Source organism: Emys orbicularis, chromosome 10 (genome assembly GCF_028017835.1).
Source record: "Emys orbicularis isolate rEmyOrb1 chromosome 10, rEmyOrb1.hap1, whole genome shotgun sequence".
Taxonomy (NCBI): domain Eukaryota; kingdom Metazoa; phylum Chordata; order Testudines; family Emydidae; genus Emys; species Emys orbicularis.
Genome location: NC_088692.1, coordinates 90,297,108 through 90,431,428, shown reverse-complemented (window position 1 = coordinate 90,431,428; position 134,321 = coordinate 90,297,108). Strand labels below are relative to the sequence as shown.

The following is a 134,321-nucleotide window of genomic DNA, read 5'->3' as shown; positions in this document are numbered from 1 at the left end:
TGCACAGGAAAGGCCAGGAGGTCCCGTCTTGTCCATCCCAGAGCCAGGCCTCTCGGGAATGTCTGTGCCACAAAGAAAACCCCATGGCTGTGTCAGCTCTGTGCCGGGCAGCGAAGCTGCAATGTAGGCATTCTGGCTGGGGCTGGAGCCTGGGCTCTGGGACCCTGCAAGGGGGGAGGGTCCCAGAGCCCGAGTTAGCTGACCCAGGCCAGCAGCGGCTGTGCATTGTAGTGCAGACATACCTTAGCTCCTCCCCAGAGCCAACTTTATCTCCCAAGCTCATGCCAAGTCTTGTTCTATCCCGCGGGGCTGTGTTCTGACCTGGGGACCCGTCGGGCCATCAGCAACTCCCGTTCCCAGCCTGGCCCCCTCACTGAGCGCCCAGGATCAGGCCAGGTCTGACTGTTACACACGTTCATTGTCAGCTGCTGCTCAGCCCTGCCCGTCTGCCCGGCTCCTGGGCCCCAGGCTGGGTTTCGTTATCCGCACAGCCGTGCCCCAGAGTGTTGCTGGCACTACAGCTGGGGAGCTCTGTCCGGGGGGAGCAGGAGCAGATCAGTGGAGAAGGGAGGCAGCAGGGTGGCTGGCAGAAGGCTCTGGGGGGGCCTCCCTAGCCGCTGCATTCCTGGCAGCGGAGGGCACTCAGGGCCCCGTCCCGCACCGCTTGCCTGCTCTCCCTCAGGGCCTCTGGAGGGTTGTTGCTTGTGAGTTGAGAAGGCAGCAGGGTTGGTATTTCCCTGGGACCTCGGCTCGGGTGTTGTGGGATGGCCCGGTGGGGTGGGGGGGCCCTCTCCCTGCTGTGTGGGGGCTGCACCCCCCGCTGGCCGCGCGCTGACTCCACTTCCTGTGCTCTGCAGAGACATTGGGAAGCGCCTGGAGGTCCGGAGGAAGGTGGATGCCTGCTTGGGGAAGGCCAGTTCCATCAGCAGGCTGGAGCACGTCCAGGCCAGGCTGACGCTCTCCTACAACCGGCGTGGCGACCTGGCCATCCACCTCACCAGCCCCATGGGCACCCGCTCCACCCTCCTGGCTCCCAGGTATGGCCTCGACTGCCACAGCCTGGGGGCTGCCCAGGCCGCCTCCTGTGCACTGCTCGGGCTGTCTCAGGCAGCAGGCCTCACCTCTCCCTCATCCCCAGGCCCCACGACTACTCAGGCGACGGCTTCAACGACTGGGCCTTCATGACCACGCACTCGTGGGACGAGGACCCCTCCGGCGACTGGGTGCTGGAGATTGAAAACACTAGCGAAGCCAACAACTACGGTGCGTGCAAGGGGCTGCAGGCTCCCTGGCGCCCGCCACGGCCCCAACTGCCCACCCAGCCAGCTCCCTGGCGCCTGCCCGCCACTGCCCCTGGCGCCCACTGCACCCCCCCACCGGAGCCCGCCTGGCCCGCTGCACTGTCGCAGGAGGCAGGCTGGCGTCGTGTATACTAGGTGCCATGTGCTGAGCAGAGAGACGGCCACCCCGTGGCCACAATGCCTGCGCTCCAGCGGTAGCTCCTGGGTGCTGGTGGCTGCAGCACCATGGCTTGGCAGGGTGGGGGCAGGGGCACCTGAAGCCAAGCACCTGGGAGAGGGGTGGGGGGAACCTGGATCTGCCTCTGAGGGACTTGGAGGAACCTTTCGATGCAGAGGCCCTATGGCGCAGTGTCCTTTCCTTGGGTGGGGTCAGCCCAGGGCCCCCATGCCAGCTGCTGCTGGGGCCCCACTCGGGGTCTCCCTCCCGTCATGTGGGGCAGCAGCACAGCAGCCTGTGGGCACAGCCTGCCCCTGCTCCCCTGGGCTTCCGTGGGAGTGGAAGGGGGAGTGATCGGCCCCGTGGCCAGCAGAGGGCACCAAACACCAGGGTTAAAGCCAGGTGGGTTAACAAGTCCCTGGGCGCTCCTCACGCTCTGCCTTGGCCTGCAGGCACCCTGACCAAGTTCACTCTGGTTCTGTACGGGACAGCCACAGAGCCCACCAGCCTCTCCAACCGGCTCGAGAGCAGCGGCTGCAAAACCCTCACCTCCAGCCAGACCTGTGTGGGTGAGTGAGAGGGCTGGACAGCCAGGCCCAGGGATCTGGGGAGGGTGGGCAGAGCTGTGCCCAGGAGCACCCAGACCGGCAGAGCTCAGACATGCCACGGCCCGTGGGGCAGGCGTGCCGGTCTGGGGCTGGCAGAGCTCCGGGCCAAGCGCTAACCCACCCCTGTCCCCGCAGTGTGTGAGGAGGGCTTCTACCTGCACCAGAAGAGCTGCCTGAAGCGCTGCCCCCCCGGCTTCGTGCCCAGCCTGCAGAGTGCCCACTACGCTCCGGAGAACAGTGTGGAGCCCAGCCCCCCTCACCTGTGTGTGCCCTGCCACACCTCCTGCGCCACCTGCACGGGGCCCGCGGCCAATGCCTGCCTCAGCTGCCCGGCTCACTCGCACTTCAACAGCCTGGACCTGACGTGCTCGCACCAGACGCAGAGCAGCCGTGCGTCGCCCGCCCTGGCCAAGGGCCAGCCCGAGGCACCGCCCGCCTCCAAACTGGCCATCCTGGTGGCCAGCCTCAGCTGCCTCTTCATCGTCCTCGTTTTCATCACCGTCTTCCTGGTGCTGCAGCTGCGCTCGGGCTTCAGCCTGCGGGGTGTCAAGGTGTACTCCCTGGACAGCGGACTCATCTCCTACAAGGGGCTCCCCGCGGACCTGTGGCAGGAGGAGCTGCCTTCCGAGTCGGAGGGCGAGGACTGCGAGGCCCACAGCGAGAGGACTGCCTTCATCAGAGACCAAAGTGCCCTTTGAGCCCCCCGGCCCCTCCCTGTCCTGCCCTGGCACAGCCCCCGGGGCGGGGAAGGCTGAGGGGCCCTGGACACTGCCCCGTCCTGCTCGGGCGAGGGCTTCACCAGCTGCTGGCACCGTCCTGTGGGCACCTCTGCTCCTGGGCAAGGGCAGCGGCTGCCCGGCCTGCTCTAGGGAGGGCCCCCTGGCACCGTCCTGGGCTCTCGCCCCCACAGCACCAGGCCCAGCCTCCACTTCTGTTTCTTTTAACTCGCCAAAGTGTTTTTAGCATAGCCTCCCTTCCCCGCCCCCGCCAGCCCCATGGGCCTGGTGAGGGTCTTGTCTGCCAGCCCCGCCTGTGTCCGTCATACCCATGTGCTGGGGTAGGGGCAGCCAGATGCGTGTCTCTCAGGGCTGGCTCTCCAGGCTGCTGGCAGCCCTAGGCCGGGCACTGCGTCTCCATGGGGGTGGCTCTGGCGAGGTTGTTATGTGCTGTCTCCCTCTCCAGCCTTGGGCTCCCCGGGCTTGTCCCCACCTCAGGCTCAGAGCGCTGGGCAAGCCCTGCTCTCTCGGTGACCCTCTTCCCTCCTGGGGAGCAGCAGGGCTCCCCCAGCTCCGAGGCCCCGACCGAGTGGCAGCTGTTTCCTTCTCTCTACAGCAATAACGGGTGGGCCGCTGGCAGGGCTCCGCCGGAGGCCGGGACGGAGCAGGAGGCTCTGCCGTGCTGAAGGGCCAGGAGCAAAGTCTTGCCCGGGGCCGGTCCCAGGGACCCCAGCCCTGCGGCGACAGGCAGCAGCATCGCCACGGCTCCCCTCCTGCTGGAGAAGTTCCCAGGGCATTGCCCCAGGTGCCCAGCCCCCTGTCTGTGGGCCAGCTGCCCTTCCCTCAGCCCTGCAGCGCTTTCTGGGCTCGGGCCGTGCAGCCTGGACCAGTCTCCAGCCCCCTGCAGAGGCACCGAGTCATGGCGTGTCTGCCCCCCTCCCCCTCCTGATGTGCCTTGCCCCTCCCCTGGTGGTGACAATCTGTCTTGCTCCCCAGCTGGAGCCCCCCAGTCCCCTCCCTGTTCAGTCACTTGCTCATGATGGCGGGCGAGGCCTGCCCCAGGGTAAGTGGGGGCTTCAGCGTAATGTGCCCCCTGCAAGGGGCCTGAGCACCAAGCCCAGAGCTGCGTGCCCCGGCCACAGGCCTCATCTGCGTGTGCAGCCCCTGTGCTCTAGCCCCGGCTCAGGCAGTGCCAGGGGGCAGGGCCCCCCACACCTGGTTTTCTATCATCACTTTTTGGTGCACAGTAATTTTTTTCTTGTAATTTAATCAGGCAGGCGTTGCCTCCTGCACTCGGTTTTTAATTTAATGGTTGTGGATATAACGCTAGAGACTGAGAGTTATTAAATGTTCAGAACTATGCAAACCAGCCACCCTCCTGAGCATGTTCTGTGCCCCCGCCTGGCTGAGCGGACTGCTCCCTCCCCCATGCAGGCTGTGTGCCTCTCTCCCCACACTCACTGCCACCTCCCCTTGGCCTGTGGCAGACACAAGGGCCAGCCAGCTCTGTGCCCTAGCCTCCTCTTGGCGCTGCCCTTACTGCTTGGAATTACTGCCCCCTGGGTACGTGCCCCCCCCCCTTCCCGCTCTGCCCTGTTGCTCAGGCTGGACACCGGTGGGGCAGGGAGACAAGACTAGGCCCTTTGCTGCAGCTGGGAAGTGGGAGCCCCAGCCTTTGAGAGCCAGATGCTGGGCGCTGGGCCCTGCCCCTTGCTGTGAGCAGCAGCCCCCTGCGAGTGTGGGCCTGGGTCATGTGTTAACTGCTTGACAGCTGGGGTATGGGGCCCCCCAGGCCAGGTGCCTGCCCGCCCCCCCCCACCAGCTCACAGCTGGTTTCTGGGGCAGGGCAGCAACCCCTCTCCGCCCCATCCTGCACTGGGGTAGGGGAGCCACCACCGGGCCCGTGATACGAGTGCCCTCTGCCAGCGCGCCATTGCCCAGGCCCCTTCGCTTCTACCCGTGCTGTCCTGTGGGGCTCCTCCGGCTTCCCTCTGAGCACAGTGCCAGGCTGGGGGGAGAATCCCAGCACCAACCCTGGGAGCTCAGGTCACCAGGTGCAGATGGTCCAGCCCCTGGCTCCCCAGTGTGGGCCCGGGTCCCCTGGCTGCAGTGCTGCCTAGTGCCAGGGGTGGGGGCAAGCTCGGGGTGGGGGCAAGCTCACAGTGGGGCTGGGAGGAGGAACCCCCTCCGAGAGTCAAGGCCCAGCTGTGGGGCCCCCCAGCACCAGGGCTGGAGCTGACTTGTCATGGGTCTGGAAACTTCTGCTGCTTCTCGGGAAACCACCAAAATCAGGAACTAATTCAGGAAACTCCTGGTGGTGTGGGGGAAAGCTGGGGCCATATGAGGCACTTGGAGAGCCAGCCCCTGCCCCTGCCTGCCCTGTCTCAGTCGCCCGGGCTGAGGCCCCTGTGCCTTTGGGTGTGAGAGGTGCGGGCCCTTGGGGGCTGGGCTGGCCCCCCAGCCCAGACCTAACCCCGAAGTGCAGACAAATCCTCGTCTTCCCATAGCCCCCAGCCCGGAGGCAATGACTCCCTGCCCGCTGGGGCCAGCTGCACCCACAGCCTCCAGCCCTCTACCCATGCCCACCCCAGTGAGGGGTTCTGGGGCCAGGCCCTGAAACACCCAGAGCTGAGCCAAAGCGGCTGCAGCCCCTGCCAGAGCCCTCGCCTGCCTGGGCCGTGCTCAGCCACAGCCAGACCCGTTGCCCCCAGGCTGGGGGGAGGAGTGGGAGCCCAGAGCCCAGTCTGACCCCAGGGGTGACTGCAGCCAGCCAGAGGGGAGACGGAGCCACTTTCTGTGCAGCGTCCCCAGCACGAGGGAGCCATTCCCCTAACGTACCAGGGCCACGAGAGATGCCCCAGCGAGCAGGGCCAAGACCAGGCCTGAGCAGGAGTGATGCAGAGCCAGCCCCCTACGAGGGAGCCACCTGCCCCCGGCATGGACGCAGCTCGGCCCCCAAATGCTGGGGGACCCTGTCCCCCCATCCCGGCTCAGCAGAGCAGCAGGGTCACTTCTGCAGGAGGTCACAGTTCAGCTCAAAGGGCTAGAGGCGCCCTGGGTGCTGCCAACAGGCGTCACTGGGGGTGGGGGCTGGTGCCTGAGGGGGGGGTGTCCAAGTGCAGAAGCAGCGTGGGGGAGGGGAATGGGAAATTGCCATGAATAGGAGGGTGAAGGGGTTGGGACTAGGACTCAAGGGCCAGGAGCCCAGACAGGGGGTGTGAAGGGGGCCAGGCTGGGGGTGTGCAGGGTGAAGGGGGCCAGGCTGGGGGTATGCAGGGGCCCAGACGGGGTGTGAAGGGGGGCAGATGGGTGTGCAGGGGCCAGACGGGGGGTGTGCAGGGGCCCAGACGGGGTGTGCAGAGTGAAGGGGGCCAGGCTGGGGGTGTGCAGGGTGAAGGGGGCCAGGCTGGGGGTGTGTAGGGCTTACAGGAACCCCAGAGCAGAGCAGATCCCAGGCTTGTTTACCTGCTACTCCATCACCGGCAGCAGCAGCACCCGACACCTCGGAGGAAGGTGCGAGATCTGGGCAGTAGCAGATGTGGGGTAATTAGACTTCCCCCCCTCCCTCCAGCTGGTCACATCCTGACTCTAATAGGTCGCTTGGCCTAAGCCCTGGAGCAGGGGGTTTATCTGTGCTGGCTAGTCTTGTTATTTATAGAAATGGCCACTCCCACTCTCTGAATCTTGTTCTGGTCCCGGCCTCAATGACTTCCTGTGGCTGTGAGTTCCACAGGCTAATTGCCGGTTGTGTAAAAAGGTGTTTCCTTTGATTAGTTTTGAATTCGTCACCTCTCTGTGTCACTGCATGGCCCTTGTTGTGCTCTGAGGCCAGGAGAACAGCAGCTCCCAATAGCCCTTCTCTAGCCTGGGCCAGACGCGCTGCCCTGGGGTGGCTGCTGCCTGGGACAAATTAATCCCTGTCCCGGCTCGTCCAGGCTCAGCTTCCACAGCTCCGTTCTCCGGTTCTGGGGCCAGCTATGCTGACGGCCCCCCTCCCCCGCTACCTTCTCAGCCAGGCCTTAGGGGGAACTTTCGAGTTTCCCGGGATCCACCGTGGCAGTGATTGCGGTTGCCCCTAGAGAGGGGCCTCCCGGGGTTTCTACCCTTCCTGCGCCTAGTGTTGTGGACCCAGCCTGGTCCCCAGGTGACCTCCCATCCCGCAGCCTGGCCGCGTTGTCAGAGCCCCGCCACTCATTTCCCTACCAAAGCCGGAACCTCGTCCAGCTTTGGACTGTGGGGCTCTGCGGTGGCCAAGTGGCTTGAATCCCTTTGTTCCACTGCAGGAACTCCAGATAGGAGGTTTGCTGGGGCTGGCGCTCCTGCCCAAGCGGCCTCCCATTGACTGCTGTTCTGTGAACCATCACAAGGAACAGGACAGGCTGGTCACAGTCCCTTTGCTGCTCTTCTCCAAAGGCAGCCTGTGGAGCCGCCGGCGACCTGCTGAACAGCTTCCCCCCTCCTCCCCAGACTGGGAGTGTGCCGGGGAGCCCTTGGAGCTCACAAACCTGGTGAAACACTTTGGATTCGGTTTCTCCCTTGATCCGTGTGCAGCTCACGCGGGACCCCAGATCTGGGGAAGAATTCGGCTCTAGGAGCTCGCCGCTTCCCCGGCCTCTTGATTTCTAACCATTCTGGACAGCCCACACTCCCAGCAAATACGGCGTGCCAGCTGGTGTGTGCTCATGGTGACTTGACAGCTGGTTTAACGGGATCTTTCAGAACTACAGAGGAGTTTTTAAGTTGCAATAGTCATGTTTGAATTGTTAGAGAAGAAAAGGGTGGTCAGGGAATTGTTGTAGTAGTTGCTGCATGCCTGGATGGTTCTGCTGCTCTTGTGTTTCTACGTGTGAGAACGGGCCTGGCCATGCGCTCTACTGGGGCCCCCACAAGATACTGCTGCATAGGGGCTCTCCCAAGTTTAGAGGGACCCGTCTTTGCAACACACCCTCATGTTTCCTGCACCAACTTTCTACACGTGCCTGCATTTTACCTACCAGCATTACCTACCCCCACAGCCACGGTCCAGTGGATGAACCAGGAAACCGGGCACTTCCGCAAACTAGAGGGAGCGTGAGAAGCCAGGCATGTCTTCCTGAGCCCTCTTACTGCCTTGAGCAGCCAATTCCTAGCTTGCCTGCATAGGGCAGTGTTTGCAATGATCCGCCCAACAAGGCCTCAGTGTTACCACACTTGTGCCCAGGCCTGGGTATGATTGTGAAATCACAGCACTGCAGCTGTTCCAGCCACTTACTGAGTTGCCCCTCAAGATTCTTGGTGCGTAAGAGTCATTGCAGAGAAGCATGGGCTGGCCTGAGCTCCCGCACTGCCAGCTAGATCTGATAGGAAAGGGATTTGAAACATGGATAAGCCAAGACAGGACAAGAGCCTTTGTCAGCACTGAAAATGCGAAATCACACTCTGCCAGCCACGGAAATGTTTGCGCTTTTGCCCTGGCCTGCGCAATGGTTTTGCAATAAAGGCAAATCCCCAACTGAGGAGCAGAGCCCGACAAAACGCTGTGGCTGTCAGCAGCTGGGGAGCTGGCCAGCTCTGCACGGCTGCAAGGTTCTTCCCTCCTCATTGGGTCTTTTCCCTCCCAGGAACAACTCCGCGTTCTTGGAGTGTGATTTCAAATTCGCCACCTTCAGCTTATCACAGACTATAAACGTAGCAGTTCCAGCACGCACCGCGATCTCAGCTGGGTCTAACAAGGGCATGCCAGCAATACCCTCTCCACTAGCCTCTCAGACACAGCTGGGACTTTGCACAAGACAATAGCCATCTCCTTCATTGCCACAAGCCTGAGCCTGCTGCGAAAGCAGTCTCCTCCCTAGGTCACGGAGCCAGAGGAGCCGTGCTACGGTCCTGCTTGGACCAGTCTCTTGAAGGAACCACCTCCATGAGCCCGAGGGGGTCTCGTCCTTCAGGGTCGGCCGTGCAGCCTCCCCACCTCCTGAGACTGAACCTCCGGGGCTCCAGCCCTCCTGCCTCACACCCTGAGCTCTGAGCCCAGCTCAGACCAACCCCGATGGAGACGCGTCAGGGACTAAGCACCTAGCCCAGCATTTCAGTGACACACGCTGTGAAAACAGGTGGGTTTCTTAGTCGTCTGGACACAGCCTAGGGAGGCCTTAGGGCAGCACAGAGGCATGAAGGCTAAAGCAGAGACCGTTCTGTTCAGCCCAGAGCCCAGCCCCGCTGCCGTGAAGCCCAGTGTCAGGCTCTGCCTCTCTCTGACTTGCTTCCTTAGTCAGTTCCCATGAGAGAGTCCAGACGCCGTCCAGAAACCAGCTCTCTATTCACACACCTTCTATCCTGTGTTCTCAAGCTGTGGTTTCTGCTCAGCTTCCTTGCTAAACTATGGGGAAATCCATGACTCATGGGAGCGGGCTTTGCCTCTCTCTCTCTCTCTCTGGCTCCTTTGTTGAGCTGGGTTGGGTTCAACCAGTTCCTCAACTATTCTTCATTCCACCCAGACTGGGGATGTGACACACACACCTATGTCTCTGAGCCTGCCTGGAGAGCAAACCTGATCCTAATCCTGAGGCACACATAGGGCTCGTAAAAATACTACAGAAAATTCCCACTTCATCACCCCTGTCCTTCAGGGGCACGGCCACTTACCAATAACCACTTTTACCGTCCAGTGTGAAAAACCAGACGGAATCTGCTATGGCCTCCGGGGTACCATCTACTTGTGGTAATGGCCAAGAATCCTTTACAAGTGTCTGGGTTCAGTTTTCTATAGGCCCCACAGAATGGTGCCATCTTTTTTCTTAAGCAGCCCGATGGGTGAGGCCCAAGGGCTGGCTGAAGGTTCAGTTACACCTTCCTGAGCCATTCCCTTATTGGCCTATCAGGCCTCTTTCCGTAACTGGTGATGTGGTGGTTGGATCCTGCCCGTGTCTGGGCTGGGCTGGTGCATGGCTCGTGACAGCTGTGCTGCCTTGGGAGCGCAGGCAGGTGTGCGGCGCTCTGCCGGAACAAGTCCTAGAGAGCTGCGGTTCTCAACCAGGGGCCCGGGGCCGCCCGCAGGTTTCAGGGGCTCTGCCAAAAGAAACCAGAGATCAGGGCCAGTGTTAGACTCACTGGGGCCTGGGGCTGGAGCTCAAGCTACTGAGCTTTGTGGGCCCCTGTGGTGTGGGGGCCCGGGCAATTGCCCTGTTTGCTGCTCCCTAAGGCCAGGCCTGGCTTTTAACCTACTGGCTATGGAGAAAAAGTGGTTGTGGCCCAGGCCGGCCGGGGAGTTTTTATGGCATGTTGTGCGGGCGTCAGAAAGAGAAAGGTTGAGCCCCCTGCAGCAGAGCCTCGGGGAGCTCACCGCCCCCTTCTCCACGTAGTTTTCTTCTACTCCAGCAGTTTACCAGACCCACTGCTTCATTTTTGGGTCTCTGGCCCTGTGGGTGCGTGTGCACCCGAGCGCTTGCTACTGGAGGGGGCAGAGTCGTGCCTGTGGCCTGGGCCTGCGCAGAGCAGCCTCATGGGCACGTCAGTCTGCTGCTGCTCAGTCCCTCCTCGCCCCCCGGCCGCCAGGGACGCAGCATTCTGCTGGCCGCTGGCCTCCACTCCCACCTTTCACCTTGGGAACCGGTTGTGCTGTAGCACTTGTGCTCACGCCCCGCGGTGCCGGCCCCGCCAGGGACCCGCGGTGTTGGGGGCCTCTCAGGACTGTCTGGGTTCAAAGGCAGAGCCAAGGACAGGGAGATTAGACGTCCGCTCCTGTTAGTGGAACGTGCTCTAGCTCCGGAGGGGCCCGCTCCCGCCCAGACATCAGCCACCATCGCAGGCCACCTCAATCCTGCTGCTGCATCGTCTCTGGCCCCGGCCGATGAAAGGGGAAGCCGCTCTCCCAGCAGGGACATGAGGCAGCAGGTAGCTCACTCCATGAACCCACTCTCGGAGCCCGCTCGTCCCTTTAAGAGCACCGGCGAGGCTCCGGCCGAGGCCAGTTCTGAGGCGGTGGGACCGCGGAAGAGGCCCTGTTCTGACCACACACCTGGCACCACCTGACACCAGGCAGCACCATGGTACACACAGGGCTATGTCCTGGCACTGGCATCTCACCATGCCTCTGACCCTCCGACCACCTCCATGCCACAACAGCACTGGCAGCACCACCCCAAACCTCGCCCTCCTTCTCCAGCTGCCTTTCTCCAGAGGATCGCCCAGGCGCCGCTGAACCCAAGTCTCCCCCGGCACTGTCCTGGCCGCCGCAGGCTGAGACTCACTTCAGCCTCCAGTTGTTGGGACCGGTCTGGGCATTGGAGGCCCCCCGAGCTGAGGAGCTCTCGGTCCAGAGAGCCGTCCTCGTACCAGACCTCCAGGAGTCCCTAGGGAACCCACCAGACATCGTAGGCCTGGAGACTGATTATCACTGGGGCCCATGGGGTCACTATGGCGACCAGTTCCATTGGGTACTTAAGAAAAAGCTCCAGCATCCCCTGGTACCATACCAGCCCCGACACCTGCAGGCTACCGCCCGGTACTGCACACCATGGTGCCACGGGCCTCGGTACCGCACACTGCGCCAGGACCAGCTGATCTACAGGAAGAGCCCGAGGAGATCTCGCCAGGAGGCCTCCACCAGCCTCCCATGCTGAGGGCTTCAAGACCTTCCAGGAAAATCATGAAGAGGCTAGCGGACTCTCTTTGAGAGGCAGGCCAAGAGTCACGACATTCTTAGGGGACATCCTGACTCCTAATCCCCAGCGAAAGGTGCCCTACACCCTGTGCCAACACCTGGCAGAATGTGCCACCGAACAGAGTGGAGCACTTCTTCCCCCACCCCAATTCCCTGGTCGTGGAGGCAGCCAGTGAAAGGAGCCCTCAGCCTTGTTCTCGGCCTTCTCCATCTGACAAGGAAGCCAAGCGGCTACTGGCTGGGGAGGAAGAGCTACGCAGCAGCAGCTGCTCTCAGATTGCGTATTGCCATCGACCAGCCTGGATGGCAGAATGCTGCTTTACCCCATCGCCAAGGGACACACCTTAGTGAGCACTTGCTCAAGGTCTGTCTATCATCACAGAAGGCAGCTGGTTGGAAAAGCCTCCCTGAAAGCTGCTCTCGAGGCCGCTGACCCAGCTCCAGGTCCTGGCCACAGCGGTGCTCATGAGAAGAGCATCTGGCTCCCATCCTCAGCTCCTCCAGCAGACGTACAAAATACCAGGTCAGAGCTCTTGTTTGGGGCCTAAGCTCCTCAGTGACCTAGAGCCCTCTCCACACAGGCTCCAGGACGCCAGCAATGCGGCTGTCTCTGGGGAGCCGTGTGCCTACACAGCTCACAGTGAGCCCATTCCAGAGCCAACCGCGCACCTTCCCCCGCTGCTGGGACCTGTCTGGAGAAACCCAGGGTTCCCACCCCTACCTCCACTCAGGCGGCCCCTCCCTTGAAGAGGCACTTTTGATACCTCAGTTGAGGCCATCCAGCAACTCATTCCACTGGATCAGTGGTTGTGTGACTCCCCCGCTTCGGAGTCTCATAGACTTTAAGGTCAGAAGGGACCAATATGGTCATCTAGTCTGACCTCCCGCATGATGCAGGCCACAAAAGCTGACCCACCCACAACAGAATCCTCCAGCCTGCGACCCCTGCCCTATGCTGCGGAGGAAGGCGAAAAACCTCCAGGGCCTCTGCCAATCTACCCTGGAGGAAAATTCCTTCCCGACCCCAAATATGGCGATCAGTAGAACCCCGAGCATACAACGGGGTTGTAACGGTGCTGCCTGTGGGAGCCAGCTGAGGTCACTCAGTCAAGGTGAAATGCAAACAGAACAGGGCAGACAAACCCCAGAAGCTGGTGGATATTCCAATGCTTAGATTTACCAACCAGCACAAAACAGCTTCTGTATTACCTCACTGGTTACTACTCAGAAGTCCAAATAACGCAGTTCCCTTAAAGTGCCCAGCCTCAGGCCTCCGTCCAGACACACCTGTCAGATACGAGGGTGATTATTGAAAATCTTATCTCATCATATAAAAGAAAAGGTTTTTCCAACCCCAAAGGATCAGCCACACACCCAGGTCCAATTATAACTTAGATCTTACCCAAAATACACGCTTAGAGCCAATTCTTATTAACTAAGCTAAAATGTATTAAAAAAGAAAAGAGAGAGAGTTGGTTGAAAGATCAATAGACATATAGACTTGAGTTCAATTCTTGAGGTTCAGATGCATAGCAGAGATGAGTTTGTAGCTGCCAAAAGTCCTTTTAGAAACAGTCCATAGGTTACAGTCCAATGTCCATATTCAGGGTGGCTCCAGTCAGTGACTGGGGATCTCAATTCTTATGGCTTAGGGTTTCCCCCTCTTGAAACCCAAAGCAGATCTGAGATAAAACAGGATGGTGTCCCAGGGTTTTTATACATTTTCCAGCAGCCTCTTGTCCTGAGAGAATAAACTTAATCTTCTGTCTCCCAACCATCCTGGCAATTAGCATAGTGTAATTTATCCATTAAACCAGTGGTCTCCAAAGTGGGGTGCGCGCACCCCAGGGGGTGCAGAAGAGGATCTTTTGGGGTGCGCAGCAGGAGGCGCGCCGCTTGGTTTTTTTTTTCCCCTCCCTCAGCAATTCGGCCGGGAATTTTTTACTGATTGGGTGCGTGATCAAAAAAGTTTGGAGACCACTGCATTAAACAGTTCATATACAGTTTATCACAATCTTCAAAGAGACATAGAGACAATAATACTATTTCACTCAAGTGCCTTCCTAAATACTAATATTCCTTTTTTGATCTTTGAATCAAAGCTATAGCAATAGACAAGACTTGTTTGCTTACATCACAAGACCTGAGCAAACACCTCCCCTTCTATCTCTAACAATGCCGGCTGCATTTCAAAGCTCTGTTCATTTACAGATCTTCCTAACCAGTCTCTAAAGTTCGGCCCTGGGACAGGTCAGTCTGGGAGTTAATTAACTCTTTCTGGCCCTGTCACCTTTCAAGGAGATATTATATCACCCTCAGAACGTCACACTGCCGCCTGGGGATTCCTTACCTGCAGGGCACTGAAGTGGGCCATTCCATCCCTCCCCCTCCCTCGCCAGGCACTCCTAAGGCAAGAGTTTCATCCCCTCCTCCTCCTGAAAGCAAGAGAGCCGGTCCCAGCAGAGTTCCTCGGAAAAGGGTTTTACTCCAGTTACTTCCTTGTTCCCAAGAAGGACGGAGGGTGGAGACCAAGCCTCAGGCTCAGGAACCTAAGCAACTACGTCCTAGCAAACACTTCAGAGCGGTGACTCCAGCTACCCTAATCCCAGCCTGAGACGGTTGTTGCCCTCCGCCAACAGGACCATCCACCACTCCCACCAACGCTTCCTACACGTTGTACTGGGGCGGAATCACTCTCCAGGCCGAGTTCTCCCCTTCGGCCTCTCCACGGCCTCACGGTGTTCACAGAGTCTCTCAGTGGTAGCAGTTCACCTCCCCGGTGGGGCATGCTGGTGGCCCTATTTGTGGACGGCTGGCTTCTCAGAGATCCGTCACCCAAAGGGTCTAGGTGGCCGTGTCCAGAGCTTTAACGCTATTCCAATCTCTGGGAATTAGTGGTACCCACCTGTACTGCTAATCCTCGAGCAGTGAGGAGCCGGAGCTGCCCTCCCAGCACCTGCTTGGGCAAGGCAGGCATGGCACTTAACCTCCATCTGCCCCTCAGTCTTCCTCTTACGAAGGGCCCCTCCTCCCTGAGCCTGCCAGCATAGCTCCCCGCTGGCTCCCTGGCATGGAATGAACCTGTTCGGATGGGGCTCCGTCACTCCTTTGATCCAGTAGGAAGCCCAGAACCCACACGACTTGCCTCCTAAAGGGGAGTTGCTCACCCCCGTCTCCCCAGAAGTGGAAACGGTTTCAGTCCTGGTGCTCACATCCACCTTCCCAAGCCTGGAAAGTCCTGCTGTCCACGATCCTGAGTTCAGAGTAAGGGGTCTCTCCGTGAGCTCTAGCAGGGGCCAGCAGCACAGCCGCCCACACACCCATCCAGGGCTTCTCAGTCCTTGCCCACCCTACAGCAGACAGATTTCTCCAGCGTCTGTGCAACTTGTTTCCCCCCCAAGGAAACCCCACGTCAAACCAACGGCTCCTCCCCCTCAAAATGGTGTTCCAGGTCTGAGGCCTTTTTCTGGAGCCACATTAGGAGAGCAGCAGCCATGAGCCAAGAAGCAGAAAGTCACAGCCTCACATTCCTTCTAAATTATATCAAAACAATGCAGTATTGGGCTGTTAAGGAGGCGCCTCTCCTAATAGTCCCCAGCATCCCCAGATGATTAAAGAAAACTTTGTTTGATGCATTCTGTCTGGCAAGGAATCACTTATCACCGGCTGTGGGTGTGAAATCCTCACTTCTTTCTTGTTTTGCCATTATGGTCCCCACTTCTCTAGTGTTTATCTGTATGATCTCTGCCAACTCCAGGCTGCTCCCAGCAAGTGTATATTGGCTTCTTTGTGTATGTAATTGCCTACTCATTTCTTTAAGTAGTGTGTTGCTTGTTTGGGGGCTTTCTTGGGGAGGAGACCTGCTTTTGTTGCTGTTGTTTTTTAAATTTCCTACCTGAGAGCGTGATTGGCTCCTGGTTGCACAATCTGCTAAAAAAACAAAAAAAGGCTTTAAAAGGCTGCTTGCTGCATCATTTCACTGTGCAGAAGCTGGAGTCCCCAAATGACCTGATCCTGACCAGCCAGCAGGGAAAGTTCATCTGCCGTATTGGGAGTGGTGAGCATTGTCTGCTTAGCGGGTGCCTTCTGTTCTGGGGACGGTTAATAAATAGAGGGTAAGGATATTACTGTGTAAGGCTCTTCCACTGGGAAAAGGCCCCACAGAACCGTAGAGCCCTGAGTCCACAGGGAATGGGTGATGAGCCCACGGAGGGGTAAAGTTGGGTGCCTTATGCCCAGAGCCCTAGGAACTGGGAATGGGTGGGGGGGCCTAAATTAACAGGGTTATGCCTTGAGCCCGCACAAGGGTAAAGGTGGGTGCCCTAGAAAGGGTGTGGGTAACAGGTTGCCACCACTGCAGCAAGACGAATGGGGGAGCTGGCAGCGCCCAGAGCTGACCCCAAGTTACACTAGATCCCCAGCCTCGGTTCTTCCCCAAGGTCTCTGGGAACATCCCATTAAGCGGGCGCTTCGCCTGCCGCTGCTCTACCCAAACCTCACACCCCCAGCGAGGCAGCCTGTCTTCGGTCGCTGGCTGAGCCCTTCGCCTGCTGGGCTGAATCCTGGCTTGACCAGCATGGTCTCTGCTTTAACCTCCGGGCTTCTGCGCTGACCATGGACTTCCCAGGCGGTGTCCGGCTGGCTAGAAACCCGACTGCGTTGAGAACACACTTTGGAGCGGCCCTGCGGACACGGCGAGGTGCATTAGTCCCTGTAGCCAGGCTCTGTCCGGGCTGGACTCGCCAGGCAGAGCACACGCTGTGAAACAGGAGGGCTGGAGCCGAGAGGCTGTCAGGGAGGTGGGGAGTGTCACGGAGTCCCCGGGCGATGCTCTGGAACTGCTCCCCACAAAGCCAGTCAGGACTTTGGGGAGCCTCCTCTCCCTCGGAGCAGACTGTCTTCAGGGCAAGAAGCTCACACGGCTTCACCTCCTGGGTCTCTCCTGGGAGCATTCAGCATATGCCCCTCTGTGCGCTTCCCACAGCGAGTCCGCCCAGGCGCGGTCCTGGGGAAGCCAAAGGGTTCTGCACCCCCCACTTCACAGTCAGACGTGACTCTCAGCCAGCCAGTAACACAGAGATTTCTTAGATGACAGGAACATGGTCTAAAACAGAGCTTGTAGGTCCAGCGAACGGGACCCCTCCGCCAGGTCCATTCTGGGGCCCAGCGAGGCAGACCCCCATCTGCCCTCCCTTCCAGTCCCCAGCTAGCTCCAAACTCCCACCCCCGTCCAGCCCCTCCTTCTCTGGGCTTTGTCTCTTTCCCGGGCTAGGAGGTCACCTGATCCCTTTGTCTCCAACACCTTCAGTTGGCACCTTTTCAGAGGAGGGGCCCAGGCCATCAGTTGCTAGGAGACAGAGTGTCGGGCATTTATGTACCCTGGCCCTTTGCTCTGCAGCAACCATACACCCTTATCCCACCACCTAGATACTTAAGAACTGCATAGGGGAAACTGAGGAAAACATTAAGAACAGTCCCACTTCATTACAGGGAGGCTGCTGGCAGAGACTCCAGAACCATGGGGCCCAGGGGCCCTTGGCCCCCACCTACTTTTTAACATGGGGTTCGTTTAGGGGGCGGGGGGGCCGCATTGCCCCCCCAAACTGCAAGCCTCGAGCAGGCGCAGAGTGGTGTTGGCAGGGCTGTGCTTCCCGGTGGGGGGCTGAGGTGGGCCTTAGCCCCTGCTCGCCATGAGGCCCAGGCTCCTCTCCATGACCTCACTCTTGCTCCTTCTTCCCCCGCCAAGCTCCTCCCCCCCCTCCCCCCAGCCAGGCTGGAAGGTGGAGTTACCCAGGGAGCCTGGGCCACTGTGGAGACCTGGACCCTCCACCTGCCCTGGGCGGTGCGCCCCAGGGAGTGGAGATACGGACCAGGGGCTGCTCTCGGGAGATGCCTCCAGAGATTACACTGCTTTGGGCTCTGCTGTCCTCCAAACTGTGCTGGATGCACCTCCTCACAGAGGCTCCTATGGTGGAGCACAATGTACTGGAGTGGGAATTTTTCACAATACTTTGTATGAAATATTGTGTGTGCCTCAGTTTCCCCTATGTGGTGCCTGGTTAACTAGGTGGAGGGGGAAAGTTGTTACTCTTTGCAGAGACCCAGAGATCTGCGTGTGACGGACACGTGGCCCCAAGCCCATGGATGGAAGACAATAGAAGTCTGAGAAGACAATAGCCACTCCAATTGCCCAGATATTTGGCACCTAGCAACTAAGGGCCAGGGAATGGGATGACCCACCCTCCGCAGGAAGCCAGCCGCATGTGACCAGCTGGAGAACAAAGGGCTAAGGAGGAGGCCAGCTGACAATGTTTGTCTGGAATAAGGAGAAAGGACTGAGGAGGGGCCAGGTGACGTTAAGGGGGGCGGGGGCTGGGTCTAAAGAGGGGTGAGAGGGCTCTGGGCTCCTGGACCAGACTGTAACTTTCTGTTCTGTGTGTTAACTAAGGATGTCCTACGCTGGGTTCCAGCCCTCTAATAAACCCTTCTGCTTTTACACCGCTGCTGAGTCACTCCAGTTTAAGGAAGCTGGGGAACATGCTCCTTTCGGGTGTGCACGTTTCTCTCTCGGGTGGATTCACTGAGGGGAGCTCACGGCATGAAGCAGGGGGGCTGAAGGCTCCAAGGGTCGGTCCCAGGAGGTGGTGGAGCCAAGGGGCTGACCCCAGTGAAAGTGTGACCCTAAGGGGGCTGACACACTGAAGGGGTCTCCCAGGGGCTGCTCCAGCGCACCAGAGCTGGGGATCCCCCACACACCCAAGGGACAGACGCTTGAAGAAGAGAGGTTACTACCCTGGCATTAACCAGAGTTCTTCGAGATGGTTTGTCCCTAGGGTTGCCCCTCCTCCCAGCCGCTTCCTCCTCCACGGCAGAGATTCCGGCTTTGCGGGCGAGAAGGAGCTGAGTGGTGTCTCCTGCTATGCCCTTGTTAAACACGCAAGTGCCCCCCTGTGCACACTTCCTACTGTGACAAAGTTCCTCCTCTATCTTGGTGGGTCCTGCGCTTATTGGCGGATTTTCTTGCCTCAGAGATTCACCATGTGGGTTGGGGAACAGCCCAGAGACCTTCCCCTCTGGGAGAACCCACAGTCCAGGTCAATTGGGAGGTTTTGGGGGGAACCCGGGCCCACCCTCTACTCCGGGTTCCAACCCAGGGCCCTGTGGACTGCAGCTGTCTATAGTGCCTCCTGTAACAGCTGCATGACAACTACAACTCCCTGGGCTACTTCCCCATGGCCTCCTCCAAACACCTTCTTTATTCTCACCACAGGACCTTCCTCCTGGTGTCTGATAACGCTTGTGCTCCTCAGTCCTCCAGCAGCACACCCTCTCACTCTCAGCTCCTTGCGCCTCTTGCTCCCAGCTCCTCACACTCCCACCACAAACTGAAGTGAGCTCCTTTTTAAAACCCAGGTGCCCTGATTAGCCTGCCTTAATTGATTCTAGAAGCTTCTTCTTAATTGGCTCCAGGTGTCCTAATTAGCCTGCCTGCCTTAACTGGTTCTAGCAGGTTCCTGATTACTCTAATGCAGCCCCTGCTCTGGTCACTCAGGGAACAGAAAACTACTCATCCAGTGACCAGTATATTTGCCCTCTACCAGACTCCTGTACCCCACTGGTCTGGGTCTGTCACACTACGCTGGAGCTCCCCCGACAAACTGGCTTGAGGAACTCGAGTCCCCGTAAGGCCAGTAACCTCTCCTCCACACGGCACAAGCCTGGGGCCCCCTTCTGACTGTTTTCCACTTGTCAGAAACATTCAGCAAATGAACAAGGAGCCAGAACTAAGAACGGCCAGCCTGGGTCAGACCAATGGGCCATGTAGCCAGTATCCTGTCTGCCGGCGCTGGGAATGAACAGAACAGGACAACTTCAAGTGATCCATCTCTATCCAGAGCAAGGGGTTGCAGCTATGACCATCTTGGCTAATAGCCATTGATAGACCTGTCCTCCAGGAATGTATCGAATTCTTTGTTGAATGTTGTTCTACTCTTGGCCTTCACACCATTCCCTGGCAAGGAGTTCCACAGGTTGACTGTGCGTTGTGTGAAGAAATACTTCTTTTTGTTTGTTTTAAACCTGCTGCCCATTAATTTCATTGATGACCCCTAGTTCATGAGTTATGAGAAGGAGTAAATAACACGTCTTTATTCACGTTCTCCACACCAGTCATGATTTAATAGACCTCTATCATACCCCCCCCTCCCCTGTCCCTCGGTCATCTCTTAGTTGTTCCTACTTCAAATTCCTCTGAGACCTTGGTCTCAACACGGGATAGCTCAGTCGCTGTCAATCAATTGCCTACAACCGTTTGTCTCTTCTGGGCCACATCCTGACAAGGAAACTCCACAGATTGAACTGGTCAGACTCCTTCGAATCGCTGGCACTGGTTCTAGTTAGTAGCCATAGTGAAATCTAAAGCCATTGGTAGCTCATCCGCTGTCTCGGCGAGCCAGTCTCCACTCACTGGCTCCATTTAAGACCACGGAGGTGGTTCAGTGTTGGTTCCCCCATTCCCTAGTATTGTTCAGCTTCCATCCTCCTGGCTAGCAGCAGCTTCCTCTCCAGGTGCCCGGCGGCAGAGAGAGATTCAGTGCAGCAGCAGGTTCCACAGCCTCGCGCAGGGTCTTTGGCCTCCTTCCCCATCTGGCTCTGCAAGGCCACGGCCAGCTGAGAGGCTCCAACCTGGCCCGTGACAGCCTGTCTCAGAGGGCAGCGTGGTAGCCGGATGCGCCAAGCGCTCACGTCTGTGCCGGGCCTCTGCCAGGTCAGATGGTGCTTCTGCCCCTCGCTTTCCAGCCCGTAGCCAGGCCCTGACAGCTCAGAGTGAAGGCTGGCTCCAAATGGCGTGTCCTGGCCTTGAGCCAAAGATGGCTAATTCCTGTCTGGGGTAAGTTCTGCAGCAGCCTCAGTGCTTGGCCACGGGAAACCCTCCTTTCTGCCCAGCCCCCTGGCCCTTCTGTGCTCAGACACTGAACTGAGCCAAGCCCAGTGAGCTTTTCCCTCGGCGTCCTGCCCCCAGGATCCCGCCCTGGGCTCCGGGCCCTCAGCGTCCTGCCCTCAGCATCCTGCCCTCGGCATCCGCCCCCAGGATCCTGCCCTGGGCTCCGGGCCCTCAGCGTCCCGCCCCTCGGCTCCTGCCCTCAGCTCCGGGCCCTCGGCGTCCGCCCCCAGCATCCTGCTCTGGGCCCTCGGCATCCCGCCCCCAGGATCCCGCCCTGGGCTCCGGGAACCTCAGCGTCCTGCCCTCAGCATCCCATCCCCAGCATCCTGCCCTCGGCGTCCCGCCCCCAGGATCCCGCCCTTGGCGTCCTGCCCCCAGGATCCTGCCCCCAGCATCCTGCTCTGGGCCCTCGGCGTCCGCCCCCAGGATCCTGCTCTGGGTCCTTGGTGTCCTGCCCCCAGCATCCTGCTCTGGGCTCCGGGCCCTCAGCGTCCCACCCCCAGGATCCTGCCCTGGGCTCTGGGTCCTTGGTGTCCTGCCCCCAGGATCCTACCCTGGGCTCTGGGTCCTTGGTGTCCTGCCCCCAGGATCCCGCCCTCGGCGTCCTGCCCCCAGGGTCCCGCCCCCAGCTGCAGGCTCTTTGGTCCCAGAGGTGGACGCATTGGAGCCAGTGAGAGGCCTGGTGACTGAAGAGGGGCCGGTGGGGGGAGGGGTTACAGAAAGGGCTGAGTTTGGCCAGGCCCGGGCTGGGAGGGTCCCGGCGAGCCCCGTTGGGGGAGCAGGGGAGGGCTGCGTTATGTAGCCCTGGACTGGCCAAGCCCTGGGACTAGCCTGCAGGAATCTGGGCTGCCCTGGCCCACGGGGTGTGTCTGGCTCTCGGCAGGGAGTGCGGCTGTCCAGTTGTCTGGGGCTTGGGATGGGGCCGGAGCAGTGCTTGGGGGTGGCATGGAGGCTCGGGGCTGAAGAAGGGGGGCATTAGGGCACAGTGCACCCTGCCCCCCCCCCCCCGCTGCCCCTGGGCTGTGGGGCCCAGCAGGATTCCCTGGAGCACCAAGGAACTCCCGTCTCTTCCTTTGGCTCAGCGCAGCCTCCCCCAGTCAGCGGCGGCTCCAGGCACCAGCGCAGCAAGTGCATGCCTGGGGCGGCAAGCCGCGGGGGGCGCCCTGCCGGTCCCTGCGAGGGCGGCAGTCAGGCAGCCTTCGGCGGCACGCCTGTGGGAGGTCCGCCGGTCCCGTGGATTCGGCGGTAATTCGGCGGTGGGTATGCCAAATCTGCGGGACCGGGGACCTCCCGCAGGCATGCCGCCGAATCTGCAGGATCGGGGACCTCCCGCAGGCAGCCTGCCTGCCGTGCTCGGGGCGGCAAAAAAGCTAGAGGGGGCAGGTGGGACAGTGCCATTCCCCTGGAGCAGGTGGGGCATTGGCAGGTCTTGGCGAGGTCCAGGGTGCTCCCCGGCCCCCCGCCCCATTATTCTCTGCAGGGGGCTGACTGCGCAGCCAGGCGCTGGCGGGCTGGGAGGGGAGCAGGAAGTGTGGGAAGTCTTGCAATGGTTTTCTGGTCAGTGCAGCGTTTCCTGTTCCTCTTTCTCAGCTGGGGTTGTGCAGTGTCCAGGCTAGTGACAGGCTGCCTGCGTGGGGCCAGGGAGCCCAGCGCCACAAGGGATTCACCGGGACTCCCCTGCTTCCCGGGAGCTGAGGCTGCAGACACGTGAGTCAGCGCTGGGGTCGGGGGGGAGGTTGCCCTTTCTCACAGCCCTGTCCCGGGCTAAGGGCTCAGCCACGGGGCACGGAGCGCCCAGCCCCTCCTGTCACCCCTGCCCCCGGGAGAAGGGCTCAGTGCTGGGAGCTCTGGCCCCTCCTGAGCACTCAGTGCAGAGGGGGCAGCGCTGGGGACACGACTCCCGCCCAGCCGGCTCCAGTGGTAGAGGGTCAGACTGAGTCTCCCTTTCTGCCTCGCTCTGCACCCCAGCCCGGGCCCTGCCCACCAGGCTCTGCAGGAGACTCTGGTCTCCCCTCCCCAGCAGCCACGGCAGCTCCGGCCCCTCTCCTCAGGGCCCTATGCCAGCAGGTGACTGTGGCCGAGATGCCAGGGGAGAGCTGGGGGCTCACTGCCCCATGGTGCCTTATAGACAGGACCCCTCAGCGCCGTACAGAGGCGCTGCCTCCTGACCCAATGGCGAATGTCCATGCAGCACCATCTGACTGGGCTGGACTGGACTGGGCCTCAGGCTGCCCCCGGGGGCTGGGGTACCAGTGGTACTCCCCTGGCAGGTTCTGCCCACCCACATTCTCACCCCTTGGGCTGTGTCTCTGCTGATGAGCTGCTCTCCCCGCTCAGCCCCCTGGGGCCAGGTCTTGCCCCCCAGAGCTTCGGCCAGCTTGAGCCCCTTGGGCTCCCAGCCCTTCGCCACAGCCTCCAAGAATCATAGACTCATAGAATATCAGGGTTGGAAGAGACCTCAGGAGGTATCTAGTCCAACCCCCTGCTCAAAGCAGGACCAACACCAACTAAATCATCCCAGTCAGGGCTTTGTCAAGCCGGGCCTTAAAAACCTCTAAGGAAGGAGATTCCACCACCTCCCTAGGTAACCCATTCCAGTGCTTCACCACCCTCCTAGCGAAAAAGTTTTTCCTAATATCCAACCTAAACCTCCCCCACTGCAACTTGAGACCGTTGCTCCTTGTTCTGTCATCTGCCACCACTGAGAACAGCTGAGCTCCATCCTCTTTGGAACCCCCCTTTCAGGTAGTTGAAGGCTGCTATCAAATCCCCCCCCACACACACTCTTCTCTTCTGCAAACTAAATGAGCCCATTTCCCACAGCCTCTTCTTGTAAGTCATGTGCCCCAGCCAGGGCCGGCTCCAGCATTTCTGCCGCCCCAAGCAAAAAAAAAGAAGTCGCGATCGCAATCGCGACCGGCGGTGGCAATTGGGGGGGGGAAAAAAAAGCCGCGATCGCAATCGCGACCGGCGGTGGCAATTGGGGGGGGGGAAAAAAAGCCGCGATCGCAATCGCGACCGGCGGTGGCAATTGGAAAAAAAAAAAAGCCGCGATCGGCGACGGCAGTTCAGTGGCAGGTCCTTCGCTCCTAGAGGGAGTGAGGGACCTGCCGCCCCCGAATTGCCGCAGGTGCCGCCCCTCTCCCTTGGCCGCCCCAAGCACCTGCTTGTTAAGCTGGTGCCTGGAGCCGGCCCTGGCCCCAGCCCCCTAATCATTTTTGTTGCCCTCTGCTGGACTCTCTCCAATTTGTCCACATCCTTTCTGTAGTGGGGGGACCAAAACTGGACACAGTACTCTAGGTGTGGCCTCACCAGTGCCGAATAGAGGGGTATAATCACTTCCCTCGATGCTCCTACCAGTACAGCCCAATATACCGTTAGCCTTCTTGGCAACGAGGGCACACTGTCGACTCATATCCAGCTTCTCATCCACTGTCACCCCTAGGTCCTTTTCTGCAGAACTGCTGCCTAGCCACTCGGTCCCTAGTCTGTAGGAGTGACTGGGATTCTTCCATCCTAAGTGCAGGACTCTGCACTTGTCCTTGTTGAACCTCATCAGATTTCTTTTGGCCCAATCCTCTAATTTGTCTAGGTCCCTCTGTATCCTATCCCTACCCTCCAGCGTATCTACCACTCCTCCCAGTTTAGTGTCATCTGCAAACTTGCTGAGGCACAGCGTACACCCTGCCCCCCTGCTGTCCCCAGCTCATCCTGCCCTGGGGCTGTGGGGCTCAGCCCGGCCCTGCAGTATTCCCTGGAGAGCCAAGGACTGCCGCCTTTTGCCCCCCTCTGAGGCTGGGCTGGGTGCCTCCCTCTCCAGTGTGTCCATCGCTCGGGCTGGAGCCCCCTCGCCCCAGACTCTGGTGACTTGGGGGAGGGGAGCATCCCCCCGCGCACTGCGTGGGGCTCCCTTGCTCGCTCGCTCTGGGGCTCAGCAAGTAGCAGCAAAACCAGAGTCTATTTCTGACCCACCACTTCCTCCCTCTGTGACCTCGGAGCAGCCCTTCCCGGAGAGCGGCTCCCAGCCCGGGCCGCTCACACATGAGGCTAACACCCTTCACCCGATTTGAATCCATTTTGCAAATCAGATTTTGTGGGGCTGCGTCCAAGTGTCACTACCGTCCAGCCGGTCACGTCTCCCCGGAACCCACGGCCCAGGATGGTCACTGAGCCACATACTGCGTGGCCAGATCCCCCGATGGGGGCTGTACCCCAAATCCCCCCGCTGCCAGGGCTGCTCGTCCAGATCCCCCCTTGGGGTCTGTGTCCTAAACCCCCTGCCCCCAGGGCTGCACAGCCAGGTGTTGGGACAGCAGTGCATTGGGGACTTTGTGGAACTATTCAGACCCTCCCAAAAAACAATGAGGGAGAGGTGAGCCTGGAAAATGCAAAGGGGACCTGACCACAGGCAAATGAGCCAGGGAAGCTGCAGCAGGCGTGGGGACGGGGCACAGGGCAGTGGCTTGGGGGCCTGGCGTACGGGTCACACAGCACCCAGGGGAAGCTGCAGCAGGCGTGGGGACGGGGCGCAGGGCAGTGGCTCAGGGGCCTGGCGTACGGGTCACAGCGCACCGGGGAAGCTGCAGCGGGCGTGGGGACGGGGTGCAGGGCAGTGGCTCGGGGGCCTGGCGTACGGTTCACAGCGTGCCAGGGGAAGCTGCAGCGGGCGTGGGGACGGGGCGCAGGGCAGTGGCTCGGGGGCCTGGCGTACGGTTCACAGCGCGCCAGGGGAAGCTGCAGCGGGCGTGGGGACGGGGCGCAGGGCAGTGGCTCGGGGGCCTGGCGTACGGTTCACAGCGCGCCAGGGGAAGCTGCAGCGGGCGTGGGGACGGGGCGCAGGGCAGTGGCCTGGCGTATGGTTCACACAGTGCCAGGGGAAGGGGCGTTCTCTGGTGACTGTTCTACTCATGGCCTCCAACAGCATCGCCCCCGCCTGCGGTCTGGGGGGGAGGAGCCGGCTCTCGGCGGCCAGCGCCATGGGCTTCGGGACGGAGCTGTGCGGCCCCCAGGCGCACAGCGCCCTGCTGCAGCTGCAGGACTCTGAGCTGCGCCTCCTGGAGCTGATGAAGAAGTGGATGGTGCAGCGAGCCAAGAGCGACCGGGAGTACGCGGCCCTGCTGCACAACACGTTCTGCCAGCTGGAGAAGCAGGAGGGCTTCCGGCAGCCCCTGCCAGGAGACTACAAAAGCCAGATCAGCGAGGTAGGAAGCCTGCCCCAGGCTGGGTCAGGTCTGTATGCCCAGACCCTGCAGCCATCCGGCCCCTCACCCCTGGGCAGCAGAACGCCAGGTGTTGCAGCCTCAGTTAGACATGAGAGGGGCTGGGGCCAGCCCCGTCTCCAGCCGAATGGGTCCCCTGGAGAACGGCAGCCCATCTGCACCTGCTCCCAGCTCGGGTCCCTGTGCATGCGGCAGTGCGCTGTGCAGTCCGGGTCACTGGCACGCTGCGGGCACGGCCTGGCGAGCCGAGCTGGAGGAGGCAAAGGGGCCGGGGGACGCTGCGGGCATGGCCTGGCGAGCCGAGCTGGAGGAGGCAAAGGGGCTGGGGGACGCTGCGGGCACGGCCTGGCGAGCCGAGCTGGAGGAGGCCAAGGGGCCGGGGGAGCTGGCACGCTGCGGGCTGTGGTTCGTGCTGGCTCCAGAGACCCTGAGAAGAGGGCATGTGTGGGTGCAACAGAAACCCCTTTGTGCCTCCCTGTTCCTGGGGCGGGTGTCAGCAGAGAGGGGCCCCAGCTGCGGAAGGGTTCAGAAGGCCCATTCCCATCAGCCAGCACCCCCAGGGCCCTGAGTTCTGTGGGGCCATCGCAGGACCCTGGGCCCCTCCCTGTGCTCGGTTCTGGCTGCCCCGGGCCCTGGGGGGAAGGCACTGGCTGCAGCTCTGAGGGGCTCTAGCTGATGCTGTGGGCCAGACTCAGGAGGTGCAAAGGCAGGTGAAAGCCCCCCTGGGCTTTACTCTGAGCCGGGCCAGGCTGGGCCTGCAGAGGTGCTGCTGAGTGTGGGGTGGCCTGGAGCCATCCCTAAGTGTGCCCTTGGGCGCAGCGCAGCGGGTACCTGCAGCACCGCTGTGACGCTTCCCGCCGGTACCCAGGGCTGTGGGCGATTTCACAGACTCGAAGGAGAACAAGCAGAAATAGTGGGAACAAAGGGCTCTGTGTCAAAGCTGAACTCACATCTAGAGCCCAGACTTCGCTAATCAACCCACGTCATGGCATCAGCGAAGCCGCTGCCCCAAGACCCTTCCATCGCGCGACAGCCAGGCTGGGCTGTGAGCGTCTGCTCTTGGGCAAGCCGCTGTCCGCCTGCGTCCTCGGTGGAAGGATCCAGGCGTTGTCTGTCTCTACAGCCAGCATCCAAAGCTGCATTGGCTGCACTTGCCACCCAGCTAGCCCCTGCCGCTTGGGTTTCCCGGCTGGGGCGGACCAGAGACTTTACGCTCACTTGATTAGCCCTGTGCTCAGACTAAATGGACGCCCCCGTGGCCCCTGAAGGGCCCAGGACACATGTACACAGACAGACAGACAGACAGACACAGGCCCAGGGCACATCACTATCAGGAGAGCTCTGGAGCTCCTGCCGTGGTAGCCTGTCACGGAGTGTGGGGGGACACGAGGCCCTGCACCCCCGGCTTCCTGCGATTCACCAGGACTCTCAGCCAGCCAGTAAAGCAGAAGGTTTATTTAGACGACAGGAACAGAGTCCAAGACAGGTCTTGCAGGTACAGACAACAAGACCCCCCCAGTTAGGTCCAGCTTGGGCTCCCAGGGGGGTCAGAGTCCCATCTGGGCTCCCCTCTATTACAACAGCCAGCTCCTGACCAACTCCAACTCCCTCCAGCGTCTCTCACCCAGCCCCCCCCCCCCTTTGTCCAGCTTCCCAGGCAAAGGTGTCACCTGGCCCCAGCCCACTCCTGGGTTCTCACTTTACATGCTCAGGTATCCTCCCTCGGCCAGTCTCCCATCCCCCATGCAGACCGTCCCAGCCAACCTCCCCACTCAGCATTCAAAGGCCACATTAAGAACAGTCCCAGTTCGTCACATAGCCGCACTGCAATTTCGCAAGGAGAGCAGCCAGCGGGAGCCAGGCGTTCAGTAGAGACCTCATCGGACACTGGGGTGACCCAGTATGTACCTGCCACCCCAGAGATCTCAGTCACCCCCAAATCCCAGCTGGGCCCCCACAGTCTGCTCGGGCTCCCCCATTGCCCTCCCCTGGGCTCCCCCATATTCTGCCGAACGAGCTCCTCTGCCTCCACGCTACAGCCTCCCCCACACTCTCAGTCCCGCATAGCTCCCTCTTTTTCTTCCAGCCCCCCTGTGCTTCCAGGCCCCCTGAGCTTCTGCGTGTTTCCAGCCCCCCCAAGCTCCCCCTGTGCTCCCAGCCCCGCAAGCTCCCCCATGCTGCCGGCCCCCCTGAGCTCTCCCCTCTCCTGCAGTCCTGGTGGGTGCTAGCGAGCCAGACGGAGGGGCTGAGCCAGATCCTGCGGCGCCATGCGGAGGACCTGGCCGCCGGGCCCCTGAACAAGCTGACCCTGCTGATCCGCGACAAGCAGCAGCTCCGCAAGGCCTACAGCGAGCAGTGGCAGCAGCTGAACCAGGACTACGTCAGGGTAGGACGGGCCCCGTGCCCCACCAGCAGGGCCCCCAGCGACCCCCTAACCCCTGGGGCTGCTCCAGGACGCCCGGCCAGCCCCACAGAGCTGTGGGCAGTGTGCAATGGCAGGTGTGAGGCCGTCTCTGCCATGGGGTCGGGTGTTTCCTCGCCTGGGAGACGCCCTTCTTCCCTGGGGCAACTGCAGCCTGGCACCCTCATTCCCAGGCTGCCCGCTGAGCCAGGCGTGGGATATACTGCCAGGAGCCAAGCGCTGCCTCTGGCTCCGGCCACTCTCTGCCAGTTCTGCTGCCCCCCCACGGCCTCCCCCGGGCTCTGCCCACCCCCCCTCCATGGCCTCCCCGCAGCTCTGCCTGCCTCCCCCGTGGCTCTGCCTGCCCCCCCCACAGCCTCCCCTGGGCTCTGCCTGCCCCCCCCACGGCCTCCCCCAGCTCTGCCCATCCCCCCGGCTCTGCCTGCCCCCCCACAGCCTCCCCTGAGCTCTGCCCGCCCCCACGGCCTCCCCCGGGCTCTGCCCCCCCCCACGGCCTCTCCTGGGCTCTGCCTGCCCCCCCATGGCCTCCCCCAGCTCTGCCTGCCTCCCCCGTGGCTCTGCCTGCCCCCCCACAGCCTCCCCTGAGCTCTGCCCCCCCACGGCCTCCCCCGGGCTCTGCCCGCTCCCCCATGGCTCTGCCCCCCCCCCCACGGCCTCTCCTGGGCTCTGCCTGCCCCCCCACAGCCTCCCCCTGCTCTGCCCGCCCCCCCATGGCCTCCCCGCAGCTCTGCCTGCCTCCCCCGTGGCTCTGCCTGCCCCCCCACAGCCTCCCCTGAGCTCTGCCCCCCCACGGCCTCCCCCGGGCTCTGCCCCCCCCCACGGCCTCTCCTGGGCTCTGCCTGCGCCCCCCACGGCCTCCCACGGCTCTGCCCATCCCCCCGGCTCTGCCTGCCCCCCCATAGCCTCTTCCCAGCTCTGCCCACCCCCACCATGGCTCTGTTCGCCCCCCACTATCTCCCCTGGGCTCTGCCTGCGCCCCCCACGGCCTCCCCCGGCTCTGCCCATCCCCCTCATTGCCCTGGCCTCTGCCCAACAACCCAGTCACCCCTCTGGTCTCTGTCCTGCCCCACAGGCACCTCCCTTGGGGCTCTGCCCAGCCCCTGCTGTGGGGCACAGGAGGTTACGCCCCTCACACCGAGTGTTTGTGTCATTCACAGACGAGCCAGCAGGAGCTGGAGAAGCTGAAGTCGCAGTACCGGAGCCTGGCCCGGGACAGTGCTCAGGCCAAGCGCAAGTTCCAGGAGGCCAGCAAAGGTGGGTGCCCAGCCCCACCCCTGCCCCACGCTGCTCCCAGCCTGAGCAGGGTGAGTGACACTGAGGGGGGCACCGAGCATGCTCGGGACGCCAGCAATGGGGCTGCTCTGCCTGAGGCCAGGCCTGACCCCCAAGCTCCCTGCGGCTCTGCCACCCCCTGGCTCCGGCTGCCAGCAAGGCCCTTCTGTCACGGAGTCCCCGGGCGACGCTCTGGAACTGCTCCCTACGCAGCCAGGCAGGATTCTGGGGGCGCCTCCTTTCTCAGAGCAGACTGTCTCCAGGCAAGAAGCTTCCACAGCTTCGACCTTCCTGGGTCTGACCCCGGAGCATTCAGCCTCCCCTGCCCCACCATGCGCTTCCCATAGCGAGTCCTCCCGGGCGGGGTCCTGGGGAAGCCAGAGGGTCCTGCACCCCAACTCCGCTGTCAGACGAGACTCTCAGCCAGTGTAAAATGGAAGGTTTATTAGTCAACAGGAACACGGCGTAAGGCAGAACTTATTAGCACAGAAATCAGTGACTTTCAACCAAGTCCATCTTGGGGGGAGGAGAGTCCCCTGCGCCCCAAGCCAGCTGCCTGACGCTTCCAGCTGCCTGGTCCCTGCCCTGCCGGTTGCTCCTCCTCCGGCCTTTGTCTCGCTTCCCGGGCCAGAGTCACCTGGTCGCATCCCCCTCCTGGGTCTCAGGTTACGAAGGGGCGGCCACAGCATCCGTGCAGGCAGCATCCGTGACCCCCACAAAGGTCGCACGCTTATTCCCACCACCTGGACACTGGTGCGATACACAGGGAAACTGAGGCACACACGGCATTCATGCAAAACAGTAAGACTCACATTCAACATAACAAGGGAAAATCCCACTTCCTCACACCTTCCCAATCACCCTGCTGTGCGGGTCCGTGACCCCGCTGGCCAGTCCCCCGGGCTGCGCTCCCTAGAGTTCCCAACTTTCTAATCACACAAAACCGAACACCGCTGCCCTGCCCTGCCCTGCCCCTTCTCCGAGGCCCCACCCCACTTGCTCCATCCCCCCCCCGTCCCACGCTCTCCAACACCCTCACTCGTTTTCACTGGGCTGGGGCAGGGGGTTGGGGTGCGGGGGGGGTGAAGGCTCCGGCTGGGGGTGGGGTCGAGGATGAGGGGTTTGGGGTGTGGAAGAGGACTCCAGGCTGGGCCCGGGGGTTGGGATGCGGGGGGTTGGGGTGCCTCTAGGCACATGGGCGGCCAGGTGGTTCTGCACGGTGCGCGCTGCCTTTGCACCTGCAGGCACCGCCCCCCGGAGCTCCCATTGGTCGCAGTTCCCAGCCAATGGGAGCTGTGGAGCCGGCGCTCGATGCAGAGGCAGCGCGCAGAGCCTCCCAGGCCCTGACTGCCCCAGCACGTAGGGACCGCAGGGACCTGGCGGCTGCTTCCAGGAGCCGCGTGCAGCTAGAGCAGGCGGGGAACCTGGCTTAGCCCCAGGCCCCTGCTGGGCCGCTGACCGGACTTTTAACGGCCTGACCGCCAGGGTCCCTTTTCGACTGGGAGTTCCAGTCAAACACAGGACAACTGGCTACGCTAGCGCGCCCTTCCCGCCAGTAGGGGCCGTGGGGAATCGGGCTGGGGCGCCTCTCCCAGGACTTCTCCAGCTGCCGCTCTCCCCCCAGACAAGGACCGGGACAAGGCCAAGGACAAGTACGTGCGGAGCCTGTGGAAGCTCTACGCCCTGCACAACCAGTACGTGCTGGCCATCAAGGCCGCCGAGCTGCACCATACGCTGTACTTCCAGCAGGCACTGCCCACCCTGCACTGCTCCCTGCACAGCCTGCACCAGGAGATGGCGCTCGTCCTGTAAGAACCCCGTGCCCGGCACGGGCACCCCGCCGCCGGCATCCCCCCCCAGCCCCCGCCGCCGGCATCCCCCACTCCCGCCGCCGGCATCCCCAGCCCCCGCCGCCAGCATCCCCAGCCCCCGCCGCCGGCATCCCCAGCCCCCGCCACCGGCACCCCCCCCCCGCCACCGGCATCCCCCGCCCCCGCCGCCGGCATCCCCAGCCCCCGCCGCCAGCATCCCCCCCCACCTGCATCACCAGACCCCGCCGCCGGCATCCCCCCCCGCCGCCGGCATCCCCAGCCCCCGCCGCCGGCATCCCCCCCCCCTGCCGCCGTCATCCCCAGACCCCGCCGCCGGCATCCCCAGCCCCCGCCGCCGGCATCCCCAGCCCCCGCCGCCGGCATCCCCCCCCCGCCGACGTCATCCACAGACCACGCCGCCGGCATCCCCAGCCCCTGCTGCCACCGCCGGCATCCCCAGCCCCCGCCGCCGGCATCCCCCCGCCGCCACCAACATCCCCAGACCCCGCCACCGGCATCCCCAGACCCCGCCGCCGGCATCCCCAGACCCCGCCGCCGCCATCCCCAGCCCCTGCTGCTACCGCCGGCATCCCCAGACCCCGCCGCCGGCATCCCCCCCCCCACCTGCATTCATAGATTCATAGATTCATAGATTCTAGGACTGGAAGGGACCTCGAGAGGTCATCGAGTCCAGTCCCCTGCCCGCATGGCAGGACCAAATACTGTCTAGACCATCCCTGATAGACATTTATCTAACCTACTCTTAAATATCTCCAGAGATGGAGATTCCACAACCTCCCTAGGCAATTTATTCCAGTGTTTAACCACCCTGACAGTTAGGAACTTTTTCCTAATGTCCAACCTAGACCTCCCTTGCTGCAGTTTAAGCCCATTGCTTCTTGTTCTATCCTCAGAGGCTAAGGTGAACAAGTTTTCTCCCTCCTCCTTATGACACCCTTTTAGATACCTGAAAACTGCTATCATGTCCCCTCTCAGTCTTCTCTTTTGCAAACTAAACAAACCCAATTCTTTCAGCCTTCCTTCATAGGTCATGTTCTCAAGACCTTTAATCATTCTTGTTGCTCTTCTCTGGACCCTTTCCAATTTCTCCACATCTTTCTTGAAATGCGGTGCCCAGAACTGGACACAATACTCCAGCTGAGGCCTAACCAGAACAGAGTAGAGCGGAAGAATGACTTCTCGTGTCTTGCTCACAACACACCTGTTAATACATCCCAGAATCATGTTTGCTTTTTTTGCAACAGCATCACACTGTTGACTCATATTTAGCTTGTGGTCCACTATAACCCCTAGATCCCTTTCTGCCGTACTCCTTCCTAGACAGTCTCTTCCCATTCTGTATGTGTGAAACTGATTTTTTTCTTCCTAAGTGGAGCACTTTGCATTTGTCTTTGTTAAACTTCATCCTGTTTAACTCAGACCATTTCTCCAATTTGTCCAGATCATTTTCAATTATGACCCTGTCCTCCAAAGCAGTTGCAATCCCTCCCAGTTTGGTATCATCCGCAAACTTAATAAGCGTACTGCATCACCAGACCCCGCCACCTGCATCACCAGACCCCGCCGCCGGCATCCCCCACCCCCGCCACCGGCATCCCCAGCCACCGCCGCCGGCATCCCCCCCCGCCACCGGCATCCCCAGCCCCCGCCGCCGGCATCCCCAGCTCCCGCCGCCGGCATTCCCCCCCCGCCGCCGGCATCCCCAGCCCCCGCTGCGGGCATCCCCCCCCCCCGCCACCGGCATCCCCAGCCCCCGCCGCTGGCATCCCCAGCCCCCGCCGCCGGCATCCCCCCCCCCCGGCATCACCAGCCCCCGCCAGCATCCCCCACCCCCGCCGCCAGCATCCCCCCCCCCGCCGCCGGCATCCCCAGCCCCCGCCGCCGGCATCCCCAGCCCCCGCCGCCGGCATCCCCCACCCCGCCGCCGGCATCCCCAGCCCCCGCTGCCGGCATCCCCCCCCCCACCCCACCACTGGCATCCCCAGCCCCCGCCGCTGGCATCCCCAGCCCCCCCCACCGGCATCACCAGCCCCCGCCCCCACCATCCCCAGCCGCCGGCATCCCCAGCCCCCGCCGCCAGCATCCCCCACCCCCGCCGCCGGCATCCCCCCCCCCGCCGCCGGCATCCCCAGCCCCCGCCGCCGGCATCCCCCACCCCACCGGCAACCCCAGCCCCCGCCGTCGGCAACCCCAGCCCCCGCCGTCGGCAACCCCAGCCCCCGCCGCCGGCATCCCCAGCCCCCGCCGCCGGCATTGCCCCCCGCCGCCGGCATCCCCAGCCCCCGCCGCCGGCATCCCCAGACCGCATCCCTAGCCCCCGCCGCCGGCATCCCTAGCCCCCGCCGCCGGCATCCCCCACCCCACCGGCATCACCAGCCCCCGCCACCGGCATCCCCAGCCCCTGCCGCCGGCATCCCCAGACCCCGCTGCCGGCATCCCCCACCCCACCGGCAACCCCAGCCCCTGCCGCCGGCAACCCCAGCCCCCGCCGCCGGCATCCCCAGACCCCGCCGCCGGCATCCCCCCCGCCGCCGGCATCCCCAGACCCCGCCGCCGGCATCCCCAGACCCCGCCGCCGGCATCCCCCCCCGCCGCCGGCATCCCCCCCCACCGGCATCCCCAGTCCCCGCCGCCGGCATCCCTAGCCCCCGCCGCCGGCATCCCCCACCCCACCGGCATCCCCAGCCCCCGCCACCGGCATCCCCAGCCCCCGCCGCCGGCATCCCCAGCCCCCGCCGCCGGCATCCCCAGCCCCCGTCCCCACCATCCCCATCCCCCGCCGCCAGCATACCCAGCCCCTGCTGCCACCGCTGGCATGCCCAGCCCCCACCGCTCACACCCCTGCCACTCCCACACTCCCCCCAACTCAAACCCCCACTCCAACCCCCCACCCCATTCCCTAGGGGCCCCTCAGTCACTGAGATGCCTTTCAAATCTGCCTTGGCCCAGGGGCTTGGTGGGAGGGGCTGGGGCCCCGAGAGCTGAGCGCAAGGCATCTGGGCCTCGGGGGGACTTGCTGAAGGCCCTGCAGGTCGGGGCGCCCAGCCCAGCCATCATGACCCTGCCACAGTGCCTGGGGGCGAGGTCGCTCAAAGCCCCATGCAAGGGGCGAAGTGCCCCATGGGCTGGCCACTGTGGGGGGCGGGCAGCAAGGGGGGCACACTGCTGCGTTTAGTCAAACCCCCAGGTAGTGGCAGGAGGGGCACAGGTTAGGGGGGCTTGTGGGGGCCCCCGAGCGATGGGGGGAGGGGCACAGGTGAGGGGCACTTGTGGGGGTGGGGCCCCCGGGCGATGGCGGGAGGGTTGCAGGTGAAGGGAATTTCTGAGGTGATGGGGGTAGGGGGACGGGGGTCTCAGTCACCAGAGACGTGGTCCCAGCTGAAGCTGGCTCAGGCCTGGTGAGGGTGGCCAGCAGCGACAGGCCATGCTGTAGGGGACAATGGGGACATGCTCAGCTGCTCGGCCTTGCTAGCTGTCCTGCCGGGCGGGGAGAGGTGACCCATTGAGGACGCTTGCCTTGGGGGTTCTCCAGGCCTGGGGCTGCATGAGAACCTGTGAAGCTGAGGGGCCCAGAGGGGTGCCCGGTGCAGGGCGGAGGGGGCGGGCAGGGCCCAGAGGGGTGCAGGCAGAGTGGAGGGCACAGAGAGCACCGCAGCTGCCAAGTGCACATGAGCACGCTCAGTCCGCGAGCTCCCACTGCAGCTGCATTCCCAGTCGTGGGAGGATCAGGCGTGTTTCTGGGGCCGACGGGGTGAGACTCGGGGAGTCGGGTTCAGGGCTTCGTGTGCAGGTGCCCCATGGGGCTCACCCTCCCAATAGGCACAGGCCACCAGGGGAGAGGGCTCCCGGCGGTGTCTGTGGCAGGCCTGGCTGGGGTCCGAGCTCTGGTGCCTGTGCCCCACAGGAAGGAGATCCTGCAGGAGTACGCCGAGATCAGCAGCGTGGTTCAGGAGGAGATGGGCTCCATGCACCAGGAGATCACCCACGCCATCCGGGCGATTGACCCCGCCACAGAATATGACAGCTTTCTCCAGCAGCAGAGGTACAGCTCCTGCGCCCCCCCCCGCACCCACAGGCTCGGAGCTACGCCCCGCTTCTGAACAGCCGCCTGGGGGAACTGCTCCCAAGGGCCCCGCTCTGCCTTCTGGTGGGGCCCACAGCCTCCCTGCAACCTGGGCTCCAGCCGCCTGCTTCCCCCCGCGAGTCCTGTGGAGCAGAGTCTGGGGCGCTTGGCAGGGATCGAGGCAATCTCAGGCACAGCTACAGACTAGGGACCGAGTGGCTAGGCAGCAGTTCTGCAGAAAAGGACCTAGGGGTCACAGTGGACGAGAAGCTGAATATGAGTCGACAGTGTGCTCTTGTTGCCAAGAAGGCTAACGGCATTTTGGGCTGTATAAGTAGGGGCATTGCCAGCAGATCGAGGAACGTGATCATTCCCCTCTATTCGACATTGGTGAGGCCTCATCTGGAGTACTGTGTCCAGTTCTGGGCCCCACACTACAAGAAGGATGTGGAAAAATTGGAGAGAGTCCAGCGGAGGGCAACAAAAATGATTAGGGGTCTGGAGCACATGACTTATGAGGAGAGGCTGAGGGAACTGGGATTGTTTAGTCTGCAGAAGAGAAGAATGAGGGGGGATTTGATAGCTGCTTTCAACTACCTGAGGGGGGGTTCCAAAGAGGATGGATCTAGACTGTTCTCAATGGTGGCAGATGACAGAACAAGGAGCAATGGTCTCAAGTTGCAGTGGGGGAGGTTTAGGTTGGATATTAGGAAACACTATTTCACTAGGAGGGTGGTGAAGCACTGGAATGGGTTCCCTAGGGAGGTGGTGGAATCTCCTTCCTTAGAGGTTTTTAAGGTCAGGCTTGACAAAGCCCTGGCTGGGATGATTTAGTTGGGATTGGTCCTGCTTTGAGCAGGGGGTTGGACTAGATACCTCCTGGGGTCCCGTCCAACCCAATGATTCTGTGATTCTCTGATTCATCCAGCCAGGAGTGGCAGGGCTCCTGGTGTGCTGGAAGGCCTCAGGACAGCACAGGGAAGCCAAGGTTAAAGCACCATCCGTTCTGGCCACCCCAGCGCAATGCCCCAGCCAGGCTGCAGCAACCCCCCATCGGGCTCTGGTGCTCCTGGGCTCCTTAGTGCCAGGGGAGAGCAGTCACTTCCCCAGAGCCCACTCTGTGCCCTGCCTGTCCCAGCTCAGGCCCCTGTTCTCGGGGGGACCTCCTCCTGCTGGGATGGTTTGCTAGGTCCTGGTCTCTCTGGGATTCTGCACTGCCGCGGGGTCGCTTTCAGCAGGTCCCAGCCCCGGCCCAGACAGCCTCCCCCTCCCCTCATGGCCTGTGCTGCCCCCAAGAGCAAACATAGCACATTTGCCCCACTGGGCAGCACTGCCAAGTGTGGGGGAAACTGGCACACACAGGATTCATAAACAGGCCAGACAATTCCCCCTTTGTCAGAGCCCTGCCCTCCTGGGGTGGACGCTGGCAGGGCAGGGCACAGAAAGGCAGCATGGATTCCCTGTTCCTGCCCCAGGCCTGTGTGCGCAGTCAGGGCCGGAGGCTGCTTGCAGGCGTGCTCAGAGCACTGTCCCCCTAGGTGTGTGAGCGAGATCCCACCCAGGGTGACCTTCGACGAGAGCCTGCTGGAGGAGAGCGAGAACCTGGAGGCCGGCGAGCTGCAGCTGAATGAGCTAACGATAGAGAGCGTGCAGCACACGTGTGTACCGGGCACGGGCGGGCACTGGGACGTGAGGGGCCCTGGAAGGGCTGCAGCACTGGGCCCTGGGCAGCCACTGGCTGGCTCCCGAACCCCCGGGGGGGGGGGGGGTCAGGCCCGGCAGGGGACCCCTGGGCTAGCTGGTGCTGTCTCTTGCAGCCTGACGGCCGTGGAGGAAGAACTAGCCACTGCCATGGAGACCATGAGCAGCAAGGGGCAGCGCGTCCAGGACCTGCAGGCCGAGCTCCTGGGCGAGGAGCGGAGCGTGGGGCCCCGGGAGCGGTGAGACGAGGGGGGCAGGGAGCAGTGAGATGGGGGACCCCGGGAGCAGTGAGATGGGGGGGCAGGGAGCAGTGAGACGGGGGGGCAGGGACCGGTGAGATGGGGGGCCCCGGGTACGGTGAGATGGGGGGCAGGAAGCAGTGAGATGGGGGCCCCCGGAGCGGTGAGATGGGGGCCCCAGAAGTGGGGAGGTGCGGGATATGACCTGGGTGGGGGTAGTGAGACAAGGGGTGGTGGGACCCCGGGATTGAGGGGTTGTGGTGAGACCCCGGGGAGCAGGACCATGAGACATCTGGGGGGGAGCAGTGTGAGCAGGGAGGGGAAGGGGTGCAGTGTGATGGGGGGAGGGGTGCAGTGTGACTGGGGATCTGTGCCTGCTGTCGCCCAGTGGGGTTCATCAGGGTATTCCCTTCCCCCAGCCAGAGGCAGCAGTGATGGGGATTCTGCCCCCCACGACATGGAAGTGGGGTGGGGGCTGGGAATGCCAGTCCATGCCCATTTGCTCAGGGATACCCATGCCCAAGGCAGCCGGGCGGGGCAGGCAGGGATCTCTGGGCGGGGCGGGCGGGGCGCTCCAGGTGGGGCAGGACGGGCGGGGAGCTTTGGGTCGGAGCGGGCGTGAGGCGGGGCGCTCTGGGCGGGGATCTCTGGCTGGGGCAGGCGGGGCGGGCGGCGAGCTCTGGGTGGGGCGCGCTGGGCAGGGAGTTCTGGGCAGCGCAGGGATCTCTGGGTGGGCCGGGGAGCTTTGGGTCAGGGTGGGTGGGGAGCTCTGGGTAGGGCAGGGAGCTCTAGGCGGGGCGGGCGGGGAGCTCCGGGTGGGGCGGGGCGGGTAGGCAGGGAGCTCTGGGCAGGGCGGGTGGGGAGCTTTGGGTCAGGGTGGGCGGGAGCTCCGGGTGGGGCGGGGCGGGTGGGGAGCTTTGGGTGGGGCAGGCGGGGCGGGCGGGGAGCTCCGGGCAGGGCAGGGAGCTTTGGGTCAGGGTGGGCAGGGTGCTCCGGGTGGGGCGGGGAGCTCCGGGCAGGGCGGGCGGGCGGGGAGCTTTGGGGTGGGCAGAGAGCTCCGGCCAGGGCAGGGAGCTCCGGGTGGGGTGGGGCGGGGCGGGCAGGGAGCTCCGGGCAGGGCGGGGCGGGTGGGGAGCTCCGGCCAGGGCAGGGAGCTCCGGGCGGGGAGCTCCGGGTGGGGCAGGGAGCTCCGGGCGGGGAGCTCCGGGTGGGGCAGGGAGCTCCGGGCAGGGCTGCCCGCTGTGAGCCGCGGCTGTTGCTGTCTGGCACAGGGTGCACCTGCTGGGGAAGCGCCAGGCTCTGCAGGAGGCGCAGCTGCAGTTCCAGGTCTCCCTGTGCGCCCAGACCAAGCTGCAGGCCCAGCGGGACATGCTGCGCCACAAGCTGGACCAGCTGGGCTCCAGTGACCCCTCTCCAGCCCTGCCCCTGCAGGACGACAGGCACTCCCTCTCCTCCACGGTGAGTGCGTCTGTCACGGAGTGGGGGGGAGTCAGGGCCCTGCACCCCTCTTCCTGCGATTCCCCGGGACTCTCAGCCAGCCAGTAACACAGAAGGTTTATTAGACGACAGGAACACAGTCCCAAGCAGAGCGTGCAGGTACAACCAGGACCCCTCAATCAAGTCCTTCTGGGGGGGTTAGACCCCAGCTTGGGGTTCCCTGCGTTGCACCACCCAGCCCAAAACTGAAAACAAAACCTCCTCCAGCAGCTCGCTCCCCCCTGCTCCTCCTCTCCTTTGTTCAGTCTCAGGGGCAGAAGGTGTCACTTCTCCCAACCCCCTCCTGGCTCAGGTTACAGCTCAGGTACCTTCCTTCAAGTGAAGTCCCCCATCTCCAATGTAACTTCCCTGCAACATTCCCAGGTCAAATCCGCCCACTCCCTGCTCTGTCACAGCGTCCCCCGCTGCGCCGGGCCCCCAGGGCCAGCGCCAGGCACCAGCTTACCAAGCAGGTGCTTGGGGCGGCCACTTCGGAGAGGGGCGGCACGTCCAGCTGTTCGGCGGCAATTCGGCGGGCGGTCCCTCACTCCTGCTTGGAGCGAAGGCCCTTCTGCCGAATTGCTGCCGCAGATCGCGATCGCGGCTTTTTTGGGGTTTTTTGTGTTTTGTTTTGTTTTGTTTGGCTGCTTGGGGCGGCCAAAACCCTGGAGCCGGCCCTGCCAGCGCCCCGCCCTGTCCCACTCCACCCCCCAGCACCCTGCCACCCCCAGCGCCCTGCTCTGCGCCACCCCCAGCCCCGCCCTGTCCCACTCCAGTGCCCCCTCCAGCACCCTGCTCTGTGCCACCTCCAGTGCCCTGCCCTACTCCACCTTCCAGCTCCCCACCCTGCACCCCAGCACCCTCCCATGCCCTGCCCTGCCCCACCCCTCGCACTCTGACCTGTGCCTTGGGGACAGTCGAGACACTCGGGCACCAGGGCCAGCCTGGCCCTAGTGGGTGAGGAAATGTGGGTGCTGCTGTGTGGTGCGGACGCCCTGCCAGGGGCAGCCCCCCAGGCCCAGCCCCAGGGGCAGCCCCCGGGCACCTGGCCACAGTCCAGCCCACGCAGTGCTGAGCCCAGGCCATTCCTGCACCCGGTTATGAGATGCTCCTAGCCACACGGCTCAGCCCCTCTCTGCCCCCTGGCAGGAGCAGGAGCAGGAGCAGGAGCGCCCAGGAGCCAGCGCGCTGGAGACCCTCCGGAATCACATCTCGGGTATCTTCCGCCCCAAGTACTCGGTGAGTGCCCCTGCACCCCCTCTGCTCCCCTCCCCTCCCCTCCCCTCCCCTGCGCCACTGCCTCCCCTCTCCCTCCCACTCCCCTCCCCTCCCTTCCCCCACACCACTGCCTCCCGTTCCCCACCCCCTCCCCTCCCCTGCCCCACTGCCCTGCCCCCACCTTACCTCTCCCCTTCCCTCCACCACTCCACTACCTTCTCCCTCCCCTCCCCACCCCACTGCCCTACCCCCGCCTCACCCCTCTCCTGCCCCTCCCCATTTCCTCTCTGCCCTCTCCTCCCCCATGCCACCTCCCCTCCTCACCTGAGCCCCGCAGTCTGTGTGGAGAAGGGGGCCCGGATGTTCCTGTTGCACGCTCTGGGCAGCCCCCTGTGGGTGCTGACGGGGTCCCCTGCCCAGCCCGCTTACCCCGTCTCTGTCTCCCAGGTGCCGCCCCCCCTGCCGCTCCTCCCCGAAGTGCAGAAGCCCCTGTGCCAGCAGGCCTGGTACCACGGCGCCATCCCCCGGGCGGGGGTGCAGGAGCTGCTGCTCCACAGCGGGGACTTCCTGGTGCGGGAGAGCCAGGGGAAGCAGGAGCACGTGCTGAGCGTGCTGTGGGACGGGCAGCCCCGGCACTTCATCATCCAGGCCTGCGACGTGAGTGGGGACGGGCACGGGGAGGGCGCTGACCTGGGCAGCGCAGACGGCTCTGCGGGCAGCTCCGGGACCATCCTGCAGCAGCCCTGCCCGCCCAGCCAGGACATACCTCCCTGGCCTGCTGGGTAGAGCCTGGGCAGGGCTCCTGGGGGCGTGCCCATGGGCGGGGGGGGTGCTGGAGGACCTGTGAAGCAAGGCGGGGGGGGGGAGGGTTTCCTGCCACTCCCTGTGCCCCGTTGGGCCCTCTTCCCAGCCACTCACAAACGCGCCCCCCGGGCTGGGTATCCCCGGCACCAGCAGCCAGAGAGACAGTCCCACGGCTCCCAAGGCCAGGCCCCCGGCGGGCACTGGTGCTGCCCTGCAAGCTGGGGTTGTGCCTGGAATGGGGGGGATAGGGGGTGTGCGTGGGGGTGGGGGGGTGTATGGGGGGAGGCTAGGGGTGTATACAGGATGGGGTGGGGGGGTGTGAGCAGGGCTGGGAGGGCAGGGCAGGGGCAGCGTGAGATCCCAGCGCCTCCACCTCTCCCAGGACATGTTCCGGCTGGAGGGCGAGGGCTTCCGCACCATCCCACTGCTCATCGACCATTTCCTGCACACCCAGCAGCCCATCACCAAGAAGAGCGGAATCATCCTGGCCAAGCCCATCCCCAAGGTACCACACTGGCCCCACTGCACAGCTCCCCGGGGGCTGGGCGTTGCAGGGGGAAGGGCTCCCTGGGGGCTGGGTATCACGGGGGGCAGGGCTCCCCCGGGGGCTGGGCTGTGACGGGTTCGATCACAAAAACCCCCTTGGGAACTGCCAACTGATGTGCCAAGACTACGTCTGCCCCTGCTTTCCCTGCCAGCTCAGGACTCAGCACCCTGTCTTGCTGAGCCAGACACGCCCGTCTGTTCCAACACAGACCCAGGGTCTGAACCACGTGCCCCAAAGCTGCAGGCTTCACTGAAAGCAGCTCACAGAAGTGTTCCTGTCTCTAAGGCCTGGTCTACACTAACCCCCAAATTCGAACTAAGGTACGCAACTTCAGCTACGTGAATAACGTAGCTGAAGTCGACATACCTTAGTTCGAACTTACCGCGGTTCAGACGCGGTCCACACGCGGCAGGCAGGCTCCCCGTCGACTCCGCGGTACTCCTCTCGCCGAGCTGGAGTACCGCAGTCGACGGCGAGCGCTTCCGGGATCGATTTATCGCGTCCAGACCAGACGCGATAAATCGAACCCGGAAGTTCGATTGCCAGCTGTCGAACTACCGCGGTAGTGTAGACCTGGCCCAACACTCCGATGCCCAACTCCCAATGGGGTCTAAACCCAAATAAATCCGTTTTACCCTGTATAAAGCTTATGCAGGGTAAACTCATAAATTGTTCGCCCTCTATAACACTGATAGAGAGATATGCACTGCTGTTTGCCCCTCCCCCCCGGTATTAATACATATTCTGGGTTAATTACTAAGTAAAAAGTGATTTTATTAAATACAGAAAGTAGGATTTAAGTGGTTCCAAGTAGTGACAGACAGAACAAAGTGAATTACCAAGTAAAATAAAATAAAACATGTAAATCTAAGTCTAATAAAGTAATACAACTGAATACAGATAAAATCTCACCCTCAGAGATGTTTCAATAAGTTTCTTTCACAGACTGGACGCCTTCCTAGTCTGGGCACAATCCTTTCCCCTGATACAGCCCTTGTTCCAGCTCAGGTGGTAGCTAGGGGATTTTTCATGATGGCCAATCACCTTTGTTCTGTTCCACCCACTTATATAGCTTTTGCACAAGGCGGGAATCCTTTGTCCCTCTGGGTTCCCACCCCCTCCTTCTCAATGGAAAGACACCAGGTTAAAGATGGATTCCAGTTCAGGTGACATGATCACATGTCACTGTAAGACCCCAAACCCTCATTCCTCCCAGCCTGACTCACAGGGAGGCCTGCACACAGAGCCATCCACAGTCAATTGTCCTGGTTAATGGGAGCCATCAAAGTTCCAAATCACCATTAATGCCCACACTTTGCATAATTACAATAGGCCCTCAGAGTTATATTTCATATTTCTAGTTTTAGATACAAGAGTGGTACATTTATACAAATAGGATGACCACACTCAGTAGATTATAAGCTTTGTAAGGATACCTTACAAGAGACCTTTTGCATGCAGCATTATATTACATTATATTCACACTCATTAGCATATTTTCAGAAAATCATATAGAGTGCAACGTCACATGGGCATCGCAGGCAAAGGGCTCCCCCGGGGGCTGGGCGTCGGGGGGGAAGGGCTCCCCTGGGGGCTGGGTGTCGGCGGGAAAGGGCTCCCCCGGGGGCTGGGCGTCGCGGGGGGAAGGGCTCCCCCGAGGGTTGGGCGTCGGGGGGGAAGGGTTCCCCTGGGGGCTGGGCGTTGTGGGGGCAAAGGGCTCCCCCAGGGGCTAGGCGTTGTGGGGGCGAAGGGCTCCCCTGGGGGCTGGGCGTCACTGTGAGTTGCTGGGCTCACCCGGGGGCTGGGTGTCGCGGGTGAAGGGCTCCCCTAGGGGTAAGAGCGGGGCGGGGAATGCTGGGGATGGACTGTTTCCTGCTCTTTGACTCCCGCCTTCCTTCCCTAGGACAAATGGGTGCTGAACCACGAGGACGTGCTGCTGGGCGAGCGCATCGGGCGGGTGAGTGCCCCCAGGGTAGGCATGGGCCCGGCCATTGCTGGGGCACTGCTCTGAGGAAGCGCGCAGCAGGCCAGGCTCATATGGAGGGAGGGGGGTGTGCAGGCAGGGTTAGTATGCAGATTAGTTTCAATTCAATAAAAAGTAACCAATGGCAGGATTTCTAATTTCCCTCGTTGCTGCCAGAGCGCAGCAGGACCTGTCAGCACCCAGGGGAGCTGCTGTCTGTGCCAGGCTCTGTCTGAGGCTAGGGGCGTCTGGGGGTCCAGCTGGGCCTGGGCTCTCTGGCAGCTCTGCCAGGCCCCATACTGCCCTGCTCCCCCTGTGTGTTACCCTGGCGCTGCCCCAGGCCAGGAGCCCTCGTCCCGCCCGTCACTCGGGGCATCGCCTCCTTGGCGGCACGCCTGACGTAAGGACCCAGGCGATGAGGAAGCCGCTCTGGTGGTTAGAAACGGGTCCCTTGGTCCCCGGCTGGTGCCGTTACTCTGAGGCCTCTGGTGCCAGCTCTCCAGTCGTCCCCAGGGCGGCGGGGTCGATGGAACCTGAATCAGAGACGCAGGCGTCCGGCCATGCCAGAGGCAGAACGGCCCCGGCCCATGTAAACGCCCTGCCTGGCACGAGGCTGAGGGAGCTGGACGCCGGGATCAACTGGGGGCAGGAGCAGCTGGTGCATTTGCTTTGTCTCCCAGGGTAACTTTGGGGAGGTGTTCAGCGGCCGCCTGCTCGCCGACAACACCCCGGTGGCTGTGAAGTCCTGCCGCGAAACCCTCCCGCCGGAGCTCAAGGCCAAATTCCTGCAGGAAGCCAGGTCTGTACAGATCCCCAGCACCGCGCTCTGCCCCCCAGCTCCGCGCTCTGCCCCCCAGTGCCGCAAGTCTCTGGCCCCCAACACCGCGGGTCTCTGCCCCCCAGCTCCATGCTCTGTCCCCCAGTGCCGCGCTCTGCCCCCCAGCACTGCGGGTCTCTGCCCCCCAGCTCCACGCTCTGTCCCCCAGTGCCGCGCTCTTCCCCCCGCAGCACTGCGCTCTGTTCCCCAGCGCCGCAGACCTCTGTCACCTAGCACCGCGCTCTTCCCCACAGCTCCACACTCTGCCCCCCAGCGCTGCGCTCTTCCCCCCAGCGCCGTGGGTCTCTTTCCCCGAGCGCCACACTCTGCTCCCCAGCGCCACACTCTGCCCCCCAGCGCCATGCTCTGCCCCCCAGTGCTGCAGGTCTCTGCCCCCCAGCGCCACGCTCTGCCCCCCAGCACCATGGGCCTCTACCCCCCAGTGCCACACTCTGCCCTGAGGGGCCATTTGCAAGCTGGAGTGGGGAGGGGCTTTGGGGATTCTGGGCTTGCTTAAATTTCAATTAAAACAGTTTTTCTGGATCAAAATCTTCTGGAGCTTGTTGGGACTCCAAACACAGCATGGACCAGGGACCCCCCCAGACCCGATGGGGACAGGGGATCCCAAACAAACCCAGCATGGACCAGGGGACCCCCCAGACCCGACGGGGACAGAGGATCCCAAACAAACCCAGCCCTGCCAGTGGGTCCCCAAGCCCAGGGCGACGGCCGGTGGCTAGGTGCCATCCGTGCTGTTGAAATGTACTGAACGAGAAGCGCCCTTGCTGGCTGTTGCGACTGGCTGTGACGGCCGGGGGGTGATGGCCGGGGGGTGACCGCCAGGGGGTGACGGCCGGGGGTGACGGCCAGGGGGTGACGGCCGGGGGGTGACGCCTGGTGGTGACGGCCAGGGGGTGACGATGGGGGGTGACGCCTGGGGGTGACGGCCGGGGGGTGACTGGTGCGTCTCTGCCCCCAGGATCCTGAAGCAGTACAGCCACCCCAACATCGTCAAGCTCATTGGCGTCTGCACCCAGAAGCAGCCCATCTACATCATCATGGAGCTGGTGCAGGGTGAGTCCTGCCCCCCACACGCAGCCTGGCCTGCTGTTGGCCTGGCCCTGGCCCCCATCCCCTCCTCCCTCCAGTTCACTCCCGGTGAGCCCTGCTTCCCGCACCCTGGACCCTGACTCTCCCCCAATCCCGTGCCCCAGCCGCACTCCCCCCCAAGGGTTGCTGGCAGGAGCCTGGGTCCTGCAGCCTGCCCCTAACTCCCTGAGGTCAGCACTACCCTGCCCCCACAGGGGGGGACTTCCTGACCTTCCTGCGCAGTGAGGGGCAGCAGCTGAAGGCGAAGGAGCTGCTCAAGATGACGGCGAATGCTGCTGCTGGGATGGAGTACCTGGAGAGCAAGCACTGCATTCACAGGTGAGACTGGCCGCCAAGGCTCGCTCGGCAACGCCTTGGTCCCCACAGACAGCCACAGTTATGTGCATTGCTGCGGCATGCAGAGAGCCTGGCCACACTCGGGGCCCCAGGCATCCCAGGCGCTGCCCAGGCCCCAGCCGAGATCAGGGCCCCCAAGTGCCCCAGGCGCTGCCCAGACCCCCTGTGACGGTGCTGCCCGTAGGAGCCAGCTGAGGTCACTCAATTAGGGTGAACTGCAAACAAAACGGGGCAGACAAACCCCAAACGCTGGTGTTATTCCAATACTTAGATTTACCAAACCAGCACAAAACAGCTTCTATAGTACCTCACTGGTTACCAGAAGTCCAGCTTCAGGCCTCCATCCAGACACACATGTCAGATATGACGATGATTACTGAAAATCGTATCTCATCATATAAAAGAAAAGGTTCTTCCAACCCCAAAGGGTCAGCCACACACCCAGGTTCAATTATAACTTAGATCTGACCCAAAATACACGCTATAGCCAATCCTTATTAACTAAACTAAAATTTATTAAAAAAGAAAAGAGAGAGAGTGCTGGTTAAAAGATCAATAGACAGACAGACTTGAATTCAATTCTTGAGGGTCAGATACATAGCAGAGGTGAGCCTGTAGTTGCCAAAAGTCCTTTTAGTAACAGTCCATAGGTTATAATCCAATGTCCATATTCAGGGTGGCTCCAGTCAGTGACTGGGGATCTCAATCCTTGTGGCTTAAGGTTTTCCCCTCTTGAAACCCAAAGCAGATCTGAGATGAAGCAGGATCGTGTCCCAAGGTTTTTATACATTTCCAGCAGCCTTTTGGCCTGAGAAAACAATAGGCTCAACTTTCCTTCTTCTAATTAGCACAGGATTATTTATCCATTGAACAGTTCAGATACAGGTTACCACAACCTTCAAAGAGACATATAGACAATAATACTATTTCACTCAAGTGTCTTCCTAAATGTTAATATTCCTTTTTTGATCTTTGAATCAAAGCTGTAGCAATAGACAAGACTTGTTTGCTTACATCACAAGACCTGAGCAAACACCTCCCCTTCTATCTCTAACAATGCCGGCTGCATTTCAAAGCTCTATTCATTTACAGATCTTCCTAACCAGTCTCTAAAGTTCGGCCATGGGTCAGGTCAGTCTGTGAGTTAATTTAACTCTTTCTGGCCCTGTCACCATTCAATGAGATATTATATCACACTCAGAACGTCACACTCCCGCTGAGATCAGGGCCCCAAGCATCCCAGTCACTGCCTGGACATCGGCTGCGATCGGGGCCCCTGAGTGTGCTGGGCGCTGCGAGTGATACCAGCCCATGGTCTGCCAGCAAGTACCTGTCCTGAGAGCTGGGAAGGCTCCTGTGAGATGCCCGCTGGGTTAGTGCCCTGCCCTGCCCTGCCCCTGGAGACCTGGCGGCGTCCCTGCCTGGGGTCACTATGTTTCTGCAGCCCTCCTTCCCCAGGGCTCCCCATGGAAGGGAGCGTCCTTGTCCCATGTGACTGATGGGGACTGGGGCCCCGGGACGGGGTCTCCCAGAGAGCTGGAGCTGCGACTAGAGCCCAGAGTCCTGACTTCTCTGCCCGGTGGTAACCAGCAGGCCCTAGTGCCCCCGGGAGATGGGCTGGGCAGGGGTCCTCAGGTGGGTCGACTTTTTCCAAGCCGTTCGTGCCCTTGGCCTGCTGGGGCCCGCCTGCCATGGGGTGAGGAGCGGGTCACGGCTGGGGCTTGCAGAGTCTCTGTAGCCAGTAGCCTGGCGGGCTTCAGGGCCTGGCGCTCAGCTGCTCCTCTCCCGCAGGGACCTCGCAGCTCGTAACTGCCTGGTGACGGAGAAGAACGCGCTGAAGATCAGTGACTTTGGGATGTCGCGGGAGGAGGAGGACGGGATCTACGCCTCCACAGGAGGCATGAAGCAGATTCCTGTGAAATGGACAGCGCCAGAGGCACTGAATTATGGTACGGCGTTGCTTGCTGCAGCTCCCAGTCTGGTCACGCTGAGCTGGTGCCCTCTGCAGGCCGCCGGGGCCTCCTAGCACCACGCAAGGCACCAGGGGAAGGCACTTGCACACAGCAAGAAAGAACCCAGGAGTCCTGGCTACGAGTCCCCTAGACCACATGGCTCCTCATGCTTCCCTCAGGCCCCATACGGGGGAGCGGGCGCCGGGCACACCACAGCCCTGCTCAGCCCTTTGCATGCGGTTATTTACCCCGGGTGGCCGGTCGCTCGGCGGCCCCTCGGCTGGATCCCTCTGGCTGGGGCAGCAGGAGGCCATGGGAAGGGGGGGTCAGATGCTGTGTCCCAGTTGGACCCAGAGTCGTGTCTCTGCAGGGAGTCGGGGCTGCCCAGGCTGCAGCACGGTTACTGCCTGCCTAGGAGCCCCAAGGGGGCTGGAGCATCTGGGGAGGGGCTGGAGGTAGCCATGCTCCCTGCCCCTTGCCTGAAGGCCCCCTCTCCCCAGGCCGCTACTCCTCCGAGAGCGACGTCTGGAGCTTCGGGATCTTGCTGTGGGAAGCCTTCAGCCTGGGCGCCATCCCCTATTCCAACTTGAGCAACACCCAGACGCGCGAAGCCATTGAGCAAGGTGAGCAGGCTGTGCCCCGGCCAGGCCCCCATCTCCCCATGAGCAGGAGCTGCCTGGGCTGCCGCCGCCCCGGGGCACCATCATGCCAGTGGCAGAAGCGTGGCGGGAGCCATGCTGCCCAGGGGATCCCCTCCGGTGAGCAGCCGCCAGGGGCTGAGGGTATTTCCGGCTCTCTAGAGCCCTGGGGGCAGGCTGCCCTGTGCCCTGAGCCAGCTGCGTCTCTCCCCAGGGGTGCGGCTGGACCCCCCCGAGCAGTGTCCCGAGGACGTGTACAGGCTGATGCAGCGGTGCTGGGAGTATGATCCCCGGAAACGGCCCAGCTTCAGCACCATTCACCAGGAGCTCGTCAGCATCCGCAAGAGGCACCGGTAACAGACCGCGGGCTCCCAGGCCAGGAGACGCTGCCCTGGGCCCCTTGGGCAGAGCCCACGTTGGTGCCGACTCCCCCCAGCGGCACTGCGAACGCCCGGTGTGACCGCCCATGGACTTGTCTTCCACTATGGCCTGGGTCAGCGCAGGCTCCAGCCATCGCCGTCGCCAGCCCCAGGCTGTTGGTTGCCTCCTGGGTGCAGAGAGACCCTGGGCCGTGGGGTCTCCAGCCTGCGCAGCGCCATCCCCTGCGCCTGCCCCAGCTGTCAGGACAGATGGGCCAAGCCCTTCTCTTCTGCTTTGGGGGGGTATTTCCTCTGGAATAAAAACCACCCCTTCCTCACCCAGTCAGTGCTGTGGCACCCAATGGGATTGCAGGGACTGCGCTGGGTCCCTGTGGATCTGCTCAGACAAACTGGCCCCTTCTGCCCCTGCAGGGTGCTCCCCAGGGCCTCAGAGCCAAAGCTGGTCTTTCTGTGCAGTGCCAGGAGCCTGGGGGCTCGGCCTAGCCTGGCTCCTGGGCCCGGGGGCATGGTGCTGGCAGGCGGAAGAAGCCGCTTGGGGCTAAGACACACTGCGGGGCTGGGCCACTGGTATCCGTGGAGCTAGGCACGTGCCTGTGGCTGGGGCATGTACCAGGCAGGGAGCTGTGTGACCGACAGCCCGGCCCAGTCTCTGGCTGGTACCTGAGCTGTGTGCATGCTCCCAGGAATGGCGCATGCAAACTGGGTGGGCAGCCGCACCCCCGTGTGACTCTGGAAATCCGGCTGTGGCCGTGCCAGTCAGCACCACGGGCTGTGCCCCTCACTAAGACTGCTGCGTTCAGCTCTAGGCACCAGAAATGGCTCTGGCAGGGGCCAGCATGGCCCTTGCTGGGCACGGCATGGGCATCTCGTGTCTTAGGCAGGGCCTTGCCCTCTGTGCTGCCAAGGCCTCCCAGTGCCCGGAGCCGGCCAGCCCCAGCATTTACCAATGTTCTGGACTCCGGTTGTGGCCATAGCACCAGTGGCCCTGGTCAGGGCCCCACTGTGCCAGGCGCTGTACAGACACAGAGCCAAGAGACAGCCCTGCCCCACAGAGCTACAATCTGAGCATAGCAGGGATGACAGGTGCATGCTGTGATGAGTGTGAAGCTTGGTAAGATTTGTATGTTGCCAACGCATGCCTCAGTTTCCCGCTGTGCTTTGTACTGCTGTGCTGTCACGGATCCACAGGATCTCTTCTGTGCCTCTGCTATTAAACTGTCCCTTGGAATCACCCCTTCAGTGTGCCAGTCCCCCCAGGGATCCCCTCCTCCTTCAGGGTAGCCCATGCCTCTGGGCTCCAGCCTCCTGTTTCAGTCCAATGGAGACAGACCCTGGCAGAGACTCGCTGCCTTGGCCAGGCATCACAGCACCTTGGCCAGTGTCTGCAGTGACCCCAGGCAGCCTCTTCCAAACCGGGGAGGGTTTGTTAGTCACCTGGCACAGGGCATGGCAGGGCCTTAGAGTTCAGCCTGACCAGCGGCAGGGCGCTGCCCAGCCAACCCGCTCTGGATCTGGCTCTGTCAGTCCCTCAGGGGAGCCCCGGGTCTCGCCAGAGGTCTTCAGACAGCCGCCTGACACCTTTCCCTGAGCTGGAGAATCGGGGCAGAGGTGGGAGGAAATCGCCTTCCTCTTGGGCCTGGGCTACATGCCAAAGCCAGGCCGCCGTAGCCAAGTCACCGTGCTTGTGGCTGCACTTCGGTTTGCCTCCCGCCCTTTGTGCCCCCGAGCAGCGCTGAGCCAGGGCCATGCCTGGGGGCCGAAGCAGCACGCATGTAGACACTGCCTTGCCTATGTTGGCCCTAACAGTTCTCCAGCTACCCGCGGCCAGTAGACCTCCCTTCCCTCTTCAAACTGCTGCCAAGTTTTGAAATGCCTTTTCCTGGTTGTCCGGCTCGGCGAGCACGCCTTGCTGCTCTCCATTGGTGTGTGCAACTGCCCGGCCGGCTCCGGGCTCCAGACGTGCTCCGGCCTGGAGTGGCAGGAGATACTGGATCTGAGGGGCCTGTGAGGAGGAGAGGCTGTGCAGGCCCAGCTCCGAACCAGCTGTAGAAACCTGGACACCTGCAAGCGGACTGTGTGGGGGATGCAGGAGAAGGGCTACGACAGGGGCCCACAGCAGTGCTGGGTGAGCCAAGGAGCTGCAGCAGGTGTCCTAGAAGGCCAGGGAGGCCAACAGTCGATCGGGTGCAGATCCACAGACCTGCTGCTCTTACAAAGAGTTGCATGCCATCCTTGGTGGAGACCCCACCACCACCCGGGGCACCTCCAAGGATCCCGAGTCCCAGGCCCCTGGCGTGAACAGCCAGGAGGAGGAGTATGGGGAATAGGCGACCGGAAGGGGGAGGGGGTCGCTGGGCCACAAGCCAGGATCGGTTTTTGACTCCCTGGCAGTCGAGCACAGGTGAGCCTGACGCAGGGGAAGGAACCTCGGGTATGTATGGAAATAAATGTCCCATTATAGCGACGGCACCACCATATAACGACTTGTCAGTAATGCACTCGTGCTACAAGTGCTGCTACGACCAAGAGAGGCAGTGGTGCCGTCTGGTTCATTCCACCCTCGAGCGAAGCGGCAGTTGGTTTGTGCACACAGGGGTGTCCTTTGAATCCTGGTATGCTGCAATGCTCAGCCAAAGGTTTCTCGGGGAGGCAGCCTCTGCAGTAGGACACTTCTGCACGCCAGTCGGCGATAACTCCGGCAGGCACCATTGCTGTAAAGAGGCTAGCGGTGTACGGGCCTTCAGGACACCAGCAGCAGCTGTTCCCCTCGCGAGTGAGATATCAGCTAAAACCAGCCCCACCATGAATGCCAGGGCCCTATGCTGATAGCTTCATGCAGCTGGACAATTCCCTCCTTGTCACGGAGTCCCCGGGTGATGCTCTGGAACTGCTCCCTACGCAGCCGGTCAGGACTCTGGTGAAGTCTCCTCTCTGTGAGCAGACTATCTCCAGGGCAAGAAGCTTCGACCTTCCTGGGTCTGACCTCAGAGCATTCAGCATCCCCTGCCCCACCGTGCGCTTCCCACAGCAAGTCCGCGCAGGCGGGGTCCTTGGGAAGCCAGAGGGCCCCGCACCCCCACTTCGCAGTCAGACGTGACTCTCAGCCAGTGTAAAATGACAGGACCACAGTGTAGAAGAGAGCTTGCTATTACAGACATCAGTGACTTTCAGCCAAGTCCATCTTGGGAATCCTGGGCCAGACGCCCTGGATTCCCCCTCTTCCAGTCCCCCCACGCAGACTGCCAGCCTCCAGCCACCCAACCTCCGACACCCCCTTCATGCCTCTCCTCCTTATCTTTGTCTCTGACACTCCCACCTTGCACTTCTCATCTCTTATAGTTAGACCTGCGTCCCGGAGCCAGTCCGGCGCTTGTTAACCTGGGACACGTGGTCCTCCCAGGTCTGGCTAAAAACACAGATGTCATCAATATACTCCAGGGAAAAATTTTCCATCCTGTTGAGTAACTGGTCCACCAGGTTCTGGAAGGTGGCAGGTGCCCCCTTTAGGCCGGAAAGTAGGACCAGGAACTTGTATAACCCCAGAGGGGTGATAAAAGCAGATTTCAGCCGGGCATCCGGATCCAAAGGTACTTGCCAGTAGCCCTTGGTGAGATCCATAGTAGTGAGATAACGAGCCCCCCTAGCTAGTCTAGGAGCTCACCAGGCCTAGGCACGGGATAGGCATCGAACTTGGTGATGGCATTAAGCCTCTAGTAATCCACACAAAACCGGATTGACCCGTCCTTCTTGGGGATCAACACCACAGGAGAGGCCCAAGGGCTGGAGGATGTCTGGATCACCCCAAAAGCCAGCATGTCACTGACCTCTCTCTCCAGGTTCTGGGCTGTTTTCCAGTGACCCGGAACAGGGAGCATCTTACAGCGGGGTGGGCTCCTGTCTCCACCTGGGGGACAGCCAAGTTAGTGAGCCCAGGCCGGTTGGAGAACAGCTGCCGGTAAGAACCCAGCACCCCTCGGATCTCTGCCTGCTGGGCCGGGGTTAGTGGGTCTGAGAGGGGAATTGATTCCAGCGAAGGGCCGGCCTGTCTCAGGGAATAGATCCACCAGGGGGTCATCTCTCTGCTCCTCCCACTGCCACACACGCCAGTACCAAATTCTCCCTGTCCCAGTACGGCTTCATCTTGTTGACATGGTTCACCCGGTGGCTGTGAGCCGGGTTAGACAGTTCCACCACATAGTTCACCTCATTCAGCTGCTTGATGATCTTAAATGGCCCATCCCAGGCAGCCTGTAGTTTGTTCTTTCTCAGGGGAATGAGACCCATCACCTGGTCCCCAGTGGCATAGGCGCGGGCACACGCTGAGCGGTCGTACCAGACCTTCTGCTTCCCTTGGGCCCTGGCTAAATTCTCCCTGGCCAAGTCCGTGAGCTCAGCGAGCTTTTCCGGGAAATTCAGTACATACTCCACCACTGATTCTCCATCGGGAGAGGCCTTCCCCTCCCATTCGTCCCTCATCAAGTCCAGGGGTCCCCTCACTCTCCTCCCGTACAGCAACTCGAAAGGAGAGACCCTGTTTGATTCCTGGGGCACTTCCCGGTATGCAAACAGCAGGTGGGATAAATACTTGTCCCAGTCCTGCGGGTGCTGGGCCATAAAGGTCTTCAGCATCATCTCTGGGGTCCCATTGAACCTCTCCACCAGCCCGTTGGACTGAGGGTGATACGCTGAGGCCCAGGTGTGTCGGACCCCACACTTCTCCCACAAGCACTGGAGCAGGGTTGACATGAAATTGGAGCCCTGGTCTGTAAGGACCTCCTTGGGGAACCCCACTCTGCTGAAAACGGTCAGCAGCGCGTCTGCCACGGTGTCTGCCTCGAGAGAGGACAAGGCCACCGCCTTGGGGTAGCGGGTGGCGAAATCTACCACCACCAGGATGTATTTTTTCCCTGTCTGAGTTGCCTTGCTGAGGGGCCCCACTATGTCCACGGCCACCTTCTGGAAAGGCTCCTCTATGATGGGCAGGGGCCTCAAAGCTGCTTTCCCCTTGTCCAGGGCCTTCCCCACCCTCTGTCCGGAGTCGCAGGACCTGCAGTATTGCTGGACAGCATCAAAGACCCCGGGCCAGGAAAAGTTCCGTAGCAGCCTCTGCCTGGGGCGCTGGATTCCCTGGTGTCCCGAGAGAGGGACATCGTGGGCCAGATACAATAGCCTGTGACGCTACTTCTGGGGTACCACCAGCTGCCTCCTGATCCCCCACAGTTCCACTTCCCCTTGGGGAGCCCATTCCCCGTACAGGAATCCCTTCTCCCACAGGACTCTGTCCCAGCAGCCTTCCCCCAGGGGTTTCGCCGTGCTGTGGCCAGCAAGTTCCCTCAGCTTCTCTAAGGAGGGATCCTTCCGCAGCTCGGCCTGGAACCCAGCGGCTGGGGAAGGGGTGGGGATCTGCTCCCTCTCGCTGGCTGGGTCCGAGGCTGTAGCCCTGCCAAGTCCTGTCCCCAGTGGCTCCTTTCCCACTGGGGTAGGGACCTGAACCCCCGGCAGGGCACCGCCCCGGTGTCAGGGCAGAGCCCTTCACTGGCTCTGGCTACGGCAGGAGCATAGCTAGGGGGGTTCAGGGGAAGCAGCCGCTTCCCCTCAGCACATTTTTCAAAAGCGGCGCCTGCCGGGCCGGCGCTGGGCTCCTGCAGGGAAGGGGGGGGGGGCGGGCAGCACGGCCGGACTCCGGAGGAGCCATGGGGGGGGGGGGGCGGGCGTGGCCAGAGGAGCGAAGGGGCCGGCTCCTCGGCCATCGCGCCCCACGCTCAGCGCGGCCCCAACATTGCCGCGGCTGTCTCCTGCGGTGGCTCAGGGCTCGGCGGCCGAGCACTCCGCGGCTGGCGGGCAGATCCCCTCTCCCCGGCAGCCCCGCCCCTTGCTAATGCTGGGCTGCCCAGGTCGAGGGAAGCAGGAAGCTGCCAGGGAGAGGGGATCTGCCCGCCAGCTGGTCACACACTCTGGAACTGCTCCCCCCAAAGCCAGTCAGGACTTTGGGGAGCCTCCTCTCCCTCGGAGCAGACTGTCTCCAGGGCAAGAAGCTCACACGGCTTCACCTCCTGGGTCTCTCCTGGGAGCATTCAGCATCTGCCCCTCCGGACAGACAGCCGGGGGTTGACATGAAAAATGTGAAAAATGTGCTGAGGGGAAGCGGCTGCTTCCCCTGAACCCCCTAGCTACGCTCCTGCCCTAGCCAGAGCCAGTGAAGGGCTCTGCCCTGACACCGGGGGTGGTGCCCTGCCGGGGGGGTGGGGTGGACAGACAGCTGGGGACTGGGGAGGGCGGACAGCCAGGGGAGGCGGGGCAGACAGACAGACAGCCGGGGAGTGGGGGGCGGACAGACAGCCGGGGAGGGCCGGACACACAGACAGACAGCCGGGGAGGGGGGGCGGGCAGACAGACAGACAGCGGGGGGGGGGGTGGACAAAAAGACAGCTGGGGAGGGGGGGCCGGACAGACAGACAGCTGGGGAGGGGGGGCCGGACAGACAGACAGCCGGGGAGGGGGGGCCGGACAGACAGCGGGGGGGGGGGCGGACAGACAGACAGCAGAGGGCGGGGGGGGGGCGGACAGACAGACAGCCGGGTACGGGGGGGGGCTGGACAGACAGACAGCGGGGGGGGGGGGCGGACGGACAGACAGACAGCCGGGGAGGGGGGGCGGACGGACAGACAGACAGTGGGGGGGGGGGGGCGGACAGACAGACAGCAGAGGGCGGGGGGGGGGCGGACAGACAGACAGCCGGGTACGGGGGGGCTGGACAGACAGACAGACAGCGGGGGGGGGGGGGCGGACGGACAGACAGACAGCCGGGGAGGGGGGGCGGACGGACAGACAGACAGTGGGGGGGGGGGCGGACAGACAGACAGCAGAGGGCGGGGGGGGGGGCGGACAGACAGACAGCCGGGTACGGGGGGGGCTGGACAGACAGACAGACAGCGGGGGGGGGGGGCGGACGGACAGACAGACAGCCGGGGAGGGGGGGCGGACGGACAGACAGACAGCGGGGGGGGGGGGGCGGACAGACAGCCGGGGGAGGGGACCGTGGCGGGGAGGGGCCTGGGCGCATCCCGGCTCGCAGCCTCCTGCACGGCCCCAGCAGCCGGCGCAGCCCGGGGCGCGGAGGCGGCAGCTGCCGGAGAGGCCGCGGCCGGCCCAGGAGCGGGGGCGCCCGGGGATCGGAGCCCGGCCCGGCCCGGCCCGGCGGAGGATGTGAGCGGACCGGGCCCGGGCCTGCCGGAGCTGCAGCCGCAGCCGGAGGTAAGGGGGAGCCGGGCCCGGCCCGCGCCTCGCACCTGGCGCCACGGGCTGCGCTGCCGGCCGGGGGCGGAGGGGCCCCGGGGGCTCTGGGCGGCCCGGTGCCGGTGCAGGCTGGACAGCGCCCGATCGGCCCCGCCCGGCCCCGCCAGCCCGGCCGGGTCCCTGCAGCAGCAGCGCGGGGCGCCGCGCCCCGGCCAGCCTGGAGAAATGTCCATCCCTCCCTCGAGACCCGGCCCCAGCTCCGCCGGGCACAGGCTGGGAACCAGGGGACTCCCCGAGCGCCCCTGTCCTGCTCCCAGACCCTGCGCTCCGCGCTCAGCTGGCCCGGGCAGGGTCTCCTCTCTGGGTATCAGCCCCGCCGCTCCAGCCTCTCTTCACAGGGGAGTTTCTCCGGGCCCCTCTAGTGCTGCTAGCGCCGTGGGGCGCCCGGATCCAGGGGAGGCCGCTCCAGGGAGCTGTGGGCAGGAGGGCACCATGTTCTCCATCCCATTCCTCAGCACCCAGACAGCTCTGCTCTTCTGACCGAGCAGGGGTTCACCCGGCTGGGTGCTCACACCCAGGTCCCTGTCCTGGACTCATACCGTTCCTTTAAGAGCAGCACATCAGCCAGACTGGGTCAGCCAAGGGTCCATCCAGCCCAGCGTCCTGGCTGCTGACACTGGCCGGTGCCAGGGTCCTGAGCGGGAATGAACAGAGCAAGGCCTTCCGAATCGTCGGGCGTAGGCACTGCACATTACTTGGTGCGACCCTCGTTTGCCAGCACGGTGCCCGTTCCCCTGGCTTGTCTAGGTCTCCTGTCGTTCCTCAAAACCCCCTGCTCCTAACAAACCCCAGTAACTTTGTGCAATCTATAAATGCTGCCCCCACTGCTCAGCCCCGTGCAGGGCTGTAATAAACGTGTTAGCCCACGGGCCTAGCACAGAACCACGTGGCCCCCGCTGGCAGTCCGTGCCCAGGAAGGAAATGACCATTTCATAGGTTCTGCTCCAGGACAGCTTAGCTCAAAGGCCTTGCAAAGCCAAATAAGTGATGTCGGCTGGTTCCCTCTTATCCACTTCCTGACATGACCTCAGAGCCCACTGCTACCATGTCCTCTGCAGGAGCCAGGCTGGGACCCCCTCCCATCACACTCTCCCCGGCTTTGCTAGGCTGCTTTTAGTTATTGGCTTAGCCAGCCTGTCCCATCCCTGGGCCCTCAGAGAGATGCCTGAGCAGCTGCTTCCCGGCCTTCCCTCCCATGCAGCCAGGCAGCCGGTGCTACCACCAGCTTGCCTGCATGCTGACCCCAGCCACCCATCTGAGCCCCATCCCTGGCTTCCAGGGCAGACTGAGCCCTCTCGCCCTTGCCAGGGCCCTGGCCACGTCCCCCACTCTCACCCTGCGCTCGCCTGTTCCACGCTGCCTCCGGCTCACACTCCGGGCTTCCTGCCTCTGCCCGGTGCCGAGCCGAGCCGAGCCCTGGCCCTCCAGATGCCCAGAGAGCCTGCGTCTGGCTGGACTCCCCCGTCCCGGGCTGGCTGCTCAGCCCTGGCAGCAGCCCCTCGAGGCGGGAGCAGCTTGTGCGTCCCTGGGCGCTGGGCACAGCTGGTGACTAGTTGGCATCGGGAGGGCAGGGACGGTGCCAGGCTCCCCGGGCTGTGGTGTGTGGCTGGGAAGAGAGCACAATGGGGCTGGCTGCTGCCAGGGCACGAGTCGCTCTGCTCGGAGAGCTGGTGAACCCCGTCCCCGTCCCAGCAGAGCTGGGTTTCCTCTTTGGGGGGCTGTGCAAATTCCAGAGTGTGTCCGCTGGGCCCCTGTGTGCAGTGGGACTGGGGGCGGGGAGCCCTTGGAGCCTCCCGGTGGATTGGGGGTTTCAGGCGCACCAGCCAGGCTGGGCATGGCCTGGCCACCCCACCCCCAGGTGCCCTCAGCATCTCCTGCTGCTGACCCAATGCCTTGGGGGGCTGGGAGCCATTTCTTCCATCTGGCTGGATTCTGCTTTATTCCGGCTGCTGCCCTGTGGCTGAGTGGGGGCCTCCTGGGCGATTCTCGTGCTAGGCTGGACGCCAGCTCCTGGCTTAGATGGCAGGGCAGGTGCATTGGTCACTCCCTCTTTCCAGCCCCGGAGACCTGCCCGAGTGCTCGCGCTGGCCCCAGGGGCTGATTGCAAGGCCAGAAGGGAGCACCCGGACTGGCTAGTCTGCCCTCCTGTAGAGCCCTCGCCAGCGATCCCTGACCCAGCCCAGCTGGCCGGCTGAGCACCACCACTCCAGCTGAATTGCCCTAGGGGTTAACCCCCCCGTGCCCCCCCATGAAATCTGGGCCTTCATCCTAGTGGGAATGGGAATTTGGTTAGAGTGGGCCTGGTAAGAGGAGGGGGTGTGGTGGTGCAGGGTGGAGAAAGGGCATGGTGGTGGAGCCTAGGGGGAGGGGAAGGGCGTGGTGATGTAATGGGGGAGGGGGGGTGTGGTGGTGCAGTGTGGGGGAGGGGCCGAGGTGTGGGGGAGGAGCCGGGGTGTGGTGGTGCAGTGTGGGGGAAGAAGACCCAGTGGTGGTGGAGCTAGGGGGAGGGGTGATGAGAGGAGGGGGAGGGGGTGTGTGGCAGTGCAGTGTGGAGGAGGGGCTGGGGTGTGGTGGTGCAGTGTGGGGGAGGGGCCAGGGTGTGGTGGTGCAGTGTGGAGGGAGGGTGTGTGTGGTGGTGCAGTGTGGGGGAGGGGCCAGGGCATGCGGGTGCAGTGTGGGGGGGCGGTGGGCGGTGGTGCACTGTGGGGGAGGGGCCGGGGTGTGGTGGTGCAGTGTGGGGGGCAGGGTGTGGTGGTGCAGTGTGGGGGAGGGGCCGGGTTGTGGTGGTGCAGTGGGGGGGAGGGGCCAGGGTGTGGTGGAGCAGTGTGTGGGGGCAGGGTGTGGTGGTGCAGTGGGGGGGGGGGCGGGGTGTGTGGTGGTGCAGTGTGGGGGAAGGAGACCCGGTGGTGGTGGAGCTAGGGGGAGGGGGCGGTAGTGCAGTGAGAGGAGGGAGAGGGGGTGTGTGACAGTGCAGTGGGGGAGGGGATCCAGTGCCCTTCGTTGCTGGGGAGCAGGTTCCTGTGCGGGCAGTGCCATGTGCCTGGCTGGGGGTTGTGCAGGGCAGGGTGTAATTAACGCTCTGCTCCCTGCCCAGCTCCTGGCACCATCCCAGGCTTCACAGACTAAAAATACCGTCGGCCCGGCTCCAGCGCAGGGGGGATTAGGGTAACCAGGCCACAGCTGTGCTCTGCCCGGCGTGGGGCAGGGGCTCCGGCACCCCCCTGCTGCAGCCTGATTGCACGCAGCCTGGGCTCCAGGGCAGGCAGGGCGGCATCGCCCGGCGGGCCAGGCTCCTGGCTGGGCCCCATAGGGCTCCCCCAGGCCCCTCTGCTGAGTCAGTGAGCAGCGCTGGCGCCGCGCGTCGCTGTGGGCCGGGCAGCACAGGGCACCGCTCACCCAGCCCACGCTGCAGAGCCTGGGGGGCTGGGTGTGGGGCGGCCCAGCCAGGTCTGCAGAGCCTGGGGGGGCTGGGTGTGGGGTGGTCCAGCCAGGACTGAGGAGCCTGGGGGGGGCTGGGTGTGGGGCGGCCCAGCCAGGTCTGCAGAGCCTGGGGGGGCTGGGTGTGGGGCGGCCCAGCCAGGTCTGCAGAGCCTGGGGGGGCTGGGTGTGGGGCGGTCCTGCCAGGACTGAGGAGCCTGGGGGGGGCTGGGTGTGGGGTGGCCCGGCCAGGTCTGCAGAGCCTGGGGGGGCTGGGTGTGGGGCGGCCCAGCCAGGGCTGCGGAGCCTGGGGGGTGGCGAGGTGCTGGGGGTGGGGCGGCCCAGCCAGGACTGGGGGCTGGGGCTGGGTGGCCCAGCCAGGGTGCAGGAGGCAGGTTGGGCTGGGCACGCTGGCCGGCTGTGTCCGAGCGCCATGCCTGGTGCGTGAGGGCGAGGCCCTGGGAGCCCTTCGCTGGCCGAGGGCGCCTGGGTGGGGTGGACACTCACCCCACCCCCCATTGCAGGAGGGCAGCCGCACCCAGGGGTCGTGCAAGGCAAGATGAAGCCCGGCTGCTCCTTCCTTCAACTCCTTCATCTTCCTCCCTGCGCTCAGACTCTGCCGTGGGCCCCCTGCCCCTGTGGGGCCTCGGCACCCTCCAGCCCTGCTGAGGGGCTGGCCCAGGTGGGGAGTGGGGCCCCGTCGGGGGGGGACTGGCCCAAGTGGGGGGCAAGAGGCCTGTCGGGGGGCTGGCGCAAGGGGGGGTTGGGGGTCCGTCTGGGGGCTGGCCGCAGTGGGGGGCAAGGGGCTTGGCATGGGGCCCTGACCTAGCTCTCTGGCTGACTCGGTGGCAGGTGGGTCCTCGCAGCCCCGGGATGAAGCTGAAGAAGCAGGTGACGGTGTGCGGAGCTGCCATCTTCTGCGTCGCCGTCTTCTCCCTCTACCTGATGCTGGACCGAGTGCAGCACGACCCTGCCCGGCACCAGAGCGGGGGCAACTTCCCACGGGTAAGTGGCCCTGGCCCCCAGGGGCTGGGGAGTGGGGCTGGGGCTCTCTGTCATCACCTCCCATGGTGCCTGCAGGGGAGTCCCCCCTTGCTCACCCGCTGCGTGTTGGCAGCTTGGGGAGGCTGAGTGCTGAGGGACCCGGGAATCTCAGCTCCCTGGGACCTAGACCCCTTGGGGAAGAAACGTCCCAGGGTTGTGCACCACGTGTGGGTCAAGTCTATTCCAGGGTTGCTCGCCCACCACTGACATGCAGCCACCTCTGGGGTGGGACGTGGCAGCAGCTGGACAGCGGCACAGTCTGTGGCAGGGGAGTGCTGATGGCTCCCTGTCTGGGTGGCACTGCAGGTAGGGTGACCAGATGTCCCGATTTTATAGGGACAGTCCTGATATTTGGGTCTTTTTCTTATACGGGCTCCTATTTCCCCCCACCCCCGTCCCAATTTTTCACACTTGCTGTCTGGTCACCCTACCTGCAGGGGGCTTTGGGAGGCTGACGCATTCGCCAGCTGCTGGGCTCTGGCTGCCTGCCCAGATTGACTGAACATGCTTTTTGTCTGGGATTGCACCTCTGCACCCAGCGCCCTTAGCGCTAGCCTGGGGGGTCGGGACCAGCCCTGACTGCCAGGGGAGAGCGCCCCCTGCTGAGTGCCCCACCCCACTCCCTGCAGCACAGCGCCCCTTAGCGCTGCCCTGGGACCAGCCCTGACTGCCAGGGGAGAGCGCCCCCTGCTGAGTGCCCCACCCCACTCCCTGCAGCCCAGCACCCCCCAGCACTGCCCTGGGACCAGCGCTGACTGCCAGGGGAGAGCGCCCCCTGCTGAGTGCCCCACCCTGCTCCCTGCAGCCCAGCGCCCCCCAGCGCCGCCCTGGGACCAGCCCTGACTGCCAGGGGAGAGCGCCCCCTGCTGAGTGCCCCACCCTGCTCCCTGCAGCCCAGCGCCCCCCAGCGCCGCCCTGGGACCAGCCCTGACTGCCCGGGGAGAGCGCCCCCTGCTGAGTGCTCCACCCCACTCCCTGCAGCCCAGCACCCCCTAGCGCCGCCCTGGGACCAGCCCTGACTGCCAGGGGAGAGCGCCCCCTGCTGAGTGCTCCACCCCACTCCCTGCAGCACAGCACCCCCCAGCGCCGCCCTGGGACCAGCCCTGACTGCCCGGGGAGAGCGCCCCCTGCTGAGTGCCCCACCCCACTCCCTGCAGCCCAGCACCCCCTAGCACCGCCCTGAGACCAGCCCTGACTGCCAGGGGAGAGCGCCCCCTGCTGAGTGCCCCACCCCACTCCCTGCAGCACAGCACCCCCCAGCGCTGCCCTGGGACCAGCCCTGACTGCCAGGGGAGAGCGCCCCCTGCTGAGTGCCCCACCCTGCTCCCTGCAGCCCAGCACCCCCCAGCGCTGCCCTGGGACCAGCCCTGACTGCCAGGGGAGAGCGCCCCCTGCTGAGTGCTCCACCCCACTCCCTGCAGCCCAGCACCCCCCAGCACTGCCCTGGGACCAGCGCTGTCTGCCAGGGGAGAGCGCCCCCTGCTGAGTGCCCCACCCCACTCCCTGCAGCCCAGCACCCCCGAGCGCCGCCCTGGGACCAGCCCTGACTGCCCGGGGAGAGCGCCCCCTGCTGAGTGCTCCACCCCACTCCCTGCAGCACAGTGCCCCCTAGCACCGCCCTGGGGCAATGGGGTCTTCGTTGATTGTGAGAGGAGAGCGCTCCCTACTGAGCCCTGACTCTGCTCCCTGCATGGCAGGCCCCCAGTGCTGACTGGGAGGAGGAGCCCCCCCCCGAGCCCCTGGCCCGCTCCCTGCAGAGTGCACTGCCAGGCCATCAGTCCAGCAGCTGTTACGCTGGTGGCCCCCCAGGCAGCCCTGCTGGGCCCTCGTGCTCACCACTCTCTGCTGGAAAATGGGGGGTCACTGAACCCAAACATTCTGCGGGAAAAGAGCGACTTGAGCGAATGTCCAGGGACCCCGTTAGTTCTGGGTTGCAGCTGCGTGAATCTGCATCCCCTGGAGCTGCTGCGGTGCCTCGTGGGCGATGAATGGGCAGCTTCCCCCGGCATTTCGGGGGCAGGGGGGTGCTGCTCTCAGCCCGTGTCTGTGACCTGCAGGGTGGGCTGGGGAGCGGCTGGGGGAGCGCTAGGCTGGGGGCCCCCTCGCCCCCCGGGGGCTGCTCTCAGCCCGTGTCTGTGACCTGCAGGGTGGGCTGGGGAGCCGCTGGGGGAGCGCTAGGCTGGGGGCCCCCTCGCCCCCCGGGGGCTGCTCTCAGCCCGTGTCTGTGACCTGCAGGGTGGGCCGGGGAGCGCTAGGCTGGGGGAGCGCTAGGCTGGGGGCCCCCTCGCCCCCCGGGGGCTGCTCTCAGCCCGTGTCTGTGACCTGCAGGGTGGGCCGGGGAGCAGCTGAGGGAGCGCTAGGCTGGGGGCCCCCTCGCCCCCCGGGGGCTGCTCTCAGCCCGTGTCTGTGACCTGCAGGCTGGGCTGGGGAGCGGCTGGGGGAGCGCTAGGCTGGGGGCCCCCTCGCCCCCCGGGGGCTGCTCTCAGCCCGTGTCTGTGACCTGCAGGGTGGGCCGGGGAGCGGCTGGGGGAGCGCTAGGCTGGGGGCCCCCTCGCCCCCCAGCGGCTGCTCTCAGCCCGTGTCTGTGACCTGCAGGGTGGGCTGGGGAGCGGCTGGGGGAGCGCTAGGCTGGGGGCCCCCTCGCCTCCCGGGGGCTGCTCTCAGCCCGTGTCTGTGACCTGCAGGGTGGGCTGGGGAGCGGCTGGGGGAGCGCTAGGCTGGGGGCCCCCTCGCCCCCCGGGGGCTGCTCTCAGCCCGTGTCTGTGACCTGCAGAGCCAGATCTCGGCGTTGCAGAACCGCATCGAGCAGCTGGAGCAGCTGCTGGAGGAGAACCACGAGATCATCAGCCACATCAAGGAGTCGGTGCTGGAGCTGACGGCCCACGCGGACGGGCAGCCGGTGCTGTTGCCCTACCACACACCCAATGGCTCCTGGGTGCTGCCCCCCGAGAGCCGGCCCAGCTTCTTCTCCATCTCCCCACAGGACTGCCAGTTTGCGCTGGGGAGCGGGGGCCAGAAGCCAGACCTGCAGGTGAGCGAGGGCCGGGGGCCTAGGTGGGAGGGGGAGCCGCCTGTGGGGGGCCGAGGGGCTGGGAGGTCGGAGGGAGAGCCGCCTGCGGGGGGCCGAGGGGCTGGGGGGTCAGAGGGGGAGCCGCCTGCGGGGGGCCGAGGGGCTGGGGGGTCGGAGGGGGAGCCGCCTGAGGGGGGCCAAGGGGCAGAGGTGTCAGAGGGGGAGCCGCCTGAGGGGGTCCGAGGGGCTGGGGGGTCCGAGGGGGAGCCTCCTGAGGGGGGCCGAGGGGCTGGGGTGTCGGAGGGGGCGCCGCCTGAGGGGGGCCGAGGGGCTGGGGGTTCGGAGGGGGAGCCGTCTGCAGGGGGCTGGGGGTTCGGAGGGGGAGTCGCCTGTGGGGGGTGAAGGGCAGGGAAATAGAGGGGGGTGAAGGGCAGGGGGGTCAGAGGGGACTGGGGCTGAGGCTGGTGTCCAGGGAGCCCCGGTGCCGGGGTCTGGGGCTGAGGCTGGCGGCCCGGTGGGACTGGCGGCCGCAGGCTAGTTGCTCCCACTGAGCATGGTCTCTGGGCTGGCAGATGCTGGCCGTGGCCTCGGTGCTGCCCTTTGATAACCAGGACGGTGGCGTGTGGAAGCAGGGCTTTGACATCACCTACGAGCCCCACGAGTGGGACACGGAGCCCCTGCAGGTGTTCGTGGTGCCACACTCCCATAATGACCCAGGTGAGTGGGCCCATGGAGCAGGCGGGGGCCTTGGAGCCTGGCCCTGGGCTTAATGCCCTAGGCTGAGCTGTGGGGATCCCCTGGCGAAGGGTCCCAGGCATGGCCACCAGGCCCCACGGAGGGAGGATCCCAGACACGGCCCTTTGGCTTCTCAGCAGTGTCCCTCTAATTTTTCCAACCCATGTGCAGAATGAATTTTGTTTTGTTCACCTATATGGAGGTGTTGTGTGACACATCACCTCCATATTGGTGCACATAACTAAATTCAAGTGCTGGGGTTGGGGCTGAGAGGTTCAGAGTGTGGGAGGGAGCTCAGGGCTGGGGCAGGTGGTTGGGGTGCAGGGTGGAGGGCTCCGGCTGGGAATGCGGGCTCTGGGGTGGGGCCTGGGATGATGGGTTTGGGATGCAGGAGGGGACTCAGGGCTGGGGCAGAGGGTTGGGTGTGTGGGGGGGTGAGGGCTCTGGATGGGGGTGGGGATGATGGGTTTGGGGTGCAGGAGGGGACTCAGGGCTGGGGCAGAGGGTTGGGGTGCAGGCTCTGGATGGCGGTGGGGATGAGGGGTTTGGGGTGCAGGGTCCCCCGGGGCTGCAATGGGGAGAGAGGACTCCCCTCAGCTCCCGCAGCAGCACCCGGGCTTGGTCCGTGAGAGGGGCTTCTCTACGCCACTGTGACGTTCCCCTGGTGTTATCCGGACCGGTGATCTGCTCGGTCACTCCAATCCTCCTCTCTGGGAGCCAGCCTCACCCTGCTCTGCTGTGAGAACCCCACTCCTGGGCTGGTCACACACAGCCTCTGGCGTGTAAGCTGCTCCCAGCATGTGAGTGAGCACTTCTGGCCAGCCGCTGCTTGGATTGTGCAATCGAATGACACTAGCCAATATCTCCGGTCCTAGACACAACCCTAGGAACCTCCGTCTTGCAGTGTCCAGTTATGCCCACTGGACACTGCAAGCTTATATGAGTTCATCAATTTAACAAAGAAATTGATAGGTACCAGGCTTGTTATCCCAAGGGGCGTCTCTGACATGCTTCAAACCAAACGCACTTCTTCAGGTAGAATAAACCAACACATTTATTAACTACAAAGATAGATTTTAAGAGATTACAAGTCAAAGCATAACAAGTCAGATTTGGTCAAATGAAATAAAAGCAAAGCACATTCTAAGCTGATCTTAACACTTTCAGAGCCCTTACAAACTTAGATGCTTCTCACCACAGGCTGGCTGGTTGCCCTTCAGCCAGGCTCTCCCCTTTGATCAGCACCTCAGTCGCTTGGTGGGGGTGTCTGTAGGTGTAGGTGGAAGAGAGAGCGAGCATGATAAACATCTCTCCCTTTTATCATGTCCTTTCTTCCCTCTTAGCTTTGCCCCCCCCCCCGAGTCAGGTGAGCATGACCTCATCACAGTCCCAAACTGACCAAGGGAAGGGGGGTGACTCACTCGAGAGTCCAACAGACCCTTTGTTGCTGCCTAGGCCAGTGTCCTTTGTTCCTGTGAGGCTGGTCTGGGTTTGTCCCATCCATGCCCTGATGAGGTGTGAACTGCCTCTCTGCTCCTGGAGAGTTTTGCCTGGGCTTGTTTTAAGCCATGAACACACATTTTTAGCCTCATAACTATATACAGGAAATTATAACGTATAACATCACTGTAACAACAATGCTCAGTGCACCATGAGCCTTCTGAAGACACCCGATATGACAAACTTTGCACTGGATCCCACACAATCATATTATAAGGATGAACATAGGGGTGCAGGGTGTTCCCCCAAGGTACAGAGCATCACAGGACCGACCAGGGAGAGGGGTGTCCCTCCCCCAGCCGCGGCAGGTCTGTGCCAGGCTGGGTTGGGGCTGGGGCTGAGGGAGAGGAATCGCTCCCTGCTGCAGCCTTGAGTGCCTGCGTGGCACTTAATAGGCTGCTGCGTGGCCATGCAGCTTAGAGGGAACGTAGCCCCCCAGGCAGGGCTCCGCACTCAGTCCCTGCCCTGTGCTTGTTGCGCAGGCTGGATCAAGACCTTTGAGAAGTACTACGCAGACCAGACGCAGCACATCCTGAACAGCATGGTGCTGAAGCTGCAGGAGGACCCGCGCCGCCGCTTCATCTGGTCCGAGATCTCCTTCTTCTCCAAGTGGTGGGACAACATCAGCACCCAGAAACGTGCTGCGGTGCGCAGGTATGGGGGGCCACAGCCTGCGCTGTGAGACGGGGGGGGGCACTGGCCGGGGGTGGGAGCGCAGGGTGGGGGCGCTGGCTGTGGGGCGGGGTGCTGGCCATGGGGGGGTGGGGCGCTGGCCGTAGGGTGGGGGCGCTGGCGCTGGCTGAGAGGCTGGCCGTGGGGCCGTGGGTGCTGGCTGTGGGGTGGGGGTGTTGGCCGTGGGGGGCGGGGCGCTGGCCGGGGGGTGGGAGCGCAGGGTGGGGGTGCTGCCTGTGGGGTGGGGGTGCTGGCCATGGGGGGGGGGCGCTGGCTGGGGGTGGGAGCGCAGGGTGGGGGCGCTGGCTGTGGGGCGGGGTGCTGGCTGTGGGGTGGGGGTGCTGGCCGTGGGGGGGGGGGGGCGCTGGCCGGGAGCGCAGGGTGGGGGCGCTGGCTGTGGGGCGGGGTGCTGGCCATGGGGGGGTGGGGCGCTGGCCGTAGGGTGGGGGCGCTGGCTGAGAGGCTGGCCGTGGGGCCGGGGGTGCTGGCTGTGGGGTGGGGGTGTTGGCCGGGGGGTGGGAGCGCTGGCCATGGGGGGTGGGGGCGCTGGCTGTGGGGTGGGGATGTTGGCCATGGGCCGTCTCTCTGCCCCTGACTCTCTGGTGCCCCCGGCAGGCTGGTTGGCAGTGGGCAGCTGGAGATGGTGACGGGCGGCTGGGTGATGCCCGACGAGGCCAATTCCCACTACTTCGCCATGATCGACCAGCTGATCGAGGGGCACCAGTGGCTGGAGAAGAACATCGGTGAGTGACGGGGGGGCGAGGGGTGCGGCGGTGCAGACCCGCCCTGCCCTTGTCTGCTCACGGCTGGGACCGTGGCCAGGGGGCTGTGGGGGCTGTGGGGCTGGGTGTGCTGCCCACGCCTGGGGCCGCGCCCTTACAGAGGGGGTGCCAGGCCCGCGCCACTCAGCCTCACTCGGTGCCTTCGGGGCGCAACCTGCCCTAATGAGTCTGTGGGGCGACTCCCTTCAGGTGTGACCCCGCGGTCCGGCTGGGCCGTCGACCCCTTTGGGCACAGCGCCACCATGCCCTACCTGCTGAGACGCGCCAACCTGACCAGCATGCTGATCCAGAGGGTGCACTACGCCATCAAGAAGCACTTCGCTGCCACCCACAGCCTGGAGTTCATGTGGAGACAGACCTGGGGTGAGGGCCCGGACCAGAGGTGGGGTGAGGGGTGCCTGGGGCTGGGAGTGGGGGTGGGGTGACGGCTGCTGCCCTCTTTCCTGGCGGCGCACTGATCCCTGCCCACATGCGGCCGCCTGACCGAGGAGCAGCCCCCTCCCGCCTGTCCCAGTTCCTGAGGGCCTCTGGGGGCCTCTGGCGCTAAGCCGAGCCTGCCCTTCCAGGCCCCCGCTGCTCCCGTCCCGTGTGCGGCTGGGTCCCAGCGTCCTTCGGGTGCGGCTGCCCTGTCCTGCCCCAGCCCGGGCTGCTGGAGCTGGAGTGCAGGCAAGCTGGGCTCCCCTTCCCTGGGCCGTGGCCCCGCTGCCGCCGTTCCTGCCTCCGGTGGCACTTGAAGCAGGGCTCCCCCTCCTGGCTCTTGGCTGGGCTGGGGGCTCTCTTCCCCTCCCCCAAACTCCCATGGGTGGGGCCTGGGGGACACAGCACGCTGGCTGCCCGCCTGCTCTGCCCTGACTCTCGCTAGCCAGCGCCTTAGTGGTCAGCGGGCAGCCCTGTGCCCCAGCAGCTGCTGCTCTGCCACAGCCTCTCCTCCCCTCCCCCTTGGCTGCTTCCCGTCCCGCTAACCTGGGGCCAGGCCCACCCCCGCCATGGGCGCTGCCTTCCCTAGGAGTGCCCTGGTGCTGCCCGGCTGGCACGGCTGCTGCCTGCTCAGCTGTGACAGCCACGCACAGGCAGACAGCGCCCGGGGTGGGCACACCGTCTCAGCTGACTGCTTCTCTGCAGACCCAGACTCCAGCACTGATATCTTCTGCCACATGATGCCCTTCTACAGCTACGACGTGCCCCACACCTGCGGCCCTGACCCCAAGATCTGCTGCCAGTTTGACTTCAAGCGCCTGCCTGGGGGCAGGATCAACTGTCCATGGAAGGTGCCGCCCAGAGCCATCACCGAGGCCAATGTGGCCGAACGGTGAGTGAGCTGCGCCCCGCCACTCGGCCCCAGAGGCTGAGCCTTCCTGGCTGGCTCCAGGGCGCGCTGCCTGCACCCGCTAGCCCTGCCCCCTGAGGCCTCTCGCCTTGTTCTGCCGCAGGGCACACCTCTTGCTGGACCAGTACCGCAAGAAGTCCAAGCTGTTCCGCACCAAGGTGCTGCTGGTGCCTCTGGGAGACGACTTCCGCTACGACAAGCCCCAGGAGTGGGACGCCCAGTTCCTCAACTACCAGCGCCTCTTCGACTTCCTCAACGCCCACCCCAGCCTGCACGTGCAGGTACTGCACCGGACTCCCAAAGGGGCTGCAGCTGGGACGTGCTGGGGGGGCCAGGAGAGCCCCACCCACTCCCTGGGGGATGTCAGGGGCATGAGGGGAGAGCCCCGCCATCTGGGGGATTCCGGGGGTGTGCAGGTGGAGCCCCACCCCCTGGAGGATACCGGGGGGTGCAGGGAGTTATATTAGTCTTGATGGAATATATGGGCCTGTCACGGAGTCCCCGGGCGATGCTCTGGAACTGCTCCCCACAAAGCCAGTCAGGACTTTGGGGAGCCTCCTCTCCCTTGGAGCAGACTGTCTTCAGGGCAAGAAGCTCACACGGCTTCACCTTCCTGGGTCTGACCTTGGAGCATTCAGCATATGCCCCTCTGTGCAAGTCTGCCCAGGCGGGGTCCTGGGGAAGCCAGAGGGTCCTGCACCCCCACTTCGCAGTCAGACATGACTCTCAGCCAGCCAGTAAAACAGAGGTTTATTAGATAACAGGAACACGGTCTAAAACAGCCGGGTCCATTCTGGGGCCCAGCGAGCCAGACACCCCCGTCTGCCCTCAGTTCCTGTCCCCAGCCAGCTCCAAACTGAAACCCCCTCCAGCCCCTCCTTTCTGGCCTTTGTCTCTTTCCCGGGCCAGGAGGTCACCTGATCTCTTTGTTCACCTTTAGCTATTCCCTTGCAGGAGGGAAGGGCCCCAGCCATTTGTTGCCAGGATACAGAGTGTCGGCCATTTATGCACACTGGTGACTAAGAAATGCATAGGAGAAACTGAGGCACCCACACAGTAGTCAGAGGAAACAAGAACAGTCCCACTTTGTCACAGGGCCCAAAGAGTCACAGGTGCTAACACGACCCTGTCACTGTCCCATGAAACAGGGTAAAAGGAGGCCTGGGGTTTGGCCTAGGGAGCCCTCTGCCCGCTCAGTGCCAGGCACGCACCCCACTGAATGGCCTGGCCCCTTCTACCAAAGGTGCAGGAAGAAGGAAAACCCGTCAAAGCATTTGCGATGGGAAGTGTTCCCTGGAGCAGCGTCCCTAGTGCCCAGTGCTGGCGCTGCGTGGCTTCAGAATCAGAATATCTGGATTGGAAGGGACCTCAGGAGGTCATCTAGTCCAACCCCCTGCTCAAAGCAGGACCAACCCCAACTAAATCATCCCAGCCAGGGCTTTGTCAAGCCTGACCTTAAAAACCTCTAAGGAAGGAGATTCCACCACCTCCCTAGATAACCCATTCCAGTGCTTCACCACCCTCCTAGTGAAAAAGTTTTTCCTAATATCCAACCTAAACCTCCCCCACTACAAATTGAGACCATTGCTCCTTGTTCTGTCATCTGGTACCACTGAGAACAGTCTAGATCCATCCTCTTTGGAACCCCCTTTCAGGTAGTTGAAAGCAGCTATCAAATCCCCCCTCATTCTTCTCTTCTGCAGACTAAACAATCCCAGTTCCCTCAGCCTCTCCTCATAAGTCATGTGCTCCAGCCCCCTAATCATTTTTGTTGCCCTCCACTGGACTCTTTCCAATTTTTCCACATCCTTCTAGTAGTGTGGAGCCCAAAACTGGACCCCGTACTCCAGATGAGGCCTCACCAATGTAGAATAGAGGGGAATGATCATGTCCCTCGATCTGCTGGCAATGCCCCACTTATACAGCCCAAAATGCCATTAGCCTTCTTCGCAACAAGGACACACTGTTGATTCATATCCCGCTTCTCGTCCACTGCAATCTCTATGTCCTTTTCTGCAGAACTGCTGCCTTGCCACTCGGTCCCTAGTCTGTAGCAGTGCATGGGATTCTTCCGTCCTAAGTGCAGGACTCTGCACTTGTCCTTGTTGAACCTCATCAGATTTCTTTTGGCCCAATCCTCTATTTTGTCTAGGTCCCTCTGTATCCTGTCCCTACCCTCCAGCGTATCTACCACTCCTCCCAGTTTAGTGTCATCTGCAAACTTGCTGAGGGTGCAGTCCACGCCATCCTCCAGATCATTAATGAAGATATTGAACAAAACCATTCCCAGGACCGACCCTTGGGACACTCCGCTTGATACCGGCTGCCAACTAGACATGGAGCCGTTGATCACTATCCGTTGAGCCCGACGATCTAGCCAGCTTTCTATCTACCTTATAGTCCATTCATCCAGCCCATACTTCTTTCACTTGCTGGCGAGAATACTGTGGGAGACTGTATCAAAAGCTTTGCTAAAGTCAAGGAATAACACATCCACTGCTTTCCCCTCGTCCACAGACCCAGTTATCTCCTCATAAAAGGCAATTAGGTTAGTCAGGCATGACTTGCCCTTGGTGAATCCATGCTGACTGTTCCTGATCACTTTCCTCTCCTCTAAGTGCTTCAGAATTGATTCCTTGAGGACCTGCTCCATGATTTTTCCAGGGACTGAGGTGAGGCTGACTGGCCTGTAGTTCCCCAGATCCTCCTCCTTCCCTTTTTTAAAGATGGGCACTACATTAGCCTTTTTCCAGTCATCCGGGACCTCCCCCGATCGCCATGAGTTTTCAAAAATAATGGCTAATGGCTCTGCAATCTCATCCGCCAACTCCTTTAGCACCCTCGGATGCAGCGCATCCGGCCCCATGGACTTGTGCTCGTCCAGCTTTTCTAAATAGTCCCAAACCACTTCTTTCTCCACAGACGGCTGGTCACCTCCTCCCCATACTGTGCTGCCCAGTGCAGCAGTCTGGGAGCTGACCTTGTTTGTGAAGAGAGAGGCAAAAAAAGCATTGAGTACATTAGCTTTTTCCACATCCTCTGTCACTAGGTTGCCTCCCCCATTCAGTAAGGGGCCCACACTTTCCTTGACCTTCAGAAGCCAAGCCCCGTGTCTGACAGCCGCCAGTGCTCTCCAGGCTGTCCGGGGCCCCTCCGGGAGTGGGCCTTGGCTGAGCTGGGCTGGAGCGGTGGCTGTGCTATAGTTTTCCGGGCCCGTTTCCTAGAAGGCCAAACCAGCCAAACAGCCGGGGAGAGGAAAGTCCAGCCCAGCCCAGAAACGGAGCCTCTGGCTCCAGCGCCAGCTCACTCATGCAGTCTCCCTGCTGGAGAAACAGGCCCAGCACGCAGCCATGCCGAGACCTGGCAAACGCGTCCCAGCGTTGAGCTGGCAGGCCATGTCTCCGGCTGCTCCCAGGCTCACGGCAGGGCGGCAGGACACACAGCTTGGCCGGCAAAGCCAGACCCGTTTGAGGGGCAGGAAGAGAAGGAATATGGTGGGGAAGGAGAAGGGCACACGGGAGGGGTGACAAAGTCTGCCATGCCAGGCAGTGGTTGGCATGGAGCTGGAGCTGGTGGGCGTGGCCTTGTCTTGGCCTGGCCCGGTCAGGACATCTCCCAGGCTCAGGGTGATGGAAGCCAAATGACGGCACAGCACGTCTTGGGGGCCGGACGGTGAAGCTCGCCCTGCCCCTCCTTTCAATCAGCAGTTCCCTCCGGTAGCCAGCCCTCCCTCTTCTCTGGGACCAAGGGGTGGGGGTGCAAGGCCCGGCCTCCCCTCTTGTCCACTGGCGGGGCCTCATTGCCACACCCTGGCTCTGGTTCCCTGCGTCTCCTGCTGACTAGGCCTGGGCTTCTGGCGGGAGGCCGGTTGGGTTGCACTAGCGCAGGCTGGCTGCCGGCCGGCTCCCTCCTCCCCAGCACAGCGTGACTGCAGGTTACGGGGACCCCGGAGCAGCCTCTAGCCACTTCCCACAGCTAGTCTCACAAGTGAGTCCGTTTGTAGGCGCAGTTTGGGGTTGGTCCTGCTTTGAGCAGCGGGTGGGACTCGATGACCTCCTGAGGTCCCTTCCAACCCTGATCTTCTATGAGTCTATGATTTATTACAACAAGCCCCGCCCATGCCTGTGGGATTCCAGGAGGTGTATGCTGAGCCCCGCCCACCCCCTGTGGGATGGGGGGGACATGGGGGACCCCCACACACAGTGTAGCTGGCAGAACTCCGGCCTTGCCAGTGTACCTGCTTTCCAGGTGCTCTGTTGGTTTGTTACTGTCCTGGGGCCTCGGCTGGCTGCAGTCATAAGAACGGCCCCGTATCCATCCAGCCCCGTGTCCTGTCTGCGGACAGTGGCCGGTGCCAGGTGCTTCAGGGGAATGAACAGAACAGGGCAGTTATCGAGTGATCCATCCCCTGTCGCCCATTCCCAGCTCCTGGCCGTCCCGGAGTGGGGGGGTTCCACCCACCCTCTCCTTGGCGCCGGGGGCCCACCTGGCTCATGGGCGGCCCGGGGCCACGCTCTCCCTGCAGGCGCAGTTCGGGACCCTCTCCGATTACTTTGACGCTCTCTCCAAGAGGACCGGGATCGTCCCTGGGATGAAGCCGCCCGGCTTCCCCGTGCTGAGCGGGGACTTCTTCTCCTATGCGGACCGGGAGGACCACTACTGGACGGGCTACTATACCTCCCGGCCCTTCTACAAGAGCCTGGACCGCGTGCTGGAGGCCCATCTCCGGTGAGGGTGTGGGGCTGGAGCTGGGAACGGCTGGGAGTGGGGGGCTGGGCTGGAAGGAGCTGAGTGCAGTCAGTGATAGGTTTGGGGGTGGGGCAGATGGGGGCAGGGGCTTGGTGGGCCGGGACTCAGGGCACACAGCCAGGGGGATTTCAGGGGAGGGGAGATTCAGGGCACAAGGCGGATTCAGTGGGCCAGGATTCGGGGGCAGGGCGAGGGGGAATTTGGGCACAGGGCGAGGTGGGATTCGGGGACAGGGCGAGGGGAGATTCAGGGCGCGGGGATATTCGGGGGCAGGACGAGGGGTTTCGGGGGCAGGACGAGGGTGGATGGGGGGCAGGGCGAGGGGATTCAGGGATGGGGTGAGAGGGATGCGGGGGCAGGGCGAGGGGATATTTGGGGGCAGGGCGAGGGGATTCGGGGGCGGGGTGAGAGGGATGCAGGGGCAGGGCAAGGGGGGTTGTGGAGGTGGAGTGGGGGGATTTGGGCACAGGGTTCGGGCGCAGGGCGAGGGATGTGCGTGGGGAGGAGCTGTGGCTCATGGGTCTGTGTCCGGCCCAGGGGCGCAGAGATCCTGTACAGCCTGGCGCTGAGTCACGCCCGGCACGCTGGCATGGACAGCAGATACCCGCTCTCGGATTACGCCCTGCTGACCGAGGCCCGGCGTGCCCTGGGGCTCTTCCAGCACCACGACGCCATCACAGGCACCGCCAAAGAGGCCGTCGTGGTGGATTACGGTGTGAGGTACGGCCCTGAGCCTCGGGAATGGCTGGGGGAGCCGGGTGGGTGAACCCTACCGGGGGATCCCTGTGGGGGAGAGGCCGTGGGGGAGCGGTGACACTGATTCTCTCTCTGCCTTTCCCTCGCGGCTCCGGCCCGGCTGCCCAGGCTGCTCCACTCCCTGGTGAACCTGAAACGCGTCATCAGCAACGCCGCGCACTACCTGGTGCTGGGCGACAAGGAGGCCTATCGCTTCGACCCCGCAGGGCCCTTCCTTGGCACGGTGAGCCCGGCCCTGACCCTGGCCCTGACCTTGGCCTCACTGCCCTGACCCCAGCCTGGGCCCGCTACCCTGACCCCAGCCCCGCTGCCCTGACCCTGATCCCGGCCCCAGCCCCCCTGCCCTGACCCCGGCCCAGCCCCGCTGCCCTGACCCCAGCCTGGCCCCACTGCCCTGACTTCAGCCCCAGTCACATCCTTGACCCTAATCTCCCTGCTTTGATCCAGACTCCAGTCCTAACCCCAGCCCTCGGCACCTACTGCCCTGCCCCTGCCTGCGTTCGGGGGGTGACCCCCACCATCAGGGCGCTCCCCAGGAGCGGCTCTCTGCTGCCCCTTTGCACAGTGGGGGCCTGCCCCACTCCCTATCTCTGCCTTTCTGCCTAGAGCGGTCCTTGGGCTGGCGGGGGCTGGGGGTGCTCTCCTGGGAGCATTACGGTGCTGACTCAGCTCCTCTCTGCTAGGACGACATGCGCCTCAACCAGGACTCGCTGCCTGAGAAAACCGTCATCAAGTTGGACACATCGCCCAGGTAGGAGCTGCCCGGCCCCTGCCCAGGGTGTGCACACCCTGCTCCGGGCTGGGGCAGGGCCTGGCTGGAGGGTCTGCCCAGGGCCTGGACACCCCCGCTGCGGGCTGGGGCAGGGCCTGGCTGGAGGGACTGCCCAGGGCCTGGACACCCCCGCTCCGGGCTGGGGCAGGGCCTGGCTGGAGGGACGGGTCCCTCCCTGTGTTCACTCTGTCCTGGGGGCCGCCGGCGGCCAGGCCTGCCCCTGTGGCTGAGCGCTCTATTCACTCTAGCCTGCCACTGTTGGGGTCCTTTGGGGGCTGGAGGCTGTCAGAGGGTTGTCGAGTGCTAGGGGCTGGAGGGGCCATCGGGGGTGGGGGGCTGTCAGGGGCCAAAGGTTGTGGGGGCCATCAGGTCGGAGTCTGTCGGGGGCCAGCGGAGTTTGAGGACCATCAGGGGCTGGGGGCCGTTGGGGGCTGGGGGCTGTAATAATGCAGCTTCTTTGGTGGAACACTTCCGAGAGTATCAGTTCAGGACAAATTGCTCAGAGCAGGGCAGTCACAGCCCAAGGCTGGGGTTCCTTTACCATTAAGGCACCGAACCAGCCAAACAGAGAGGATTTTGGTCTCACCCCACTGGCGAACCATAAGTCATACAAGCAATTCCCTTAGACACTCCAGTTTCCCATGTCACCACCAGTGCTACTCGTTATGGGGACAAATGGTTATGAAAACCAATACCCCAGTTAAAGAAAAAAAGGTTCTCCTGATCCCAAAGGACCAAGCCCCAGACCCAGGTCAATATACAAATCAGATCTTACCCACAAATCACGCTGTTACCAATCCTTTAGAATCTAAAATCTAAAAGTTTATTCATAAAAGGAAAAAATATAGATGAGAGCTAGAATTGGTTAAACGAATCAATTCCATACAGTGATGGCAAAGTTCTTGGTTCAGGCTTGTAGCAGTGATAGAATAAACTGCAGGTTCAAATCAAGTCTCTGGAACATCCCCAGCTGGGATGAGTCATTCAGTCCTTTGTTCAGAGCTTCAGTTTGTAGCAAGGTTCCTCCAGAGGTCAGAAGCAGGATTGAAGACAAAATGGAGGGGTTTCCAGGGCCTTTTATATTCTCTGCCCTGTGGAAGGACACCCCTTTGTTCTTACTGGGGAACATCACAGCAGCAAGATGGAGTTCGGAGTCACACGGGCAAGTCACATGTTCATGCATCAAATATCAGAGGGGTAGCCGTGTTAGTCTGGATCTGTAAAAAGCAACAGAGGGTCCTGTGGCACCTTATAGACTAACAGATGTATTGGAGCATAAGCTTGACGAAGTGGGTATTCACCCACAAAAGTGTCTGTTAGTCTATAAGGTGCCACAGGACTCTTTGATGTTCATGCATGACTCAGTTTGCAGGCCAACGCCATTGTTTACATGTTAGTTTGAACTTTCCCAGGAAAGCTCAGATGTGGATTGGCGTCTCCCAAAATCCATTGTCAGTTAAGTGTTTCTTGACTGGGCACTTAATCTGCAAATTCCTTTCTCAAGAAGCTGACCAAATGCTTCACTGAGGCTACTTAGACTCAAAACACATTGAGATACAAGTACAGAGCCAATATTCATAACTTCAACTACAAAATGATACACACATACAGACAGCATAATCATAACCAGCAAACCATAACCTTGTCTTAGACACCTCATTTGACCCCCTTTATACAAGATTTGGTGCCACTACAGGACCTCGGTTGCAACAATGATCTATATGGTCACAGTTCATGTCAATAACATCACAGGGGCCATCGGGGATAGGGGGCTTGGGGTGGTTGGGGGCGATCGGGGGCTGGGCGCCATCAGGGGCTGGGGTCCGTGGGGGGCTGGGGGCTGTCGAGGATCAGGGGCTGGGGGCCGTTGGGGGCTGGGGCTGTCGGGGATGAGGGGCTGGGGGCCGTGGGGGGCTGGGGGCTGTGGGGGATCATGGGCTGGGGTCCGTGGGGGGCTGGGGGCTGTCGGGGATCAGGGACTAGGGTCCGTGGGGGGGCTGTCGGGGATCAGGGGCTGGGAGCTGTGGAGGGCTGTGGGGGATCATGACATCATGTGGCTGAGCGCTGTCCCCATGCAGGTTCGTGGTGCTGTTTAACCCGCTGGAGCAGGAGCGGCTCAGTGTCGTCTCACTGCTGGTGAGCTCCCCGCGTGTCCGTGTGCTCTCCGAGGAGGGGCAGCCCCTGGCCGTCCAGCTCAGCGCCCAGTGGAGCTCAGCCACGGATATGGTGCCCGATGTCTACCAGGTACAGGAGGGGGCTGTGGCCTCACCCCACCTCATTGGGGACGCCCTGAGCCGGGCAAAACCTACCAGGCACACAGCGCCCTTGGCAGCAGTCCCCACCCCCCAGCGTGCACACCTCACTCTGTACACCCCCAGCTCCCTCATCCACCCCCCATAGCCCCCCTCAGCAGCCCCACAGGCCTCTCCTCCACCCCCTGGCACACACAGCCCTGCCCACCCTGGCTTGGGCAGGGTCCCCTCCACGCCCGGTGCGGATGCTGAGCTCTCCCTGGCTGTGCCCTGGGCCCGCTGCTCTGGATGAAATCAGACTGGACTCCAGTGCCGTGTGTCTCCCCTCAGGGCACACAGTCACTAGGGCAAACCTCCTTGGCTTCAGCGCCTCCTGGGTCTGACCTCAGAGCATTCAGCACCTGCTTCATGCTGTGAGCTCCCCACAGTGAGTCCACCTGGGGAACCCTTACATGGCCCCAAAGGGACCCTGCACCCCAACTCCGCACTCAGCAGTGACTCTCAGCCAGCACAGAAAACAGAAGGTTTATTAGTCGTGGGGAACACAGTGTAGAACAGATCCTGTTAGCACAGAAATTAGAAACATTCAGCAAAGTCCATCATGGGGTGGGGGGATCCCAAGCCCAGAACCCTGGGCTCTCCCCTCTTCAGTCTCCCAGCTGCAGGCGGACCAGCTTCCAGCAGCCCAGCCTAGCCCCTCCTCTGGCCTTTGTCTCTTTCTGGGGCAAACAGGTCACCTGGTCTCCGCCTCTCGCTTTGTTCTCCAACACCTCTGGCTGATTCTTGCCGAGGATGGGCTCTGGCAGGGCCACAGAGTGTCAGGCATTGTCTGTGCCCAGGTAGTCTGCAAGGATCACACACCCTGTCCCACCACCTAGGCATTTCAGTGACATGTGGGGGAATTAAGCCACACACACACACAGTATCAGACAGAACATTACGAACATTCCCACTTCGTCATACCCGCTCCCCCAGCTGAGGGCTGTTTCCATGGCTCAGGGCTGAGCCTGGGCAGGGCTTGGGGGCAGGGGTCCCACTCACATCTCCCCTCTGATTGGCAGGTGTCCATCATGACCCGGCTGCCAGCACTGGGCCTCAGCGTCCTGCAGTTGTACAAGTCGTTCGACAGCCACACCACGCTGACGTCGTCTGTGCGCCTCCACCTGCACGGGCGTGACCTGCCCGTGCGCCCGCGCGAGGTCTTCCCCGTGCGCGTCGTCCCCGCCACCTCCGACGACTTCTGCCTGGACAACCAGCACATGCAGGCCTGTTTCTCGGGCCTCACCGGCCTGCTGCAGGTGAGCAGGGGGGCGGGTGGGGGGCAGCATAGCGTGTCTGGTGCCCACGCGCTCACTGCCTGCTTCCTTGCAGAGCGTCCGGCGGGCTGGGGAGGAGCACAGGCTGAGCAGCGAGTTCCTCATCTATGGCACCAGGAGCGCCAAGGACAAGAGTGGGGCCTACCTCTTCCTGCCAGACGGCGACGCCAAGGTACAGGGCACAAGGAGGGGCCCAGAGACCTAGGAGCAGCTGGGCACTGAGGCCTTGGGAGGGCTGGTGGGACCTAGGGGATGGGGCAGAGGGTTCCAGGCTGTTACTGCCCTTGTTCCCTTCACAGCCCTACGCCCCCAAGGAGCCGCCCGTGGTGCGGGTGACCGAGGGACCCTTCTTCTCGGAGGTGGCCAGCTACTACCAGCATGTGCAGCAGGTGGTGCGGCTCTACAACGTGCCAGGTGAGGGGCGCGCAGGGTGGGCTGTGCCGTGCCGCAGGAGCTGGGGGCGCTGGGCAGGGGCTCTGGTTGGCCTGCAGAGCGCTGGGGTCCCTGGCATTCCAGCTGGCAGGGGCGGGCGAGGTGATCTCAGCCGTCTGCTTTGCAGGGGTGGAGGGCCTGTCCCTGGATGTGTCCTGCCTGGTGGACATCCGCGACCACGTCAACAAGGAGATGGCCCTGCGCCTCAGCACCAGCATCGCCAGCGAGGACACCTTCTTCACCGATCTCAACGGCTTCCAGGTGCCCGGCAGCCCTGGGCAGCGCCCTCCCCCACCTCCTGGGCTCTCCCAGCCCTGCCCCCCGGGGCAGTGTCCTTCCCCACCTCCTGGGCATCTCCCCTGCCCAGTCCCTGGGTCAGCACCCTCGCTGCCTGCTGAGCCTCTCCTCTGCCCGGTTCCTGGGGCAGCGCCCTCCCTCACCTCCTGGGCATCTCCCCTGACAGGGCAGAGCCAGTACCCTGCCCCCGGGCTCTCCCAGCTCTGCCCCCCAGGGCAGCGCCCTCCCCCACCTCCTGGGTCTCTCCCCGCCCTGCACCCCAGGGCAGCGTCCTCCCCCACCTCCTGGGTCTCTCCCCGCCCTGCACCCCCAGGGAGCGCGCTCACCTGCCTCCTGGGCCTCTCCCTGCCCGGGGCCAGGCTTGCCGGGAACCCCCGGTGGGGCACAGGGCATTGGTGGAGCTCGGAGCGGTGCTGAGCCCGGTGCTGCACCCCCTGATCTCTCCTCTCCTCCAGATCCAGCCTCGCAGGTTCCTGAAGAAGCTGCCTCTGCAGGCCAACTTCTACCCCATGCCAGCCATGGCCTACATCCAGGACAAGGAGAGCCGCCTGACCCTGCACACGGCCCAGGCCCTGGGGGTGGCCAGCCTGCACAGCGGTGAGTAGGGCTGCTGGGCCCCTGGGGAGGGGCAGTGCCCTAGAACCATCTGCACCTGGCTGCAGCGTCTCCTTGAGCTCCACGCTCACCACCGCTCCCAGTCTAAGCAAGGCCAGGCTGGTCGCAGCTGAACAGGGAATGCCAGTGCTGCAGGGAGTGGGGCAGGGGTGCTCTCCCCAGCAGTCAGGGTTGGTCCCAGGCGGCGCTAGGGGGCGCTGTGCTGCAGGGAGTGGGGTGGGGCACTCAGCAGGGGGCGCTCTCCCCAGCAGTCAGGGCTGGTCCCAGGGCGGCGCTGGGGGGCGCTGTGCTGCAGGGAGTGGGGTGGGGCACTCAGCAGGGGGTGCTCTCCCCGGGCAGTCAGGGCTGGTCCCAGGGTGGCGCTGGGGGGTGCTCGGCTGCAGGGAGCGGGGTGGGGCACTCAGCAGGGGGCGCTCTCCCCAGCAGGCAGTGCTGGCCCATTGCCCCAAGGCGGCGCTAGGGGCCTGTTGTGCAGAGCTTTGCCTTTCTGATAACTCGAGGCTCTGACTCTCCCAGGCGAGGGAAGCCCCTGCGCTCTGCAGTGTCTCAGGGGAAGCATTGCCCTAGCACTCTGGGAGAGAAATGTCCCCTCTTCCCTTTGCTGCCCCAGCCTGTGTCCAGAGTCTCTCCCTGCCCCAGCCCTGCAGCGGGGCCCAGTCGGGGCCCCTCTCCATGGGAGGAAGGGTTAAGGGCCCAGGTGTGTTCAGGGCCTGCTGGACCCTTCCCCTCCCTGCACCCCACAGGCCAGCTGGAGGTGATCCTCGACCGGCGCCTCATGCAGGATGACAACCGCGGCCTCGGCCAGGGGCTGAAGGACAACAAGCGAACCTGCAACCGCTTCCGCCTCCTGCTGGAGCGCCGCACCACGGCCAACAAGGTGAGGGGGGCCCTGCCAGCGGGAGGCCACGCCATTCTGCTCCCCGCTGCCTGGGCTGCCCAGGCGCTCCAGCCCCCTTGTGGCACGGGGCGCTGGGGGTGAGCCCAGGGGCAGACGTTGAGTGGTGAGCCCGGTGCTGTGCAGCTGTGAACCAGTTGCGCCGTCCCACCCCAGCGGTGGTCGCACTGCAGTGGAGGCGGCAGGTGCTGTGCTGCTCGGGGGAGGGGGCTGAGTCTCGGCCAGGCGCCGAGCTTCCCCGAATGCTGCGCGGGGCTGGCTCTGCGCTGGCACTTTGCCACACAGCTCTTACAACCGTCGCTGTTCTCGTCCCATCTCCCCTGCTCCCACCCATGTCACCCCCCAGAGCTCCGGCTTCTTTTCCAAACTGGCTTCCGTGTTCCTAGCCTGGCCCTTTTCCGGCCCCCGGACGGGCAGCGGAGAGGTACCTGCCGGCTGCCGCGCTGTCTGGTGACTGTAGCTGGGGCCGCGGTCAGTGTGTAGCCCAGCCGGGAGCCTGAGCCGTAGATGGCGGTAGATTAGGCCTGTGTGCTGTGCATGGGATGGAGTACTGGCCCGAGGGGCGGGCTGGCTGCGGTGGAGTGGGGGCCCTGAACGGCTCAGTCCTGGCCTCCCCCCAAAGCAGGGAGGGGAAGGGTCCCACCTCATCAGATCAGATGGGACCTGCTGTCTGGGTCTCCTGCATCGGGGTGTTGGGGGGAGCCCCATGTGGATCCCTGCTGGGGAATTCCCTCGCCCTCTTGGTGGGTCTGACCAGCCCAACAGGCGGGGGTACCTACCAGCAGCAGGGCGGGGCTGCCCCAGACCCCTCAACTCGGTTGGTTGCTCTTGTTGCAGGTGCAGGACAGTCGTCCAATCAGCTTCCCCTCTCTGCTGAGTCACATGACCTCCATGCACCTGAACGCCGAGGTGCTGGCGATGCCCGTTGCTCAGGAGAAGCCAGCGCCCCCGGCCCTAAGGTCCTTCCGGCCCCTCTCAGCCACCGTCCCCTGTGACTTCCACATCCTCAACCTTCGAACGCTGCAGGCGGAGGTAAGAGCCCCAGTAAGAGCCCCGGCCCCATGGGAACGAGCCCAGCACCCCGACAGCTCCCACCACCGCCATGCGTGGGCGGGTCAGACTGTCCGTTCCCATCATCGCGGCAGGCTCAGGCCTGGGATCAGGCTCTCTGCCCAGCTGTACCCGTTGTCATGGAGTCCCCAGGCGATGCTCTGGAACTGCTCCCCACAAAGCCAGTCAGGACTTTGGGGAGCCTTCTCTCCCTCGGAGCAGACTGTTTTCAGGGCAAGAAGCTCACACGGCTTCACCTCCTGGGTCTCTCCTGGGAGCATTCAGCATATGCCCCTCCGTGCGCTTCCCACAGCGAGTCCGCCCAGGCGGGGTCCTGGGGAAGCCAGAGGGTCCTGCACCCCCACTTCGCAGTCAGACATGACTCTTAGCCAGCCAGTAAAACAGAGGTTTATTAGATGACAGGAACACGGTCTAAAACAGAGCTTGTAGGTCCAGCGAACGGGACCCCTCGGCCGGGTCCATTCTGACCCAGCGAACTAGACACCCCCGTCTGCCCTCACTCCTAGTCCCCAGCCAGCTCCAAAGTGAAACCCCCTCCAGCCCCTCCTTCTCTGGGCTTTGTCTCTTTCCCGGGCCAGGAGGTCACCTGATCTCTTTGTTCACCTTTAGCTATTTCCTTGCAGGGGGGAAGGGCCCTGGCCATTTGTTGCCAGGGAGACAGAGTGTCAGTGATTTATGCACACTGGCCTTTATCCCACCCCCTAGAGACTTAAGAAATGCATAGGGGAAACTGAGGCACCCACACAGTATTCAGAGGAAACATTAAGAACAGTCCCACTTCGTCACACCCATCCCTTTGGCTGACGAGTAATTAACACCTCATTTCATGGGAGGTAAATGAATCATGAGGCTGAAAACGGGATGTTTGTGCTAAAGAAGGGAAGGCTAAAAAGACAGAATGTCTGAGCCAGCTGCGGTAAGAGGGAGAACACCCAGGGGACCAGTTCCAAACAAGTAACAATGGACGCTAAGCGAGGGAAGTAGGGGTGAGGTAAAGAGTCCGTGGGCGAGCCTGCTGCACCGGGCTTGGTTCCTGTGGCGTACTCAGGCCAAGCCATTGCAGTGGGACGCAAAGGGACAGGTGCTGGGGCACTTTGAGCTCTCGTACCCAGCATCCATCCCCCACGTTTGAGTCTCATCATCTCAGCCGAGTTCTGCCGGGTGCCAGATAAAGGCTCCGAGTGACGCAGGCTGGAGCCGAGGGGAGAGGTCTCGGAGGGAATCCCAGTGTTAGCGGTGCTGTGACCTGAATCCGGGTGTCGGGAGCGGGTCCTGTCTCGTTGCTCAGCCGCGTAGCTGGGCCCAGCAGCTCAGCAATGGCAGAGCGGTGCAGATCCGAATGGGTCTCCAGGACACTGAGCTGCGGGTTAGATCGAAGCACAAACATCCTGGTTTCAGCCCCATGATCCATGTACCTTCCTGCGGCCGCCACACGCGTCTCTGCTTCCCCGTCCCAGGACGACTCGCTGCCCTCGGCGGAGATGGCGCTGATCTTGCACCGCAAGGGCTTCGACTGTGGCCTGGAGGCCAAACACCTGGGCTTCAACTGCACCACCAGCCAGGGCAAGGTGGGTCTGGGACACGGCCAGTGACACCCCCCTCCCCCCCCCCGCCAGGGCAAGGTGGGTCTGGGACACGGCCAGTGACACCTCCTCCCCCCCCCGCCAGGGCAAGGTGGGTCTGGGACACGGCCAGTGACACCCCCCTCCCCCCCCCGCCAGGGCAAGGTGGGTCTGGGACACGGCCAGTGACACCTCCTCCCCCCCCCGCCAGGGCAAGGTGGGTCTGGGACACGGCCAGTGACACCTCCTCCCCCCCCCGCCAGGGCAAGGTGGGTCTGGGACACGGCCAGTGACACCCCCCCCCCCCCCCCCCGCCAGGGCAAGGTGGGTCTGGGACACGGCCAGTGACACACCCCCCTCCCCCGCCAGGGCAAGGTGGGTCTGGGACACGGCCAGTGACACCTCCTCCCCCCCCCGCCAGGGCAAGGTGGGTCTGGGACACGGCCAGTGACACACCCCCCCCCCCCCCCGCCAGGGCAAGGTGGGTCTGGGACACGGCCAGTGACACCTCCTCCCCCCCCCCGCCAGGGCAAGGTGGGTCTGGGACACGGCCAGTGACACCCCCCTCCCCCCCCCGCCAGGGCAAGGTGGGTCTGGGACACGGCCAGTGACACCTCCTCCCCCCCCGCCAGGGCAAGGTGGGTCTGGGACACGGCAAGTGACACCACCACCACCCCCCGCCAGGGCAAGGTGGGTCTGGGACACGGCCAGTGACACCCCCCCCCCCCCCCCCCGCCAGGGCAAGGTGGGTCTGGGACACGGCCAGTGACACACACCCCTCCCCCGCCAGGGCAAGGTGGGTCTGGGACACGGCCAGTGACACCTCCTCCCCCCCCCGCCAGGGCAAGGTGGGTCTGGGACACGGCCAGTGACACCCCCCCCCCCCCCCCGCCAGGGCAAGGTGGGTCTGGGACACGGCCAGTGACACCTCCTCCCCCCCCCCGCCAGGGCAAGGTGGGTCTGGGACACGGCCAGTGACACCCCCCTCCCCCCCCCGCCAGGGCAAGGTGGGTCTGGGACACGGCCAGTGACACCTCCTCCCCCCCCGCCAGGGCAAGGTGGGTCTGGGACACGGCAAGTGACACCACCACCACCCCCCGCCAGGGCAAGGTGGGTCTGGGACACGGTCAGTGACACCTCCTCCCCCCCCCGCCAGGGCAAGGTGGGTCTGGGACACGGCAAGTGACCCCCCCCTCCCCCCGCGCGCCAGGGCAAGGTGGGTCTGGGACACGGCCAGTGACACCCCCCTCCCCCGCCGGGGCAAGGTGGGTCTGGGACACGGCCGGTGCCCTCTCCCCCCAGCCCCCGCTGCAGCCCTGCAGCTGACCCACCCTCACGCTGGTGCTGCGGATCAGGCCTGGGCAGGCCGGGGGGGAAGGTTGTGGTGGCGAGGGGGCGCCTGCCAGAGGGAGCAGCGTGCTTTGAGGCTAGGCTAGGCTGTGTTCCTGGGGCACCGGCTCTCCGCCACATCCTGGCCCCCGTCTCGCAGCCCCCACAAGGGGAGGCTGCCTTTCGGCGCTGGCTCCATGCCCACTGCCTGGGCACAGCCTGAGGCGCCAGCCCCTCACCCCACGCCCCCTCCTCTCTGCAGTTCTCCCTTGGGAGCCTGTTCCACGGCTTGGAGCTGGGGTCCCTGCAGCCCACCTCGCTGACACTGATGTACCCGCTGGGCGCGGCCTCCCCCAACAGCACTGTGATCCACATGGACCCCATGGAGATCGCCACCTTCCGCATCCACTTTGGGTAGCCCCCCAGCGGCCAGGAGAGGAGCAGACCAGCCGCGCCGCGTCCAGCTGGGAGACGGCCCCTGCCTGGGTGGGGTGGGGCAGGGAGCTCCCTCGGGCTGTGGCTTGGGGGCGGACGCTGCACGGGATGCAGACGGACTCGCGGGAGCAGCTGCCTCCATTATTTATTAATCTGCATTTTAAATAATATTGCAAATGGCCAAGCGTGGGGGCTGGGGCACGGCCCCGACTACGCGGCGGATCCCCGGCCTCTCCCAGTGCTCAGCCTGGCCGTGCCGACGCTGCAGCTGGAGAACGCTGCGTTCTCCGTGGCGATGCTGCTAGCTCGGCCAGGAGGCAGGTTGCAGCTTCTTGGATCTCCCAGGCTATGTCCCATCTCTCCCCGTCCCCCTTGTGGGGTAACCGGGCAGGTGCTGGAGCCTGCTGGACTGCAGGGGTCTGACTGACTGGAAACCTGCCGCGGGGTGGGTGAGGGGGTCCGGGCTGGGGAGGCTGAAGCTGCTGGCCGGGGGTGGGGGTGGGGGCTGCGGCTCTAAAGGACACTCTGTGGAACTGGAGACTGAATTTCCCTGAGTTTGTCGTGAGCTTTTAGGCAAGAAAAGGCCTGTTTGCACCTCCCGCCTTGTGTCTGCTTTGTGGCTCTTGCTGCTGGTTCCAGCGTGTGGGGAGGGCCCTGACCCGGGCCGAGGGTGGGGGGGTAAGATCCCGGGGCTGGGGGTGCTGGTTCTGGGCCTGCAGGAGGCAGCGATGGGATGCCCCCCCTTTCATTTCCTGCGCCCGCAGTTTCTACTGACTGAGCCCACAGTGTCAGGGAGGGAAGCTTCTCTAGCCCCCCCCCCCAAGCCTGCAGCCCCGCCCAGCAGGGGGTGCTAGGAGCAAGTGCCCCTCCCCCATCTGAGTCCCCTCCGGCCCCCGCCCAGCAGGGGGTGCTAGGAGCAAGTGCCCCTCCCCTATCTGAGTCCCCTCCGGCCCCCGCCCAGCAGGGGGTGCTAGGAGCAAGTGCCCCTCCCCTATCTGAGTCCCCTCCGGCCCCCGCCCAGCAGGGGGTGCTAGGAGCGAGTGCCCCTCCCCCCAGCCCAGGCCCCTGCAGTCCTGGCCCAGCAGGGGGCACTAAGGACTGAGTGATTCCCCCCACTGTCCCTGGCTGTTCCGAGCAGTGGGGGAAGGTTGGAAAGGGGAGGGTTGCGCTGATTCTTTACTAGACCCCTTGTGACGATGCTGCCCGTGGGAGCCAGCTGAGGTCATTCAATTAGGGTGAACTGCAAACAAAACGGGGCAGAGAAACCCCAAATGCTGGTGGATATTCCAATACTTAGATTTACCAACCAGCCCAAAACAGCTTCTGTAGTACCTCACTGGTTACTCAGACGTCCAAACAACGCAGTTCCCTTAAAGTGCCCAGCCTCAGGCCTCCGTCCAGACACACACGTCAGATATGATCTCATCATATAAAAGAAAAGGTTCTTCCAATCCCAAAGGATCAGCCACATACCCAGGTCCAATTATAACTTAGATCTTACCCACAATACATGCTATAGCCAATTCTTATTCACTAAACTAAAATTTATTTAAAAAGAAAAGAGAGAGAGTGTTGGTTAAAAGATCAATAGACAGACAGACTTGAATTCAATTCTTGAGGTTCAGATACATAGCAGAGATGAGTTTGTAGTTGCCAAAAGTCCTTTTAGAAACAGTCCATAGGTTATAGTCCAATGTCCATATTCAGGGTGACTCCAGTCAGTTCAGTCCAGTCAGACTCAATTCTTATGGCTTAGGGTTTCCCCTTCTTGAAACCCAAAGCAGATCTGAGATGAAGCAGGATCGTGTCCCAGGGTTTTTATACATTTCCAGCAGCCTTTTTGCCTGAGAAAACAATAGCTTAACTCTCCTTCTCCCAAACATCCTGGCAATTAGCACAGGGTAATTTATCCATTAAACAGTTCAGATACAGGTTACCACAACCTTCAAAGAGACATAGAGACAATAATACTATTTCACTCAAGTGTCTTCCTAAATGTTAATATTCCTTTTTTGATCTTTGAATCAAAGCTATAGCAATAGACAAGACTTGTTTGCTTATATCACAAGACCTGAGCAAACACCTCCCCTTCTACCTCTAACAACCCCGGCTGCATTTCAAAGCTCTATTCATTTACAGATCTTCCTAACCAGTCGCTAAAGTTTGGCCCTGGGTCAGGTCAGTCTGTGAGTTAATTAACTCTTTCTGGCCCTGTCACCTTTCAAGGAGATATTATATCACACTCCTAACGTCACACTTCTCTCCCTGCCCCTCGTTCCGGGCCCCATTCTCCCTCGGGCTGAGCTGTCTGGCCAGACTGTGCCCCCCAGGAAGCGGTGCAGTCTGCCCTCTAACCAACTGTCCATCTCGATTTGAGACCCAAACTCCAGTTCCACTAAATGCCACCGGCAGGCTGACAGCCCCTAGCTGGCAGAGCATTATAGTGCCTGCCTTGTCGACCTGTTTTCCCTGGCAGCTGCCTTGGAGGGACGGAGCAGAAACAGACAAAGCTGAGGTGTGTTAAAGAGGGGTAGTAGAGACCGGGAGGGGCGGGAGAGCAGCCGCTGCACTTTCCCTTGGTCACAGCACAGATACCACGGGGCACCCAAGGGAATTGACAGTCAGCAAAAGGGAATACTGTAGAGAATGCACATGTAGTCTGTGGAACTCACTGCCACTAGATTAAGAGCTGGGTAGGGTTAAAAAAGAATCCGATGTTTCTATGGAGAATGAGAACAGTACAAAGAAGCGACCTGGCAGGGCAGGTGCCAAGCCCAGTGGCTGTACCCAGGGCTGGGGGATGGCCTGTCAGGGCCTGTGCAGGCTCCTGTGCCTCCCCCAGAGGCAGCCAGTGCCAAGGAGCAAGCTACTCCAGGACACGGGGCTGCTCCAGGCTAGCAATCTCGCTGCCCGTCACTGCTGCTCCCCTGGCCTGGCTGCGGGGCCATGGGAATGGCTCTGCAGCCATGCCCCCGCCACAGCTCCTGGCCCCCGCTGGATGCCCTCAGGAGCATCTCTGGTTGCTATGGGGCCAGGGTCATTACACAGTGCGGCACTGGGGCTGTGGAACTGCCCTGGCCTCCCCCAGGGCTAATTACTGCAAGGAGGGGGTGGGGCAGGGGGGTGCCCGCAGCTGCCTCTGGTGGTGCTGAGCACAGGTCCCTGCCCATGGGGCATGCAGGAGGCTGTGCTCTGCCTTCTTCGTCTCTGCTCTTGGCACACAGCAGGGCTGGCTCCTATCCTCAGTGCCCTGGAACAGCCAGTGGCAAAGCCTTCCCCGCAGCAGCTGCCCCCTCCGGTTGGACCCTGTCCCTGCCAAGCCGGGCCCCACGCACTGGCAATACACCTTGCGAGCTGCTCGCCAGAGGCCCCTTGTCCCAGGGCTGTGAGCTTGGAGCACCAGGAGACCCGGCACGTACCAAACCGAAGGCTGTGGGATGGGAGCTCAGTGATGGGGCTGGGCAATGGCCTTGGGGTATGGGATGGTCCTGGGTACAATGCCAGGCCCAGGCTTGTGCTCCAGAATCGGAGCTGCCCCCTAAAGAACAGCTCTAGCCCCATGGCGTGGGAAAACCTCGCAGACGGGCCCCCGGTAACCAGGGCAGGAGGCCTGCCTGAGTCTGCAGAGAGCCTGAAGCAGGAGGGCGGAGGGGAATGGCGGCTCGCGGCTGGAGCAGACCTGGCAGGTCTCTGCTGGCAGCTGGGGGCAGGCTGCTGCCGCGGGAGGCTCATCTGGGGCGTGCATGGACAGGTGAAAGGGATCCTGGCAGCTCGTGTGCAGGGCGTTCCCGGGCTGGCTGCTCTGTGGGTGGGGAGGGCGGTGACGAGCCGGCAGGAGGAAGGGGCTGACCCCCCCCCCATCCGCAGGGCGCCTATAAGTGCAGCAATTAACGGCTCTGTCTCCTGAGCAACCACTAATGGAGCCCCTGGCGGGGGCCCAAGGCCCTGCTGCTGGGCGGGGGCAGGGCAGGAGAGTGCTTTTTTTTTTTTTTTTTTTTAAATGGAGATATCCTATCTCCTAGAACTGGAAGGGACCTTGAAGGTCATCGAGTCCAGCCCCCTGCCTTCACTAGCAGGACCAAGTACTGATTTTGCCCCAGATCCCTATGTGGCCCCCTCAAGGATTGAGCTCACAACCCTGGGTTTAGTAGGCCAATGCTCAAACCACTGAGCTATCCCTCCCTCCACGGCCTGTGCTTCTGGCAGGCCGTGGCTGGGCTGGGCTGGTTCTCCCTCTGACCCACTTGGCAGAGTTCTTCTGAGAGGCCATCTTGTCACTGCCCCCCCCCCCCCCGGTACTCCCCACCCCGCTGCGCCGCCATTCCCCAGGCCACGCCTCTGCCCCATGGGGGGTTAGACAAGGGGCCTCTCACCCTAGGCAGGAGCACGGCCGCCCCATGCCAACCTCACCACCCAGAGCTGGGTGCGGTTGGACTCGTGCTGGCACAGCGGGGCGTACTCCCTACTCCTCTGTGTGCCCTTCCCCACCTGCTCTCCAGCCAGAGCCACCTTCCCCTCCCGCACAGAGTCAGAACCCCCGTCACCCCCAGGTTTGGCTTTATGAACAAAACCTCCCAACCAAAGAACAGCTCAGCCCGTCTGCCCAGGCTGGGCTGCTCCAGGGCTCCTCTCTCCAGCCTGCTCAGCCCACACCCTAGATCCTCTCTCCCCAGGGAGCCACTGCCCCGGCCCTAACACCCAGCAGGGTAATGACCCTGCCTGGGGGAGTCACCAGCACCCACTTTCCTGGCTGACAAGTGGGGCTCAGGAATGCCAGCGCCAGCCTCAAAAGTGCCTGCAGCCTCCTGCCCCATCGGGCACTGGCTCCCAGAGAGGCTCATTAGTGATGTGCCCGCCTCCCTGGCTCAGCCGAGTCCCAGTGGAGCTGGGCAGTAAGTGCAGAAGGCTCATGTGGGGAGGTCTTAATGGCTGTGTGAGGGAGAGGCGCTTGCTGGGCCCGAGATGGAGGCGGGGGCAGGAGGGGCCGTGGTTTCTGTTTCCTCAGACTGGAGCCTGAGCTGCCTCTGCCCAAGGAGCAGACAAGAAGATGCTGTACAGACTCCTGCTGGGTGGCCTCCTTAGCACCACGCTGCCTACCAGCTTCCTCGGCACAGGTAGGGCACCCCTTGGTTCCCCAACCCCCTCGGCATGGACAGAGTGCCCTCAGCTCCCCAACCCCCTTGGCACGGGTGGGGCACTCCCATGGCTCCCCAACTCCCTTGGCATGGACAGAATGCCCTCAGCTCCCCAACCCCCTCAGCACAGGTAGGGCACCCCCTGAGCTCCCCAACCCCCTCGGCATGGACAGTGCCCCCTCAGCTCCCCAACCCCTCGGCACGGGTGGGGCACCCCCTGAGCTCCCCAACCCCCTCGGCACGGGTGGGGCACCCCCTGAGCTCCCCAACCCCCTTGGCATGGACAGAGTGCCCTCAGCTCCCCAACCCCCTCGGCACAGGTGGGGCACCCCCTGAGCTCCCAAACCCCCTCGGCATGGACAGAGTGCCCTCAGCTCCCCAACCCCCTCGGCACGGGTGGGGCACCCCCTGAGCTCCCCAACCCCCTTGGCATGGACAGAGTGCCCTCAGCTCCCCAGCCCCCTCGGCACAGGTGGGGCACCCCCTGAGCTCCCCAACCCCTCGGCATGGACAGAGTGCCCTCAGCTCCCCAACCCCCTTGGCACGGGTCGGGCACCCCCATGGCTCCCCAACTGCCTTGGCATGGGCACATTGCCCCCTCAGCTCCCCAGCCCCCTCGGCATGGGTGGGGCACCCCCTGAGCTCCCCAACTCCCTTGGCATGGACAGAGTGCCCTAAGCTCCCCAACCCCCTTGGCACGGGTGGGGCACCCCCATGGCTCCCCAACTCCCTTGGCATGGGCACATTGCCCCCTCAGCTCCCCAGCCCCCTTGGCACAGACACGGCACCCTGGTCAGCTCCCCAAACTGCTCTGACTCCCTCCCTGCTACGTCTCTGCTGCAGCACAGCACTATTCACACTGCTCATTCCCAGGGGCGAGTGTGCGTCTGGCCCCAAGGGGTTGGTGCAGGCCGGGGCACTGCCCTGGGGGTCTCTCCTGTAGGCATGTCGGAGCATGTCCAGGGGTGGTGCACTGTTCCGTGGGGTGTGGCAGGGCTGGGGAGTGTGCCCAGCTGGGTGTGAGCCTGGGCCACATTTCTCCTGCTGCACGGCTGGCCTCAACACGCTTCTCCAGCCTGCTCACAGATTAACATAGGACACCGCCCCACCCCCTCCACGTGGGCAGTCTCCTTTGCCCCCCGCCAAACCCTCATCATTGGGGAGAGCGCTGACAGTGGCACCAGCTGTCCGTGCTACTAGGCCCTTTGTGCTCAGCGTATCGGGCGGGCACCCTGCCAGCATTGCTGCAGCAGCTGCACTCTGCATGCCAGCCGTGCTGGGGGGTGCAGCGCCAGGGCAGGGCACTGTGAGATCGAGCCAGCCTGGTTTGGTGCTTCAGGCCCTTGGACACCCCTGCTATGCTGGGCAATCGGGGTCACAGCCCATGGGGTGAGCACCCTGCCCTACTACGGCCAACACTAGGGTGCCCACAAGGAGCCACCGGCCGGCCCCCTTGGCTCATGAGCCGCTGAAAGGTGCCTGAAGCAAACCCCTCTAGCCAGTGTACATGGGCGAGAAGTTGCCCTGGCTTGCGCAGCCCAGAGCCTGAGGGCCATGGGGTGGGGTCCCTGTGCATGGTGGGTCCCAGGCTAGGTCGGATCGTGGGACAGGACTCAGCGAGCTGCCCAGGCCAAGCCCGGCTCGGAGCCCAGCTGTAGCCACTTCCTGGCCATCCCCTGGAGGAGCTCTGGGCACCCAGGAGGGCTCTCCCCAGCCCATCCCCACAGAGCCCTGGGAAGCTTCAGCCAGTCAGAGCAGGGTTCTCCTATTGGTGGTGTTGAGGATGAGGTCACCCTGGGGTCCCCTGGGGCTGGGCTGGCCCTGCTCGGTGTCTCGCCTCCCACAAAGGTCTGTGAGCATGGGCCTTCCTCACCTGAGCTAAGTGGGGGTTGGGGGGGACTCCATCAGCTGGTAGCAGTTGTAGGCTGTTATCTGCTGTGACTGTGCAGTAGGACAAGCTCTTGTACTTGGCTCATGTTCTGAATAGTCTCTTTGGCTGCGACTTCCCCTTGCAGCCTCAGCCCGTAACCTGCACCTCTGCGAGGGATATCCCAGCCCTGATGGGCGCTACCACTCCGGCTTCTACTGCCCACGCCTCACTGACCCCCCTGCACACAGGTACTGCTGCCGCCACGGAGACCACGCCCTCAAATCCTGCTGCCCCCAGCTGGAGTTTGAGAGCCTGAGGAGGGTCAATCTGTCCAACGTGCCCACCCCAGCCAGACTCAGGTAAGCAGCAGTGCCGGGTCTGGGCCTGCACTTGGGGGAGGGGAGGGACTGCTTCAGGTTCTAATGCCAGCCATGTGCGCACCCCCTTCTGGAGGAGGAAGCCTGGCATGACTCGTGGCCCTGCACCACGCACAGTGCAGCATGAGCACAGAACACTGCATGCGGACGGGCGCACCTGGCACCCTGGGACTGGGGCTCTCGGGAATGGCAGAGCAACACGCCCCACGAGCTGGTTTGACATGAGTCAGAGAAGCCCCGGATAGACGTGCTGTGACAGGCACGAAGCTGCATTGACACTATATAAATCCCTGTTACGCCCACACCTGGAATACTGCGCGCAGTTCTGGCCACCCCAGCTCAGGACAGATACATTAGAATTGGAAAAGATTCAGAGAAGGGCAACAACAATGATTAGGAGAATGGAACAGCTTCTATACGAGGAGAGATTGAAAAGAATGGGACTATTCAGCTTGGAAAAGAGACGACTAAGGGGGGATCTGATAGAGGTCTGTAAAATCATGACTGGTGTGGAGAAAGTAAACAAGGAAGTGTTATTTACTCCTTCTCATAACACAAGAACTAGGGGTCACCCAATGAAATTAATAGGCAGCAGGTTTAAAACAAACAAAAGGAAGTATTTCTTCACACAACGCACAGTCAACCTGTGGAAGTCATTGCCAGGGACGTTGTGAAGGCCAAGACTATAACAGGGTCCAAAAAAGAACTAGAGAAGTTCCTGCAGGAACTTATGGCTATTCCATCAATGGCTATTAGCCAAGACAGTCAGGGATGCACCCCATACTCTGGATGTCCCTAAACCTCTGACTGCCCGAAGCTGGGGCTAGATGAATCATAGAATCATAGAATATCAGGGTTGGAAGGGACCTCAGGAGGTATCTAGTCCAACCCCCTGCTCAAAGCAGGACCAATTCCCAACTAAATCATCCCAGCCAGGGCTTTGTCAAGCCTGACCTTCAAAACCTCTAAGGAAGGAGATTCCACCACCTCCCTAGGTAACCCATTCCAGTGCTTCACCACCCTCCTAGTGAAAACGTTTTTCCTAATATCCAACCTAAACCTCCCCCACTGCAACTTGAGACCATTACTCCTTGTTCTGTCATCAGGTACCACTGAGAACAGTCTAGATCCATCCTCTTTGGAACCCCCTTTCAGGTAGTTGAAAGCAGCTATCAAATCCCCCCTCATTCTTCTCTTCTGCAGACTAAACAATCCCAGTTCCCTCAGTCTCTCCTCATAAGTCATGTGCTCCAGCCCCCTAATCATTTTTGTTGCCCTCCGCTGGACTCTTTCCAATTTTTCCACATTCTTCTTGTAGTGTGGGGCCCAAAACTGGACACAGTACTCCAGATGAGACCACACCAATGTCGAATAGAGGGGAACGATCACGTCCCTCGATTTGCTGGCAATGCCCCTACTTATACAGCCCAGAATGCCATTAGCCTTCTTGGCAACAAGGGCACACTGTTGACTCATATCCAGCTTCTCGTCCACTGTAACCCCTAGGTCCTTTTCTGCAGAACTGCTTCCTAGCCATTCGGTCCCTAGTCTGTAACAGTGCATGGGATTCTTCTGTCCTAAGTGCAGGACTCTGCACTTGTCCTTGTTGAACCTCATCAGGTTTCTTTTGGCCCAATCCTCTAATTTGTCTAGGTCCCTCTGTATCCTGTCCCTACCCTCCAGCGTATCTACCACTCCTCCCAGTTTAGTGTCATCTGCAAACTTGCTGAGAGTGCAGTCCACGCCATCCTCCAGATCATTAATGAAGATATTGAACAAAACCGGCCCCAGGACCGACCCCTGGGGCACTCCACTTGAAACCGGCTGCCAACTAGACATGGAGCCGTTGATCACTACCTGTTGAGCCCGACGATCTAGCCAGCTTTCTATCCACCTTATAGTCCATTCATCCAGCCCATACTTCTTTAACTTGCCAGCAAGAATACTGTGGGAGACTGTATCAAAAGCTTTGCTAAAGTCAAGGAATAACACATCCACTGCTTTCCCCTCATCCACAGAGCCAGTTATCTCCTCATAAAAGGCAATTAGGTTAGTCAGGCATGACTTGCCCTTGGTGAATCCATGCTGACTGTTTCTGATCACTTTCCTCTCCTCTAAGTGCTTCAGAATTGATTCCTTGAGGACCTGCTCCATGATTTTTCCAGGGACTGAGGTGAGGCTGACTGGCCTGTAGTTCCCCGGATCCTCCTCCTTCCCTTTTTTAAAGATGGGCACTACATTAGCCTTTTTCCAGTCATCCGGGACCTCCCCCGATCGCTATGAGTTTTCAAAGATAATGGCCAATGGCTCTGCAATCACATCCACCAACTCCTTTAGCACCCTCGGTTGCAGCGCATCCGGCCCCATGGACTTGTGCTCGTCCAGTTTTACTAAATAGTCCCGAACCACTTCTTTCTCCACAGAGGGCTGGTCACCTCCTCCCCATACTGTTCTGCCCAGTGCAGCAGTCTGGGAGCTGACCTTGTTCGTGAAGACAGAGGCAAAAAAATCATTGAGTACATTAGCTTTTTCCACATCCTCTGTTACTAGGTTGCCTCCCTCATTCAGTAAGGGGCCCACACTTGCCTTGACTTTCTTCTTGATGCTAACATACCTGAAGAAACCCTTCTTGTTACTCTTAACATCTCTTGCTAGCTGCAACCCCAAGTGTGATTTGGCCTTCCTGATTTCACTCCTGCATGCCTGAGCAATATTTTTATACTCCTCCCTGGTCATTTGTCCAATCTTCCACTTTTTGTAAGCTTCTTTTTTGCGTTTAAGGTCAGCAAGGATTTCACTGTTAAGCGAAGCTGGTCGCCTGCCATATTTACTGTTCTTTCTACACATCGGGATGGTTTTTTCCTGCGACCTCAATAAGGATTCTTTAAAATACAGCCAGCTCTCCTGGACCCCTTCCCCCCTCATGTTATTCTCCCAGGGGATCCTGCCCATCAGTTCCCTGAGGGAGTCAAAGTCTGCTTTTCTGAAGTCCAGGGTCCGTATTCTGCTGCTCTCCTTTCTTCCTTGTGTCAGGATCCTGAACTCGACCATCTCATGGTCACTGCCTCCCAGGTTCCCATCCACTTTTGCTTCCCCTACTAATTCTTCCCGGTTTGTGAGCAGCAGGTCTAGAAGAGCTCTGCCCCTAGTTGGTTCCTCCACCACTTGCACCAGGAAATTGTCCCCTACACTTTCCAAAAAGTTCCTGGATTGTCTGTGCACCGCTGTATTGCTCTCCCAGCAGATATCAGGGTGATTAAAGTCTCCCATGAGAACCAGGACCTGCGATCTAGTAACTTCTGCTAGTTGCCAGAAGAAAGGTCTGGTGGTCTATAGCAGACTCCCACCACGACATCACCCTTGTTGCTCACACTTCTAAACTTAATCCAGAGACTCTCGGGTTTTTCTGCAGTTTCATACCGGAGCTCTGAGCAGTCATACTCCTCTCTTACATACAATGCAACTCCCCCACCTTTTCTGCCCTGCCTGTCCTTCCTGAACAGTTATTATCCATCCATTACAGTACTCCAGTCATGTGAGTTATCCCACCAACAGGGCCGGCTCTGGCTTTTTTGCCGCCCCAGGCAAAAAAGCCGCCGGCTGCGCCCCCCCCCCCCCCGTGGGGGGGGGGGGGGCGGAGCCCGGGGGGGGGCGGCGGAGGGGAGGGCGGCCGGAGCCCTGGGAGGAGGGCAGCGAGCCCCGGCGGGGGCTCGGCTCCCCCCCCCCCCGGCGGCCAGAGCGCCGGGGGCAGGGCGGCGAGCCCCAGTGGGGGCTCGGCTCTCCCCCCGGCGGCCGGGGGGAGGGCGCCAGAGGGGAGGACGGCCGGAGCCCTGGGAGGAGGGCGGCGCTCCCCCCGGCGGCCGGGGGGAGGGCGCCGGAGGGGAGGGCGGCCAGAGCGCCGGGGGGAGGGCGGCGAGCCCGGCTGTGGCCCCGCTCTCCCCGGCGGCCCGAGCGCCGCGCCGCCCCCCTCCAGGTGCCGCCCCAAGCACCAGCTTGGTTGCCTGGTGCCTGGAGCCGGCCCTGCCCACCAAGTCTCTGTTATTCCAATGACATCATAGTTCCTTGACTGTGCCAGGACTTCCAGTTCTCCCTGCTTGTTTCCCAGGCTTCTTGCATTTGTGTGTAGGCACTTTAGATAACTCGCTGATTCTCCCGCTTTCTCAGTCTGAGACAGGACTCCTCCCCTCTTGCACTCTCCTGCTCGTGCTTCCTCCCAGGATCCCATTTCCCCACTTACCTCAGGGCTTTGGTCTCCTTCCCCCGGTGAACCTAGTTTAAAGCCCTCCTCACTAAGTTAGCCAGCCTGCTTGGGAAGATGTTCTTCCCTCTCTTCGTTAGGTTGGAACACCATCCCATGGTCGAAGAATCCAAAGCCGCCTCTCCGACACCAGGGAATGGATCACTTGATAACTGCCCTGTTCTGTTCATTCCCTCTGAAGCATCTGGCATCGGCCACTGCCGGAAGATACTGGGCTCGATGGATCATTGGCCTGACCCAGTGTGGCTGTTCTTATGTTGTAAAGGACAATCATGCCTCTCTAATCCACTCAAGTGGCCAGAGCTCGTTAACGGGCATTAGCGACTCATGCCCAGCCCAGTTTTCCAGCAGCAGCTGCAAAGCAGTGACTCTCCATTTGCAAGGTGTCCATGGGCAGCGCCTCTGCTGAGCACCATGGTCCATACATTTCCCTAGCAGCACCGGGCTCCCCAGGAGCAGGACGACGCCCCCTGGCATCGAGCTGGGGAAGCTATACAAGTAGGACAGGGCTGCCTGGGCGCACCCAATAGTGCCCAGTGGGGGACACCGCCTGGCATCTGGGTTCCCCCGGGAGAGTGGAACCACCCCATTGTAGCAGTATCGTGCCCAGTGTAACACAGCTGTTGCCTTGTACCTTCCCCTCCAGGAACCCACTGCCCCTGCTGGCTGTGGGGCTCTACGGCCTCCTCGTCCTCACGCTCATGACCCTCGACTTCCTCCACTTCTGCAGACTCAACCAACGCCGCTTCTACAGCCTCCTGAGCAGCAGCCGCCTGGGCAAGCGCCTGGCCAGCTCCTTCCCACACCGCTGCCCACGGCCCGGCCCAGCGCGAGGAGGGACCCAGCGGCAGGAGCTGCCCACGGCCCGGCCCAGCGCGAGGAGGGACCCAGCGGCAGGAGCTGCCCACGGCCCGGCCCAGCGCGAGGAGGGACCCAGCGGCAGGAGCTGCCCACGGCCCGGCCCAGCGCGAGGAGGGACCCAGCGGCAGGAGCTGCCCACGGCCCGGCCCAGCGCGAGGAGGGACCCAGCGGCAGGAGCTGCCCACGGCCCGGCCCAGCGCGAGGAGGGACCCAGCGGCAGGAGCTGCCCACGGCCCGGCCCAGCGCGAGGAGGGACCCAGCGGCAGGAGCTGCCCACGGCCCGGCCCAGCGCGAGGAGGGACCCAGCGGCAGGAGCTGGCTGTGCCCACGGCCCAGACCAGCCAGGACACAAAGTGTGAAGAGCAGGGACCGCAGTGACTGGGGGGTGACGCTTGGGGCAGAGGGCGTGTCGGCTGTAGGTATTACAGAGGCACTGTTAGCAGAGCCTGTCGCGCTGCCACTGCGATAAAGCGAGCCCACGCCTCAGCCTCGCACTGTTTGGCCTGGCCTGGCCCTTATAAAGTGCCTAAGCTGCTTGACAGGCCAAGCCCTGTCCCCGAGTGCTCTGTCTGGGATGTGACCTCTGGGGAGAGAGGAACCCTGGGGTGTGTGTAGGGGGGTGGAGCCACATGATGACACAAGCTGGGCAGGGCTGGGGTCTCCTGGCCCTTGCCCTCTTCATCCCGCCCATGGCTCATCTGTGCTCAGGGTCCCTGGGGCTGCCTGCAGCTCCTCGTTCACAGCTGGTCACACTCGTCAGTTCCCTTTTATTGCTGGTTGTGCCTCGATCCCCACCCTGGGCACCGAGGGCTGCGGGCGGGGTCCTTGTTCCTCCGTGGCCAGCCCAGCTGTTCAAGGGAGCATGGGAGGGTTCACATGGTTATGTGCGATAGGCATCAGCATGGGTGTGTGTGGAGTGCACGTGTGGGGTGTGGACACGGGTGTGTGTGTGGGGGGTGTGCACATGTGGGTGTGTGCGTGGGTGTGTGGGGTGTGCTCGTGTGGGGTGTGCACATGTGGGTGTGAGGGGTGTGGACACGTGTCGGTGTGAGGGGATGTGTGGGCTGTGGGGCATGGACGTGTGGGGGTGTGTGTGCATGAGTATATGTATGTATGTGGGTGTGGGTGTGCGTGTGGAGGGATGTGGACATGTGCGGGTGTGCGCGTGTACACTCCTGCATTGCCTGAGTGAACGCTCACTGCACAGCTGTGGGTGTGGCCCTCCCCTCTTTGGCACCATCCCACCTGGTCACCGCTGCAGCGTCTGCTCCTGATCCCAGCTGCTGGGTCTGTGGCGAATGGGCTGCAGGTCCGGCTGCAGCCAAGCTGTGCAGCTTGAGGACCTAGCCACATGGCAAATTGGAACTGGAGCCTGATATTTGCCCAGGGTCCAGCCAGCCAGTGCCACCCGCCTGAGCCCCAGAGTTGCCAGGCATCCAGATTTCAGCCAGAACGCCCGGTCAAAAACGGACCCTGGCAGCTCTGGTTGGCACCACCAACTGGGCCATTAGAAGTCCAGGCAGTGGCGCAGTGGGGACCCGGGGCTAAGGCAGGCTCCCTGCCTGCTCTAGCTCCGCACAGCTCCCGGAAGTGGCCCACACCCTGCAGACCCTAGACATATGGGCATGGGTGCCAGGGAGGCTACGTGTGCTGCCCCCGCCCCAAGGGCCAAGTCCGCAGCTCCCATTGGCCAGGAACCGTGACCAATGGGAGCTGCGGGGGCAGTGGCTGTGGGCACGAGGGCAGCGCGGTGCCTCCCTGGCCGCCCATGCCCATGCGTCTAGGGTCTGCAGGGGCCTGGCGGCCGCTTCCCAGGATCCACAGTAAGCACCACCAGGACCCTGCACCCCCAACCCCCGCCCAGCCCTGAGCCCCCTCCTACACCCCAAACCCCTCATCCTTGGCCCCATCCCAGAGCCCGCATCACCCCGCCACCATCACCCCAAGCCCCTGCCTCAGCCCAGTGAAATTGAGGGAGGGTGGGGGAGAGCGACAGAGGAAGGGTGGACGGAGCGAGTGGTGGTGGAGACTCGGAGAGGGGGCAGGGGTGTTCGGTTTTGTGCAATTAAAAAGTTGGCAACCCTAGTGAGCCCTGCAGCAACTCCTGCTGATGTCCCACGTGCATGTCCCATCATCCCCCTGGGCACCTCCCTAGGGCACAGCTGCCCGCAGGAGCCCAGCTAGCTCCCTTGGCTGGGGGCTCAGATGCCCCTCCAGCTCCGCCGGTTGCGTGGAGGGCCTGCACGCTCGGCTCCCCCCGCCGTGCAGCGGGGGCCCGGCCCCTGGACAGGCACGTGGTCATCGTTAGGTTCCAGAGTCAACGGGCGGTGCCGCGCGGGGCGGGGTTCCAGACCCCGCAGGTTAAGCCCCGCCCCAGCCCTGTGCCCATCACGTGATGCCGGCCTCCGCACCAGCGGCGTCCTAGCGAGGCCGACTGGAGGCGGGGAGGGGGCGCTGGCAGATGACGTCATTGCGCGGGGCGGGGCGGGGCCGGGGTGAGCCCGGGGCGGGGCGAATCGCTGCGTGGAGGGAGCGGCCGACTCGGCGTTTGGACTCAGCATGGAGGGGGCCGTGAGTGGCCCGGGGCGGGGGGACACGGCTCACGGCTCACGGCTCCCGGGGGGGGGCGGACGGACGCGGGTCCCGGGGCGGGCGGGCGGGGGGGTCCCGGCTCCCGGGGCGGAGGGACGGGCGGCGCGTCCCGGCTCCCGGGGTTTGGGGAGCGGGCGGACGGGGGCGGTCCCGGGACGGGGGGGTCCCGGCTCTCGGGGCGGAGGGACAGGCGGGGGCGGTCGGGTCCCGGCTCTCGCGGACGGACGGGGGCGGCTCCCGGGGTTTGGGGGGCGGGCGGTCGGGTCCCGGCTCCCGGGGGCGGGGTGAGGGTCCCGGCTCCCGGGGTTTGGGGAGCGGGCGGACGGGGGCGGTCCCGGGACGGGGGGGTCCCGGCTCCCGGGGGCGGGGTGAGGGTCCCGGGGGGGGGGTTCCGGGGCTCCGGCCCCTCTGACGGTCTCTTTCCCCAGGGGGCGGCGGGGCAGCTGCGGCAGGAGGGGAACCGGCTCTTCCAGGCCGGGGACTACGCGGCGGCGCTGGCCTCCTACACGCGCGCCCTGGCGCAGTGCGCGGGGCCCCCGGAGCGCGCCGTCCTGCACCGCAACCGGGCCGCCTGCCACCTGAAGCTGGTGAGCGGGGGGCCCCGGGGGGCGTCCGTGACCCGCCCGCTGCACTGCCAGCCTGAGGCCACTGACCGGCCTAGCTGCCTGTCCCCCAGCCTGAGCTGGGCTGGGTGTTAGCGGCACCTCCTGCCCCCCCCCCCCCCCAGGCGGTAGCCCCCGGGCAAGCCGGCGCGGGGGGAAGGGCAACTTGCCCGGGCTCTTTTGGCAAGTCAGCATCAGCGGCGAGCAAAAGGCACTTGGGTGGTGGAGTGATGGGTGCAGGGTGAGACCTGGACAGGTCGATAACGGGGGCCTCTTCCCATCCCCCGAGCCGCTGGCCTCGTCCCTGCTCTGGCTCGCAGGGCTCCCTCCTGCGCTCGAAGGGCTAGTGAGCGTTATGCCTGTGCCAGCTGGGCTGTGACAAGTGTGAACCCAGCCAGGGACTGGCGTGCAGCCCAATGTTTCCAGCCAGGGGAAGGGGGGATCTGGAGACCCCCGGAGCACGTGGCACCATGGCAGTGGGAGTTCCTGCATTGTGAGGCCAGCAGGGCCCAGGGCTCTGGTCTGGTCTGATGAAGGATGCCTGGGCCAGGGTGGGCTGAGCAGCTGGGGACCTGTCTGTTGCCATGGCAACTCCTGGGCAACATCTGCTCAGTGATATCCAAAAATCCTGGAACCTCCCGCTGTGGACAGGTCAGTCTCTCCTCCTCTGATCTGGGCTTCTGTCACCTCCCATGTCCATGACAGGCCTGGGGGCTAGTGGGACCCAGCCCGGCAGTCCTTTGCTGCTAACGCCATGGTGACCCGCCTCTCTCACCTGCCTCCCTTCTTTGCAGGAAGATTACGCCAACGCAGAAGCTGATGCGTCTAAAGGTACGGCAGGGCTGGGGTTGTCGGTCAGCTGGGTGTAGGGGGAGCTGGCCCAAAGACCCCCTCTGACTGTGCTCTGGTCTCTGCTCAGCCATCGAAGCCGATGGCCATGACGTGAAGGCGCTGTTCCGCCGCAGCCAGGCGCTGCAGAAGCTGGGCCGCCCGGACCAGGCAGTCTACGACCTGCGCAGATGTGTGAGCCTGGAGCCCAGGAACAAGGCCTTCCAGGAGGCATTGCACGACCTGGGGAGCAGCATGCAGGAGAAGGTGAGCGCCAGCGGAGCAGGAGCAAGGCCTGGGCCAGGGCTCTGGAGGGCTAATGTTCCCAGCACTGCTGGTCTCTGAGAGGCCTTGTGCTCCCAGCCTCGTGGCCCAGGCCGGGTCACTGACCCATCCGCAGGCCAAGACTCCCGCTGCAGGGTGATAGAGGTCGTCGCTAACCTGTCCCTCCGTCTGTCTCAGATGAAGCTCATGTCCTGCACGGACTCCAAAGTAGAGCAGATGTTTCAGATCTTACTGGACCCCAAAGAAACAGACACAGACAAAAAACAGAAGGTACCAGCTCTGAGCAGCCACGGGGCTGGGGTGGGAGCTGGCTGTGACCAGGGGAGGGAATGTGGTGGGGGTGGGGGGACTGTCTGGGTGGGGAGCTGGAGCGGCTGGGCGGGTGCTGGGGGGAATTATGGTGGGGGAGGAGGGGCTGTCGGGGGAGCTGGAGTAGCTGGGCAGGCGCTGATGGGGGTGGGGGGCTTCCAGTCCCCAGGCAGAAGGTGTGAGCTGTGGGGCGGGGAGACAGGCCGTTGTGGCTCTGGGCATGGGGACTCATGTTCATGCTGCAGGAGATTCTGGCTTGGCAGGTCTGAGCTGCTGGAAGACAAGGGGGCGCCTCTCGCTGGCTGCCCGGGCAGTGATCCCACCCGGGACCCCTTGGTGTCCTGCCTGCTGGTGCCAGTGAGGTTCCTTGCTCCCTGGGCTCCTTCCCTGGCTGTGCCCAGCCCCGCTTGTCAACCTGCACACGACTCCTGTCTCCCAGGCGGCGCAGAACCTCATTGTGCTGGCCCGGGAAGAGGCCGGGGCGGAGAAGATCTTCCAGAGCGACGGCGTGCGGCTGCTGCTGCGCATGCTGGACACGGGCAGAGAGGACGCGATGCTGGCAGCTCTGCGCACCCTGGCTGGCCTGTGCTCTGGGCACCGTTCGCGGGTAAGTGTGGGCTTCTCCCCCGGCTTGGGGCCTGTGCCCCAGGCAGCCGCGTACCCCGCACGCGCCCAGCGCATTGGGGTGCAGGGAGTGCTGGTGGGAGACTCACCCTGGGGGTTGCTGCTGAGCGGTGCAGTAACCGGGGCCCCTGCTGCCTGCCCTGGCCTGGCTGGGGCTCTGTCTGCCTGCGTGGGCTGTGCTGGGAGAGAGCGGCCGGCCCAACTCCTCCTCTGTAGCTGGGGTCAAGGACTGCAGCAAGGGGGGGCTGTCAGTGCTGATCCTGTTGTGCCTGCCCAGCACAGCCTGGCCGCCCCGGCCTGGAGCCTCTTCCTGCCTCGCTCTCCTCTGGCGCTGACTCCGCAGCCCGTCTCCCGCAGGGCCAGCTCCCAGGCTGCTGTGCTCGTCTGTCCCCACCCTGCTGTCTAGCTGGCGAGATCTCTCCCTTCCCTCTGCTCGCCCGAGAGCGTTTGGGGGGTGCGGGCCCCTGGCCCAGGCAGGCACTGCTGGGTATCTGGACAGGGCAGCTGGGACTTGCTGGGGCCTAGTGTGTGGTGAAGGGGCAGGGCTGGGCGGGCTTGGGGCTTCTCAGCAATCTTCTAGCAGGCTGCTCCTCTGTGCTCACAGACCATGGCCATCCTCGCGGAGCTGGAGGCGCCACGTGTCTCGGCCATGCTGGGAGTGGAGCACGAGCAGGTGTCTCTGGCGGCCTGTAACCTGCTGCAGGTCATGTTCGACGCGCTGAAGGAGGGGCTGCAGAGGGACTTCCGCGGCAAGGAGGAAGCCCTTGTGTTGGGTGAGTGACCCCTTCTCTCTGCTCAGCGGCAGGTGCCAGAGGCCATGTCCTGGCCAGACCTTAACCTGCGCCCCTGGATTTCCAGTGGCAGGTGGTGGGTCACCTGGCACAAGCCTCTCTGGAGTCCCCCTGGTGCCAGGCAACTTCGTGGGCGCCCATTGTGTGATGGGAGTAGGGTGACCAGATGAGAGATGTGAAATATCTGGACGCGGGGGGGAGGGTGCGGTGCTGGCAGACGGGGGGGGGGGAAAAAACCCCAAGAGCCGGCGGCGGAGGGGGAAAAAAAAGAAAGAAAAGCCGGCGCATAGGAAAAATTGGTGGGGGCTGAGCACCCACCGGCAATGCCACACCACACCCCCCCCCACACACACACACACCAGCTCACCTCTGCCTCCACCTCCCCTGAGCTGGCTGCCGCATCCTGCTTCTCCCCCCTCCTCCAGCGCTTGCGCCGCCTTACAGCTGATTAGCGCATGCCTGGGAGGGAGGGGTGAGGAGGAGGAATGCTGTGTGCTTGGGGAAGAGGCGGGGCCAGGGCGGGGATTTGGGGAGGGATCTGATGGGGCAGTGAGGGGGTGGGGCTGGGGGCAGGGCAAGGGCGGGAATTTGGGGAGGGATCCAATGGGGGAGGGAGGGGGTGGAGCTGGGGTGGGGGTGGAGCGCAAGCCCCCTCTGCCTATGCGCCGGAGCGCAAAATTCGTGTCCCAACCGAACATCGGTTGGGACGCGGCCAAACAAGTAAATATCAGGACAGTCCTGATAAAATTGGGACGTCTGGTCACCCTAGATGGGAGGGATGGAGAAGGGGCCTGTGTGGGACACCTGGGGCTGTGACTGGGGTACCCTGGACTCTGTGCCTCATCTCACCATTTCCTGCCATGGAGCCCAGCCGCGCCTCCACAAGGCTGGCCCCACTGCTAGGGAGCCCCCTCAGCCAGCCCCACGCTGTGCTCCCAGCTGCCTGTGAGGGGCTGGCCAGGGGGGTTCTGACGGTCTCTGCGTTTGCTGTCTGCCAGATCCCTCGAAGGAGCTGAAGCTGCTGATCGGGCACCTCTTGGAAATGCTGACCCGGGAGGGGACCTCAGCCCACGGCCACGACAACACCCTCAACCTCCTCATCAAAGTGGTGCCGCGGAAATCTCCGCGGGAGCCCAACAACAGCCTGACCCTCTGGGTCATCGACCAGGGTAAGAGCCGCTCGGTACCGTCGGTGCTGCCACGCCCCTCCCAGCTCCTGCACTGGCCTGGGTCGCCTGCTCCCTGAGGGCAGCGTCTGAGCACCCTGCCCTTGCAGGCCTGAAGAAGATCCTGGAGGTGGGGGGCACGGTGTGTGAGGCCCCCGGCAGCCTGCCTGCGACGGAGAACAGCCGGATGAGCGCCGCCGTCCTGCTCAGCAAGCTGTACAGTGACCTGAAGTGCGACGCCGAGAGGGAGAACTTCCACCGGCTGTGCGAAGACTATGTCAGGTGAGGAGCGGCCCCGGGTCCTGGGCACAGCCTGGGCGCCAGCTCTCCTCGGCCAGGCCGTTCCCTGACCGCTGGCAGGAATGTCCCTGCTCTGAGGTCCGTGTCTGGCAGGGCTCGGCAGCTCAAGGAGGAAAGGGGCTAGGGGTGGGACGGATGGAGCTGGGCCTGTGCTGGTGCCGTGCCTGCAGGGCGGGTGAAGGCTACAGCTGATGCCCCCGGGCAGGGTTAGCCTTTCTTGCTGCTCTTCCCCTCCAGGAGCTGGTTTGAGGGGCATGGGTTGGCTGGGAAGCTCCGTGCCATCCAGACGGTGTCGTGCCTGCTGCAGGGTCCCTCGGAGGCTGGGAACCAAGTGCTGGAGCTGGAGGGGATCATGGAGAGCGTGCTGGCTCTGTGTGCCTCCGTGCGGGAGGTCGACCAGCTGGTGGCCGTGGAGGCTCTGATCCATGCCGCTGACAAGGCCAAGCGGGCGTCTTTCATCACAGCCAACGGGGTGACCCTGCTCAAGAACATCTATAAGTGCAGCGGGAGGGACAGCATCCGCATCCGGGCCTTGGTGGTGAGGAGCCCAGCGAGGGGGCTGTCCCTGGAGGCTGGGTTGCTGCCTCTGGGCACAGGGGGAGATGTGCTCTCAGGGCTGGAAGCGCTCAGGGGCTGCGTGTGCAGCGGCGGGGCACATGGCAGGCCTGCTGAAGTCCCGATTCTCAGTCGTTTGTCCCGCCTCCCGACGGATGTATGGTCGGGACGCCATGTGTCCTGATATTTTGGCTCAGGGCTTTTTTTTTTTTTTCCCGGCGCTGCTCCGGACCTGCCCCCCCATGTGTCCTGATATTTTGTTTGTGTAATCTGGTCACCCTACCTTGGGCTGATGTTTGTGTCCAGCCCAGGGGGGTGGGGATTCCCGTTGGCAGGGTCCTGCCCAGGCATGCTGAGGGGCTGGGGGCTGCCAGAGATGCTTCGGGGCAGGGAGGGGCTGGCCTGATGTGCTGTTATTTGCTGCAGGGGCTCTGCAAGCTGGGCTCTGCCGGAGGCACCGATTTCAGCATGAAGCAGTTCGCCGAGGGCTCCACCCTGAAACTGGCCAAGCAGTGCCGCAAGTGAGAGCCTGGGGCAGTGTCTGGGGGGTGGGGCGGGGTCTGGTAGACGGGGACGTCCGGGCGTGGGGTGGGGGCCCAGAGGTAGGGGAGCATCTGAGGTCGGGTGCCAGGGGGGTGTCCAGGCGACTCCTGTACCACCCAGCCCCCATGCTGCAGTGGGGTGCCGGCGCAGGCTCACGGCTGCTCCCCTCCCGCAGGTGGCTGTGTAACGAGGCGATTGACGCGAGCACGCGGCGCTGGGCGGTGGAGGGCCTGGCCTACCTCACCTTCGACGCAGATGTCAAGGAGGAGTTTGTGGAGGACAAGGCAGCTGTGCAGGCCATGTTCCAGCTGGCCAAGGTGCTGCTGCTGGGGCGGGTGAGGGGGGCTGTGTCGGTGTCAGGGTAGCAGGTGGGAGGGGGACAGTGGGGCGGAACTGGGAGCTGCTTGCAGTCTATTGCTCCGTGGTGCCTGCCGGCCTAGCGGCGAGTCCCACGTGCAGCCCACGCTTTGCTGACCCCCCCCCCCCCCACCGCTGTTCCCTGCAGTCAGAGGACAGGAGTGTGCTGTTCGCAGTGGCCTCGACGCTGGTGAACTGCACCAACAGCTACGACCACGAGGAGCCAGACCCCCAGATGCTGGAGCTGGCCAAGTACGCCAAGCAGCACGTCCCAGAGCAGCACCCCAAGGTCAGGAGAGGGGCTGGGCTGCACCCAAGGGATTTCTGCATCCTGCCGGAGCAGCGCTGTGTTGTGCTGGGGCCCCTGGGAGGAAAGGGGCTGATGGATGTCAGCAGGGGAGGGGCCTGGGGGAGGCGGGGCCTTGGGTGCACTGCATAGGATTCTCATTCCCTGCACAGGATGAGCCAGGCTGCGTGAGGCGGCGGGTGCGCAAGCTGCTGGCTGCTGGCGTGGTGTCAGCTCTCACCTGCATGGTGAAGAGTGAGAACCCGGCGCCGACCAACTCCTGCCGGGAGCTGATCTCCAGGTGAGGCTGTGCCCGCGGGGGTGGCTGGCCGGCCCTCTGAGCCACATGCCCAGCAGGACGGTGGGTTCTGGGTTCCCCTGTGCATGGGAGGCAGGGTACTGTGGGGTCCCGCCCAGTGCGGGGAGCTGCAGGGTCCCACTGAAGGCGCCCCAGGGTATGAGCATGGATCTGCACCCCGGCAAGGGGGCCGGGCGCTCGCACCCTCCCCGTCCGTGCTTGTGCTGACTGTGGCTGCTGCCACTCTTTGCCCCCAGGGTGTTCCTGGCCGTGGTGGAGGAAGCAGCGGACAGAGGCAGCGTGGTGGCCCAGGGAGGGGGAAAGGTGAGATGCCAGGGCTCCCAGCTTCTCCCCTCCAGTCTCTCTACAGCGCCTCCCCCCCCCCCCCCCCCCATGGGCTGGGTGCATAGCACGAGGGGAGAGGGAAGTGAATGGCCCTGCGGGGGTTGGGGGTTTCTGCCAAAGGCCCTAAGCGTGTGGACCTGGCCGAGTCCCTGGGCTGGGGTGTCCCTGCTTGGCAGGGCTCTCACTAGGGCCCGGGGAGTGGGGGGGGGCGGGAAGCCGCTTTCCTTGCGTGCTCTGTGGGCGAGCTGGGTGTTGGGAGGGCTGCTGGGCCCTGGCTCTGGTACTGACAGTCCTGCTCCCCGCAGGCGCTCATCCCGCTGTCCCTGGAGGGTACCGAGGTGGGGCAGGCCAAGGCAGCGCAGGCACTGGCGAAGATCACCATCACCTCCAACCCCGAGATGGCGTTCCCCGGAGAGCGGGTCAGTGCAGCCTGGCGTGTGCTGTTCTGGGGGCGGAGGGGCTGCCCCACGGGGGGCCCATGAGCTGCGCCCAGCAGCCCCCACCAGGCAGTTTTCCCCTGGGACTTTCCTCATGCTGGGGGGTCTCATGTCAGCTGAGTCTGAGCTGCTCTTGGTGCTGGGTCTGCTGCCTCTGCAGGGGAGTCCCTGCAGCGTGGGGTGTCGGGGGGTTCTGCAGACAGCCTGAGCCCCTCTGACGGCTGCCTTGTGCCCTAGATCTACGAGGTGGTCAGACCCCTGGTGAGTCTCCTGCACCTGCACCGCATGGGCCTGGAGAACTTTGAGGGGCTGATGGCGTTAACCAATCTGGCCGGGATCAGCGAGAGGCTGAGGTAGGAGGAGCTGCATCGCGCCTGGCAATCAAAGGCGGGTCCCTGCTGCTAGGAGACCCTCACCCAGCGCTAAAGCCACCCTCCGCCCTGGGTGGGAGCAGGGCGCTCACTTGTGCCTTGTTGCAGGCAGAAGATCCTGAAGGAGAAAGCGGTGCCCATGATTGAGGGCTACATGTTTGAGGAGCACGAGCTGCTCCGCCTGGCGGCCACCGAGTGTATGTGCAACATGGCCATGAGCACAGAGGTGAGGGCCGGGTGGGCAGGGCATGGGGCTGGGGTAGGGGCCTGCCCTCTGGCAGGAGAGCACTCCCCTGTCTGGCTCTGGGTTGCAGGTGCAGGAGCTCTTCCTGGCCGAGGGCAGCGACCGGCTGAAGCTGCTGGTTCTGTACAGTGGGGAGGACGACGAGAAGCTGCGGCGAGCAGCCTCCGGCACCTTGGCCATGCTGACCTCACTGCTGCCCCAGATCTGTGGGAAGATCACCCAAGTGGTGAGAATGCCTCCGCCCCTCCCTTACACTGACACGTGAGGGACAGAACGAGCTCTGTCCTGCTCAGACTCCTTCCCCGGCTGTGCTACGCTGGGGGTGGCACAAGCTGGTCTGCAGCAGCATGATCCACCCCAGAGGCAGCTGGCTTTGTGGAGGTGGGGGGTACGGAAGGTGGGATCTTGTGACTTTGCAGTGAGTGCTGGGTGACCCAGCCCAGTGGCCTCCTGGCTGGGCCTGTGCTGGGGCCCTGGGGCAGGCGGGGGTGCTGCATGGGGAGCCAGCACGTGTGCAGGGCAGAGCAGGAAGGAGCGTCATGTCCCGCCTGTGGCAGGCAGCCAGCTCCATTTGTCTGGCGTAGTGGGAAGGGGGAGGGGGCAGCAGCAGCTGGTCTGTCCAGGAAGCAAGACTCAGGGCAGGGGTCTCTGGTCCGAGAGTAGCCAGGGTGTGCTGGAGGCTCCCCGCCCAGGTTCTGTGTCCTGTCTCCCCACAGACGGCTCACTGGCTGGAGATCCTGCAGGCCCTGCTGCTCAGTCCCAATGTGGAGCTGCAGCACCGTGGCGCTGTGATCGTGCTGAACATGATGGCGGCAGACCGGGAGGTTGCAGCCAAGCTCATGGAGAGTGAGATGCTGGAGATCCTGTCCGTACTCGCCAAGGAGGAGTGCGACAAGCCCCGTGTGGCCCAAGCTGCCAAGGACTGCCTGGCGCAGGCCGTGGCATGTGGGCTGATCAAACCCAATGTGAACGGAGAGTGACTGGCCACCTTGGCTGGGCTCTCCGTTCTCTGTGCACACTGCTCTGGGCTTGTAACACCCCCAGCTGCGGCTAGGGAAAGACACGCTGCCTTTGGAGGCTGGAGCCCCTGGGAGAGACGGGAGTGTGGGCTGAACTTGCCTGTTGTATCTTGTCTTAACCTATGAGTGTATGCTGGTGGGGCGGGGCCTATCTGTGGGTGCTAGACCCGGGGTGCTCTGCAATGCTCTCCTCTGCATCCCTGCCCTCTCTCATCTAGCCTGGAGCGGGCAGCCTCCCCTCACAGTCTCTGCTGGGAGCTCGCTGCCAGCAGCCACGTCCTGCTGCACCCTGTGCTTGTCTCTGCCTGCCTGAGCAACACGCTCAGCCGTGCGCTCCTAGGGCAGCTGGATGCTGTGCTGGGGGACAGACCGTGCTTACTGCCCCTCCACACCTCTTCTTGTGCCTAACACGTCTGTCTCCTCCTCCAAGTGGTCTGACCCTCACAGCTCTGCTCTGGCCTGGGGGGGAGGGCAGGCTTCAGTCACAGCGGCTCTGTGGTGATGGGCTGGCTCCTGTTTAGGGGTGATGTGGGGCCTGGGCTAGAGGGGCAGTACCCTCAGGCGTTGGGTGGCTGAATGCAGCAGCTGTCCAGGGGTGGAGAGGTGGCTGTGACTGGTCTGAGTGGCTGGAGCAACCTGTTCTCTCCTGCATCGACCTGGAGCGAGGGTGCTGCTGGATGCCTTGTAAAGGAGCCACTGCTGGCCCCCTTGCTGGGGCTGTCCCCTGTCTGTCTTCTGGGGCCTGCCCCCTCACGCTGGGATGGACCCCTCCCGCTCACTGTATTTACTGCTGCTCCTGTACTGCATGGGATGGTGATAAAGGAAAACCTGCCTCTTACCACAGCCGCTGAGCCCCGTGGATTGAATGTCCCAAAGCGATGTACTGAGGGCGATGGGACGATCCCTGGGGTGGTGACAGCCGTGGGCTGGGGGTTGGTCAGTGGCACGGAGCGAGGCTGGATGAGAGCCGGGGGCTGGACCTGGGGCCAGAGCCCATAGGGGTGACGGACGGTCCCTCGGGAACAGGGAGGGGACGGAGCGGGGTTGGGGCTGTTCCAGCCGGGCTACTCTGTAACCGCAGCTCTGGGGGGGGGGGGGTGCAGCGCCTGGGTAGCGCGTCACCTACATCGATGGGGGAGGGGGAGCCGTGCCTCAGTTTCCCCATCTGGCAAAAGGGGTGGAGGGTTGCACACGTCATGTGACCGGAAGTCCCTCCCGCTCGCTGTGATTGGCTGCGGCGCCGCATGGCGGAACCGGGTCCCCAGCGCGGCTGGTTCGTTTTCGGGTTCCGGGGCTTCGCGGAGCCTCGTGGCGGCGGGGCCCGGCGGGTGGAGCCGGAGCCGGGCGGGATCCGCGTGGTGCGGCCGGCGTGGAGCTACACGGGCCTGGTGACGGGTGAGACCCGCGGGGGGCGCTCGGTACCGCCCCCCCCCGTATCGCCCCCCCAGCTCGGTACCAGCCCAGTATCGTCCCTCTCCGGTCCCGGCCCCCCCCCCCACTCCGTACCGCCCCCCCCCGGTTCGGTCCCGGCCCCCTCCCGCCCGGTATCACCCCCCCTCGGTTCCAGCCCGGTATCGTCCCCCTCCTGCCCCGTTCCCCCGCCCCCCCGCTCGGTCCCCCCCCCCCCCGGTTCGGTACCGCCCCCCCCCCCGCCCGGTACCAGCCCGGTATCGCCCCACCCCGGTTCCAGCCCAGTATCGTCCCCCCCCCCGCTCGTTCCCGCCCCTCCTCACTCCGTACCAACCCGGTCCCGCCCCCCCCCCCCCCCGCGCTCGTTCCCGCCCCTCCCCACTCCGTACCAACCCGGTCCCGCCCCCCCCCCCCGCTCGGTCCCGTCTCCCCCGCTCCGTACCAACCCGGTCCCGTCCCCCCTCCTGACCCGGTCCCGCCCCCCCCCCCCCGCCCCCGCTCAGTACCAGCCCGGTATCGCCCCCCCCCCGGTTCCAGCCCGGTATCGTCCCCCTCCTGCCCCGGTATCGCCCCCCCTCCCCCGCTCGGTACCAACTCGGTCCCGCCCCCCCCCCACTCCGTTCCAACCCGGTCCCGCCCCCCCGGTCGGTACTGCCCCCCCCTCCTGCCCCGGTCCCGCCCCCCTCCCCCCCGCTCCGTACCAATCCAGTACCGCTCCCCTTCCTGCCTCGGTACTGCCCCAGCTCGCTACCAACTCCCTCTGCCCCAGCTCTGCCCCCACTGGGTCCCACCCCCCTGACCGCTCTCTCCACAGGGTGCGGCCGCCTGGTGCTGCGGGGGTGGCTGGCGGGGGCACTGCCCGGGCACTGCCAGGACCTGCTCCCCTCCGAGAGCCACGTGCTGCTGCTGCGCAGGGCGGCGCTGGAGGCCTGGGCGTGGGGTGCGGGGCTGTGCAGGGGGCCCGCCTGGCGGCGGCAGCTGCACCCAGGGGAGGCAGCCGGGCCCCTGCCCCTGGCCCCTGGCGGCTACGTGACCCCACGGCCGCCCTTCCTGTGCCCGCTGCCGCCGGCGCTGCGGGCCCGGAAGCTGGCGCTGGGCCACGAGCATGCGGCGCTGCTGGGCCCCGCCGGGACCGTCTACACCTGGGGCTGCGGCAGGTGGGTGTGGAAGGAGACTTGGGGGGGCTGGTCCCTATGGGGAGGGGAGAGGACCCAGGGTCGGGGTGCTGGTGGTGGTGGCTGGTCCCTATGGGGAGGGGAGAGGACCCAGGGTCGGGGTGGTGGTGGCTGGTCCCTATGGGGAGGGGAGAGGACCCAGGGTCGGGGGTGGTGGTGGCTGGTCCCTATGGGGAGGGGAGAGGACCCAGGGTCGGGGTGGTGGTGGCTGGTCCCTATGGGGAGGGGAGAGGACCCAGGGTCGGGGTGGTGGTGGCTGGTCCCTAGGGGGAGGGGAGAGGACCCAGGGTCGGGGTGGTGGTGGCTGGTCCCTAGGGGGAGGGGAGAGGACCCAGGGTCGGGGTGGTGGTGGCTGGTCCCTATGGGGAGGGGAGAGGACCCAGGGTCGGGGTGGTGGTGGCTGGTCCCTATGGGGAGGGGAGAGGACCCAGGGTCGGGGGTGGTGGTGGTTGGTCCCTAGGAGGAGGGGAGAGGACCCAGGGTCGGGGTGGTGGTGGGAGGACCCAGGGTCAGGGTGGTGGTGGCTGGTCCCTAGGGGGAGGGGAGAGGACCCAGGGTCGGGGTGGTGGTGGCTGGTCCCTAGGGGGAGGGGAGAGGACCCAGGGTCGGGGTGGTGGTGGCTGGTCCCTAGGGGGAGGGGAGAGGACCCAGGGTCGGGGTGGTGGTGGCTGGTCCCTAGGGGGAGGGGAGAGGACCCAGGGTCGGGGTGGTGGTGGTTGGTCCCTAGGGGGAGGGGAGAGGACCCAGGGTCGGGGTGGTGGTGGCTAGTCCTTAGGGGGAGGGGAGAGGACCCAGGGTCGGGGTGGTGGTGGGAGGACCCAGGGTCGGGGTGGTGGTGGTGGCTGGTCCCTAGGGGGAGGGGAGAGGACCCAGGGTCGGGGTGGTGGTGGCTGGTCCCTATGGGGAGGGGAGAGGACCCAGGGTCGGGGTGGTGGTGGGAGGACCCAGGGTCAGGGTGGTGGTGGCTGGTCCCTATGCGGAAGGGAGAGGACCCAGGGTCAGGGTGGTGGTGGCTGGTCCCTAGGGGGAGGGGAGAGGACCCAGGGTCGGGGTGGTGGTGGGAGGACCCAGGGTCAGGGTGGTGGTGGCTGGTCCCTAGGGGGAGGGGAGAGGACCCAGGGTCGGGGTGGTGGTGGGAGGACCCAGGGTCAGGGTGGTGGTGGCTGGTCCTTAGGGGGAGGGGAGAGGACCCAGGGTCGGGGTGGTGGTGGGAGGACCCAGGGTCAGGGTGGTGGTGGCTGGTCCTTAGGGGGAGGGGAGAGGACCCAGGGTCGGGGTGGTGGTGGCTGGTCCCTATGGGGAGGGGAGAGGACCCAGGGTCGGGGTGGTGGTGGGAGGACCCAGGGTCAGGGTGGTGGTGGCTGGTCCTTAGGGGGAGGGGAGAGGACCCAGGGTCGGGGTGGTGGTGGGAGGACCCAGGGTCAGGGTGGTGGTGGCTGGTCCTTAGGGGGAGGGGAGAGGACCCAGGGTCGGGGTGGTGGTGGCTGGTCCCTAGGGGGAGGGGAGAGGACCCAGGGTCGGGGTGGTGGTGGTGGCTGGTCCCTAGGGGGAGGGGAGAGGACCCAGGGTCGGGGTGGTGGTGGCTGGTCCCTAGGGGGAGGGGAGAGGACCCAGGGTCGGGGTGGTGGTGGGAGGACCCAGGGTCAGGGTGGTGGTGGCTGGTCCTTAGGGGGAGGGGAGAGGACCCAGGGTCGGGGTGGTGGTGGTGGCTGGTCCCTAGGGGGAGGGGAGAGGACCCAGGGTCGGGGTGGTGGTGGCTGGTCCCTAGGGGGAGGGGAGAGGACCCAGGGTCGGGGTGGTGGTGGGAGGACCCAGGGTCAGGGTGGTGGTGGCTGGTCCCTAGGGGGAGGGGAGAGGACCCAGGGTCGGGGTGGTGGTGGGAGGACCCAGGGTCAGGGTGGTGGTGGCTGGTCCTTAGGGGGAGGGGAGAGGACCCAGGGTCGGGGTGGTGGTGGGAGGACCCAGGGTCAGGGTGGTGGTGGCTGGTCCTTAGGGGGAGGGGAGAGGACCCAGGGTCGGGGTGGTGGTGGCTGGTCCCTATGGGGAGGGGAGAGGACCCAGGGTCGGGGTGGTGGTGGGAGGACCCAGGGTCAGGGTGGTGGTGGCTGGTCCTTAGGGGGAGGGGAGAGGACCCAGGGTCGGGGTGGTGGTGGGAGGACCCAGGGTCAGGGTGGTGGTGGCTGGTCCTTAGGGGGAGGGGAGAGGACCCAGGGTCGGGGTGGTGGTGGCTGGTCCCTAGGGGGAGGGGAGAGGACCCAGGGTCGGGGTGGTGGTGGCTGGTCCTTAGGGGGAGGGGAGAGGACCCAGGGTCGGGGTGGTGGTGGTGGCTGGTCCCTAGGGGGAGGGGAGAGGACCCAGGGTCGGGGTGGTGGTGGCTGGTCCCTAGGGGGAGGGGAGAGGACCCAGGGTCGGGGTGGTGGTGGGAGGACCCAGGGTCAGGGTGGTGGTGGCTGGTCCCTAGGGGGAGGGGAGAGGACCCAGGGTCGGGGTGGTGGTGGGAGGACCCAGGGTCAGGGTGGTGGTGGCTGGTCCTTAGGGGGAGGGGAGAGGACCCAGGGTCGGGGTGGTGGTGGGAGGACCCAGGGTCAGGGTGGTGGTGGCTGGTCCTTAGGGGGAGGGGAGAGGACCCAGGGTCGGGGTGGTGGTGGCTGGTCCCTATGGGGAGGGGAGAGGACCCAGGGTCGGGGTGGTGGTGGGAGGACCCAGGGTCAGGGTGGTGGTGGCTGGTCCTTAGGGGGAGGGGAGAGGACCCAGGGTCGGGGTGGTGGTGGGAGGACCCAGGGTCAGGGTGGTGGTGGCTGGTCCTTAGGGGGAGGGGAGAGGACCCAGGGTCGGGGTGGTGGTGGCTGGTCCCTAGGGGGAGGGGAGAGGACCCAGGGTCGGGGTGGTGGTGGTGGCTGGTCCCTAGGGGGAGGGGAGAGGACCCAGGGTCGGGGTGGTGGTGGCTGGTCCCTAGGGGGAGGGGAGAGGACCCAGGGTCGGGGTGGTGGTGGGAGGACCCAGGGTCAGGGTGGTGGTGGCTGGTCCTTAGGGGGAGGGGAGAGGACCCAGGGTCGGGGTGGTGGTGGGAGGACCCAGGGTCAGGGTGGTGGTGGCTGGTCCTTAGGGGGAGGGGAGAGGACCCAGGGTCGGGGTGGTGGTGGCTGGTCCCTAGGGGGAGGGGAGAGGACCCAGGGTCGGGGTGGTGGTGGTGGCTGGTCCCTAGGGGGAGGGGAGAGGACCCAGGGTCGGGGTGGTGGTGGCTGGTCCCTAGGGGGAGGGGAGAGGACCCAGGGTCGGGGTGGTGGTGGGAGGACCCAGGGTCGGGGTGGTGGTGGCTGGTCCCTAGGGGGAGGGGAGAGGACCCAGGGTCGGGGTGGTGGTGGTGGCTGGTCCCTAGGGGGAGGGGAGAGGACCCAGGGTCGGGGTGGTGGTGGCTAGTCCCTAGGGGGAGGGGAGAGGACCCAGGGTCGGGGGTGGTGGTGGCTAGTCCCTAGGGGGAGGGGAGAGGACCCAGGGTCGGGGTGGTGGTGGTTGGTCCCTAGGGGGAGGGGAGAGGACCCAGGGTCGGGGTGGTGGTGGTTGGTCCCTAGGGGGAGGGGAGAGGACCCAGGGTCGGGGTGGTGGTGGGAGGACCCAGGGTCAGGGTGGTGGTGGCTGGTCCCTAGGGGGAGGGGAGAGGACCCAGGGTCGGGGTGGTGGTGGTGGCTGGTCCCTAGGGGGAGGGGCGGCAAGGAGAGGACATGGGGTTATGGTGGCTCATCCCCATGGGGAGCGGGTGAGGGCTGCTGTGGAGAAGGGGCAGACCTGGAGAGCAGAGACGAGCCTTGTCTCGTGTGTGCTCCCTGCAGACATGGGCAGCTGGGGCACGGGGGGCTGGAGCCTGTGTCGGAGCCCCGGCTCGTGGAGGCCTTGCACGGCGTGCCCATGGGGGACGTGGCAGCTGGAGGCTGGCATTCTGTCAGCGTCAGTGGTAAGGGCCATGGGGTGGAATGGCAGCTCCCTGGGCCTGGGCCTGTTTGTAGTGACGGGGTGGGGGCTTGGTCTGTGTGGCTAAAAGGGGGAGCGCTGGTGCCAAGGGGGAGTTGGTGCTATTTACAGCCCTGCACCTGGGGAATGCCCGGCTGAGCCCAAGTGCAGCACTCCCTGCCCAGCCTGAACTAATTGAGTGGTGATGGTGGATTAGCTCCTAGGGGAGACTCTACAGCTATGCACCAAGTTCGGGGGGGGGGGGGGGGCGAAGGGCTCTAGGGCCGCTGATAGCCCAGGAGCTGGCTGCTGGGCTGGGCAGCTCTGACTGCTCATCCCCAGCTCTTGCTCCTCTCTCTCTCTCCCCCCCAGAGGGAGGTGATCTCTATGTCTGGGGCTGGAACGAATCCGGGCAGCTGGCATTGCCTTCCAAAGCACTGGCAGAAAAAAGGCGCCCAGCCACAGCCTCTGTCTCCCAGCCTGAGGAACCCGGCTGTGGTGCAGGTGAGGAACCCTGCAATGCGACGCGGGTTTGGAGGCAACTGACGGTAGCCCTGGCTGGTGGGCGGAGGGTTAGAGAGCTGCTGGTGGCCTGTCTCGGTTCTTATGGCAACTTGCCGTTCCCGGGGCTGTTCACAGGTGAGGCATTGGGAACGTTTCAGCAAAAGGCCTTTGTTTAACCCCTGGAGGCCCCACACTTTTCAGAGGCGTAGCTCCAGCTCCAGTCTGCCGTGTGCAGGAAATCCCCTGGCAGCAGCCTGGAGGGTCAGACCCTCCCCAGCCAAGAGGCCCATGTCGTCCTTGCTCTCCAGCCCCACCACCTGAGTTGGATTTTGAATCCGTTTTCCAGGCAAGGCAGAGCTGAAATTGGTCAGTCACGAGGCAGCACTGGGTGCTGAAGCAGTTGACTTCATTTCAATCCAGGCCTTCCCTGCTTTGCTGGATCTACCTGAGGGGTCAGAGGTCAGCAAGGTCAGCTGTGGCTCCCGCCACACTGCTGCTGTGACCCGTAAGTACAGGGACTTGGGTCTGGTCAGCGACAAGGGTAGTAGTGAAGTGTAGACTGCAGAGCTGTGATGGCTCTCAAGCCTTGTGCAGCCTTCAGCAATTCCCACCTGTTCTGGGGAAGGAGGCTGAGGTTGTCCAAGGGGCCTGGAGCCTGGCTGCACTGAACAGGCCCAGGCCCAGGGGAAGGATGGGGACTTGGCTGTAAGAGGGGGGGGCCTGGGCTCGGGTCACTAGTGATGTATGTTTATTAGCTTGCTTGGCTCAACTGAAAATGATGTTCCAGCGAGAAACCTCAGGAGGGAACATGCCCTGAATTAACACCCCTGCCTCAGGGGAGCTGTTTGAACTGACTGCCCCAGCACAGGGCTGCTGCACTCAGCCCCATGGTCTGACTAAGGGCATAAAGCAGCGTAACATCCAGCACGTACCAGGGTGAAGCATACACAGAAGAATGTTCTGCTGTCCCCCTAGTGTGGTTTGTTGGACAAGACTTTGCCCTGTGGCCCCCACAGCTGACTCTTGCTCTTTGCTTACAGGGACTGGGGAGCTCTACACCTGGGGCTGGGGTAAGTGAGGACAGTGCACTACTCTTTGGGCTTGTAAATGGAAATACTTCTACAGCAGAAAAAGGGCTAAAACCCAGTAGCGTCCTCCCAGGACCAGGGCCAAGTGCGTCTCCAGGGGCCCAAGGCTCTACAGGAGAGAAGGCAGCACCCTCCCAGGACCAGGGCCAAGTGCGTCTCCAGGGGCCCAAGGCTCTGCAGGAGAGAAGGCAGCACCCTCCCAGGACCAGGGCCAAGTGCGTCTCCCGGGGCTCAAGGCTCTGCAGGAGAGAAGGCAGCACCCTCCCTGGGGTGGGGGTGCAGAATTGCTGCTGCATGGTGTGGGCTGTACCTACCTACTGTTAGTGGCTGTGTTTTTGTCTGCAGGCAAATACGGACAGCTGGGCCACAATGAGACAGCCAGCTCTGACCTGCCAAGACAGGTTGGCTATTTCCCTGCACACGGGCTCACGGTGGAGGATGTGGTCTGTGGCCCATGGAACACTTACATCTGTGTTGTGGAGAAGTGAGAACAGCTGAAGGGGTGGAGAAAGGCTCTGAGGCCATGGCCCAGGACAGCATCCAGCCCCACCTGTGGCACTGACATGTAGAGACTCGGCCACACCTGGGCCTGGCGCTGGACACATGGCTGGGGCTGAAAGTGATTTCCTTCGCACTGTGCCCCAGCCCGAGAACTCCAATTAATCATCTTTCCTGTGCTCAAAGCGTTCTGCAGTTTTTTCCTAGCCCCACTGCTGTTGCCTCCTCTAAACGCTGCTGGGGGGGTGTAAAGGTGATAGGTCTCATGTAGGGTCGTGTAGGCACACTAGCCTGAGCTAGCTGAAGTGAACTCAACACATGCACAGCACCCTGTGGTGAAGAAGCTGCTGAATATATTTCCTCCAGAGTTGAACTGTACACTTAACAGGCACCATGAGTAACAAATTCATTCCACACTGTTCCCTCCCTACCAGCAAGGGGAGGCAAAGGTTAAAGGGGGCAGGGGAGGTTAAAATAGGCACTAGACAAAAATGCTTGAGTAGCAAGATGCTTCCCCCATGCTGCAGTCAAACCGTACCATGCAGTTCCCCTGTAGTGCTAGCACAGAGCTGCCTAGGACCCCCTCACCCCCTGTGGAGAAGCGCTTGGCCCCATCTGTGTACAGAGAGCCCCAGCAGGCAAGGGCCAGCATGAGAATAAATAACCAAGCAAGGGGAGCTGTAGTGATAAGGTGCACATTGGTTCATGATCAGGGACAAGAACACTATTTACAGAGCATCACTCAGTGATGGGAACAGAGGTTCAAACAGGCATAGCCCCAGCTCCAGCCTGCTCAGAGCAGTGGAAAGGTGCCGCTTGCTAAGGGAACAGGCCTAGACCTGCTTCCTAGCCGGGTACATACTAACCCCTGCTCTAGGGGGCTGGCCGAGGGGATTACTGCCTCTGCCAAGGGTTAGTCTGACACATGGCCTGGGGAAGCTGGGCTGCTGCTCAATTCATGACCCCTTGTGTCAGTAATCCACCCTCTGAGCAACATAGCTACACCCACCTAATACCCCCTCTAGCCAGCGGCGTCAACAGGCCGGCTCCCGTCGCCTCTCACAGAGGTAGAGTGCCCCTGCTGTCCCAGCAGCACAGGTACAAAGCACTACACCTGGGGGTTTCTACCTTTACAGGGCTGCAAAGTTGAGTCTAGCAGGCAGGAGGTGGAATCAGCCAAGTCTCTCCCCAGCTCAGCTGCCTTTGTCTTTAGAAGGGCAGGTTGTGCTGGGAAAGTGCCAGGCTGCCTGGCCCTAAGTCAGTGCTGATGAAGGGATCCTGGGCGGGAATGCTTGGCCCCCCAGGCCTGGCTGGAACAGGCATTCCAGCTCCCTTTCTATGGAGCATTGCCAAGACCCTCTCCCTTTATGCCCACGCCTTAGCCCAGCAGGACTGGTGCACCCTAAGGGCAGGACAAGGTACTGGCTTCACCCCACACAGCACATTGGCAGCAGGCTAAGAAGCCAGTGCTGTTCTGGAGCCCTAAGCGGACTGCGCTTCAGGAAGGGGGGGCACCAGCCAGCCCCCAGCCCCTCTGCTGGGAAATGCTCAGGGGAAGGGGTAAGTATGCAGGAGAACCGATACTGAGGAAGATGCTTTGGGCTCCAGCACCTCAGAGCAGCCGAGCCTGAGAGCCAAAGAACTAACCAGTCACAGCCCAGGCAGGCAAAGCAGAGGCTGAGAGGCAGGGGGTAGAAGTTGCCATGGGAGGCTCTGGCTGCCCCACTCCAGGGCTCCATGGGCCATGCAGTAGTGTATGAAGAGCAGGGAGCCCTGGGCAGGAGCAGCCCAGCTCTTTTTAAAACATTGCATCTAACATAAAACCTGAAAGTCACTGTAGTAAAAACCATTTAAAAAAAAAAGAGTCTCCCTCCCCACACTGCTTGCTCCTGCCTCTCGCCGTGGGGATGGCTGCCCGCAGGCCATGGGCCCTGCTGGGGGCACACAGGAACACGGCAGCATGCAGGGCCCACCTAAAAATCCAACGTGGGACACTTGCCGTTTTCCCCTCCAGCTGAAGGGACGCCCACTCGGGCGCTGCATGTCCAGTCATGCTGTGCCAGAGCAGCGACCCAGCAAATCTAAACAGCTGGAACCCTCTGGCTGTGGCCTCCTCAGCAGTGGATGTGGGTGGTTGTGGAGTTCAGGATCCGGGAGCTGGTGTCAGATTTGGAAGCCTTTGAAAGTTCGCGCTGTTAAAGGGGAAAAAAAAAATGCAAATGAAGTGCCAGCTGAGGGGAGGGCAACACAGTGAGAGGCCGCAGAGCCGGGCTGTGCACCTGGGGCCGTGAAGCGGAGTTGCTCTCCAGCAGCCTGGCCAAGGTGGCTGCCTCGGCAGCACGTGCTACCACCACCCGCGGTCACTGGAGGGGCAGGAGAAAGCAGCTTACAGTCAAGCAGCCAGGAGGCATTTCGGGCCAGTAGCCCTGAACAGCCCAAGCTAAAGCAGTGCCGGGTTAGTGCAGGCAGGGGACACAAGAGCAAACCATCTCCTGCTGATCCTGGGACTTCCTACATGGATAACAGCTGCCCCTGCCCCTGCCCGCAGCACCAGTCCCTGCGGGGCAGGCAGCACTCCAGTTTGCTGAGAACTTGGGCTCCGTTGGAGCATCTGGAAAGCAAGCTGGTTTGTAAGACAGACCAAGGGGAGGCAGGGAGGAGTTGGTGTCAGGCACATGGGACTATCACAATTCTGCCAGAGGGAACCCTGCTTCCTTTTGGTCCAACCACAAGTTACTGGTCCCAGTGACCACAGATGCCTCAAGCCCTGTGTCCCAGACCCTCTTGGGAAGCCACAACATTAGGGACAGGAGCCGTTCTGGAGACTGGCCATGAATGCAGCCTTTGGGCCGGAGTTCTCAGCAAGCAAGCTGGACACATGGAACGCTGCTCCATGGCGGTGGCCCTGGCTTTTGCTGCCCTGAGTTGGGGGATTCCGCTTACCCTGCCTGGCCAAGAACCTTCACCCCCCTAGGCCTCTGTTGGGGAGCTTAGGTGGGGTTATTAATTCAGACCTCCACCAGCCATGGGACACTGGGGCCCCTGGGGTCAGCCTAACTCCCTGCCTCAGGGCTTGCTGTGAGTGGGGTCAGGGTCAGACAGGCCAGCACAAAGTGACACAGGGAACACCTGGCCCATGGCAGGAGGCAGGCTCTCTCACACTGGCTCTCTCCTGCCCTGTGCCAGCCAGCTGGCTTTGGCCGGAGAGCTGACAGATCCCAGGCAGGAGCACTGAGCTGCCGTGTGCTTTGGGACCAGGGTAAGGAAGGCTCGGCCCATCTAACGCACGTCAGAGAGGCCAGGCAGAGAAGGAACAAGGATGCAGCAGGCTCCCCCTAGAGCCCCGAGCTGAGCCGAGTGTGCTCCTAGACAGGAGCATCGGCACACCACCACCAACTCCAGCTGCAGAGAATCAGTGCTTCTGCCATGGCTGTGTTTTCTATGGAGCCTGCCTCCTGTTCTTACTCACGTCTCCCTTGGGTGCACTGAACAGCCAACTGCTGCTCTGGGTGCGGAGGACAGGTGAATGTTATGAAAGAGGTGGCAGCCCCAGGCCAGTGGCAGGCAGTAAGTGGACAGCCAGCTGAAGCCCAGCCCCCTGCCACTAGAGACACCACCCAAGCTGAACAGCGCTTTCGAAGCTACGGCCCTGCGCAGGAACTCAGGAGATCTGGCTACAAAGCCAGGCTCGGCTGCCAACTCCCGAGACACCTTGGATAAGCCAGTGACTGTGCCTCAGTTCCCCGTCTGTACCATGGGGCTAACACCTCTCCTCTGGGGCTGGCTACCAGGGAGCGGCGAGGCTCCCGCACACAGAGCCAGGCCAGGGAAGTTCTTCGTGAGAGATCAGAGAGTGCATTCATTGCCAGGTGCGTGGGTCCCTCAGCCAGAAACGGAGTGAGGCAGTATTGGAACCACACAGAATGGCAGGGCTAAAGTCACTGGAGTTCAAGCCCACTCTGGCTCCCTAAGGCAGCTCTGGGCGACTGTCCCTAAGTGGCAGGAAAATGGGCTCTGAACACAGCAGAGGTGAGGTATGCTGTGCCTCCGGGAGTGTATGAGGTGCGCAGGGATCCCCTCCCTGACTGTGCGGCCCAGACTGGATTGTGTTTAGAAGAGGTGAATTACCGCAAACTCAGAATAGGTGCTGGCAACAGAGTTAATGCTGTAGTTACGCTGGGCAGGGGCTGTGGGGGTGCACCCACCGCTCAGGGTGGTTCCATTCAACTGGGACATGTTCTCCTTGTTCCGTTCTGCATGTGCCGTGCGAGGGGGCTTCATGGCCACGCGGCTGGGGGTCCGAGCAGGCTGGCCGAGCTAGAGAGACGGAAGCACTGATGGTTAGGACAGACACGAATAGGACGTGGCAAGTACAGTGGTGCTGGCTTGGTTTCCCTTCCTTGCGTCACCAAACCCGAGGAATCCCGTGTCAGGGCTTGGAGCTCAGCTTTAAGTTCTGCCTTGTCCAGCTTCAGCCAGTCCCGGGGGCAACCCTGCTGGGGCAGAGCCCATCATGCCTAGAGTCTGAGCTAAGGCAGCACGGGCCAGCGACCAAACAATGCGGAGTGATGGAAAAGCGCCAGAAGTGCTGCAGACATGTTTTCTGAAGGCCATTGGCTCTCACTGCCCAGAGCAGTGCCCTGCACACCCACATGCAGCAGGCCCGACACGAGCTTTACCCATCGCATTGGCAGCTTGCAGTTGACCACCGAATAAAGAAGCCCCACCCCCAGCGGGAGCACCATGGAGCTCGGCGGGACTGCAGCTTGGTACGTACATTGAGGGGAGCGACAGCCATGGAGGCAGCCAGAACTGCACGTGGGAGAAGCTATTTTATACCTGCCTCCTCCACCCCATGCTCACACGCCCTCTGCCCAGTCAGTATCCCTCTCCTGGGGGCTGTGCCTACACGGGCTAGAAGAGCCGACTTCCCTGGGGCAGGGCACTGGAGCTAGGGGCAGCATGCGCTTACCTTGCCTCCGGAGGGTGGTGGGCGGGACACCGGGGAGTGGAAGAGCGTCCCCCCAAAGGCAGAACGGAATGTGCTGTTGGGAGTGGTACAGGAAGTTGCATTGAGCTGAAGGCAAAGTAGAAGAAGTTAGTGGTGGAGGCTCAGAGACCAGCCATGCAGGGAAGCCCTTGGAAAGGGGGCCCTTTGCTAGGTTCCCTTTAGTGGCTCCCCCCATGTGGTAACCAGGGTGGCAATGGGGGGTGGGGGGCAAGTCTCAGGTCAGCAACAGCCATTGGGAGAATCCCAGCGCTCCTGGCTGCTTTCCAGGGGAGGCTGCGGACAGAGCCGTCAGTGCTGGCGGGAGGGCTCCAGTCACTCCCCGGGGCAGGAGGGTGTGGACAGCTCTCTGGCCGCCATCAGCGAGGTCCTGCTCCCTGGCCCCTTTAGGAGCCATGGTATCCCCGGGGCCTGACCCTGCCGTGGCTCTGGGGTGCTAACCACTGGCAGCTCAGCAAGCGCCGTTTCACTCCTCCCACCCAAAGATGCCCAAGAACTGGGCTCCTTTAAGGAACACCAAGCTTGGCCCGTCTCCCAGCAAAGCTTGTGCTGCTGTGCCAGGCTGGCAGCGCGTCTCATTTACCTTCCTCACTTTGCCAGGCGTGTTGGCGCCTAGGACCCGGCGCTTGCTGGGTGTCCTCGGGACGCTGCCATACAGCATCTCCTCCTCAATCTGACGACTCTTCTTCAGTTGCTACACAAAAGACAGGTAGAGCCGGGCCTGGGTGAGGGCCCATTGGAGAGGTGTGCGCCAGCCCCAGTGATTCACACAGTTACGTGCCCAGGGGCATCGAGAGCCAATTAAACCCCAGCCTGCGGCACAGCACAGGGCCAGCTAGTGGAAAGCACTGAGCAGAGCCCACGCAGCAGCGACTCACCCCTGCTTGCTGGAAGGCAGTGCCAGGATGGGAGGACAGACGCCAGGCACAGGTATGAATTAGTGTGGCCAAATCCCAGCTTAGCGGCATCCAGGGAGAAGGAGCACAGTACGTGCTGGCCGAGGCCTGCAGGATACGCTGATGCCATTAGCTTTGGCCACGTGCAGAAGTGGCAACGCTCTCTCCCCCCAGAAGAGCAGTGAGAGGTTTGCCCATCTGTATCCCACAGCTCAACCTGGCTCAGGCAGCAGGAAAGGGCCTGTCCCAGTGGCAGTGGAGAACACACCTGGCCCCCTGCCGGTGGGACTTCACTCTGTTCGGCTCTGCACTCACCCGTTCCTGCTTCTCCTTCTCTTTCTCCAGCCGATGCAGCTGCCATTGCTCGCTCACGTATTCCATGAATCGCTGCCCATTCACCAAGAAGGCCTCCTCATGCTCCCGTTCCCAGGCCTCAACCCGAACTTTCAGCTCCTCCTCCAGCTAGGCGGAGAGAGAGAGACAGACAGTGAATACTGCAGCAGAGCAGGTCAGGCTGTCCCATGCAGCCTGGGATTTCCCAGAGCCTGTGACCTGCCTGGTCAGCACCCAGACCCCTCAGAGAGCCCTGCTTTATGCTGCCAACCAATCCACAGGGCTGGGAGCCTCAGGGACGGCATGCCAAGCCCACACGCCCCGTGTTCAGCTCCCACGTGCTGGCAGGCGGGCCACCACCCCAGAGCAGCACGTACTTTGGGGAGAGTCTTCTGCAGTTTCGCTCGCTGCTTTTCTTCCTTCAGGAGGTTGCCCCCTCGGTTAGCAAAGCGACTTGGGTCCGTTGCTTTTCTCTAATGCACAGAAGGCCAAGCAGACAGTTCACATCCTGACATGTCCACCTATGTCCCCGAGATGCCCTCCTGCCCTGCCTGCAGTACTGCGCTCAATCTCTGTTTGCCAGGCCACCCCCCAGGTCATACTACCCATCTCCCCAAATTTTGCCTTGTGGCCTTCCTCAGCCCCCAGCACTCCCCAGAGCTAGGGTCAGTTGGTATGCTCCCTGCAGGGACAGTACCTCCAGCTCCAGGAAAAGCCTCCAGTTTTCCTCCCATTTCTGAACAGCTTCAAAGAGCTCTTTGTGTGTCTCGTAGTAATGCTTCACATGCCCCACCTCAGCGTCGTGGAGCTGCAGCAGGGCCTCGGTGCAGTCCTCTGCGAAGGGATGGAGAGCAGAGTCACCCAGGGCACAGACAGCAGGGATCCCAAACTCAGAGCAATGGGGCAGCAGCAGGCCAGGCTGCTGAATGGGAAGCTCCACTGGAGAGCACCCTGCACGCCTCCAGCTGGCCTGCACAGCTCCCTACGGGGCAGACAGAAAACCCAAGGCCCAGCCCCAGGCCCAACCTGGAAACCCCATACGCACCCTCGTAGTAAGGGGCAAAAGCTTGTCTCTGCTCAGTGCCGTAAAAGCATTTGTCCCAGTAAGCGGCCAGCTCTGCTCGGATTGCTTCAATCACAGTCTTCATGTTCTGCAGCTTCAGCTCCTCCAGACGGTCCACCTCGAACTGCAGCTAGAGACCAGAACAGAGCAGGCAAAGTCCTGGGCGTCAGGGCACAGCAGTACAGGGAAGGGGATTTACTGGGTGCTTCCGGGAGAACCAGCCTGGAGCGGCTGGGGATCGTTCCTGGCCCCACACAGCACAAGCCATCCTAGAACACAAGAGCCGCCAGGCACTAGTGCCCATGGCCAGCACTCAGAGGCAAGGCTCACATCCCTCCCTTTACACCAAGGAACAGCCCCCCTATGGCTCAGACCGGGCAAGGTTTCCTTACGGCTTTCCTGGTTTTGGCTCTGGATCCGGTCATGTATGTGGCAAAGGCTTCTCTCTCCTCCGCAGGCACCTGCAGCCTGTCCCAGAGCTCCACAATTCTGGAGCGCAGCTCACCGCAAACAGCTTCATTTAAAGCTCTCCGGGCCTCCAGCTGGAGCGGGGAAAGCACAGGGTCAGCATTCCGGCAGCTAGCAGGGTAGCTCACTTCTGTTCAAGGGGGACTCATCAGAAGTACCTGCTCACTGCAAAGGCAGGAGCCCCCACACCTCTTCATCTGCCCCTATTACAAGCCCTCTTCACCAGTGCCATGACCCTTTTACTGGAGCCCCAGCACTAAGAATCTCCCTGCAAACTACAGCATGGAAGACTTCAGACCACTGTGTGCCATACCTGCTGCAGCAGCTCTTTAAGAGCAGCAATGTTCTCCATAGATAGGCAGAAGGCGTCCTCATCCTCACACACCACATCCCGCTCGAAGCTGGTGTCAGGGACATGATCCAGCTCCTCCATGCACAGAATGATCTGCCGTTTGACCCTGACGAACTCCTCTCTCCTGCGCTCCTGGAGGCAGAAAGCAACAGCGCTAGAGGCCAGGAAGCATCCTGCCACACAGGTTTCCTCTCGCGCTCTCTCACACACATACTTCCCCCCTGCACCACCACCACCCACCCACCCACAAAAGACCTTCTCAGCAGCCAGTGCTGCCAGGTGGCATCTGAAGCAGTCGAGCTCCTCCAGGCTGGGCACGGAGTTGCTGTCGATGCTGTAGGGAGTCATGCAGAGAAGGTCACACAAGTCTTGGTCGCGTTCTTGCAGAGTTTTCAGCTCCTGCTTCCTCTCTCTCTTCTGCTTCAGCATCACTTCCAGGCGGGTGCGCAAGTCCTTCTCCAGCTGCAGGATGGTGCTCTCCTCCTCCTCCTGAGAGAGCACAAGACATCAGCACTGCTCTCTACAGCAGCTCTAGCCAAGGTACATTGACCTGATTAGTTTCAGGCTGACGGGGCGAGACACCCCAGCAGAACAGCCCTTCCACAGACAAAGTGGATCGGCTGCGAGAAGCCAGGTCTGCAGCATGAGACTGTGCCACCCCCACTCAGCCTGCAAGACCCCATTGGGGGTCCAGAGCTCTGTGCTCCCTACGGTTCACTGATGAGCTCTCAGGAGACAGACTTTGGGAAAGAGCCGGTTTCTCCTGTGAGCTGGGGCCCTGCGTGAGGCACCGGGGTGAGGACAAAGCCAGTAGAAGCCAGTGTAACTAGACTGGATGGACAGGAGGGAGTCTCAGGGCCAGGCCCCGGAACTCACCTCAAATGGATCCAGCTGGAGCTCCTTGCAGAGAGTGTCCAGTTCCTTGCGACACATAGCAATGCTTTTCAGGAGACGCTCCTTCAGGTTCTCCTCCTCAGCCACCATCATGTCCAGCAGACCCTGCAGCAGAGTGACAGTTAGTGCTGGCCAGTGAGGAGGAGCAGCAGAGGATGGGTGGGAGGGCCAGAGGAGTGAATACGCTAAGCCTGGTGTCAGGAGGTGTGGAGCAGAGCCCACTTACACCCCTGAAAGGCTTTGCCTCTGGGCATGCTGGGCAGAGAGCACAGTGCCCACCGTATGGACTGGAGTGAGAGGTTTTACACTGGGCACAGGAGACGCAGAACAGCAATGCCAGGGCAGAGCTGCAGCAAGACCCCCCGATCTCTATGCTCTGGTGAGGCAAAGCGGGAAATAGTGGGTAGGACTATAGCTACAGTCTGGTAGGGAGGGCTGCCTCAGGGGCCAAGAGACAGGACTGTTAGTCTGCAGGGACCTGACAGGGACTTCAAGGAACCCAGGCCACCAAGTTCAGAATGTGAGGGCGATAGAAGTTGTGCAACGGGGGTCTGGGCCTCTCCCCCCAGAGCAGGACCGGAGAGGTGAACAGTTTGCAATGTGATGGAGCAGGTACACAGCCCTAGGGGAGACACTCTCTGTCCTGCTCTCCCACAGCCCAGAATGTATCATGCCTGCCCTCCACCGACGTGCCAACGCTGCGCCTCGCTGAGAGCCCCCTGTCCTGGGGAGCAGGTCCATTTTCCCACTGGGCACTTGGCCAACTCAGTAACCCAGGGGAGGAGTGTGAGAGTCACCGAGTGTCACCCCTGGACCTCAGAATGATCATCTGTGAAATGGGAATAGTACTTACAAGGCTTGAGAAACCCACTCGCCCCAGGGGAGAGTATCTGGAGCAGTCGAGTGGGCCTGGAAGCGGAGCAGCAGAAAAAGCAGAAAGGGGCAGTGGCTAACTCAAGAGAAGCAGGGAAGGAAGGTTATCTGAGGGGGAAAGGAGAATAGAAGAGGAGAGGGGAGAACTCCATGCAAGGGGAAGCCAGGGCGAGAGGGAAGAGCAGCGCGGGAAGAAGTACAACCTATGGCAGGAGAGGAGGAAGAAGCAGAGTTCAGACAGAAGGTCCAAGAGCCAGGAAACAACAGAAAGCGGTTCAGGGTAACTCCAAGGAACAGGCTGTTGTGTGCCTCTTTTGCAGGGGGTGGGGGCTAGGGCTGTGCAGGAGTTTGGACCCTGCCCAGTAGGCCTAGTAGGCACAGGGTACATTTTTCAAGCTTGTACTTAACCACCTTTGTGAAGGGTTTTCAGAGTTTTGGATGAAGACAATCATAGGGGCCAGGGCATAGTTACAGGAGGACAAGAGCCTTGGGCACATTAGAGAAGCCAGCTATCCCGGGAGCAATGGGCACCTTTGGATTGTATTGTATGGCCCTGGGATCCAGCACAAGAGAAGCCAGTGGAGATGGCTTTTGAGTGCTCTGGATCCTTCCTGGATGCTAGCCAGCTGTTTCCACTACCACCCCCAACCAGGCTTCTGGATGGCACGGGTGCGTGTTTAGCACATGCATGATGAGAAATAGATGGCTAGCAGCAGGAGGAGGAGGAAAACTAGTCATCTATAGGGCAGGGAGGTAAGAGGGCTGGAATGGTTAGGTCCTATACACTGCTGAAGACAGAACTGGAAGGGACCCAAACAGATCTGCTGGCCATGCTAGGGCCTACATCCTGGATTGGACATGATTGGGCAGGGCTCCCCTGTATAATGCTGAGGAATACAGGGAGGCTGAAAGCCTGACACAATGACCTCTGGGCCACCCCAGTGGAGCAGAGCTGGCCAGCAGGAACTGTTTAGACCAGGGTAGGTCCTCACTAGTTGACACAGTCAATACCTCTTCTAGACTGGCCAGTGCTGACCGCCTCTTTGCTAAGTAGCTGCAGTTAGCAGCACATACTGGGGAAGTCAACAGATTTTCTGCAATATCCATTGTATTTCTCCAGGCTCATGATTCTGAGGAGAGGCAGCGTAAGTCTAGCAGGGATAAAGCTCCCCTGAGCTGCCAGGAAAGGCCCTAAAGAGAAAGCACCAGTTTTGCCCTCCTTCCCCACCAGTTCTTCCTTGCCCAAGGCAGAGCAGCTGCTTCCCTGCAGGGCACTGGGGTCAGGTGTACACTCCTCGAGTTCATTCATCCCTTACAGTGTCTGGATACAGAGCAAAGGGCGCTAGAGGGAAAAGTACTCGCCTTGATGTGCTTCTTCACCACTTCTGTTCGTTGCAGTCGCTGCTCCTCAGGGATCCCAATCTCCTCCCAGATATCCCGAAGGTGACCCAGCGCTTTGTTCAGACAGGCCACGGACTCTGCAGCCAGCACCTCGCTGAGGGAGGCAGGAGGGACAGTTGTAAAACACTTCCATCACAATCACTTCGCTTTAGCTCCACTGAAGAGAGGAGACTTAAACTAGATCTCGCATGAGATGGAATAGAGGGTTGAGTTTTAAAACATCTATTTGGACAAACTGGTTTGCATTCCTTTGGACAAGTTGTAAAGAGCTGCTCTATTGCTGATGCGGCTGGACTTTGGAAAGACCCACCCAACAAAACCTCAGGCTGTGAGGAAGCGGAGGGATCAAGCACTTACTGCGCCTCACGTTCTCGCCAATATTCTCAAGACAAAGTACTAGGATATTATTCTTTAGTGTTGGGAAAGCACCCAGGAGCCCATTGTGCCAGGCACTGTACGAACACAGAACAAAGAGACACTCCCTGCCCCAAGGAGTGTTACGATGCCTAACGGATGAAGATGCTGTTATGACATGCACATAGAACAATCATCCATTGGTCATTGCCAGCCGTAATAAAATTTCAGGGCTGGAAGCGAACCACTCAGGTAGTTATGCATTTGCTGCCAAAGCATTGAAGAAATTCACATCACTGAGTTTGCTGAAGTGCTAAACCAGCTTTTGACAGCACTATCCTCTTCTGCAGAAGCAGAGAGAATACGGTCTTCATTTGTAGGAGTTTGTTCAAAGTTGAGAAACTGACTGAGAATTGAAAGTTTGTTTCCCCCCTTCAATCTATGAATAAAAATGAGGTGAGAGGAGGAGATCTCTCAGTTCTAAGAACTTGAAGGACATGGTGTCCAGAAACAGTCAGTTCAATTCATTAACTACAGCGAAAACCTCCTTTGGTCATAGAGTCCGAGTTTCTAGCCAGAAGCAACCATTAGATCATCTAATCTGACCTCCTGTGTAACGCAGGCCCTTACATTTCACCCAGTCCCCCTGACTGGGCCCAGTAACTTGGGTTTGGCAAATGCACGTTCCAGAAAGGCTCCAGTACGGACTGGAAGCCATCAAGAGAGAGAATCCACTGCTGGCACTGGGAGTCTGGTCTATCACCCTCCCTGTTGAACATTTGTATCTAATTTGAATTCAGCTTCCAGCCATGGGCTCTTCTTTGAGCCGTGTCCCTATGGGTGTTCCACTAGGGGGACACATCTCAAAGAACCAGTTACTGCACAGGGTGAGTAACCATTTCTTCTCATGCGTCTGACGAAGTGGGTATTCACCCACGAAAGCTTATGCTCCAATACGCCTGTTAGTCTATAAGGTGCCACAGGACTCTGTCGCTTTTTACAGATCCAGACTAACACGGCTACCCCTCTGATACGTTTCTTCTCTTGTTCTGCTGGTCTCCTCGAGATGAAAGACCTCTTTAGTACTCAGTATTTTCTCCCAGGGAAGGTACTTATATTCAGTAATCAAGTCACCTCTCAGACTTTTTGATAAACTAAACATACTGAGCTCTAAGTCTCTCACTGAAGGGCATTTTCTCCAGCCCTGAAATACTTTCTAGTTCTTTACACACCCTGTCCCATTTTTCAACACCTCTTTAAAAATATGGAAGTGCACATAATATTCCAGTAGTGGTCTCACCAATGCTGTATACAGAGGTAAAAATCACCTCCCTATTCATACACCCAATGATTGCATTAACCCTTTTTGCATGGGTAGCTCATGTTGAGTTGCTCATCCAGTAGGACCCCAAATCCTTTTCAGAATTACTGCTCTCCAGGAGACAGGCCCCATTCTGTAGGTATGCCTGGCATTCCTTGTTCCTGGATGGGTAACTTTACATTTGGCTGTATTAATACACATTTTGTTTGCAGATTACTGTTTGGCTGCCCTGTTCTCATCATTAGTTGCCAATCTGTCTCATCTGCAAATTTTATTAGCAGTGATTTTATATTTACCTCCAGATCACTGATGAAAGTGCTGAATAGTATTGGGCTTAATTCTTATCCACATGGAACTTATCCACATAGAAACATCCCCATTCAATGATGATTCCCCATTGATGACTACTTTGAGATCGGTCAGTTCGCCAGTTCTTAATCCATTTAATATATGCTTTATTGATATTGCATAGTGCTTTTTGGGGGGGGGAAATCAGGATGTTGTATGGTACTAGCTTAGTTTCTTCAAAAGTCTAAATCGATAAGTTACTTTTATCAACCGAATTTGTAACCTCAAAGAATGAAATCAAGTGTGTTTGGCAAGGCCTACTTTTCATAAAATCATGTTGACTAGCATTATAGAAACATAGGACTGGAAGGGACATCGAGAGGTCATCTAGTCCAGTCCCCTGCACTCATGGCAGGACTAAATATTATCTAGCCCATCCCTGACAGGTGTTTGTCAAACCTGCTCTTAAAAATCCCCAATGATGGAGATTCCACAACTTCCCTAGGCAGTTTATTCCAGCGCTTAACCACCCTGACAGTTAAGAAGTTTTTCCTAATGTCCAACCTAAACCTCCCCCTTATGTTCCCTCTCAGTCTTCTCTTCCCCAGAAGAAACAAACCCAGTTTTTTCAATCTTCCCTCATAGGTCATGTTTTCTAAACCTTTAATCATTTTTGTTGCTCTTCTCTGGGCTCTCTCTAATTTGTCCACATCTTTCCTGAAATGTGGCACGCAGAACTGGACACTCCAATTGAGGCCTAATCAGCACGGAGTAGAGTGGAAGAATTACTTCTCATGTCTTGCTTACAACACTCCTGCTAATACATCCCTGAATGACGTTTGCTTTTTTCGCCTTTAGTTACACCAGTGGACTGAAAAGTTCTATTTCATTCTCATAGGATACTAGTACATCATTCTGCTTCATGAAAAGTACTTCTTCATCCTGCAGATCCTGTGTTTGAAGATAAAAGGGACTTGCTTATTATCTGATAATTCAACATTTCTATCCATGAATGCGTCTCTCTTCCCCCTCTCGGTCACAAATTGCCAGTCCACCTCTTCGGTTCCTTCTCTCACAGATGATCCTTCTCCCGGTGGCAATTATTTCTGAATCCGGTTGTCTAGGAAGTCTTTGCTTGGACGCTGCGCAGCATTGAAATTTGCTCTCTCATACCATGTTTTCTCCACCACTACAGCCACCACCAGAACTCTCTCTTTCTGGCAGAAAAAGAGAGCAGAGCACATCCAAGGTACATCACAGCAGTTTTGCCTTCATTGTCCATATCTTCACTACCTAGTGTGGAGCCATACCTCTCCCCAACGCCCTTATTTGCTGCTCCTGTTCTGCTCAGGGGTGGGCCTGGAAACTGACAAATCCTGAACCTCCCTGCTCAGCTCCATCCCCTTGCTACCAACACTTAGACTTCAAAAACCAGGGCTGGTCATAGACCCAAGGGTCCCAGACACAAATAAAACTCACATGGCTTGCTTAGGGACCCAGAGGCCAGCCACAATACCCTCAAGGAGAACAAAATAGACCAAACACCATTCACCAAGTATCTTTTATCTTCAAGTACAGGATCTGCAGCTACACCCTCCGAAACACCCTTATTTATTAAATCAATTTTAAATGCAAAACATATTTTGATAAACTTCTTATGTTCCCAGTACATTTAAGGTAATTTCTTTTAATTAACAAAAAGCTATTTTAAAATGCAGTTTTGTGCATTTTTAATTGAATTCCAGTTTTCATCCAAATGTCACAAGTAAAAACAAATAAAATCCTCATCTCCTAAATGTCATTCACCATATTCTAACATATTAAAAACAAAGAATCTGAATAATTATATAATTGCCCAAGTATTTATAGACCTCTTAAAAACATGAGCATAAACATAAGAACAGCCAGACTGGATCAGATCAAAGGCCCATCTAGCCCAGTATCCTGTCTTCCAACAGTAGCCAATGCCAAGTGCTTCAAAGGGAATGAAAACAACAGGCAATTATCAAGTGATTCATTCATCCTCTATCCTCAGTTCCCAGAAGCTTAGGGAGCCCAGAGCATGTGGTCGCATCCCTGACCACCTTGGCTAATAGCCATTGATGGACCTTATTACACTCCAGGAACTTCTCTAATTCTTTTTGGAGCCCACATATACATTTGGCCTTCACAACATCCCCTGGCAAGGAGTTCCACAGGTTGACTTGTGCTGTGTGAAGAAATACTTCTTTATGTTTGTTTTAAACCTGCTGCCCATTAATTTCATTGGGTGACCCCTAGTTCTTGTGCTATGAGGAGGAGTAAATAACACGTCTGTATTCACATTCTCCACCCCAGCCCTGATTGCAGAGACCTCTGTCAGATCCCCCCCCAGGCGCCTCCTTGCCAAGCGGAACAGTCCCAGACTTATTCCTCGCTGCTCGCAGGGCAGCGGCTCCGCGCCCCTCCCGCGGCCTTTCCCCACCGCAAACGGCACCGCCGTAGCGGCGCCAGGACACGCCCCGTGCTGGGACCGGTCCCTTCCCCAGGGACCCCCGGCCCGCGCCCAGCAGCCGCAGCCAGGCGAGCCCCGGGCTGGGCTGCTCCGCTCCGCTCCCTGGCGGGCCGGGCCGGGCCGGGCCCCGCGCGGCTGGGGCGAGACCCTGCTCCGAGCGCCGAGCCAGGCCGGGCCCCGCGCCGCCGGTAGCGCTGGGGGGAGACGCCCGGCCCGGCCCCTCACCTTTTCCTCATGGCGGCGGCGGCGCTCCCCGGCCCCTCGCTCCGCTCCGCTCCGCTCCGCCAGCCGCTCCCCGAGCCCGGGCGTCCCGATTCAAACTCCCCTCCCTAGCCTGCGCATTGGCTGCTGGGCTGCCTTACGTCACGGCAAGCCCCGCCTACAACCGCCGCTTCGGCCACGCCCCCGGCCCGGCTTGTGAAGATTTCCCTTTCGCCTTCAAACTGCGTCCCTCATCGCCGCTCGCCCCGCCCCGCGGTTATGTCAACCAATAAGAAGTAAGCGCCCCAGGGCCGTCAGCCAATGAAGTGAGGCGAGACGCCTGCTGCACGCTGGGAGCCGTCAGCGCAACGTGATCACGTGGCCTTGCAACCCAGCCCCCGCGCGGAGTCCAGATCCGTTCCCAGGCTGCCCAGCCCCTCCCCCAGCAGCGCCCCTATTGCACCAACTGAACACGCTGGCTCCGCCCCCTGCCCCGCCCCTTCTGAGCCCATCCCCTCTGCCTTTCACTAAAGTGGGGTGTGGGCTCTGGGGTAGGGCTGGGGAGGAGGGGGCTCTGAGCTGGGCCAGGAGCAGGCTCAGGGCTGGGGCAGGGGGTTGGGGTGTAGGCTCTGGGGAGGAAGGGTTAGGGGTGCAGGAGGGGGCTCCAGGCTGGGGCCGG

The 134,321-nt window shown here is 62.4% G+C and overlaps 7 protein-coding genes across 13 annotated transcripts in view; 6 read left to right on the top strand and 1 right to left on the bottom strand.

The window, feature by feature from the left end:
- FURIN (furin, paired basic amino acid cleaving enzyme) overlaps nucleotides 1–2,764 on the top strand; it is an 18,198-nt gene extending 15,434 nt beyond the window's left edge. Inside the window, 4 exon segments of the mRNA XM_065411690.1 lie at nucleotides 858–1,037; nucleotides 1,139–1,263; nucleotides 1,911–2,027; nucleotides 2,202–2,764. Of these exon segments, the coding sequence (XP_065267762.1) occupies nucleotides 858–1,037; nucleotides 1,139–1,263; nucleotides 1,911–2,027; nucleotides 2,202–2,764 (985 nt within the window).
- Nucleotides 2,765–25,343: 22,579 nt separating this feature from the next.
- FES (FES proto-oncogene, tyrosine kinase) lies at nucleotides 25,344–48,333 on the top strand. Of its 5 annotated transcripts, none has more exons than XM_065411866.1 (18): nucleotides 25,344–25,568; nucleotides 27,799–27,972; nucleotides 29,166–29,262; nucleotides 30,905–31,088; nucleotides 35,017–35,154; nucleotides 36,714–36,833; nucleotides 36,993–37,115; nucleotides 38,387–38,573; nucleotides 39,756–39,830; nucleotides 40,257–40,466; nucleotides 40,996–41,118; nucleotides 43,064–43,117; nucleotides 43,804–43,922; nucleotides 44,920–45,014; nucleotides 45,245–45,368; nucleotides 47,178–47,335; nucleotides 47,839–47,961; nucleotides 48,191–48,333. In XM_065411866.1, the coding sequence occupies exons 1-18, from the start codon at nucleotides 25,344–25,346 to the stop codon at nucleotides 48,331–48,333; spliced, it is 2,472 nt and encodes an 823-aa protein (XP_065267938.1). The 5 variants fall into 5 exon arrangements, with proteins under 5 accessions (XP_065267938.1, XP_065267937.1, XP_065267936.1 ...); XM_065411865.1 differs by having other exon boundaries at nucleotides 39,753–39,830; XM_065411864.1 differs by having other exon boundaries at nucleotides 39,747–39,830.
- An 11,609-nt stretch (nucleotides 48,334–59,942) lies between these two features.
- MAN2A2 (mannosidase alpha class 2A member 2) lies at nucleotides 59,943–84,603 on the top strand. Of its 2 annotated transcripts, XM_065412120.1 has the most exons (23): nucleotides 59,943–60,074; nucleotides 62,887–63,144; nucleotides 63,696–63,840; nucleotides 65,841–66,012; nucleotides 66,646–66,773; nucleotides 67,002–67,175; nucleotides 67,935–68,121; nucleotides 68,243–68,420; nucleotides 72,665–72,867; nucleotides 73,426–73,608; nucleotides 73,753–73,867; nucleotides 74,328–74,395; nucleotides 76,495–76,660; nucleotides 77,730–77,966; nucleotides 78,040–78,156; nucleotides 78,284–78,398; nucleotides 78,544–78,677; nucleotides 79,169–79,310; nucleotides 80,072–80,205; nucleotides 80,570–80,647; nucleotides 81,061–81,255; nucleotides 82,752–82,862; nucleotides 84,448–84,603. In XM_065412120.1, the coding sequence occupies exons 1-23, from the start codon at nucleotides 59,943–59,945 to the stop codon at nucleotides 84,601–84,603; spliced, it is 3,528 nt and encodes a 1,175-aa protein (XP_065268192.1). The 2 variants fall into 2 exon arrangements, with proteins under 2 accessions (XP_065268192.1, XP_065268193.1); XM_065412121.1 differs by lacking the exon at nucleotides 80,570–80,647.
- Nucleotides 84,604–89,667: 5,064 nt separating this feature from the next.
- Nucleotides 89,668–97,499, top strand: LOC135884414 (protein shisa-like-1). Its single transcript, XM_065411768.1, is given in 5 exon segments — nucleotides 89,668–89,734; nucleotides 91,771–91,984; nucleotides 96,907–97,153; nucleotides 97,156–97,245; nucleotides 97,248–97,499. Coding segments are annotated over 5 exon segments (870 nt in total).
- Nucleotides 97,500–101,605: 4,106 nt separating this feature from the next.
- On the top strand, nucleotides 101,606–109,896 carry UNC45A (unc-45 myosin chaperone A). 2 transcript variants are annotated; one of them, XM_065411971.1, is made up of 16 exons: nucleotides 101,606–101,698; nucleotides 102,177–102,344; nucleotides 102,966–103,134; nucleotides 104,151–104,321; nucleotides 104,429–104,600; nucleotides 104,856–105,156; nucleotides 105,600–105,694; nucleotides 105,892–106,033; nucleotides 106,222–106,362; nucleotides 106,533–106,660; nucleotides 106,915–106,981; nucleotides 107,308–107,421; nucleotides 107,677–107,792; nucleotides 107,919–108,036; nucleotides 108,125–108,280; nucleotides 108,771–109,896. In XM_065411971.1, the coding sequence occupies exons 1-16, from the start codon at nucleotides 101,606–101,608 to the stop codon at nucleotides 109,032–109,034; spliced, it is 2,415 nt and encodes an 804-aa protein (XP_065268043.1). In that variant the 3' UTR covers nucleotides 109,035–109,896. The 2 variants fall into 2 exon arrangements, with proteins under 2 accessions (XP_065268043.1, XP_065268044.1); XM_065411972.1 differs by lacking the exons at nucleotides 105,600–105,694; nucleotides 105,892–106,033.
- Nucleotides 109,897–110,269: 373 nt separating this feature from the next.
- Nucleotides 110,270–117,875, top strand: RCCD1 (RCC1 domain containing 1). The gene is given in 7 exon segments (XM_065412658.1): nucleotides 110,270–110,468; nucleotides 111,298–111,640; nucleotides 115,489–115,610; nucleotides 115,979–116,110; nucleotides 116,457–116,615; nucleotides 117,151–117,180; nucleotides 117,544–117,875. Coding segments are annotated over 7 exon segments (1,128 nt in total). The 3' UTR covers nucleotides 117,687–117,875.
- Nucleotides 117,876–119,810: 1,935 nt separating this feature from the next.
- On the bottom strand, nucleotides 119,811–133,677 carry PRC1 (protein regulator of cytokinesis 1). Its single transcript, XM_065412335.1, has 14 exons — nucleotides 133,667–133,677; nucleotides 128,946–129,078; nucleotides 126,693–126,815; nucleotides 126,072–126,305; nucleotides 125,778–125,948; nucleotides 125,389–125,538; nucleotides 124,979–125,126; nucleotides 124,631–124,767; nucleotides 124,311–124,406; nucleotides 123,916–124,062; nucleotides 123,288–123,398; nucleotides 122,669–122,773; nucleotides 121,825–122,013; nucleotides 119,811–119,888 (listed from the first exon to the last, which is right to left on the bottom strand). Exons 1-14 carry the CDS (start codon nucleotides 133,675–133,677, stop codon nucleotides 119,811–119,813), a joined length of 1,833 nt encoding a protein of 610 aa, XP_065268407.1.
- Nucleotides 133,678–134,321: the final 644 nt, after the last annotated feature.

What these genes read in the sequence shown, in the direction of transcription:
- MAN2A2 (XM_065412120.1), top strand. Translation starts at nt 59,943, where the DNA reads ATGAAGCTGAAGAAGCAGGTGACGGTGTGCGGAGCTGCCATCTTCTGC. An exon ending in AAACGTGCTGCGGTGCGCAG is followed by an intron (nt 66,013 to 66,645) that starts GTATGGGGGGCC and finishes TGCCCCCGGCAG; the next exon opens with GCTGGTTGGCAGTGGGCAGC. An exon ending in TGGTGCCCGATGTCTACCAG is followed by an intron (nt 76,661 to 77,729) that starts GTACAGGAGGGG and finishes TCTGATTGGCAG; the next exon opens with GTGTCCATCATGACCCGGCT.
- FES (XM_065411864.1), top strand. Translation starts at nt 25,344, where the DNA reads ATGGGCTTCGGGACGGAGCTGTGCGGCCCCCAGGCGCACAGCGCCCTG. An exon ending in CAGGAGATGGCGCTCGTCCT is followed by an intron (nt 31,089 to 35,016) that starts GTAAGAACCCCG and finishes TGTGCCCCACAG; the next exon opens with GAAGGAGATCCTGCAGGAGT. An exon ending in TCATCATCCAGGCCTGCGAC is followed by an intron (nt 40,467 to 40,995) that starts GTGAGTGGGGAC and finishes CACCTCTCCCAG; the next exon opens with GACATGTTCCGGCTGGAGGG.
- PRC1 (XM_065412335.1), bottom strand. An exon ending in AGAAGGAGAAGCAGGAACGG is followed by an intron (nt 123,399 to 123,915) that starts GTGAGTGCAGAG and finishes TCTTTTGTGTAG; the next exon opens with CAACTGAAGAAGAGTCGTCA. An exon ending in CACCACCCTCCGGAGGCAAG is followed by an intron (nt 122,014 to 122,668) that starts GTAAGCGCATGC and finishes CCGTCTCTCTAG; the next exon opens with CTCGGCCAGCCTGCTCGGAC.
- UNC45A (XM_065411971.1), top strand. Translation starts at nt 101,606, where the DNA reads ATGAAGCTCATGTCCTGCACGGACTCCAAAGTAGAGCAGATGTTTCAG. An exon ending in TGGCGTTCCCCGGAGAGCGG is followed by an intron (nt 107,422 to 107,676) that starts GTCAGTGCAGCC and finishes CTTGTGCCCTAG; the next exon opens with ATCTACGAGGTGGTCAGACC. An exon ending in ACATGGCCATGAGCACAGAG is followed by an intron (nt 108,037 to 108,124) that starts GTGAGGGCCGGG and finishes TCTGGGTTGCAG; the next exon opens with GTGCAGGAGCTCTTCCTGGC.